We start from the raw sequence: 144,179 nt of genomic DNA on the forward strand, positions 1-144,179 counted from the left end.
ACATTTTTTTTTTACTAAAAAGTGTTGATAGAAATAAAAATAACACACATTAAAACATAAAATCAATACATTTAGCGATGGCTACGTTAATAATGTTGTTTATCTGATAATAATATGGCGTAGCTTTAACATAATATTATCAAGTTTAAAGAGCAACTATTAAGTTAATACAAATATTTTAAAATATTTATAATAATACCATATAGAATTGAAGGATAAACTGAAAATCACATTACTTTAAAGTTTAAATTAATTATTATTTAGATATGATATTAAAATATTTTTTTTTACTATATCATACAAAAAAAAAATGTTATATATAATGAAATTTAACAGAAAATAAAATGTTATACTCATGTGCGTTTTAAAAATAATTACAATAATATATTATAGATAATGTAATTTAATTATAATATTAAATAATAGTGCAATATTAATTTTCCCATGTTGAATCATCGTTATCTTAATAATTCGATACATTTTTAGAATCAATATAATTCTGTAACATAATGTAAAACACATATTAAAATTTTAAACCATTTAGAATTGACTAATTTAAATTTTAAGAAATTGTCTATTGATATTATTTTATAAATATAAATTTATAATGTATGACCCATTCTGAAAGTTTATAATTAATAAAGAATAAACATTTAAGATACTATTTTATTTCAACGTACGATATTGTATAGTAAAACATGAAAAATATGAAAAAATTTAAGTACTAAGTAAGTTTGTAATGTAAAAACTAAAAAAGTAGCTATGCTGAGTAGATATTTTAAGTATCGAATGTATCTACTCAATGAGTTTTTCTACCTACAAAACTTTATTATCGGACAATCGCCGATCTATTCTTATCAAAAACATTAAAATTAAACACACTTTGATAGTTCAATGTAACACATTTATTGTTTAAAAATATTTACATAACTTTTAATCGTTTAAGTAATAAAAATATATTTAATATATAAAAATATTAGCAGTGTTTAGATAAATAAAATAATAATTAATAAATAAATGATTTAAAAACGATAATGTATTATTAAAAAACGTAATCTTTGAAAATGTTATGATATATTTTGGTATTTTAGGGCCATTTTTTGATGTTTTTAAGTAATTTTAATACTTTTTTGTGTGCATTTTTAAAGATTTTTAGGTCATTAAGTTCCAGGCCCTAATTATAAATATAATTTGACAACTATTATAAATAGATTAAATAGTACATTTGAAAAAATGTTTAGTAAGTTATATTTTCTGTCAATATTGTAATTAAGTACTCAGTTATGTATACCTATTATATGCTGTATTAAAACATTTTTTAGGTATTGATTACTTGCATAAATGCTTCATTCAGTAGCTAGGGTTTCAGCCTCCCCCCACAAATCTCAAACGCTATTTGCGACTATACTACTCATTAAGTAAATTCCGGTACTAGAAAAGTGGGAAATGTGTCATTTTAATTTTTAATCCAATGATATCTTATCATTGTAAGTGAATAACGTTTTGATCAGATATAGTTCTCTCACTAAATTATTTAAAAATGATATTTCCCCATATAACGTATATTAGAATTGCCAAGGCCGGGCAAGTTAACTAATTATTTTAACTCGTTAAGTTAAGTTAATACACACAAATGTGAGTTAAGTTTAAAGTAAACTCGTTAAAAATTAATTTGAAAAAAAGTAACTTAACTTAGTTAAAAATAAATTACTTCTTTTTTTCATGTAAAATTAATTACATGAAAAGTCACAGGAATCAATGCGAATAAAATATTATGAACAAAATATTATAATTGTTGAAACACGACGAATTTATTGCTCAATAATGAATATTTTAAAATCATTCTTAAGTTAGAAGTTACTTATGAAAATAAAAGTAACTCGTCAAGTAACTTATTAACTTTAGCTTTTTAACTCATTAATGTCTAGCCTTGTAAATTGCTATTAGTGATTAAAATTAAAATTAGTAGTACGATAAGTTGAACAAATTACAATCAGAATTAATCATACTTATTATTTTATTACTAGCTGATCTGCACGGCATGGTGTTACCGGTGACAGATGTTTTTGGATTTACTCTCTCTTAAATTTCGTTAAATTTTATAATCAAAAACAGCTAAATTAAAACAACTGAAGAGGCGAGATAATTTTCTTGTGATACGCTCAAACTTCAATATAAATCTTAGTGCCATGTTTATAACCAATATATTTTTATTCAACTGTTTGTGCATCCCAAACGGCTCAGTAAAAAAAAAAATTAATGATTCGATAAAATCGTTCAATAATAAATTGAAAAAATTATTTTATGCGACCCGGCATTAGAAATACAAACTAATTTATCATTTCCACTCTAATTTGTTGTTATTTAATGGTTAGTATTATACTATTTTATATTATACTATATACTATATACATGATGTATGTCAATTGTAATGTATCATACTTATTTTATTAATTGCGCCCTATATCAGGGGTGGGCAACTGGCGGCCCACGAACCTTTTTTATCTGGCCCGCGCTACATTTTACATACTCTGGTCCGCTAAATTTTAGTTTTCTAAAAATTGTCCCTCTATTAACTTTCAGTTGCCCATCTCTGCCTTATATTAATAATTATATCCATAAAAACAGTTTATAAATATTATTTGTAGTATATTCACTCTTCACAAATAGTAAATAAATAAATAGTATTAATTTAACATACATTAGAGACCATAAATTATGACTCTTTAAGAATTAATAAAATGTAATTATTTTTTTCGTTGTACCTTAATTATACGTTTTAACGCTGGTCAGGACTCTTCAGAAAATCGCTACATACGATTTTATTATTTGTTGTATTCGCCTAAAAAATATATAAGATATGCCCTTAAAATTTAACTTTAGTAATGCATAAAACATATTTTTATTTTATATATCAGTGTATCTTAAAGCCTTTAACTTAATAACTAAAAATTGTTAAGTGTTGTGTTTAAGTTATCGATCTTATTACCATTTAAGGAAATTATTCACTTAAGAGAATTCATCAACATAGTAATATTTTTTTGGTAATTGCAAAATATATTATAACAATATGTAGTATTCATAAATCATTAAATAAGTAAAATTCATAAGTTGATTTACCTTTGTAATTGCAGCTGCATTACGCTCCATCAAAAACACAGTAAATAGTTCATGCGCTTCTAAATTTTTCAAGCGGTCCTAAAATCAATAATTATAGTAGTGAATAAAAATAATGATACTAAGAATTGATCAAATTAATATAAAAATATCAGTCAATAAATTAATTAATTGTTAGATACATTTCTCTCTTTCTTTCTATTATGCAGTTTATAAGTACCTAAACTATTTAAACTGTAGTACAGTAGACACTGAATAACATTTTATGCACTATAGTTTGTTTATTGTATGTAAGTGTATTTTATGTAAGTTAGTCAAGCGACTAACTGTTATTTTTTATACTCAATGATATTTTTAAAAATAATAAACTGTAAGTTATTTATTTTAAACATATAAAATATTCGAACATTTATGATAAAAATATTAAAACTATTTATTATTGACAAGCTTATAAAAATTTCGAAAACATACAAATTATTTTGTTGCTAAAAATGATAAAATTTTCGTTTTTATGTATATGGTTTTAAAATGTAATATTATGTTTTTAAGAGGACGCCATACCCGTATGTGTTATCTCTGTCTTACTAACGTACATCATAACAAATTTTCGTTCAGCAGAATACATTTTGTGATGTTAGCTTTAATATTATTAAAGTAAATTTATTTATAATCAAATTTAATGATAAGAATATTATCTAGACAACGACATATGATTTTATTGATATTATTATTTTAAAGTGAGTTATGAACATTTTAAAGTTGTTATATTTTACATAACTGTAACTCACTTTAAAATAATAATATAATTAATAGCACATGTCATTGTTTAGATAATATGCTTACCTTAAAATTTGATAATAAGTAAATTTATTCTGACATTGAAGCTAACATGACAAAATGTATTCTGCTGAACGAAAATTTGTTATGATGTACGTTAGTAAGACAGAGACAACGTATGCGGGTATGGCGTAAGTTATTCTAACTAAAACCCAATAATCGAATAACTAAAAAAGCATAATTTTCTTTCCTAGAAATGTGGAGTTTAAATTTTTATGCAGTTGGATATTTAAATGAAGATACGTTAAACGTCGTATAACAATTTTGTTTCGGTCAATCATTAATACTTTTTTCGTTTAAATTGTCCATATTGTTAATTACTTGAGAAATTTTACAATTTATGGCTAGAATAGACAGCAACCGACTAATGATAATAATATACTACAATAATACTACAATCATAAGACATAATAAATTACAGTTAATAATATTGTAAGATATTCATCAGCCGATTTAATGTCCATCAGTAATATTGTAAAAAAAGATTTCTTTAATTATTATTGACAAAAATATTTTATAAAATGTGATCAAAGTTGTGTACACAAATATACGAAGAAACCAAAGGTATATAATAATCAAATCGCACATAATACGTATATACAATATACCAATATACTTAATAATATACTTATGATAAAATAAGTATAATTATAAGATGTACAATAGTGTTACGAGGTGTAATACAAACAAACAACTATTAATTGTCCTATTGAATCATTTTCCTTTACATATATATATAAAATAACTATACTTTTTTGCTCCAATTTTGTGACGACACCAATTAACTTTTTACCAACTTATTTTCACAGAGATGTTCCAAATACTCTTCTTAATGTCATAACGTCACCCGATTTTTCATTTTTTTTGATGGGGGGACTTAAGTTTTCAATTAAAGTTTGTTTTGCAATGACAATAAACAAAGCGCAAGGTTAGACTTTAACTTATTGTGGTGTAGATTTGGAAAATAACTGTTTCGCAAATGGACAATTAATTATATGACATTTAGCATTTTTTAGAGTTGGAAGAAATGACCATTTCTATGTTTATGCACTATAAAATAAAACTCTGAATGTGGTATACCAAGAGGATTTAACTTATGTAATTTTAAATATTCATAAATAAAGTTAGATTATACAAATTATAATAATTATTATAGAATCATTAGAATCATTTGTAACTATTTATCACTCGATTAATTATAAATAAAGATAATAATTTTTTTTATTCTTTAAAACACAACTATATGTGTTGATGTAAGAATTTCATCTAGAGAAAGTAAAACTGAACACGGCAACAGCCGGGTAATTTAGTTAGTACAATATAATATGATCGATTGTCTATAGTATAAAAGATGTATACTTAACGTGTATATTTAATATTTTATTATACGAATCAAGACGGCAGTCTCGGATAGGTTAGGTTTAATAAACATCCAATCTTAAATTATTTGCAGTTAACAACACAAGAATAAATACCTACGGTGAAGTCACATTAACAATTAATCTTAACCTTTGACGTTTCTTTTATATTAGTAGACATTGAAAAGTAAATCATAGGTTCTGATTTTTTTGCATTAATTCAACCTATTAGTTGATATCCACAACCATAGATTAATTGATAATATTATTGAGTTATCAACAGTAGGTATATAATCAAATGCAGTTGTGTGTTTAATTAGAACATATTATTCTGACAATCATAATATTTTGCAAACATTTTACGTGAGTTCCCTACAGTAACACAGACATATACATCTACAACCACACATCAAACATTATATTTCAATGAAATTTGAAATATAGGGGCTTCCTGTATTTGAAAACCCTAGAAGACAAGCTATTTGCAGCTAAGAAAAAATTCCAGAATATGGTGAATTTGGGAAATTGCAGTCCATCTAATAGTCCTTGGGCATCTCCACTACAAATGGCACAAAAGAGCAACCAAGAATGTTGATCTTGTGGTGGTTACTGACTATAGACGTTTAAACGATATTACTACGCCAGACTTCAACCACATAATTGTTGGTAAGAAAATATTTTCTACATTAGATTTAAAGTGTGTTTATCACCAAATACCTATTAATGCTTATGAGTTATAACATATAAAATACAGCAATAACAACAAATTTTGGCCTATTTGAGTTTGTACGAATGCCATTTTGACTAAAAAATGCAGCTTGAATATTTCAACGTTTTGTGAACGACATGTATATAAATTTTTAATTCTGTTTTGTGTAAGATGATATCCAGACAATTTGGAACAACGTAAGGAACATTTATGCAAGGTATTCGGACAACTTTCTAAATTTAATTTGAATATTAATGTTCTTAAAAGCGTTTTTGGGCAAAATAAAGTGCGTTTTAAAGGAGTCGATATTATTATGAATGCCAGCAGCGAAAAGAGTAAAAACATTTCAAGAATATGGTAGACCAAAGGACATCAAGGAGCTATGGCAATTTTTGGGTATGTTTTTTACTTGCAACACCAAAACACCTGATGAATCACATTCGTATCACATTTAAAACAAAAATTTGAGCACATCAGACCTATAGAGGTCTCACATAAATCTACAAGGAGCACGTTTATTTCACCATAAGAGCTACCAAAAGTTAGAAAAACTATCAGAAATATATATTTTTTAAAATTTAGTATTATTTTGACTGTAAATTATGTAAAAAAATATTTTTTAAGTCTTAAATAGATTTTGAAATAATAAATGTGATTTGATATCAAAATATATTATATGTAAAATTGTTTTTAAATTTGTTATAAACCGTAGGCATTTCATTAAAAACTATTAAATATTATTTAGGTATGTAAAAAATGTAGTTTTAAAAAAATAGATTTACCTCAGGTGTAATGACTATTTCATTAATAGCCATTTTTATATATTCGTACATTTTATCATAATCATTTGGGTAGTATTTCCAATAAAATCTAAAAATTAACGTATACAATTCTATCTTATTGATGTACGGAAAGATTAGGTTATTATATGATCCTAAACTCGTTAGATTATCAGATATAAATTCATTATCGTAAGTAAGCTTGACTTGAATTTTTTTTAAAATGTTGGTTGATATTTTCCAATCACCAGGCCTATTAGAGGCTTCCCAATTGTTACGGGGAATTTTAATCTGAAAATAATAAATAAAGTAGAATAAGTGAATAAATTTAATAAATTATTAAATAATAACATTGACGACTCTTCCATACTTAGCCTTTTTAACTTTAAAGTCAATCCTCATGATACCCGTGACTGAGATATATTTTATATCCGCTACTTAAAATAAAAACTACCTATCTTGCCAGTCTTAAAATATTTTGATGTCTACAGGCAATAAACTCGTCAATGTAATATTCTATTTGTATAAATATTCTGTCTGTTAATCTCTTGTTATGTAATCATTTTGTTAATGTTTGTGTTTTTATACGTCTTTATATTCTATATTTTATATTTTAAATACCATTTAAAATAACTTACTTTTATTAATGTTACATTATTTTAATTATAAGATTTATACTTGCTACTCTTATCACTATTGCAACTTTATTGTAATTGGACACTGTCCGTAACATTTAATAATAAATAAATAAATAAATAAATTTAGAATTTATTATACTACTATTTGTTTATCAATACTACATTTAACTAATCAATTACTGTATAAATTACTTATACTATAAAAATCTATTATAAATATGATTAAATTTGTTCTTATAATACTTAATAAGGCTACCATAGTCTATATTCCTATAATTATTTGAAAAACTATTTTCCATAAAAAATAACTATTCAGGCTATAATAATATTGATTGTTGAGATACCAAATTAATATAGCAATGCAGATAGAAACTTTGTTAATTTTGTAGTGTTTTTATTTTTGTTATTGTATTATTAAAATGAAAAACAAAGTTATAAAAATAATAGAGTATAAAACAAAAATAACGCTAAAACTTCAGAAATATTTTATTCTGGAACCATAATAAATTTATTTTGTGACTGTTGCCTGGTGATTTTTTTTCGTAAAATACGGTATTTTTCTATTTCATAATTCTATAATAACCTACAATGGTGCAGATAAATGAGTCATGGAAAAGTCATAGGTTACCATACATTAGTAATTTAATATACTATAATCAGAGCCGTAGCTAGGGCTTCGCGAAACTGGCTCAGGCCAGGGGCGCAAAATCCAGAATAAAATATACCATATATTGATATATTATACCAACTATTAATAACAAATTTTATTTAGAGTATGGGAAAAATAATTATACTAGAATAGCTACGCTAAATTATATTATTATGGCGTATTGTGTACAAAAATATTACAATTTACAAGTGTTTACAAAATAACGCATAACAATTGTTAACATAATGATTTTCAAAATCATTATTATTATTAACTCGTAGCTGCATGTTTAATTCTAAATGTTTTATTTTTATACTTTAAAGACCTTCATCAATTAATTCACATTTATGGGTGGTAGATAACTACTCCTATTTTAGTATTAAGTCTTTTTGTATCAGTCCATGAAAGGAAACACTTGTGAAAGAAGTTCTAGTAAATTGAAAATTATTAAGAAATATCTAAGGTCTACAATGTCACAGGAAAAATTGTCAAATATGAGTATTATATCGATTCAATGTGAATTAGTTTCAAAAATTAATTTTGAAAATATTATAGATGAATTTGCCACTAAAAAAGCACGAAAAGTGAAATTTTGAAATGTATAAAAGTACAATTATTTTTTAAATTATTATATAAGGTTATAATAAGTTTGGCAGAGCTTTTTTCTTATTAAATATAATAATTATTATAATAGCTAATAAAAATAAAATAAATTAACAAATGTATAAATCTTTTATATGTGTAAGTACGTGGACGAGGGAAAAGCGGTATATAATTTTTACAAGCACGGAAATATGATAAATGGCCAGGAGCGCAAATGAACATGCTACGACTCTGAATATAATATTTAAGATTTTAATTTAGGTATTATATTTCTATTGAATATCGTGAAAATTTATTGAATCAAACTCATGAAAAATTGTGTGAATGTGTGTGTGGAGAATCTTTATTACTACTACAGTTTGTTTTAGATAATGTATTACGTAGATATTACTGAATTTGATAGTCGAGTTATGATCCCAATTCCCAAGTTACATATTATTATAAAGTAATTCAAATAATATAAAATTTCTCAATATTTTAGTGTTGTAAAAAAATTAAATTAAACATCTTAAGATTAATTACGTTGATCTGTTTTTTAGCTTTAAGATAAATAAAATGTTCATCTATCTTAAAATTGTTATCCGGATAAGATCTAATTAAATTATCTGCCTCAGTCATAGCATTTAATAAATCATTTTGATATACATCAGATTCTGAATTATTACTAAGAACTCCATTCAGTTCTATTAACCATTTATAGGCAATAAAAAGGTTATTGATTATTTGAGTCGTTAAACATTTTGTTGTAGATTCCTCATCATAATTAATTTCTATGGATTCTTTTTTTTCAGGTTTTTTCTCATCAGTTTCTTCAAGATTTTCCTCAATAGTTTCTTTAGGTTTTTCATTAGCCATTTCATTAATTATTTTCAAATTTTTTTGTTTACACTTTTTTGTATCACTAATGGTTATTTTTTTATCTTCGACGTAACTATTAAGTAACCGGATTGCTTAAAAATAAAAACAATATATATTTAAATTGAATATTATAAAGCTATATTTACAATTGCAATACTTATATTAGATTATGTAAAATTGTTTAGTATTGAATGTTTTTCAAAATACGTTGAATTTTTTAATATGAATGTATAAATAAAAAACAACTAAAGCAAATTACGAATTAATATGTATTCATTTTTAAATTTAATTTGCATATTTTGAAGGGCAATACACAAAGATAGTGGGGAATGAGGTACTATAGTATCCGCAATTATATACAGACATACAGTCATAGTCATAGTATATTAACTATTTAATTGTTTAATTCTAATATGAATCATTTAAATTTAAAGCAATAATTGAATGATTAAGATAGTATAATATTACAGTTGGTATATACCAAGCTTAACATTTTCAATATTTGTTTGATAATTGTTTGATTTTGTGTCGATCTCTATAGCTGCATTCTTAATTAAATGTAATACGTCCTGGTTAATTGTATAATTATCCTTCATTAATTTCTGAAAAAATGAAAAAAAAAATAGCAATATATTATGACAATTGTAGCAGCAATAATACTATACTTCATAAACCAAAGTTTCTACACTTAAAGTTCAAAGTAAATTATATTTTTATAAATCTTACTGTATGAAGGTCTTCTATAAATTTTTCTTTTAGCGTATTTTGTAATTTATGTAGAATATGTAATTTGGGAATTATTTTTAACGTCAAATCTGAAAATACATATTAGATCAATAATAAAGTAATTTAATTGAGTAGGTGAAGTATATAAAGAATAGCTACTGATTCAGTTATGCTTAATTTATGATACAGTACAATAACTATGTATTGCATAAAAGTATAGTCAAATATAGCATTTAATAAAAATAAGTTAAATTAATTAATATTTTACTACTGATTTTTACATTGACTTTGCATGAAACTAAGTGTTGCTAAATTAATATTAATAAGTAGGATGATTTGGGGCATTCTAGAACTGCCTCAATCCTCAATCCTCACCGACGCCGCGCCGCCGTTGAGGATTACTTACCCCCGTACCCACCCTTGTTATAGCCCACCGCCGAGGATGAAGCCGCCACCGCCAAGTATAACGCTGCACGCCGCTACTATCAACCAGTTATCTCATGTTATCAGATAGTAATAAATAGTTATCACATATTATAAGATATATTGCCGCTTACATTTTTTGAATAATTTCACCCGCTATACGAATAATATTCATGAAAACAATGAACAAGTGAAATCGTAACGCTTAATAGACATGTTCTTACATGCAAACATTCAACAATACACCCTAATAAACCTGTAGAGTCCTGTCGATAAATCCCCGCCATAAGATATACTTTGTAAGGGATTCAGAATGTAAAACGAAATCAGTCCGTCTCCACTATTCGTTCGACTAAGTGCTAAGTAATTCAGGGTTCAAAGTGAATTGTTTTACAACTGATTTTAAATCATAGTTTGTTTTCATACACTTGGTATGATATTATACATGGTAATTATACATTTTTTTTGACAAACATACAATTATATAATATCATATAATATTATATTATATTATATCATATCCTACAGTATATAAAGTAAAATATATAACCTATTTTTATTTGGAAAGTTTATAAATAGTGTTTTCAATTTTAAACGAAATCATGGTTTTGTGTAGTGTAAGCGATAAAATCTTTAGTCTACGCAAACATGCCAAATCACACGAATCATCCACTAAAATTGTATGCAATATTTGTTCACAAATGTTCACGCGAAGAGATAACCTCATCAGACATTATAGGGAAATACATCGTAATTTTTTCTATTATAATATACATGTTATATCTTTAATAAAGATATAACACCGTTTATTTGTTTTGCATAGATTTTGTTCAAACTGATTTTCTTGTAAACATTCTAGATCTAATTCTGAAAGTTTATTTTCCTCATCACTTCTATAACTTGCTTATACTTTAGGTAAATTTAATTTAAGCTTATCTCATTTTTTGGTAAAACATAGAAATTCTTCCCTTAAAATAGAAGTATTTTCTAACCCAAGAACTTCACCAAGTTTGAAAAGAGCAGTTGTGGGTAATAGTTTTGAAAATTGACGAAGATCTAAGCATGTAAAATCTGAACAGATTTCAGCCTGTTTAGTAAAACGTTGTTCTAATTTACAAATCACTGTATCCATCGCTGTGGTTGAACATTAAATTTAAACAAGTCGATAGTAGTTTCAGTAACAGTTTCATTTTGGTTCTCACCATCCAATGTTTTTTTCTTACGTAATCGCACATTTGGCAAATTATCGGGGATCAAATTATTAATTTCATCTTCATTTTCAATTAATTGATTAGCCCATTTCGCAAAATTTTTACCTGCCTTTAAAATATCTTCAAAATTTCTTGCTTCCTTTTTTAAAAACTGTAATGTTGAACTGACCATCTGTTGAGCTTGTAAAATAAACATCAGTCTGTAAATATTTAGATAAAGGTGTAGTTCTCTGAAATATTTTTAAATATAATTGTGTTGTAAGAATTGTTTCAAATTTTGTTAAAGATTACAACAGTGACATTACAGTACATCTACAATCATTATTGAAATCTTCATTTTTTGAAGAAATGATAGAAAAAAATTTTATTACTGTTAAATATAACATGAGAAGGTTCATTAAATGAACCAAACCAGATGGTGGTATCTGGTTTGTCCAATTAAATTCAATACACGACTATCTGATGATAAATCCATTCGTTTATGTGAATCTCTGAAAAATCCAGCACAACTATTTATCAGAACAAATAATGATATAGCTGGAGTTGAAACTCCTGTAGCTTCTATGATGACTAAATTAAGGCAGTGAGCATAACTTCACACATGCAGTTGTTTAGGAGATTCTTTTTCTAGTCATTTAGAAAAACCATTATATTGTCCAATCATATTTAATGCACCATCAGTTGAACTTCCAGTGCATTTTTTAACATCAATCGAATTATCTGATAAATTATTTAATATTAAATCACATAATGCTTGACCAGTAAATTTAAAAATGACAATGCTCTTTCGTGTATAGTAGGTTTTACTCCAAATTTATAAGTTGAAGATACATATCTTACTATAACTGAACAGATATCAGCTACAGATACATCTTGGCTTGTATCAATTTGAATAGAATACATACCAGACATTTTAATATCTTCACTAATTGGTTTTTTATTAGTATTTAAATTGATTTAATGATATAGTTAGCTAATGTTTTTGATAGAAGAGTTACATTTTGACTTCTTCCAGGAGTTTTGTTGTCACTTGCTTTTTTTATAACTAATTTAATATGTTTATCCAATAGTGCATCATATTTGGCTAATAATAGTAATATATCAAGGGAATTTCCATGACTGACATTTGGATTAGTCAAGTCTTTAGCTGATTCATATGCTCCTTGAGAACTTAAGTCACGTTTACCAATCAACTTAATAACATCTACAATCTTTTGAAAAATCATTCTACGATGTTCAACTTCTTGCATTCTTTTAGTTAGTTGATTTTTAAATAATAAAACATTGATACTTTTTTCTTTGTATGCATCATATAAGTATCAACACAATAATAATAATTTCTACTATTTTCATGATCATTAATTCTACAATACAAATGTTTAAAATCATTCATTTCTGATATAAACTTGCTTTCGTCATTACTTCTAGCAAATGCCAAACATATTGAGCAAAAAAAGTATTTTTTGTTTTCATTATAAGTAAGCCAATAACGTAAACTACCATCAGGCCGAATAAAAGTTTTCTTATAGTTGAACGATTGTTTCAGTTTTATCAAAATCTTGGATTGGATGAAACTCAAAAAAATTTTTAATTTCATTTGATTTTGGTCTTTTAAACATGTGCTCATTATTAGAGTCCCCCGAATAATTGAAAACATCTCTTGAACAAGAAGGACCAACATTTTAAAATTGAAATATGCCAGAAACACCAACAGCTCTTTTTCCATCCTATAGAAGTTTAAATAATAAATACATTTCATTCACATTTAAACATTTTTTTTTTTTAGAAAAATAAGATATTTAGTATAATATACTTACTGTTTCATCAGGTATAGTCTCACATACAGGTTTAAAAATATTATTGATTTTTAAACATTTTTCTGCATCTAAGGCCAATTTCTTTTTGTTTAAAACTCTAATATTTTCTGCACCTCCACAGTGTTTTCTTTTTTTATCATTTCTGCTATTCATTATTAAAAAAAATAATAATAAACAAGAATGGCAACAAGAAACACACGTACGATAAAAACAGACTCGTTTGACTAATAAAAAATAAATAACAAAATTAAAAATGTAATTTTAATAGGTATATTGTGGTATTGTTTGTATTACACATTTCACTCACCTGTTTAACACTGTACTATACACTATATAATTTACGAGTATACCTATTTAATATTTTCGTAAAATGACTTATCATATTTCTATTTGTGTGTATTTTTAGAATTATCATCTAACAATTTCAAGTTTCCTAAACGTTCTTTACACATACACAATATACAATTGTATCATATCGCAACGGTAATCAGAACCGTGGTAGGTAAGTTAATAATTGTCGAGGCCACAATTGTTATCATCATTGATATCACACCGTATCCAACCGTGATAAAGACTTGATAGTTTAACTTTTTTCATATTAATGCAATAATTTTTTCTGGTCCTTTTATCAGTTTAAATTGATATAAATTCCATAAAATAACGATTTAAAATAAATTTTCTTTTATCAAATCAAGATCATCACCTCGGACTCGCGGTTCAATATAGCTACGGCGGTACGGCCCCTTTTTGCTGCAGCCCAACAGGAAATTTCCGGGTATCCCGATGGGCTAGTCCAACCCTGATCTTTATTTTAGTTATTTTTTTTATTATGATGTATATATTTTATAATTTTTTCTTTGTCAATACCAATTGCATTAATAAAGAAATTGAATTAATAATGTAAATATTCGATATAAATTATTATTTACAGATTTGAACACTACATTCCAAAAACGGCAAAAATAACCAACTATCACTAAGCAAAAAATTCAAGATTTTTTTACACCGGCTGAAAAAATTTACGATTATAATGGTGAATATCTTATTCATAACTTTATATATAGCTTTATTTCCTTTATTAATAGTAAAAACTAACGAAACATATTTTGTTTTAAAATAATACTATTATTTTTTGCTCTCGCCAAAGAACGTACTATATGAGTTGTACACAGATCCTAGGGAAAATCTTTTTTTTTTTGAGCTTCTTAGCAGTAAACAAATTAAAATAGGTATCCAATATCCAAGTATTTTAGGAAAAAAAAATATTTGATAAGATAATCAATAAATGTATGAAAATGTTTTAGGAAAGTCCATCTGATATTTCATCCCTGTCCCCTTCGTCACCGTCAAGCTATACAGATAAAAACGATGGACCATACGGATCGCGTAGTATATCAAATTCACAGTATCTAAACCCGCAAGACGGCACACTATTTAACGATGTACTATGTATGATATTTGTATGATATATGTATTGTATTTGTGTAAAATAAAAACAAGTGATATTTAAAAATAAATATCTAAGATCATAAAAGAACTAAATGATTTAAACGATACATCTCCTATCGGACGAATATATGAGGTTGAAGTTAAATATTCGAAAGAACTCCATGATAAACATAACGACTTTCCTTTCCTACCACAGAACAGTATTCTGGCTAGCTCAAAAGTAAAAAAACTTATGACAACACTTCATTCGAAAAAAAAATTATGTTATCCATTACCGCAACCTAAAGCAAGCTATAGCTAATAGACTTATAGTTGACAAAGTAAATATAATTTATTTCATTTTACATTTGTAATGTAATTATATTTTATTATATGTTCATAGAATAGTCCAGTTTAATCAATCACCATGGTTGACTCCATACATAGCGCTAAACACAGATATGAAGAAAAAGGCAGCAAATGACTTTGAGAAAGACTTTTTTAAACTTTTAAATAATGCAGTCTTTGGTATATATATATATATAAATATTATAAAAAAATGTTATTCTCATTTTTATTAACTTTTTTAGGAAAAACCATGGAGTCTATGAGGAAACGTATGAAAATGGAACTGGTGTCCAGTGATCAACGCTTACTACTGATAAACCGAACAACATTCAAACATTGTACAACATACAATGAAAATCTGAATTCAGTCTCATTAGAAAATAAAATCATTGATTTTTGTAAACCGATATATATATAGTTAATTATTACACATGCAATTAGTTTTTTTATGTTATTACTTTATAAACTTATTTATTAAAGGTTTCGCAGTTCTAGATATAAGTAAAACACTGATGTACGACTATCACTATAACGTAATGCAGAAACATTATGGTGACAAAATCGAGCTCATATATACAGATACAGGTATATTATTATTATATTATTTTATTATTAATATATTTGTGTTATTTTAGATTCTTTAGTATATTATATCCAGACTGACGACTTTTACAATGGCCTGGTGAATAATTCTAACTTGCTTGATCGAATGGACACTGCAAATCTACCCAGGGACCACCCGTGTTACATTGCTGAGAGAAAGAAGATTCCCGGACTATTTTCTGATGAAACCGATGGACGTATTATGAAGGAGTTTATAGCACTTCGAGAAAAATTCTATGCTTACATTTTAGAAGACAAGGAGAAAATTAAGGCAAAAGGAATCCATGATCATGTTGTTAAAAATCATATGACTTTCAAAGATCACAAGCTGTGTTTGTTTGGTGATACTAGTTTGGAGGTGAAGACTGTGAATGTCTCTATTCGCTCTTTCAAGCACAAATTATAAACCATTGAAGTCGATAAATTGACTTATAATAATTTTGACAATAAAAGGGTTATACTTGAAGATAAAGTGCATACTCTAGCTCATGGTCATTACTCCATAGAGTGAGTATATATTTTAAAATTTATTTAATTTTTTCTCATGATGTTATTGAATTTTGTAGGGAAACCGAATCATATAATGAAACAATGTGGAGGACGAATGATTTCGATGAACCAACGTTAGAGTTAATGGATTTGCTATATGTAGAATTAGTTAATAATCAATAGATATTTTAATTTTATTGATGTTTTTTTACACATTATTTTCTGTAGATATTTTCTGTATATTGGTTGTATACATTTAATTTTATAGACATTTTTCGTATATAGTATGTATACATTTAATTTTATGGATATATTACACTTATTTGTAGATATGATACACTTAATCATGTATTTATTGTTCAACCCAAGAAGGCATTGAATGCCAATGATGGCTGTAGACATTATGGTTTGTCCTTGTAATAATTTTCAATCTATATTATAATATATATATATATATAGATATATTTTGAGTTCATACATCTTATCTATATCTAGATACAAAAAATTATCTAAGCACAACACTGGTAACAGGTGATGTTTGATTAATTTTAATAATTTTGAATATTTCTGTTAACCAACTTAGTAAATATCCTTTAGTGAATACACCTTTATATATACTTATACGAACGTAGTCTCCAATTTTTAATTAAATTTTTTTTTTAATAATATTACGTGTTTTTATTTCTACCGATGTTGGATCTGCATCAGCTTATACAAGCGAAATTCCTGTTGTTCTATGTTTTGTATTATTATACTCGTTAATCAACGAAGGTAAAATAGCAGTCCAATTGTGAGACCCTCGTGCAGTAAACTCTCTAAACATTTTTTCTTTTAATGTTCAGTTGAAACGTTCTATAATACACGCTTTCATGGTGCTATACGTTGAATATTTGCGTATATTATCCTTTTTTATCAATGCATCGAATGTTGTATTATAAAACTCTTTTCCATTATTGAGTTGTAATAGTTTTGGTGAACGTTTGAATAGTATTTTTGACATTGCATTTGAAACTTCTTTAGCAGTTTTTGATTTTAATGCTATCGCCCATGCAAATTTCGTAAAACAGTCAATGACGCATAGAATATATTAAAAACTTTTTTTTTTTTAATGTAGTATCATTTTAACCAGATTGGCTTGCCATAGATCATTAATCCCGTAAACATTAACTGTATGTTTTGTATAATTTTTTCTAGCAGGTTTTTGTAGTTCAAGCGCAATATCCCGCTTAGACATTTGGAATATATTTTATTAACTCGGCTTCGCGTAATTCTTAACGATTTGATTAAAAACGATCGACTAGCTCGTTGGGGTCGTTCCAGTATACTAAATTATGTTTTTGTAATTGCATAAAAAGTCCATTACCAGATGGGAATAATATATTAATTATTTCTGAGTATTTATTTCCACCTTTTTTTAATTTTTTTTCCGTTCTGACGTTAAATGAGCCGATGTTTGAATTAATATAGATTTATATGTTTTTAAATCGTTTTCAGTGTATAATTTTGGAACTTTCGAAAATATTAAACTAGAAAGACCTTGTGTTAATGGGTATGAGAAATCATCGATAAATATTGTATTTCCGATAAGTTTAATTTCTTTTTTTCCTAAATGTACTGCTTTATTTGCTTGTATTTTAGGACTATATGTCTTGTTTATGCTATAAGAATCCATCAGATCGTTTATTTAAAAAAATGTGTATCTTCAATATCGTTTTTAGAAACTTGAATATTTATGTTCAATGTCGAATGTTGTATTTCGTTTAACGGTTCGATAATCGGTTTTAATGTTTCTGTTACTATTGAATGAATATCAGCTTTTCCGTGTTTTAATGCTATGTACTTGCGTTTAATATTTTCTTTGGCTTTAATCAATTCTTCGAGTACTTTACCGCTAGCTTCCATGATTATGAATGACAGGTTTTTTAAAAACCGATAGCTTGTATAATAACAAATCTATTGAATCCATGACGATATAGGCCATTGTCGCGTTCACAGTCTTTGTTTATTACGATAAACTCAAATCTCCCTTTACGCCAACACGTTGTACAAAAATCTTTAAATTCCGAGTATGACATATCACCAGAGCAATGCTCATTGTAAACATGCTTTAGTTGGTTTCATCTTATTTAAATTATACAAAAAAATTAGCATTATCGCATAAAAGTTATTTCGGTACTTTTGAATAACTCTGAGCCAGATAGAAAACATCTATTATATTATGCCTACCCCTGGAATAGTAAGTTCTTGCGGTCTTTTGATTTTCTGTAATGATATCATCAAAACACAGAGTTGGGTAAAGCTTTTCAGGTTCGATAACTTGGTCGTTTTCGTAGAACGTAAATAATTGTACTCCATTGAAGTCCGATAAAATTTTACTCGATATTTTATATTTAGGTTGATCTAGAGTTTTTGAATATATGTAAATGTTATGAAATCTTATTCCGTTTATATTAGTTAATAATACGAAAATTAAATTCGTTTTTCCGCAACCGGATGTACTCACAATAAGTGCACGTATTGTATTAGGTAGAAGCGCTCCATTTCTATTGTTTTGAAATGAAGTAGGTGGATCTACGTTTTCAACTGTGAGCTTAGTTTCTTGTTTAATAAATTTCATTTTTAATATAAATATCAATGTTAAGATGAAAATGTCATCAGTACACAATGTCACTCGCTCGAAGAAGCAACAAGAATAAAGGTGGTAGGCTTGTTAATACGCTTATAAACAAATTGCCGGTCGAGCTTCACGTACCTAGTAAGGTTAATATATTATAAGCAATGTTATCATAGTTTAAAAAAAAAAATTTGTAGGTTATCAATATTGTGGACCTGGAAAAAAATTAAAAAAACCATTAGATCGTGGAGATAAAGGTATAAACCCTTTAGATTCTGCATGTAGAGAGCACGATATCACATACGAACGTAGTTATTCTATTACAGATTGTAACGTAGCCGATCGTATATTAAAACAGCGGGCCCGGGATAGGTTAAAATCGAAAGATTCTAGTTTAAAAGAAAAAGCAGTAGCTTGGGATGTAACTACCGCCATGAAGGCAAAACGTTAACTTGGCGGTGGCTGTGGTTTTAAAGCGGGCATCAAAGCAAATAAAAACGTTATAAAGAAAAATATTGGAGAAAAAAATTTACTAAAAAATGTATAGCCACCGCACGAAAAACATTTAAATCTCCAAAGACAAAAATTCCAAGAATAGTAAAAATACCAAAAAAAAAGGAGGTGTGTTACCACTTATTCCGATATTTGCTGGGTTATCAGCTCTAGGAGCTCTGACTAGTGGTGTTGCCAACGTTGTTAAGGTTGCTAATGAATTTAAGAGAAATACCCTCTCGCATTTGGATAATTGTCTATATCTTACACCGTATAAAGACAACTCGTACAAAATAGGAAATGGTCTATATCACACACCGTATAAAAATGGAGGGGGTGTAAAAACGAAAAAAACCGAAAAAAAACTAATATCTACGTTACCCAAGAGAGCGTTGTACGATTTCGAACTTATAAAAATCACTCGTTTAATTAAAATTCCACATTTCACCGGTGTATTTAGCAGAGATAAGTTGCCCGTACGTCCTAAACGATTAGAATCAGCGATTGTTAACCTGGTTACGGAAAACGGTACAGGAGCGCATTGGGTAGCGGCGTATAAAAAAATCGGAAACCAAGTCAAATACTATGATAGTTTTGGAAATTTACCACCTCCACTAGAAATACAAAAATATTTTCACGGATGCAACATTAATTACAATTATAATACAGATCAGAGATTTAATACATCAAACTATGGACACTTGTGTATAAAATTTCTATTATGTACACGATAACGTTAAACGGAAACTCGAGTGAATTGTCATATGACATTTTTCTACCTTTAGAAGTAGAAAATACAGCATAAATATGTCTTTTGAGCTTTCTAACAAATAATTGAATTCCAAACATAGAACCTGGGTGTAATAGCGTAGGTTTTTGTAATTTAATCAATCAAATTGATTTCGTTATTATACCAATGGGTTCATATAAATTGAATGATTTAGAATATGTTATAAATAAATTGAAGCCGGACTTTATAACTTTTTTCGAATTGAAATCAGATAGTAACACTTTAAAGTGTAAAGTTTAGTGTAGTCATGAAATAGACTTTTCAGTCGTGAACAGTATAGCTCTATTGTTGAGTTTTAGAAATGTTGTATACACTATTAGTGCTACTCATACATCTGAAAATATAGTCAACATAATGAAAATAAACTGTATAAAAATAGAGTGCAACTTAATAACCAGCTCATTTTGTGACGGATCGCCTAGCCAAACTATACATAAATTTTATCAAACTGTTGCTGCGGGCTATAAAACTGTAGAGGTTTCTAGGCATTTAGTTTTTTATAGTCTTAATACTACATCGATAAACAAGGTTGATATCGTACTAAAAGATCATAAATATCGATTGATAAATCTACATGGCGAGCTAATTACGATTCGTTTACAAATAACACGTAGATAACATGGCGCCCAAGTTTAATATAAATACGGCTACCATCAAAAAACCTGTCATTAAAGTGCCTACAGTTAAGAAGTCAACACCTATATCCAAGCCGAAAAAGAACGAAATCAAGCTCACGAAAAACAATTTAAAATTTCTTCGTTCACTACAATAATGGATGACACATACTTAGATGTAACAGCCGGCTATGTGGACGAATGTCAGATAACATTCGTTCGTTCACACCGTATTCAAACACGTCTTTTTCACACAACGATGAGATTAGAATAAATATTCAAAATATGGATTCTTACACTTTACCGTGTGAAAGTTTTATTTACATTGAAAGAAAGGTACAAAAACTAGCCGATACTGTTGGAGAAGTACGTTTTTCGAATAATGGTTTGGCATTTTTATTCTCCGAAATGCGATATGAAATAAATATAATAGAAATACAAAAATTAAAATCACCTGGAATGTCGTCTTGTTTAAAAGGATTCTGCTTCTATACTCCAAGTTACTTGAATACGTTAGACAACTGTGCTTGGGACTCGGAAATGGACGGTGATGATAATAAAAATTTTATGACCGACGATGTATTTACCGGATGCATCCCTCTAAAATATTTATTCGGATTTTGCGAAGATTATAAAAAATATTACTTAATTGTAATCAACAACTTATTTTAAATCGTTCGTCTACCGATTTGGATGCAATATGTGTTGCGGGTACCGAAGCCACCGAAAACGTCGTGAAAAATAAAAAAATTACGATTGAACAATATGGAAGATGCCTATCAGGGTCTCTGATAAAAAAAAATTAAAACTGTTAAAAGTAATAGATTCACGTAAAACGATATCATGTGCGTTCAGAACCTGGGATTTATGTGAATATCCAGTACTCCCTAGAAATACTTCACATTCATGGACGATAAAATCTAGCAGCTTGCTTGAAAAACCTAGATTTATTTTGTTTAGGTTACAAACAGATCGAAAAAAAATATAGAAAACGACGCTAAATGGTTCGATCACTGTCAACTAAAAAATCTTAAGATAAACTTAAATTCTGAAGTGTTTCCATGTGAAGACTTTCGAGCTAATTTTATAAAAAATACGACTAGCTTACTATTCAAAGCTTATACAGACTTTCAAATTCATATTATGAAAGAGATTATTGTGAACCATTATTATCAAAACATATTTTTTAAAACTATGTTACAATCGCCGTTGTTGATTTGTCGCACCGGAATGATAACGATAAATCGTCAAGCATAGACTTACGAATAGAATTTTAAATAGATACAATTATACCATTAAATACTGCAGCTTATTGTTTAATACTACATAACCAGATTGTAACTGTATAATCCGTTTAGCAGTGATGTTAGAAAACTGTAATTTTTTTTTCTACATTGTAAATATTTTGTATATTTTGTAAATATTTTTTATATTATTCTGTAACCTTATAATTAATAAAAAAAAACTTTTTTTTAAAAAATATCACTTGTTTTAATTTTACACAAATATCATACACAGTACATCGTTAAATAGAATGTCGTCTTGCGGGTTTAGATACCGTGAATTTGGCATACTGCGGTCCGTATGGTCCATCATTTTCATCTGTATAGCTTGGCGGTGACGAAAAGGACAGAGATAAAATAACAAATTGACTTTCCTAAAATATTTTATATTAAAATATACGTTTTTTTTTTATAAGTTAGATTTTTATATTACTTGTTTGAATATACTGTAAAACGTTGGCGGAGAAAAAATCTTAGAACACTCTTAGAAATATCCCTATAAAATGTAAAATATTAATATCGGGTTTAAATAAAAAAAAATAATATTTTCTTACCTCATCTTTTTCTAAATCTTCCATCCATCTCTGTGCGATATGATTAGCTGCATATAATTGTAGCTCACTTGTGAAATTGCAGTCGGCGATACCAATAACATATGTTGAAATGAAAACGTTGTTAATACTTTTCACGTGGTTTGTCATCTCTTCAAGTGATCTGCTAGCTAACTCGATGCTTGATTTTAAGTATGCTGCGATTTGGTTAATTTGTTGCATTATGAGTGGTTTAATGGTTTTAGTTTTTCTTTCGACGGTCTCAAAAATAGTCCATTCTTAATATTGTAACTGTAATAAATCGCTACGATTTAACAGAATACGACATCCATCTTGAATTTTATACTCTATAACGAGCATATTCTCTCCTTGGTACATCATACTAGATATCGACATTGAATCGGAATCCAAAAATAAATTTCGCTTATACTTTTGTGGTTGGTTGAGTATAAATGATAAAATGTTTCCCATAAGTCTGTATATGCGTTTGAGAAAATTGGGCGAAATATTTACAAAACGTGACGGCGTTATAATATGAATCACTGTGTTGAATTTATCTGCCGGATCGAGTCCAATGTTCAAAAACTTGCGAAACGAAAAATCAAGGGAGGAAGTTAGTGTAATCAATTAGTTTAGTTGGTGGTGCATATGAATATTTCTTGTAAACAGCACTCATGTTTTCAATCGAACCAGCCATGTTCAAAATTTTTATTTTAAACACTGAAAAAATAATTATCTACGAAAAATTAAACAACACACTTGACCGAACGAATAGTGAAGACGCACTGATTTCATTTTAGACTCTGAATCCCCTACAAAGTATATCTTATGGCGGAGATTTATCGACAGGACTCTACAGGTTTATTAGGGTGTATTGTTGAATGTTTGCATGTAAGAACATGCGTTATTAAGCGTTACGATTTCACTTGTGCATTGTTTTCATAAATATTATTCGTATAGCGAGTGAAATTATTCAAAAAATGTAAACGGTAATATAATATGTTATAACTGATTGTCGGCCGGCAATGTGTGATAACTATTTGTACCGGCATGAAGACTAGAATAAGGAGATCAAACTCCGCTTCTGATAACGGCCACAGGTGGTGCTGTGTATGCTAAGGTTGCTACTTTAACCCGCGTAGATAGGGACATACTCGACTTTATTACATTTAAACAATAATCGTATTTAAATTATTCAAAATACGACAATATATCTAATAATATGTGATAACTGATTTTGGCCGGTAATATGTGATAACTATTTGTTACCGGGTAATATATCTGATAACATGAGATAACTGGTTGACGACGGCGGTGGACCATGATGGGGGTGGGTACGGGGAGAGTAATCCTCAACGGCGGCGCGGCGGCGGTGAGGATTGAGGATTGAGGCAGTTCTTGAATGCCCCAAATCATCCTACTTTAATAAATTCATCTTAAGATATTTTTCTTACATTATATTATAAACAATTATTATATCAGCCATAACAATAGCAATCATAATATATTTACTTATATTTTTTTTTTTGTATTCATCGAATAGTCTACATTTTTCAAAATGTTCTGTCAATTCAGTTGAATCGATGCAAAATCTAACAATATCTTCCGATATCAATTTAATTGCTTCATAGTTTAATAATCTATCCTAGTTAAATAATAGTTTCACATAGTTAAAGTTATAATTAGTTCATAGTTAAATAATATTTTTATTATGATACTAAGAAAAAAATTAATACTGATATAAAGTTATCAAATTATGATAATCTGTTACTCTGTTAGATTCTATATGAAATAAATAACAAACGCATTTATCTTACAATGATGGATATATATGTTTATTGTTATTTATTTATTTTAATCTTTAACATTGTGATTTTACTGATTTTAGTACGTTGCTATTGCCTATAATTATTATCTTTACATTTTCAATCTTGAAATTGAGCTATTTATATATATATATATATTTAAAATCGGCGTTACAAGTCCGCCAAAAGTGCAAACAAATGGGATATTGACCGATCATCAACACATTTTGTACAAAAAAAAAATGTCATACATGTTTATTAAAAATACTATAAGATTTCGAAAAACAATACTATATTATAATATTTTATTAAATTAAGTAATAGAACATTGTACTTATACAGAAGTTGTTTTATGGTTGGATAAATACGTATTGATATATTTGAATAAGTACATATAATATATAAATATATATTTTTTTTTACTCAACTCTACTTTTCGACAAAATCAATTTTGTATTTTGGTGTAACTTTTATGTCTATGTTTAGAATGTTTAAAAAATATATACATGATAATTTTTTATATATAATATTAACTCGTGTTGATCACTTTAAAGAATTTTTTATAAGTTTTGTACCCATTACTCATTGTAAAAAGAGGTAACCAAGAGCGATTTCATCGAATTTTTTATAGTACAAATGGCAGTTTTTAGGATAACTGGCCAAAAAAGCAAAAAAAAAAAAAATTGTGAATTATAAAATATCGAAAATAAAAATAACGAAACTAAATTATAGTGAAAAATAATACATCAAATGATTAGGAGAAAACTCTAGCTTTTATAGTAAATGGTGAACAGGGAATAGAGAAAAATTATAACTAAAAGCTACAATTAGTTAAGATAGGTAATGTTTCTGAAAAATGGTCTGAATAGATTACATATAGATACAATATTTGAATGTAAAATTTATTATACATATTTTATAATTTATATGTATATATATTTAAATATAGTACATTGATTGTATTTTTTTTTTTTGTTATGTTTTTATAATTTATAATAATATTTTATTAATATGGTTATTGACATTATTTCATAAATTATTAATATAATTCATTTAGTATCAATATTATGTATTTTACGTACGCGTAAACTGAATAGTTTATACCTATCTACTTACCAATATCGACATAATGACATTGATGACATGCATATTGAAATAGTGCATAGCTTACACATATACAATACACATTTTATTTGTATATTTAATGATAGTAATATTTGAAGTTTTTAACCATTTAACAGCATTTTAATAAAATGTTATATCATAACTTTATTATTTATACTTTTTCTGAAGGTTAAAATTACAAATGTACTTACTTCTGTGGATAAGACTGGCCGTTTAATCGCTTCAAATAAATAGCTTACTTTTTCATAGTGATTTTGGCTTTTATGATAAAATACTAAGAACTTGTACATAGAAATATAACGTTTATACAAAGGATCGTCGTCTATGGACAACCATAATTGATCATTCGTTAACCATTTTTTAAATTTATTCTTTTCATCTTCATCAATGCTCTAAGGATTATGTAATAAAATAAATTATTCAAGCCAAAAAAGAAAATAAATATAATGTGATTGTCGTTAAATATGTATGGTAGGGCCATCTCTAATGAAAATTGTTTACTTTATTTTATATCAAACTAACCAATTAGCAATTATATTTTGATTTGTTAAGTCAAGAAGTTCAAACCAATTTAGGGACTGGTCTCTGGAACTAAAACACCTAAGTTATATCAGTAAGTACCAATCAAGCTAGTAAAAACAAAGAGATTGCTTTAGAGTGAGTGGATCGTGTAAAGATCGTCACCTGTATTACAGGAAAATATGGAAAGGTGCATACGATATTATTTATTACAATTAAATAATACAAATAACATGACCAAAATAACAAGCAAATGCGCAATCAAGTAGAAAATAATAATATCACAGACTTGTTTAGATCACGTTAACAGATAATAAATATAAACATAATATACTAATCGTACATGGTGAAATCTAACCTAGGTTAATCGGACATCGCCCGACTTGCGGCCCAAAGAAACCTTTTTACCTTTTCACTTATCCCGATCGCGATCCATACATTGTAGGTAGGAAATACAATTTAAGTGGTCATCAAAACTAAATAAATATTGTGATTGTGTCCTATACGCATTTTTACATAAATATAACTATCAGACTCACACGATCACCAATATTCAGCGTGGTAATTTCCAGTCAATTAAAGATAAAAAGAGGAGATAAACTAAGATTACTAGGTTGTACATAGTTGTATATTGTGCCGTTAGTGTTGTTTGGTTTTTCGTTATATATAAAGTCTAAATGATAGAAATCCACAAAATGGTAAGCGAAAAAAAAAATAAATGTTAGTAATATTTAAATATAAATTTCGATTTCATTAGCAAATGAAATATAAAAATGGTATTGTACGAATGAAAAGTTTTAAAAGTTTTGATAAACCAGTGGTTCCCAACCGAGGGGGGAGGAATTTAGATTCTGTTCGGGGAAATATACTATATAGTGATGATGGAATTACAAAAATAATTATATTATATTACAACGTTACAACGTGTAAAATTGGAATCACTATATTAGTTTTAGAAAAAGGTAAGAAAAAAACGGTCTCGAATTACTCATTTAATTTACTTATATCATTTATATTTGATATTAATATTTTTGTTTTTATATTCAACAACTTTTTAAAATGATGAAAATAATAAAAATAAATAGTTGTATATTTTATAATATATAGTTATTTTGTATGGTTTATTTGTACTACTAAAAAAAATTCTAATTTAAGAAGGGGGAATGTGATTTTAGTAAATGTGCAAGGGGGGCGTAGAATGAAAAGGTTGGGAACCACTGTGTTAAACGATACAATAAAGAAATATTGTAATAAGCCAAAGTAAATTTGACGTTAATAATCACAATCCTAAAGCCAATACTGATCAGATATTAAAACGTCAACAAATATGTAATGATATTCAAAGAAAGGCAATTGAAAATATTTGTGAGCGACCGTCAAAATTAATTCATGGTGGTTTAAAATAAAGTTGTGAGTTCATACATAATTTATAATTTCGCATACATACGTATTGTTTGTGACAACATTTTTCTTTTCGATTATATTAACAGGAGTTGAGAGTATCACCACAACAGATGTGAATTGATTTCGAAAATGAATTCATCCAGCTAAATCCTTCCGGCTAAACCAACCAATATTCAAGAGGTGCATGACGATTTAAGGTCCATTGATATCAAAATAAACGAAGGTGAACAATTTTTACTTATCAACGATAATATTAAGAATTTTATTCTATTTTCATGTGAAAGTAAAGTTTATCATTAATTTCTCAAGTTTATGCTGTACTAAATATTTTTGTCAATTATTTACTATCCGTGCATTGAATAATAATGGTCATTATTATCCTATTGTTTATTTTTATTATCAGATAAAAATTTTGAAAGCTATCAAAATGTATTTAATGGACTTATAGAACAGTGTAATACATTTAATTTTAGTTTTTTAGCCCGACGTAATATTCGTAGATTTTGAAACATCTATACACAAGGCAATTCGTTTAAGCTAGTATATAGTTCCATCTAGGCCAATCGCAGTGGTGAAAAATACAATCTTTAGGGTTAAGTATAGATTATAAAGACAAAGATAGCGAAATAGGCAAGTTTTTAACATATATATTTCGATTACTATCTTTAGAACCGAAAATGGTAAGGGAATGTTTTGCCATAGATTTAATTTCTATACAGCCTTCAACGGTTAAAATACAATTATTATGTGATTATTTAGCAGAAACTTATACTGACGATAATTCCGATTTTCCGCCTAATGTATGGGATACTTGTAGTTCTAGTATGTACAATGTACTTTACAACAGACGTACGTGAAAGTTTCCATTCTAAATTTAATTAATTATTTTAAACATCACAACCAAGTATATATACATTTTTGGATATATTAAAACAATGTCAAACCGATGCCAAAATTAAAATGCAATCTATAGTCTGTGCTCCTCGAGAAACAACTAAACAAATGAATAAAAAAAAAAATTAAAGAAACTCAAATAAAAAAATAACTTGATTTTACAGGACTGATCTAATTCCAACTAAACAACGGGTACCTCATTTCATATTATGTACGAATATAGTTCTGAAATTTTATATTTAAATATAAGTGTAGAATATAGCTATTTATATACATAACAGTCAACAGTTATTTAAATACATAGTTAAATTCAAAAACCACACAATTTCTTATTACTTAAAAATATATTATTTATTATTATAAATAAAAATATAATTCATCACAAGAATTACAAGAGTTCAATTTATACGTTAAGTTAAAAATGTCATCCTCTACGTAAAAATGGGTCATTTTTTAATTGGGAGGGTAATAAGACTATCACGATTTTAATAGAACTTATACCTTTGATAAATTGTTCGGTAAACTAGGTGAAAGTTTTTAACGTTGCAATAGGTCGATTAACTATTTTGTTTATTCTTATTTTTCTTTTTTAGTCAAAATTATTAAATTTTTATTATTGAAATGCTGTTTTAACTAAATGTTTATATTAGCGTTATCTATTTACGATTAAATTTTCAAAAAATGTTGACCTTTTTTAAGCTATTTATAGACAATTGAAATTTTCGATTTTTCTAAGTTTTTTTTAGAAATGCCGATAAAAAAAATTTGCATTCCAAAAAGTCTTTAAAATTTAATAGATGGTTTATCTTAAGTTGTACTTATCGTAGTAAAAAAAAATCAAAAATCGTTAGTTACAATTTTTGTTTATAAGCATTTAAAGTTCAAATGTTTACGAAATATCAAAATCGAGAAAATATGCTAGGAATTTTGAAGTTGAAAATTCATAAAATTTTTGTGATTTATACCTAAGGTTAAAAACTCAATACAATGTTTACCATAACTTTTTCTTTAAATAACTGTAAAAAAAATTTCCATCGTAAATATAGAAAAAATTTTATGAGCGTATAAAATTTATATTTAATTTATTAAATTATTATATTAGATTCTATAGTTATGGGCACTTTGTCCTATTGTTAATTTATTGGTTACTATTAGATTTTATTATTTAGTTCTTCTAGTCGTCTAAATTGTTTAGTTTTTTGTTACATTAATATTTTTTTTTAAAACCTTTGGTCAAGTAATTTTCTGCTATACCTACTTTTAGATTCTGAATGAAGTGAGGAATGTATTGATTTTTGTGTCTGTCATCACGTCAATTTTTACGCATAATCAGTTTTCGACAAAATCAATTTTTCTTCATGAAATTTGTTTTTTTACGAAATCGAGTAAAATAACGATATATTATTATTACTAATAATATAATATATCCTACTAATTATTCTAGACTTCAGAATCGTTTTTCGTATACAATGATACCTGTCACTGCATTTAAATTTAACACAGCCATTATAGTGACTTACTCATCTCCATCTTTACTATACAGCAGAGAGATATCCAATTAATCACCTTTTTTATATATTGAATATACTTACATAGTCCAAAAAATATCTTCGAAACAATAATACTGCTGAACTGGGGAACGATCCGTAACCAGATTTATTAAATTCCTCTTCTGCTTTTAATAAATCATTAATTTTATTTACTATATTTATATTCTCCTTATTTAGACATTTCATTATATCTATTTCTAATTTTAGAAATAGTATATGCCATACTGTTGCATGCTTTTTGTATTCTTCATTTTCATCAAAATATAATAAATAATTATTCTTATAATGATTCAAACCTGACAACACAAATCTCATTTTTAATAACATTATAAATATATTAAATAGTAATAATAAGTCCCTTTTATCAGTGATTAAGATTTATAATGGAAGTTTTTATAATTATCTGGCTATTGGTTAATGGTATCCTTTCAATTGATCGCATGACAATTTTTTGAAAACTAAAAATTATGTTACTCATAAATATACATTAAAAAAATATGTCAAATAAAATTGCTAAATAAATAGCAAGACATATTAATATAAATATGTAATGCAACATATAATGAACATTGTGGCACAGAATTATAAAGTAAATAGGACTAGATATATGTACAGTCGTATTAATAATCTAAGAGGGAACTACAAAAAGAAAGAAAGATTTCTGAGATACGAAGATGTCTCATTTGCTATGCAGATGACACGGCCCTTGTTGTGATAGGAAATACTTGGAAGGAAATTTTCTACAAAATCCAGACTGATATTAAATGTAAAAAATATGGCTATTATATATAATAGTTTATTTTTAAATTTAGAGAAAAATCTTATCATACCTCATTACCTTGTTAACAATGATTTCCTAAATATTGATCACATTTTATTACATTCTACAAATTGTACTAACCTTGGCCAATGCTCTTGCGAAAATATGTTAAAAATTAGTTTTAATGTAAAACTTTTAGGTATTGAAATGTTGTATAATCTAAGATGAATAGAGCATATTAACACACTTACTACAAAAATAGCAAAATTCTCTTATGCTTTTAAATAACTTAGGTCCATTGACCATTTCAAACCAAAGTCAAATTAAAACTTAATGCAAGGCACTAGTAGAATCAACACTATCCTACGGCATAATTATAATTGCATAGGGAGCAGCAAATAAGAAGAATCTAAATAAACTACAAATAGCACAAAATAATATTCTAAGAATAATCTTAAATAAAAACAGAGATTTTCATGTTGATAACTTTTAAAAAACTAAATATTCTATCATTAATAAAAAATGTGTTAAAAAATATAATTTACACTCATAATAAAAAATAATCAATTTAAATCTATTTCCCATAATTTTAATACATTAAGTAAATTGTATAATATTATTACCCCTAATGTACGTAAATCCACCACACAATCCTCTTTCCTCTACACGGGTTCAAATATTTATAACTTATCATATGAATTACGAGATTATTCTAACTATGTTATATTAAAATTAAAATGTACAAAGTAGTTCTTACAACAAGCTACTGATTATTATAATGTAATATTTATTGTAATTTTCTGTATTAAATTAATAATAATAATTATACCAAATTGCAAGTATCGCAAACGTCGTGTGTGTAAATTTATCATATCAGTATAAACATTTTTTTTTTTTAATAAATAGAAAAAAAACTTTAAAAAATCAAGAGAGCTATCGCAGTAAGAGGCATGCTCTACCTTGTAATAAATCACTACAGCTTCATCTATACATGAATTTCTTTCTCACATACTTAGGACCCGCCTGGTGGGGTCCACTACAGTCTACCTCAAATTGGGAAAGAATCGAATCGGTACAAAATATCGGTTTACGAACTGGCTGTGGTTTATGACCAGCATAGTGCTACTCAACTCCACTCGTGCTTTCACACTTAAAAACTAAATAAAGAAAAACAGTAGAACACTCGTCCGTAGAAATCAACTACCCCCTCCAGCATCATTGACACCGACATTCTTCATAAGAACCACCCGGCTCTTTGATTGAGCACTATTATCAGATAAAAATAATAAAAATAATAAAAACATTAAACCATTAAAATCATACAACCAGTCACGACTGATACTAGTGTATAGATCAAACAAAGGCTGTCATACAAAGCGAAGCAAAGCAAAAGGAGAGTCATCATTCGATTCCATTTATTCACCAGTTTTCAATCAAAACACAACGAAAACCGAAAATTGAAGGAACTTCAAAAGCCGACCGGCCGAGCCAACAACCAACCATCAGATCCAACTGGTATGGCCCCGTATGCAACTCATTCGACAATCGTCTTAAACGGTTTAGCTAACGTAACCGAACCGCAGACTGTGAGAGCTTAATCAACGACCAACCACCAGTGTCAACCAGTTAAATGTCTGTAAAAAAATACAATAAAATGGGATCTTGTTTGAATTTCTAAAACAGTGAATAATTGTTTAAAAATAAAATTGAAGATTGAAAATGTATATTAGTAGCTTGTCAAAATATTTTTAAATTATATTATCGATAGAAAATATTGTTTTTACTTTATTATAATATTATATTAAGGTATTTTAATTTAATCATACTAATCATATGATTTAAAATATTAAGTTTTATTTAATTGAGAATAATCAAAATATTTTATATACAACTTATCGTGTATACACGTAACTCATTGTAAAATAAAAATCTTTATCACCAAGATAAGAATCTAAGATTATAAATAACTATAAAAATAAACTATCGTAGAATATATTTTTTTTTCATTTAAAAATAATTTAGATTAGTTTGACCAATTTGGATCAATAATGTCTTGAACAAGTAAAAATACTAATATCTTCTTTTATACTTTATGTAATACAATTAACAATATTCATAAATATGCGTGTGTTATGTTATTCACCAGAGCTGATCACGTCACGTGCTAATTCACATTTCTTAGAAAAATAATAGGTACTCGCTGCATAATAGAACGATTGAATAAACACCATATATCTTTCACTTGTTAATAGTTGATTATCCTAAAAGTATTATATTGGTAAATATTAGTAATTCTAAGAATATATAATATAACTTATGTACTAAATAGTTATAGAAAATCTTAAATTTATAATATAATATAATATATAATAATCCTGTAAACTATTTTTAATAAAGCTCTGTATTATCTAAATATATTTTATATGAACCTAATGTGATAATTGAAATAATAAAAAAAAAATGGCGGTGAATACAGAAAATTAACTCGAAGTTCTTAAAGTTAAAAAAATCCAACATTACTGTACAAAGTAATGCTAGTAGCTATGAGATAACAGCGTGACATCGGGTGGTGAATTTTAAAATTTGTTCATTGAAATTTTTAATTAATTAAAATCTTGGTATTTTTTGGTAACACCTTGTATTATTAAAAATAAAATAATTTTTGTACTCATGTTTAAATTGTATGTTTTTATTCCTAGGCAGCTGTACAAATATATAGCATAGGTACCAGGAGAATTTTTTCGATACTAGCTGGTGTTATCTAATGATTCTACACACACGAAATTCAATTCAAAATATGACTAATATAAATCTTTTGAAGTATCTATTTAATTGTTTTGTAAAATATAATTAGAATTAGTTTTAAGTATTCTTTTTCCTCCATCTATTACATTGTCATAGTAAGTTAAGAAATATTTAAATAAAGTCTATTGATGTATATTGAATTCTTTTAAATCGACTGTTTATTCTTTTATCTACACCATAATATGATTTTTATTTTATATTCAATGGCATAATTAATTTAAAGAAGTTTCCACAGTATATCAATATTCAATATATCATATTTGGGATTTCTATTGCCACACATATGTTTTTTTTATATAATAAATATTAATAATATAAATACTTACACTACTTTGGAATAATAACATGTTATGAAACTTAATTAAATACGTGTCCGTTCCTATTTTAAGAGCTTCATCTAAACGTGCTTGGATTGCTGAAAATAAAATAAAATACTAATTTAATGTTGTATAATTATCGTCTATCCCAGTGGTTTTCAACCTGGAGATCGCGAATGATAGGTTTAGAGGTCGCCAAAAATAATAGACAAAATGATTTTTCCATATTATTTAAAAATAAAATAAAGGAATAATTTTTTAATTTTTTTCTATATCTATTCAATAAAATGCCGAGGAGCGTAATCTTAGCTCAAGTATCCCATTAACAAGTGAATAACAAGTTAAATTGTACATTTTTACAATTTTATTTAAGTATTTTATATTTACATTTATTGTGAAAGCTGTATTATACGTTTTAAAATAATGTTGTATGATACAACTTGTATTATAAATAAATTAAATTTTTAAGTGTAAATTAATCAAAATTGTATACCATATAAATATTTTATCAGTAATAAAATATAATTTTGACGAATAAAACATTTTTTTAAGGGGTCGCATTACAAAAAAATAAAAAACGGAGTAGTCACTATACAAAAAACGTTGAAAATCACTGTTCTATTCAAATAATCGCAGATGGTAACAAACGAATCCTAACGAATTGCAAAATATGTAATAGTGATTGATAGTAAAATGTTTACTTGCGTTATGTGACCTACAATTTTATCATATTTGAATTTTCCTCCTAACCTTTTTTTTTTTTTTTTTTAATCCGTGGATTAAATTGAACTTGATGAGGTAATTATAAAAAGTAGTTGCACATTCAATAGTTGCTCTAACGTTGTGAATTCCTTCCTTTCGTTTTATATCTAAAACATTTGTTATTTCGAGTATATTTGTAGTTTCTTTTATTTAACGTTTCTCCTTCTTCACCAGTAGCTTAATACGATGTATAATACGGTTCTACAGTAGCACTTTATATTTAATCAAAGGTCATTATTCATTAATTTTTGTTTCAGTTGTGTTGTCAAGGACCATACTTCGCAAACATATATTATCTGCCTGGAGGTTTTCAACTGTAGTACTCTTGCACCTCTTAAGAAGAGATTTAAAGTATAATGTTCAGTTTATGTTGCATATCGTATACCGGAACACCGGAATCAACACATTATATGTTTTGCTCTCATAGTCTGCGAAATAGTGCTGCCTAAATTATTGTAATTTTTTTTTTTAGTGTTAATAATACGAGCCAGCCACAACATGTTGAACCGATAGTAGGGTCTTATAAACAAATATCTTTTAAGTTAGACACACTCAAACTAACAGAAGCGAATGTTGATCCAAATCCATCTCAAAATATAACAGTTGATGCTATTATTTGGACATAAATACAAAATTACAATGTGACCTTGAAAAATATGGTAAAAAAATTGGTTAAAGCAATGAGAAATTATTACTTCACATTTTTTAAATTAATGCTGGAAACTCTATATAAATTGTGAGCCCTCCTAAAAAAAAAAACAATCAAATTGTCGAAAGAAGAGAATTTCTGTAAAAATCCACAAACTACCACCAATGGAGTAAGCAGTTTTAATCAATTAATCATTAACTTAAAACTCGAAGAAACCAAATTACAAGCTCATCGAATATATATTTATATATATATACAGTTAGAGTATCCTAAAAAGAACGCTTTTTTAAATCGTTTGCCATTTTTTTTTTGTTTTTATGTTTACGACATTGTTTTCATAATTGTTTAATCTAATATCATTTCAGTTTGTTGTTATATAATCAGTTTCTAACAAGTGTCACCATGGACCGAATGTCAATTGAAACTCGTGTGTTGGTTATTAAGACCTTTTACCAAGCTCATTAAAGTGGTGCAGAGACTGTGTGACGACTCCATATCTTACTCGGACAGTCGGACAGGACGTTGCTCTCAAAGTGTAATAGAAAATTTGAAAGACTGATTCAACTGTTGATTTCAAAATCCCCAGTTAGGTTAAGGCGTCCTCGTGAAACTCACCAGAGAGAACAGAGAGGTTATTATTAAATTTCTTGACCACACTTCCGCTTGTCAACATGCTAGTGGAGGACAATCGAAAAATATTATTTTTTACGTATAAATTTGATGTTACACTAAAACTGTACATATTATTTCTTTTTTGTAATTTTTAGAAAAATAAAATGTTTTTTTTAGCTAATTTAAAAAAATGTTCTTTTTGAGACTGTACATATGTACAGTTTTTATAGAATATCCAAGCAATCGCGCTTATGAAGAAACCGTAGCGATAGTAAATTAATTAATTAAACATTAAGAACATGTTAAACATCCTCAAGAACGTTTTCAAGCAATTAGTGTCCATATTAATGAAGGCCATAACGATCTAACTATCTCTGTAATATATATATATATATATAGACTGCCAAGACATAAAGCAGATGAAAAAAAGTTTATTGAATTCTTCCAAACATTCAATAGTATATTAATTGCTGAAGGACATTATAATGTCAAACACACCTTTTGAAGATCGATATTGATTATCACCAAACGGCAGAAATTGTTCAAATCTGCTAATACAGTTAGAGCACAATTCATCTCAACTAGAAAACTGAAATATTGATTTAAAAAAATTAATTACTCCCATTAACTTGTACGTGATGAAGGGTATTTCATTAAATTATACGGTAGTTGATGGATTAATTAACGTTAGATAACATCCCTATACTTCTCTTACTGAGCTCCAATATAATAGCAAAACAAAAGACAATTTTATTAACAAACAAAAAACAAGTTGGGTTCTATTCAGAAATACCCTCAAAAATACATAATTATTTCAACACAATTAAGAACAATTTAAATTGCAGTAAAAAAATTAACCGTTGACATTGTTAATGCATCAGAAATAGCAACTCAGGTAACTATCAATAGTAATTATCAGTTAAACTACTCAATAAATATAAAAAAAAAAAAACTAATCCATCAAAAATGTCAAATGAGACGAACATGGCATATGTAGTTAGAACTCGATAGATAATAGAATGGAACTCTATAAGTAAAATTCTTCATGACAAAATCAAAGAAATTAAAAATTAAACGTTCAAATCATACTTGAGTGGTCTCATAGTGACGGTTAATACTGATTATTCGTTATGGAAAGCCAAAAGATCCTTGAAGGGGCCTCGTATTCAGATATCATCTATCCGTAAGAAAGACGGCACTTGGGGTTGTTGGGTTAGGTTAAGTTAGGCACACCTTTTTAGAAGGTTTTATCATTATCCATTTGATTAATCACATATTCATCAACTCTATTCAAACTAAATTGATAAAACTAAAAAATAATCAATATCATAGTTTATTCCACAATAGCTTCTTACTTTTAATATACATGACCTGAACATATGATAAATGAGCTCATAATTAATTTGATTATACTTAATGCCTGTTCGATGATTTTCATGTTTCAAATTACGTTTATGATTCTTTATTAAATTATATTATGCTGCGTATGGTTTTGCGATCTTTGGCCACTATATTTGCTGCTTTTTAGGTGTTTTGTTAATAAAATTCATTATTTACTTGACATTTTTGATAAGAACAATGGATTGAAGTCAATGATTGTAATTGTTATTATGCTTTTTGGTACTTCATATAATATTTTTGTTTAATCCTCGTTATAAATAATGTTCTTCTCCAGGTCTTTTCTACATTTGGTACATTCAGTGGGTGCGTTTATATTGACAAAGAATAAATAAAATACGATTCGTGCTTAGTCTTGTAGTAGAACCGAGCGTATCGGCACAAACGAGTAAAAGTGTATAGAAGAAAATAAGATTAACAAATATTAAAATAAAAATTACTAAATCTTTGTAATTCAAATAACACAACACCATTAATACGTTATTCTTTGGTAACGGGAAGACGACATCAATAGTACTGATTGTCAGGTATAAGTTTAGGAAAAAGCAACGGAAAAAAGCAAGTATAAAAAAAGCAAGTGGAAAAAAGCATTTGAAAAAAAAAGCGAATGAATAAAATGTAAGTCATAAAAAGTAATGTACAAATCAATTTCGATAAAGCAGCTATAAATGGAGTCACATCTATATTAGTCGAACATAATATAACATAAATTATATAAAATGTGATTTTTATGAGAATGTACATTAAATTGAATAACTCTTAACAATTAAGAACTTACTAACAATCAAACAGAAAGATTCAGCTATTGATTTTCTAAACTTAAAAGCTATAATCATCCTTCTATTTGGACATTGATTAAAAATGATACATTTTGACAGTGGTGTACGCATGCGGGGGGGGGTATTAGAGAGGTATGATACTCCCTTAAAAATAAGTATCTGTTCAAATTATGAAACAATGACTAAAATAAAAAAAGGTCAATTCATGTATATAGTTATGATTTATGACACCCAACCCCCTTTAAAAAATCCTGCGTACGCCACTGAATTTTGATAACAGTAAAATAGCGTAATTTGAATTAGACAATTTACAACCAAAAAAAATTGTACATAAACAAATATGAAAATAGATATGCAAGAAAAATTATTTTACTGAGTACAATATATAATAATAATATAACGCTGTAGCTTATCATATACCTACGTTTAATATAAAAAAAATATTATTATTACCAACTTTGATAATGACGTATTACTACTATTAGTGTTTTTTTATTTGAACATGCATAGTTCAAGGGAGTACTTATTTCTAATTTGGGTTTGACCGATGTGGTCGTACCTAACGCGAATATATAATTCTAGAAACTAAATACACTTATATTTATAGCTATAAAATAAAAAAAAAATTCTTTATGTTATGGATTTTTTATAAATTATGCAATAAATAAAATAGATACTCACGAATATCGTTATCATAAATTAAAGTTTTTCCTGTAAGCAAAAGCTATCATTTAATCATATTTAAACACATTATTTTCTTTTTTTATATTTCTTTATTATACCATGACAAGGTAACATTAATTTAATATATTGTTCGATACCTAGTAACTACTCCCTTTAAGCAAAACTTGGAATGGGAGCATAGACGCAATTTTAATTTTAAATTTGGGGGGTAGAGTTATTATAAGTTGCATGAATGTAGTGTGTGTATACTCCTAGAGAGTAAAGTAGAAAGGGATATATACAAACTATTTTAAGGGCTTACCCCCCCACCCAAGCCCTCAATTACGCTTATGGATGGGAGCAGGGAGTTAACAATATTTTTTGTTTCATAACTTATTAAATAAGGAATTAATGAATATTTGAAACTTTTGTCCTTTGTTATTGTTTTTGTTTTTCACAATAATACGAGTACATTTCGATCTAGAACAAATGGACGCAACCGTTTGGACCCAAATTCATTTAAATGCAGCTTTTTAGGCACAAAGACAAAATTATAATTATTTAATTTTTACTTTTACTAATACCTATGATAATAATATAGCAATATAAAATTATAATATGTAACCTAACAATAAAAAAAAATAGTTCATTACACATATACATAAATTAAAAACATTGCTATAAAATATAATAATTTAAAATTTAATAGTTAGTACTTATACAAAAACATTTTTGCTATACCTCTCAAAAATGATGAAATTCCACTTGATTTTTAATTTTTAACAATTTTTAAAATTCGTCAAGTAAGCATTCGGACAATAATTTAGTTCCCAAACCAATATCCTTGTAAAGTTGCTCGCTGTGCTCGTACTACTTTCGATGCGCGACTAATATTGACTAATATCGACTAATATATCCAGACAGTCCAGACCTAACCTAACCTAACCGCTATTTCCAAAGTCCTCCATGACAGAGTATCTTCAAATGTGTAAAAATCTCTTCTTTGTACATAATTGAGAAAGAATGCAACAAGCTTTTATTATGTTATCTCCGTACTCTGGTTCAACTAAAAGTGTTCTTTGTACTGTGTAGAACTCTCCATTTATTAGCAAGAATACCAAAGGCGCATTCTACCAATCTTCGAGCGTGAGACAGTCTATAATTAGAAACTCTTCTTGTTGGGTTAAGGCCACGTCCTAGATATGTTCTTAATACATTTTTATGCAACCCACAAAAGCTTCGTCTCCTACGATAACAAAAGATTGCGGAAAATCGGTTGCATTGGGTAAACGATCGGGGGCTGGAAGATTTAATTAATTAGAATAAAGTTTTTTTCCCAATCGGACTATCTTTGAATACCATAGAATCACTTTCTCGACCATACACCCCAACATCAATTGACATAAAACAATATTCTGAATCAACAACAGCTATTAGCAGAATAGAAAAATATTTTTTGTAGTTAAAAAACATAGTATCGCTATTTTTTAGATTAATACATCAAATGTGAATTCTATCAACAGCTCTGACTAAATTTGAAAAATTCACTTTCATATAAAACTTATTTGCTTTAGAGTGGATCTGAAGCAAAATCAAAGCAGCTATATGCATACGGAGATGTACTATCTTTCCTTATACCAGTAATGAAAAAAAGAAAGTGAGTAAACATTCAATAATACACAAATGAAGGGACATGGTCGGGATATTGCTTATTATTCATATGCATGGTTGAACATATTTTCAACTGATATTGCAACAATATATCAGGAGCCTTATACTTATTAAAATTTTAATTTTGACCAAGCGAATAAAATTTTATTAACATATATAGAAAAAATAACATATCATATTAAAATCAACACATGTATCGCTCGGCTAAAAATTTTACTATGTATTTTTAAGTTTTTTTTTTTTTTTTTAATTCAGGACAACCAAAAATATGGATAGTATAGAAAATATTAATGTCCTTGACGAATCAAACAATAACAATTATGATAGAGACAATTCTATTTCACAAGTAACTACTCCAGCGTCTGATTTATCTACTAGAAATAAAAAGAAAGATCAAATTATTCTGATTGAGTTTATGAAAAATACCCTCCCCCCTAAAACCCCCCGAAGAATTCGATGCCGATAAAGCTTTATAAAAAAAATTGTCTATAGAACGTACGAAATGCTTTGTAAAAATTAAATGTTATATTAAAATTAAGTGTAAATAAAAACTTGAAAATATCAATTTTTTAAATCATAATTAAAATTAAAACTAAAACGGATTTTTTCGTATGATCTACAGGCATTCTTATGTTGAATTTAAATATTTTTCAGAATTAAAAAACAATTAAGATAACGTTAACTACTATAATTATGTCAAAAATCAATAAGTAATTTGTCTTAAAATTTATATAGTGAATTTGTATTGTTATCGAGTTATTGACATGTGCATGCACACAGTATGAAAATGGTATATACGTCGCGCGTCGGCGGGTTCAGCCGGTTCCCACATGGAATTTTACTCACACTAATAATTATTTACAACTAACACATATATCTCGGGTAGCTAAGACGAGATTGTAAATTGTCTAAATATTGCCCCTTGAATAATAACCATAGCAACTAGCGATGACCCTAAATGTTATAATAATTAAATTAACATTGTTTTTATTAAATTACGACGATATAATAATAAAGTTATTATTTTGAAGTTAAATTTTTTATAAATATCTAAGTATTAATACTAAAAATATGTACTTATATAATTTTATCAAAATTTTTATTTTTTTATTTGTCAATTGAAGAATAATTATACAAGAAGAATAAAGCACTATGTATAATTGTTAAATATGAACAAGTGTTACAGTTATTCAATTCTCTAATTAAATTTGGTAAAATTGAGTAAAGAAGTTTTGCCATGTAGTGCTTTAGATAGCGATATATAATTTAAAAAATCAATATTTTTGCTCCACCGCCAGCATGTTTTCTAGTTTAAAAAAAAAGAGAAAAACTAATCTGCCCTAGCCTAAATGTACCTACTAAATCCTTGTTACACCGATAATTATATTGTACAAAAATATAAATAATATTTATTTTTAAAATAAATTCAATATAAGTTTAATTTTGTACTTACTAAATATCTTATAGTAGTGATTTTTTGCTGTTCATAATTAATATTAAATCATTATACAATTATATAAAACTATCTATAAAATGTAATTCATGCTATAATATTTTACTCAATGAATTCATTAATCATTCATTAATCACCATACAAAAAATCACTAATAATTATTGGATAATACATTGAATCAAATTTCGTATATTGACTTTGAGAAGATAACCTTGATAGTTGAAATTATTAGTTTATTCTATTTAGTAAATAACTTAATCTATTTTAAAATTTGAAATTTTTAATATATTTTTAGTAATATACTCTAGATTCGTAAAAAATCAATCTATTTTAATCAACAACTATCATTATAATATCAATATATCGTCTCAGTGGCGTCATTTAGGGGAGGGGGCAACTATGATATTTGCCATAGACTAACATTTACATCAACTTTAAATCGGCACATTTAAAAATTATAAGAAGTCTTATTTCTAACTACTAAAGGCCATTGTTGTAAATCATAATATTGAATATTGATATTTTATAAATAAAGATTTATTGTTAATTTTTTTGTTGTATTTTTAAAGAAGCATATTATATTATTAATCAAGAAATTTAATATTTACATTATGTAACTGTAAATACTTTTAACTACTTGTAGATCTGCAGTATTAAAAGCTACCTATTACCTATTTATTATTTATTTATACATTATTCAATTACTCTATATTTGACAAAATTGTTTGTATTTAATACTTCAAAATCTTGTGTGTGATGTTCATATTCCTGAAAATTTACCCCCTCACCAACTATGGCGCTATTCTATGTGAACTGTGTAGAAAAAATGTTGAGTCGGCAAATCAGTTAGTAGTTGTCCTAGTCAAACAAAAATTGCAATGACGCTACTGTATCGTCATAATATTATTAAGTAAGTTATGACAAATTGATAAGATTAGATCGTTTGCAATTGTCTAGTTTAATACTTTGAAAACATTGTAGTTAGAATGAAAATAAATTAATTGAAAAGGAAATTTGTGAGTATGTATTTACTTACGTTTTTGTGAGATTAAGGCTTTAAAATAAGAATTTTGGCTCTCAACTGTAAACAAGACGTTAAAGAAAATCAAACCAAAGTGTAGGGTGATACTTGAAATATAATCTCGTTTTTAATGTAAATAAATTATTTTTGCTCGATTTAATATTATCTTATTAATTACGTAAGTCCCATGCAAACGAAATCATTTTAAAGAATTATTCTTTGATTTTGTGCAGTTATGGCTTATCTTTGTGATAGTTGTACGTTATCATTAATGCGTGTACCACTTGATCATTATTTTCATTAGCCAGATAAATTGCAATACGACACTTAGTATTTACAGATGTAATTTAATAAATATAAATGAACAATTTATCTAGAACATTTGTCCAAATAATTTGACACAATATTTATGTTTTTTTTTTTTTGAAGCAAAAATTTGTTGTTACAAGACTCAAACTTAAAACTTCATTTAAAAATAGAGCTAGATCAGAATTTCTAACATGATAATTTTAAAAAATGTTTTTTATTTTTCTGAATAATGCTATAGCTCCGTCAACTCTGGAAATGGTATTACACCGTTATTGTAAGAAATATATATCTCAAGAATCACTAACATACATTTATTTTATTTTTGACCATATAAAAATGGAAGTTCTTCATTTTAAAAATAAGTAAAATAATTCACAAATTATATTTACCTTGAGGTTGATTAAAATATACTAAATACATAAGACACATTGAATGAAAATAATATTAACATAAGACAAGTATTATCTAACTTTTTTAAATTTATAAAAATTAAAATATAATAATATATGATTTGATTTAATCATGTACATTATATGCCTATTGAATAAAATTAAAATATTATTTATGTATTATATTTTTTACATTATATAGGTAATTTATTCATTGCTTATTGCTGAGCGGTTCAAGATTTTTGATAAAATAAAAGCCACAATTACCACTTTTTCCCATCATTCTCTATTTTTTGCTTTTGAATTCTCTACTCATATCAAGCTTAGATTTTAATGCCATCGTTGTCCCGATTGGCCCAGAGATCTCTTTTTGTTCGGTTTCCATGAAGTTATTTTATTTAATAGCCAGACATGTCTTAACCATGCGATTCTTTAGCTCTTCATTACTACTAATGGATGTGTAGATGGTAAGTCATCATTAGTTCTGCGCTCATATTCATTGGTTTCCTTTTTCTTTTTGGAGTTAAATATTCGTCTTAATACTTTCCTTTCAAATATTGCTAACTTTTTCATCAGTTTTTGTTGAAAGACATGTCACAGTGTAAAACTAAATTTACTTAATAAGTACTTTATAAATTGTTACTTTTGACTTTTTTTGAAAGGATTTTAGATTTAAAGAGCTATTTCATCATTCCAAAACATCTATTAGCTGCAGTTACTTTACTTTTTACTTTATCATGTCTTTGATTGGATGTGTCCAGTCTTACTCCGAGGTACTTAAGAATGTCTACCTTTTTAAATCTAATTTGTCCCACTACTGATTTTGTTTGGTTGTGGAAATTACATGTGTTTTGTTTTACTTTCATTAATTATTAATTCTATATCTTAACTTTTCTCTATTAGGTTCAAAGTTATCGTTTTTGTATTCAGCAAAATTTGAAATTTGAATTCTTAATTCATTCTTGCTTTTTTTCATTCTACATATGCAACTATAGTTATTTAAATATTTTCCTGAACTTAAACCCCTTATTAAGAACCGTTTATATTTATATAATATATAATAATACATATTATGTATCTGTATAATATTAAACAACGTATTGTAAACTAATATGCGTGTGCTATTTCTTCATGCAACTGGTCTAAGGAATTTGCTGAATAAACCCTTTTAATCGGACAATCAGCTCATATGCGAGGACACGCACACGTAGTAGGTGCCTTTTGGTAGCACTTTTTGATTATAGTCTTAATATTTCAAGTTAAACGGATATAATTTAATAAAGAACATAATTTTGTTCCAAAGTAATTTTGTTTCGTTATTTTTATTTGCTGCTAAGTGTGCGTCCATAACATCCTGTGTTAGATTTTAGGACGGATCTCACTACATATTCTAGAGCCAGGGTTGGGCAGTATTTTCGATACAAGTATCTAAGATACGTATCTTAGATACAATTGTATCTTGATACATTTTTAGTCGATGTATCGAGTACTTCATAAAATAATTTTATGAATCTATAATTTAATTGCAGTACAACTTGTACGAAATTATTTTTCAACCTATTAGCCATATTAAGTTATATCTATATATCCTTCGCAGGATTTATTCATAATCCTACCGGAAATAAATTATCAGACATTAATTTTGAAAAATTAGTATTTTAAAAGGAAATAATTATATGATATGATATATATAATTTATTTTTATTATTATTAATATTATTTATTTATTTAATTTAATGATTGACTTATTATAATATATTTATACTTAACTAATATTTTGAATTTTAAAGTTAAATATATTTGTCTAGATTTACAACCTACCTATTTATGTATAAATAAAATTTAAAAATAATCCTATGCGTCATAGGCTATGACTAATTTTTGCAAATGTATCGAGTATCTAGTATCTAGTATCGCGATACTGATTTTTGAGTATCTTGTCCATCCCTGTCTATAGCTATATTGAATAGCATATGGGATAGAGCATCAACCTGTCTTAATGTAGTTTCTAAGTAAAATTCATTTGACAATTATTTGTTGTATCTTACATATTTTTGAATTTGTAGTGCAAATTCTTATTAATTTAAATATTTCTCCAGAATTCGAAATATTATCATCACAGATGTTGGCACCGCGTCAATGATGCACTATCGCTGTTGTCTAATGGCCGCGCGACAGCACCTTTCCTAATCTCATCTCCCGTCTCCCCCGTACACCACTCAGTCATTTTTGTTTAATTATTATAATATTGTAACTGTATATATTTATTCTCTATAATTAATTATTGGTCGACCTTTTGACTTATATTTATATTATTGACTATCGTTATGTTTTTACTATCTCTGTTTTTGTTATTGTTCTGCGACCAACGCCCTTTTTTATTATTATTATTACTGTTGTTGTACGTAAAATATTTGTCCCCGCTATTGCAGCATTTTGTTTATTTTACATTTTTAATTGAAGTCGCATTGAGCGCATATCATTGTGATATTATTATAATTATAAACTAGTGGTTCATATCAATCAAACGCATTACACATATTCTATTATACTTAATATACTGAGTTCTTCGTCACTGTGAGGGCAAAATAAATCCATCCATAAACCATACCTGTCTCGCCGTTAGTTATTACTATACCATATCATCTCATTATATCCAATAAACATAGCCAGCGTCTCCCGAGTACTGTGTGTCGCTGTTCTTGAATCAACATCATCAGCGAGAGAGTGCCAACGTGTAAATTCGCCAGCAACTAATCCGTTGTGTGAGAGGCTGCCCAGGTCGTCTAGTTTTCGGTAGTCCGTAAGGCAGATCAGCATCATTATCAAACCTCAGTAGTTGTTAAGTTACTTTAAGTATTATCCCTATTTTGTTAGCTCTGTGGTCATTGCACCAGACCGGATCGACCACAGAGACCCCCTCACCATAATTAACTTGTAGCATCCTACTTCCCAAAATAGCACTTTCCCATTCCTTGGTGTCGTCGTGTACATATAGTTGCCTATCCAACAAATATAAAGGGTGAACATAATAGTAGTCTACCTCTAGACAATCGGCGATAGTGTAGTCATTGGACAAGTAAAGATAATTTATTGTTCGGGTACCACACCACAACATTCCGCGTATTCCCTATTGTTGGACGCTTACAACAGAGTTCCATTAACTTAATTAATGAAAAGAATACAAATTCAGTGTATTTAACATCAAAATATTATGACAAATAGCAGAAATTGAAAATGAGAAATTAACTGGAGAAAAAAAACCGAATACATTTCAAAACATTTCAGACGTTATTACTTTTAACAGAAGACAAATTAGGATTTCCAATGTCAGTAGATAGAAGAGAGGGGGACACTGTGAGACAACGTTAGTAGATAACAGATGAATAAAATCTAGCGGTTCATACCGATATGCAATAATATATAACGTTGAGCATAAAGTAAATTTTCTGTTTTGATTTGATTTTAAAAACCCTTATCAAATTTATCAACATTACCGCATATTTTGTTATTAAAAGCAAAAATTTTAGCCGACATTTTTTTTTATCGCTTAATTTTTTTTGAAGGTACGTATTTATTATTTTATATTGACTAGAAGAAAAAAATACATATTTTGAGATTTATTACACTATGAAACATTGCGTTAAGGTTATTTTTTAAAATATTTAACTTAAAATGGATGTGTGGAACACTATGAGACGGGACACAATCAGACTCGTACATTTTTATTTATTTAATATATACCAAACATTTTCAAAACTGAAAATATAATTTTATTAAAAAAAAACAGATTTATAACTTATTAATACATTGTTATATTATATCTTGTTTATCTATTTAATAAATTACTGTCTCATTGTAGACCACCCTAAGTCTCACGGTGTCCCATCACTGGGGTACATTTAGACATTTTGGTATTTTTTTAAAAATAATTAAAAAATTAATAAATATAAAAATACAAAGAACACAACATTATACTAAAAAGTACGTTTGTTTAGGAACAAAACAAAATAAGAATTACTTTTATATAATTAAAATTGATTGAGATATGTCTATTTGAAAATTGAGTGTCTCATTGTGCCTCCCACTCCACTACTTCAAAATTATTGTATTACATTATGAACAGTTACAGTTACATAGTAAGCCACATGATATACATTATCTTTCTTCGTACTTTACCCGTAACTTATTTATACATAATTTAAAATTGAATTTTAATTCATATTGTATAATATGGTTGATTTAGATAAATATTTGTAAAATTATAATGATATATTAAGTATTCTTTTCGTACTTACAATATGGTTTATCGATGTTTTCATACTTATTTTCTGTAGTACGTAAAAATAATAACAATATTAGGTATTCAATTTTTAACATTTAAAATAAATTATAAATAATTGTACGCTTCTTTACAAAGAGAACAATAAATTATCACAATTATTATCTTTCAACTAAGAATTCATAATTATTTTATAATTATTTAAATACTAATTAAACAATTGTGTACTGTTTTTTCAACGTATCCTTTAATTTTATCATAACCAATATTTTTTTTCTACAACCTCTGGATTATTAAATTTTTATAAAGAATTAAAACATACTATAATATAAATATTAACAAGTATTTTTTTATAATGATATTTGCTCTGAAAATTTCAGAATCGGTAAATTGCGTCCCCCAAAAAAGGTCATAGTCATATACTATGTAAATTGCGGCCCATGTATATTTTATATATACGTAAATTGCGGCCTGGGATATTCTGATTTTCGGTCGGCTGTACAATTTAAAGATAAGTATTGATAATCTTTAATCGATGTAGATAATAATATGTTCACTAATATAATATTACTTGCAGCCAGTGTGCATTTGACCAACGATCTTACGCACGAGGTTTTACTCTTTAATCTAAAGTTAACATTTTTTTTTAATTTATTAAAAACGGACGTTATGAAAAGCGAAAGAAATAAAACTTTAAAAGAAATTGATGGTTTCAAATTTCGATTTCAAAAAATGCTGAAAAATGATATTCAACGTTGGTATTACACAGTTAAAACATGTAAGTGTTTTTTGAAATTTAATCATAATAATATGTGTATAGATAGTTATAAAGATCACAGGCATTTTAAAATTTCGGAACAAATCATAAATTGACAGAAACTTAGTAACAATTTAAAAAGAAAAGCCGTCGACGATATATTTACCAGGCCGTATAAAATTATTCATTCTCAATTAAGAAATGCTGATGTCAAATCTTTAACTAATCAAGATGTAATATTGATCAAACGAAATTTACACAATGCTCGAGCTTCTATCCTACCAAAATTACCAACCACTTTTATGGAATTACACAAAATTGTTGACAACAAAGAATTTAAAACAAATAAAAATGAAAATTTTTTGTTAATCAATAGTAAAGAAACAACTCTACATTGAGCAATTTAAAAGTGCTATGCAATTCGAATACTATATTTGTAGATGGTAGGTACAATCAAAAGTTGTCCGAAATTATACCATCAACTATTTACCGTTCATTGTACAATAAATCAGTCTTATGTCCCACTCGTTTATATTTTACTACCCTCGAAGACGACACAATGCTATTTACAGGCATTTCAACATTTAGTTATAGCGTTGTAATGATATTCATAATATTACGAATATCATCATTTTTTTTGTTAATCATAAAACACCTATTATTAATATCTAAACGCTGTATTTAATACAATATCAAAAAATATTCATAATATCAAAATATATAACTTACCATAACACATCTTTGTAACCCATTATAATAATCAAAATTATACTCATTAACAGTAGTAACATTCAGTGGCGGCGCGTTAGGGTAGACAATGAAACATTGTCTACCCAAAAATATCAAATATTCTAATTTTAAAAATGAGTTGTTTATTATATGCTAATATATTATATATGTAAGTCTTTTATTTCTTCATAATTTTATATATAAAATGTTATTTACACTGATTCGTTTCTATAGTGGGTCTGTGTGAGTAACGAGTGTGACTAAATATATATTATTAATAAGTATAATTTTATTTATATCTTATCTATAGCGTAATCGCTACGTCGTCACCGTCAAATCGGTCGAAACATATTGAATTGTGTCTTACTATTGATGACAGGCGTATGATATGATAAACGGGGGACGTAGTGGGGTATTACCAAAATTATATGTATGGAAGAGACATGTCTCAACGTAATATTTTTATAATTTAATTGCATTCCAACAGTGATTAATGATTAATGGCACGTGTTTAATGTTTATTATTTTTTCTTAATGAAGTGATATACATTTAAAACTTAATATGTCAGATATTATTGATATTATTTTAAATAAAGGTCTTGGTTCTTTTTCGTATGAAGAAAAATGCAATTTAAAAGGTAAGAGACCAACGCCACATTTATCATTAGAATATAAAGAAGCAAAAACTTTAAGAAAATTTCAATTGTCTTGGTATTCAAAATTTAACTGGTTAGCAGGAAGCGTTGAAAGAAATAAATTATTCTGTTACATATGTGTCTTGTTCAGAGGAGAGAATGAGTGGAGTATAAATGGCATTTCTAATATTAGAAATTTAGTTCGTAAAGCTGAAAAACACCAAATTTCAAAAAAACATCTGACTAACAAGGAAAGTTTTCATATGCTGGGTAAAAATAGGATTGAACATTCAATATCTGAGAGTCGTCGGTTAACTGCAATTAATCATAATAAACAAGTGGACATAAACAGAAAGATATTAGCTCGTTTAATCGATGTAGTTTGTTTTTTAGGGAAACAAGAATTGGCATTCCGCGGACATCGCGAGAATGAAGGTTCTTTAAATAAAGGAAACTATTATGAAATTTTAGATTTACTTGCTAAGGAAGAGCAATTTATAAGAGAACACTTTTGCACAAATTCTGTTTTTAAAGGAACTTCACACGACATACAAAATGACTTGATCCATTGCGTAACTACGGTATTAAATTCTCATATTTTAAAAGAACTGAAAATTACAAATTTTATATCAATACAAGCCGATGAAACTACGGATGTATCATGCCAATCTCAAATGAGTTTAATTTTTCGTTATATTCTGGACAATAAGATCGAAGAAAGATTTATAGGATTTTTTGATGTTTCCAAAAATAAGACTGCGGCTGGTTTATCCGAAGTAATTCTAAATGAACTTTCAAAGTGGAATATTGGTAAAAAAGTTGTGTGTCAAACATATGATAGTGCTTCTGTTATGGCTGGTGAAAAAAATGGGGTTCAGTCAATTATACAAAATATTTATCCAATGGCTATTTTTATACATTGTTACGCTCATCAATTGAATTTAGTTCTACTGCACGGCGCAAAATCAATAAAAGATGTTAAATTATTTATAGCAAACCTTACTATGTTTCACACATTTTTTAGTAGATCTTCTAAAAGAAGTTCTTTATTAAGAGAGCAAGGATTTAAATTACCAAATCAATGTAATACACGTTGGAATTATCATTCAAGAGCTGCTTTAACTATAAAAACTCATTTCAATGAACTAAAAAATGCCGTATCTCATGTAGTTGATGACCCTGGCTGGGATTCCAATTCTGTTTGTACTGCATCTGGTATATTGAGTATTATGAACAATCGAAAATTTGTTTACTTATTGGCACTTTTCAGTAAAATATTTATATTTACTGATCACACATTTTGTATTCTACAAAATAAATCAACTATTGATATTAAATATTGTGTTAACGAAATTAAAAGTCTTACTTCACGGATAAAAGATTTGAGAAATGAAACTTCCATACACGATATCATAAAATGTTCCGTTGAATTAAACACAGATTTAAAGTATACAAATGAGGAAGGATCTAATTTACGTAGACTTACGTATGAAATTATTGATTCATTAATTATTCAAATAAATATTAGATTTAAAGATTTTGAAAAACTAAAGTTTGTTGAAATAATAAATGAAAAAATGTTTGCATCATATAAAGTTCATTTTCCAGAAGAAAAATTAAGACAACTTTTTAAATACTATCCAGATATTTTTGATAAAGATCGTCTAAAAAATGAGCTTTACATAATATATGCAGATCCATTGAAATATTTCGCTCCTTTGGAATTTATTGATTTTATATTTAAAAGTAAGAACCTAAAACATTTCTTAAATATTTTTAATAATTTTTAAAATAAATTATAATTTTAATTATAAACATTATTTTAGATGAACTTCAAGAAGTCACGAAACTTATTCAATTAGTATTAACTATTCCTGCAACAACAGCCTCAAGTGAAAGATCCATGAGTACTTTAAAACGTATCAAATCCTTTTTAAGAAATTCAATGACAAATGATAGGCTTTCATCTTTGTCTACTTTAGCTATTGAAAAAAAAATGTTAGGTGAATTATCAAAAGATCCAACGTTTATCAACAATGTAATAGATGTATTCGCGACAAAACAAAATAGGAGAATCGATTTAAATTATATTCAAATATAGTAATTTTATGTAATTTACTTTTTTTATGATGATCTAGTATTTAAATAAATGTTATATAACACCATATCTTTGGTTGTCTTGTTGTCTACCCTATAAAATTGTTCATGCGCCGCCAATGGTAACATTTAGACTTACGACAATCAAATGTCATTACTATATCTAATACACTAATATTACGACTTTTATAACAACATATCTGTACCCATGAACTTCGATATTATATAAAATTACTATCTATTTATACCTATACATATATATACCATAAGCCATATTACAAAAATGCGTTAATAAAAACACGCATCTTATACCTATGTACCTTGATAATAAACAACAATAACATAACAAATCTGTCAACAAGGGTGGGGCAGTGGGTTCTGATGATTTATTAAGTACTGCGGTTAGGTACCAAAGTAGATAAGATAAACTAATTTGTCACCAGATTAAAGTTAACGATGTTTAGTTTTACTTTATTAGTAATCATGAACACGTGGCCTGTGAATCAGCGCGTTTTTGCCGTTACAACGGTTATTGAGTGTAAATCTATTATAACTGTACAACGAAATTTTCGACGACAATTTAATATTCCTGTTAGAGGTAATGTTCCTTCACGGAATTGAATCTTAGACTGGTATCACAAATTTCAAAATACTGGTTCTGTTTTAACAACTTATAAAGGCAGCTAAAAAAGTGTAAGAACACCTAGAAAACATTGAACGAGTACGTCAAGCAATCGATCAAAGTCCACAACGCTCGGCAAGACGCCATTCTCAGTCGTTGAACTTGTCCACCAGAACTATTCGAAGAATTTTACATAATGATTTACAACTTTTTCCATATAAAGTACAGATAGTGCAACAACTCCTTCCGAATGATTTTGGTGCGAGAATTGAATTTTGTAACAGGTTTCAACAATTGTTACATGAAAATCATGAATTGATGTCTAATTTGATAATATCAGATGAAGCACATTTTCATTTATGTGGTGTGGTAAACAAGCAAAACTATCGTTTTTGGGCTTCAGAACAACCTAGTTTGCTACATAAAACTCCTTTGCATTCTGCAAAAGTAACTGTATGGTGTGGCGTTACATCGTTTAGCATTTTGGGTCCGTACTTTTTCGAGGAAAACAATGTGACTGTGACCGTAACATCTGAACGTTATGTGGAAATGTTGAACAACTTCTTGCCAACTGAAATACAACGATTAGGAGTACAAGATAAAAATCTATGGTGCTACCAGCCATACAGCGCGTATTTCATTGGTTGTTCTTAGACAAATGTTTCCGAATCGTGTGATTTCGCGGAATGGTGATATTGCCTGGCCACCACGTTCTCCAGATTTGACTCCATCTGATTTCTTTTTGTGGGGTTATTTGAAATCTAAAGTATTCACTAATAAGCCACATACACTACTAGAGTTAAAAGAAAACATTAGACGGGAAATTACAGCCATCGATGTGCATATCCTACAGATAGTTATGGACAGTATGAAAAAACAGATAACCGACTGTATACAAAATGGAGGCGGCCACTTAAGTAATGTAATTTTTAAAAATTAAGATTTTTGTTTATAACAATTAAAAATAATCTTTATTTTGAATAAAATACAATTTGTTTCATTACTTTGTTTTTAATACTTTACCAATAAACTACAATTAAAATTCGTCAGAACCCACTGCCCCACCTTGTACCAAGGGTCAATACTATAAATAGAGCCCCCTTTACATGATACAGCCAGTCTGCTAACATCATTCTAGCCTGTCATATACCTTTTACACTAACTTATTGAGTCAATCGATATACTCTCCATTCAAGCATCATTGCTGCTTGGTTGACGGAAATTGTTACTGTTATAATTTTCTTACAAATTAAAAACATTAAGTATTATAAATTAATTTTATTCAATACCTCTTGATTTCAAAAGATATTTGTAACCTACCATCAATCAACCAACTTCTATACATTTAAGGTAAGAAATTATAATAATACATCTTATAAATAATAAAATATCAGGTTGTTATAAATAAATATATTCATGACATGCAGACTCAGGCATCCTAGTTAATTTAAATAATCTTTATAAATCTATATACTCACGATCCCAATCTATCATAATAATTATATGCTTTAATTTGATAATAAAAGATAGGATAAAAGAAGTCGCTATTCCAAATCCCTTTAATTATTATCCATTTTAAATAGCTAACTATACCAACTTAGTTAATATATTATTATAAGGTAAGGTCTCATCAATAGCAACGCGCAAACTTATTTTTGATTCATTACAGTGTGCAAAAAAAATAACTTTAAATTCAGTCCTATTATGCCGATTTTGAAAAAGCTATTCACAATGCCGCTAGACATATTTGGCTTTCTATTGAAGTAAAAGGATGTAGATTTCACTTTGGTTAAAGTTGGTACAGGAAAATACAGCAGCTTAAAGTTAAGTAATGATTACAAAGACAATAATAGTGATATAAGTATTTTTTTCTAAAATTATTTTTCGGACTTCCTTTTTTAAGTCATGATATGGTTGAATATTGTTTTGCGTATGATATAATGGCATTGCAACAACGAGATGATAGGATTGTACAATTTACTGACTACATATTAGAAACATTTAACCAACGACGCAGAGTTTCCACCACAGATATGGGCTGAATTTGTATCCTCTGAAAAATGAGAAGGAAAATATTGATTTTACAACAAAAGCCTTAGACGCAGGGTTTAAAACATTACGTTACAAATTTATAAAAGTTATTTAGATTTTAGGTAAATAGACAATAGAAATAAACAGTAGAAAAAAAACAACAGTTCTTAATCCTTAAACTTTTAAGTTTTAAAATAAAATTAATAAATATATTTGCATTATTATTATTTTGTTAAATTTGTTGTAAACTTGAAATTGATTATTTGAGGTATTATGTGCCTCCAAAGATTACACAACTAATGTATAGGACATTGGTAAATCGGTTGATCGGTTGATTAAATTTAAAATTAATATTAATTAAAAATTTGCGTATTAATATAGGACGTAATTTACGCTCCTATGAATATAAAATATTTTGAATTACTTCCGGCTCCCAGATATAATTTATGAATTATACTCAGGCCTCAATTTACGTATATATAAAATATACCCAGGCCGCAATTTACGAATGTACAAAATATACCCGGGCCGAAAATTACCTACATAAAAAAATAAAAATGGGACGCAATTTAATGACTAAAATAAATCATTTAAACACTTACTTGGGTTTTTACCTAAAGAGCACAAACAAATATTTTTTAAATAGTAAATTTTGCAATATAAATTAAATAAATAAAATGTTTTAATACAGGTAGTTTAATACTTTAAAAACGTGACATAAACATGAAATCAATAAAATAATTTAAATATACATTAAAATTAATTTCATTTTTAATGAAAAAAAAAAAGTATAAGAATTAATAAAACGAGCTAGCATCTAAAGAGATTAACTTTCTTTTCAAAAGGTATAATATAAGTATACCCCACGCCCACGTTGTATAATTAGTGATAACAAAACAAATAATAAACTTAGTAGCATTTTATAAAAACCAAATAAAAATATCAAGGTCGTAGTCAGCGCCGGATTGAGAGTTTTCGGTCCACCGAGATTTTAAATTTCTACCCCCCTCCGAAATCACCTATTAGCTATGGTCCAAAAAAATAATAAATATACTAGCATTAAATAACATAGTAGTAAAAATGAACACATTTATTATACATCATATACATATATGTAAATTTTATAATTTACTTTTTATTACAATGTCAACAATTTCATTAAATCTTGGCTTTTATTAGATATTAAGTCAATAACATCTTCATTATTAATACTTTGAAGTAATTCTTTTTCAACAGACATTAAAAGAAATGTCTCTAATTTTGGCTGAGAAAGACAATTTCTCAAGCGGTTAAGAATATATTTAAGTTTTGAAAAAGTAGTTTTGCACCTAACTTGTGTACAAGTAAGTGTCAATACAAATTTATAAACTATACAAAGATGAGAATAAGCTGAAAAATGTAAGTTTTATTTGTGTAATACAGCATATACACACCTAATACAATTTTGATAAGCATTTCCTTTACCTTTTTCTGTACATATAGTATTTTCATCACTTTCAATTAAAATTAAATTTTCTTTATCACTCAGTTCTTCCATTAAGTTTGAAACAGAAGCAATTTTTTTCAGTCTTGGCCATTTTAAAATAAAATCCTTAAGTTCAATTTGAATACTGCCAGCTATTATTTCAGGTTTGAATTTCTGAATTTTTTTACATAAAAATTCAAAGGCTGTAGTAGGTAAATTAGTACTAATAAAATATTGTGGATTTAAGTAGGATGTATCTTCATATAATTTGCTATAAGTATTAAATCATTTTTCCAAACTGCTAATTATTTGATCATAAATCACATGGTAAGAATTTATTTCATATTTTAATTTTGGATCTGTTTGAGGTTGGTCATTTGCATTTTCTCCAGACATCTTTTTCTTTTTCGGAATTCTTTTAACTGGAAATGTAGTTGCAACTCCTAAGTCTAAATCTTCTAGTTTTGAATTGGCCCATATGATAAATTTATTTGTTACTTCAAGTATAGTATCAAATTTTCGTGACTGGGAATTAAGAGTATTCAAAGTACTTTTAATCATATTAAAAGCTTGAATAACATTCATACCTTTACTCTGGAGGTATAATGAAACTGGTGTTGTAGATGAAAATATTTGAAGATAAATATTTGCAGTTAATACAGTTTCATACTTAAAAAGTGAATCTCTATACATTTGAGTTTTAAATCTTATCTCTTGATTGAATTTATCACTCAAATAAATGTCATTAAGAGTCTGTATTATATCTACAAACAAAGCCTCTTTAGGAAATGAATATAATCCAAAAACTTTATCAAACACCTATCTTTGGACCACCAACGTGTATCACCAATATTTGAAATAAACTTATATTTACTATTCTCCTCCCACTTATTCATTCGAAGGTACGATTCTCTAACAAAAACTATAATAGAGTTTAATAAACCAAATAAAGAAGTACTTTCACAAGTAACGTTAGATGTATCAATCATTACCAGATTGAGCACAAGAGAATAGCACCATATATGAATTTGGTCTGGACTTACTTTATCTAGCTATGCTGAAAATTCATTATACTGCCCACGCATGTTACTCGCACCATCAGTCGAACTTCCAACATATTTTGTAACATCCAAGTTCATATCTTCTAATACTTTACATAATAGATCACATAGATTTTTACCAGTACCACATTTACAGTTCACTAATGCTATTAGACGTTCTTGTACGTCATCTGTAACAAATCTAACAATAATAGCTAATTGGTCATGAACGTTTATATCCTGTGTTGAATCAACTTGGACACTAAAAAATTCACATTTCTTAATAATTTTTGAAAGGTTTTTTTTTTAATAAAACACTAATTGCATCTATAAAATAATTTTAATAAAAAGTAACAAATTTACCAGGACGTCCAGCATGTACAGCTTCTTTTCTGGATTGATACAACTTCTGACTTTGCATAACTGCCTTGTCTACATGTTCTTTTAACAATGGGTCATATTTTGCTAATAATAATATAATTTCTAAAAAATTTCCATGGTCTAGTGAAAAATCATTTAAAGTATAAGCAGCTTCTGCATTTTTTGCGCCCCTGTAACTGAGTCCACGTTTTCCAATTAATTTGACTGTATCAATAAGTCTTTGCAAAACTGATCTTCTTCTTTCATTTTCAAATCGTCTAACAGTATCAAGTCTTGGTCGGATATCATTGGAGTTTGTAAAAAGTAAAAATGCTTCACTACTTTTTTCATGACTAACAGATTTTTCATGTTCTTTAATTCGAGTATATGGGTTAGTACTTGAAAGTGCGGAACTTCCTACTATGAAGCGGTTGTCTTCTTTTCCAAAAGCCAAACAGAAAGAACAAAGCAATGTATTATTTTCTTTACAGTAACTTAACCACTCTCTCTTAAATGTAACATTGTCGTGTACACGGTAGTATACTTTATTTGGGTTGAATAAAATATTTTCAAACGGTTGTATAGGATGAGATTCAAAAAAATTGTGTAGGTTTTTACCATCAGGTTTCTTAAAAATATTAATATAAATTATTTCTGTTGAAACAACTATTTCCTTATCTGTGTCAGTAATCTAAAATAATCAAAACTGAACAATAAATTCTTAAGTTAAGTTCTCCCAACATAAATTGTTCAGTGTAAGAGTAATTTGAAAGACTAATTTTCTTAAAATTCTTACTTAAATTATAAATTACAACTTTAATTAACAGTATTAAAAATTCAAAAATTATAAAATGAAAACAATAAGAAATATTACTCCTCACTAGTCACTACTCAATTAAATATTTGTTAATTCTTAAAAAGTTGGGCATTGACAAGTTATTTTAAGTATTATTTGGTTTGGTAACTTTTAACTTTCTGTACATGCATAATCAAGAATTTGTAAGGTTCCACAATTCATCAATAATATTAATTACATTAGAATATTAGAATATTGAGAACAAAAATTAATTGTTACTGCTCAAATGTATAACAAAATATTCAATTTATTTATTCTATTATACTGTACCGATGGGTTATCAAGTACTGGCAAGTTACCAGTGGATACAGTCGGTACAGATTCCATTTCATCATCTACTAATTGTCTACTTTCCATTTCCTGACATTCCTGTAAAATTGATATTGATAAATTAATTAGTTTTGATTCCTTAGTAAGTAAATACAAAATATTAGGTTAGTTACATTACTAAAACAAAAAATGTAATTAAATGTATATATACAAAATACGAACCGTGGATAAAAGAGATTCTTGAATTTGAGGAATTAGTGCATTTGGAGACTTCAACTCAATAATTTTCAATTTTTTATTGCAATCTGAAGATGAAGATGAAGTCATAGTTTCATTAACTATATTTAAAAAAAAATATAATAAATTATTATAATTTTATAAATAATAAATAAAAACTATTTACTATACCTACTATATGCATTTATTTAAATAAATATAAATGATGAAATATTTAAAATAATAAATTAATTGACTAGTTTATTAATCATATTATTAATTAACTAAATAAACTTACCTTTTTGGGGGGTATAAAAAATGAAATTTTTTTTGTTTGGGATCACTCCCTGCGTGCCATTTTATTCGTAACTTTTCAGCTCCATCTTTTAATGTATTTTTTCTTTTTTATTTATCTATGACAAGCGCAGTCTTAACTACTTTTTAAATGCAATTATTGCAGTATATTGCAGAATTTGCACAAAATAAAAAATATTATAATACGTACCTATAGGCTACATTACCTATACTAGTATAGTCGTATATTAGTATATATTTAGTTCGGCGAACAAAATATTTTAATGTAAGGACGCACTAAATCACAGTAAACATAAAAACACGTAACCTTTTTGATTCCGGACTGTGTAGTCGATGTAGAAAAAACTAAATTATCAAGTTATTTCAAATAAGTCAATAAGTAATAATAATGTGAAATGTAAACTTGTATGTTGTGTGGAAATGTACGTAATATGTGTGAGTTCCATTAATTGTTGCCCGTTGGACAATATCGCGATAATAGTGGGAAAACCCATACGATAATAATTACGGTCAATTGGAATTATATTTATTTTTATAAACATGCAGGCAAGACGCAGCACACAATTACTATTTACTTGGTACATACGGCAACGCTAGGCTCTACTGCTCTAGTGTGTATTGTCAATTGACAATTCTTGAGAATTAAATAACCAATACACTATACAGGTCTATTTACACACAGCAGTGACGTGACAGTGCCGTACCCGTTCCGGGATTCTACCGGCCGTGATTTCTATTCACATTGGTCAGTGATTCATCCGTCATTGAGTAGTATACATCGTATCTGCCACGATGACTTTGTTTTCGGAAAATGAACTTTTGATGATTGCTTTGATTTTGGACGAAGAGGAGGAAGAAGAAGTAGTAAAAAAAAAAACGGATATGGGTTCATCAGGCATGGAAGAAAAGGCCAACAGAAGGGGAATTTTCTACTCTATATAAGGAATTGATGGACGATGGAACAAAGTTTTTTGAATACTTTAGAATGTCGGAAAATTCATTCAACTTACTGTTAAGCAAATTATAAATTCATCTAAAAAAACAAGACACACACTGGAGAAAAGCTATTACATCAAAAGAATGGCTCGCAGTTTGTTTAAGGTAATTACAGATATAAATATTATTTAATACAATACAAACTGATTTATTTTTAATACACAAAATAAAAATTTAAAGCTTACAACATTAATTTTTATTAAATGATTTTTAAAAATGTTCAATTCTTTCACGTTCTTTCAACTCAATATTTTTGAAAATATGCTGTAAAGTCTTGGTTTTGATCACTTAATGAATTAGTGAAAGAAGAAGTTGTTGGAGTAGGATGATCGGCTGCAGGGGAGGACTGTTCAGAGTATGATGAAGTAGAATACGTTGAAATAGGAGATGGCTGCGCAAATTGTTCCTGGTCCATAATCATTTTAAGCTCGTAGTTTTGAACGGCAGCAAAAATATCAGATTTAGCGTAATGCCAGTAGCGTGGGGTTAATTTTTTCAAAACTGGAGCTATTCCGGATAAAAAAGCGTCAACAGGATGTTTTGGTTCCAATGGTACCATACTTTCATTTTTTTTTACCAAGTACTCCATAACAGTAGCAGCGGCTGTCTTTGAAGGAGGAGTGTCTGGTACCGAGTATTTTGTTTTCTTTCGTGGTATTGAAAATTGAGAGGAACCTGAATGTTTTAAACTTGGCAAAGGACAACTATTTTGTGACTCTACAATCACAGGATTATCAACTTCTTCTATGGTACAGTTTCGAGAGTATTCTTCATTTTCGTTAGGTTCATTATAGTCATCATCAACATTAATATATTAATTTGCGACTTTGTCATCAATGTTTGACATTGTGTCCCTCTCATCAAAGAATTTCGTTATAAAACTCAACTGCTGTGCATATTTGTACTGCTTTATTATTTTCGCCTTTTGACCACTCACAGTTTTATTTTTCTTCACAGATTTTCTGAAGTTGTCTCTTATATTTCCCCACCTACTTTTAGCCGAAGGCCCTGAAATAGACAAAAATATAATGCTACATATAAAACATTTATATTCGTATAATTTATTCACTTAACATATACAATATTATGTACCTTACATATATTCTTAATGCATGTTACAAAATTTAAAATGATAACTATTGCTAAAAAAAACTCATTATCATATACATAACATTAAATGAAAATAAATGAAAATATTATAGGAATATTAATGTTTTACATTATTTGGATTGAACAATATAAATGAACAATTCTATTGTCATTTTTATAGATATTTGGCCACGGGTGATTCGCTTAAAACAATTTCGCTTAGCTATCGCATGGGGCATAGTACAGTTTACAAGATCGTTCGAGAAACCTGTCAAATAATTACTGAAAATCTTATGGACGAGTTGATGCCTACACCGACCGAAGAAATGTGGGAGAATATAGCTGATGATTTTTTTCGTATGTGGAATTTTCCGGGATGTATCGGGGCTCTGGATGGAAAACACGTTACCATTCAAGCACCTCCAAATACAGGATCAATGTTTTTTAATTATAAAAAGACATCCTCTATAGTTTTGTTGGCTCTTGTGGATGCTCACTGTAATTTTATTGCTGTTAATGTAGGGGCATATGGCAAGAGTAGTGATGGAGGTGTTTTTTCTAATTCAAATTTAGGTAAAGCACTTCATCGTGGATCATTGAATATTCCAGCTAATTTGACCATACCCAACACAGATACACAAGTCCCATATGTAATTGTAGGTGATGAGGCATTTCCTCTAAAACCTTACTTGATGCGACCTTATCCAGGGGACAAATTAGATGACCGAAAGCGCAACTTCAATTACCGTTTGAGTCGTGCCAGGAGGACATCAGAAAATACATTCGGTATACTTACGCAAAAATTTAGACTCTACAATAGACGAATTCAGGCATTTCCAAAACATGTAGATTACATAATTTTGGCCACTTGTTTACTACATAATTTCATTAAAAAATACGATTCGTATACATACAATTACGTAACTCAACAAGCGGATAGAAGTAACGGTCATACACTACAACATTTAAATTTGCAAGGAGGGAACGCAACGACAGACGCATTTCGTGTTAGGGAAGTATTCACTGAATACTTTAATTCTGAGGTTGGGTCTCTACCTTGGATATAAAATAATTAAATTTAAGAAAATAATGTATGAAATAAAAGGACGATTTAAAAATATTACTCGTATTATTATAAAAATATGTTATAAGTTATAAGTTTATAATCTAAGACCATAATATTCTATATTTTATATTCATTATTAATAATAATAACATAATTGATAATGTATTTAATGTTTTTCTTATAATATAATATGTTTAAACATGATATAATGTGTACATAATATAATATTTATATAAATAAATAATGTATTTCTTACCAGTTGTTTCCATTTCTTCTGCTATTTTACTCCAAATAGTATTCTTGTAATCTGTGTCCATGTACTTTGCATGTGATAGATCATACAATACGGGATATTTCCGCACTAATTCAATAAGTTTTTCGTCGTTCATTTTTACGAAAATTGAGAGAGTCAATGAATTACAACAAAAATCACTGCCGTGAAATATGAAAAATATCGTCGGCAAGTAAACGCAAATTCACGGTACGACGACGGCGACAACACTGTTTTCGTCGGTACGGTCACGCGCCGGAGGAGTGAGAACATCATGCTTACCTTTCCTTTAAGAATATTATTAATTTTGCCGGGGGAATCCCGGAACGGTCACGGCACTGTCACGTCACTGCTGTGTGTAAATAGACCTTACATCAGTATTATATAGCTGATGTATTTATTGTTTTAACCGTGTATTTGGATCTATATTTTACTATATCACTATCTAAAAATACTAGACTACTTTTGTCCAAAAATAATAACGGCCCAAATTTTACGCGGCCCACCGAGATTTTCTCGGTAGCTCGCCGATTCAATCCGGGCCTGGTCGTAGTTCTCAAATCAATTGAAAACTATAATTAAGTAAAACTATTGTTTGTAAATGTAATGAATATATTAATTTTTTTAACATAAATCATTCATACAAAATAACTTACTTATTTGTTCATCTAAACTAGCTAAAATTTGAATAATATTTATAATTATAAATTATAATGCCACAGAATACATCGTCTGCAACGTCAAATAATTTCAAACTACTAAATATTTATTTTTATAACAATAGGAATAATTCATATTATAACAAAATTATTGCATCATCAATTTTCAGGAATACATTATTATTCTACGATAATATTATGTCTTCCTTGCTCTATCACCCTGTGTAACATTAGGGTCTCAATTTTTTTTATTTAAACTAACAACCGCCAACTAACGTCTAAAACAAAATTGTGAATCTAAGTTATGAATTAAGACATTTTGACATGAAGTCGTTTTGAAGTAAATGTTTTAAAATGATTCAAAATTACTGAATTAAAATAGTTTTAAAATTTACTCCAAAGTTTATGTTGACATTATTATTGTAATGAAATATTTTGTGTCATATATCTTAAATACCTAATATGTTAAAACATCTAATGGATAATGATGCATTTGTTTCTTAAACTATTTTTAGTAATATCTTATACGTGTCAATATATTTTTTATCTTCTTAGGGAACCTGTAGAACCTGATTCCAATTGAAATATCTCTCCCTTCTAGCTTTAATCTTTTTTTAAACGTGTTACGAATGATCATTATGTAGGATGAACCATTCAAATTTCTACATTTATTCTTCGGTTAGTAGTTGAAGTATACTTATGTAGTATGTATACCATATTGCCATTTAAAACTCGTTCATTTGAATTCTTAATTGATAGTATAAATTTAGTCTTTTTCTATTCGCATCCATTTTACTAAAATACTCCACATAACTATATTTTCACCATTCAAACACAGGGTTAAAGTTCTTCTGGTAAATATGCATCTAAAGCGTCAATTTCTGAATAATATTTTTAATACAAACAAATGCAATTAAAATTAAAATTTGAAATATTTACTTTAAAGCGGTAGCATCTCAAAAACATCTTATTTTGTACTATTCAAATATTTAAAAGTATGGGAATATGGTATACTCCAAAATACTTGACTTAAAATACCTACAAAACCTTTTATTTATTTATAATTATATTACTTACCTATATAAAATTTCTGCATGACACTTTCTGTAAAAAAGCAAACTCTCAACATATATACATAAGATCACTGAAAGCTACCTAAGCGATTATTTATTATCCTATGCATAAGTCGAAGCCACTAGTCCAGTGGCCTTGATTAAAAGGTACATTTAATTGTAGTTTTCATTTTCAATATTTTATTATCACCTACAATCCTCTAATAAAGTTAATAAATTATTATCAACCAATACAATATAGTGTTTACTTTTTGTAGTATATTTAATATTTCATACTGCTCCGAGTTTCTCACTAATATTGAAAGAACTTTATGCATTATGTTTATTGATGTAAGTCAATAAATAATGTTGTATTTCATATTATTTTATTTTTTATTTTTTTATTTGAAAATTAAGGATTTAACAGGAAAAGTTATTAGTGTGTCATTTGATACTAGATATTAGATATTACATGGGTTGGGTTATTTAAAAAAATTAAAATATGCTTATATAACTGTTGTGATACTTAAAAATGCAATAATTTTCAATGTTTGACTTTCATCGTATGATTTTATTATGTTCCATGGCATATTCGGTCTATGCTGTTGAAGTACCGATATTGTGTATACTTCTCCATAATGTATTATAAATTTAGATTTAGGGAATATATGTTGATTTTTTTTTTTTGAAATTAGAAGACATGACATTATTTGTTTTATCAGTATTGAAATTAAAAAGTTCTGTATTCAGTTTATTCCCATTTCCAAGAAAGTAAATTTTGAAACATAATTCTATTCAAGACTGACGTGTGAATGTCTATTGTTAGTTATAATTATAGAATTTTGATTACATTAATTTTATTTCTACAGGCGCTTTTAAGTTATTTAGTCATTTTGTCTTCATGAAAAATGATTCTTAGTTCTTTTATGGATCTATACATGATGATTAGTCATAATTCGTACTAGTGCTCTTATAGTTGAGACAATAAGGCTGCTATTATACAGGGTGATCCATTCAACGAAAGGGGTGCATCCGAATTGCATGCTAAAAAAAAAAAATGTCCGAATTGCATGCCATCTCTTAGAGAGGCCTGTCTGAATTGCATGCCACCTCCTAAAGAGGTTTGTCCGAATTCCATGCCGTGTACCTATTTCCACCTACAAGTTTATCTTTATTTATCATGCACTTACGTGCACAACTTAAACTTTATTTTTGATTTTTCTATTTTTTTTTAAAAAAATCATGAATATTAACGCTTTATAATATGGTTGTTATAACTGATTAGTTTCTAGATTGAAATATTTTGTAAGCATTATTATATTAATATGAAATAATTTTAAGATGTAAAATGTATTAGAGTTACGCCCCAAAGTATCCGTATAGGCTCCCGTTTATCCGCTTCGGCTCCCGCATTTCACTTGAAGGTGATCGTAGGTTAGGTTATAGAAATAAAAAAAAACATAGAAATATTTAAGTGCATATTTGACATATTTATCATTAAAGATTTTTTGTTACTAGGATACTAAAAATATTAATAAAAAAAAACAGACATTTTTAAGTGCATATTTGATATCAAGTTTATATGTCGGAAATATCATCTATACAACGAAGTGCACTGGATAGCTAGTTATACATATACTTGCACTATATTGTATACAGTGAAACCTCCCTTAACGGAAACCTCCAAATAGCGGACGTTTTTTCGGGGACCTCTAAATACAGGATACTCTAAATAACGGACACTTTTATGACATTGATATTAGTAATTTTAGTTTAAAAAGTTATATCGTACGCAATTGTTACGTAAAGCTGTTGCCGATTTGGATGCCAATTCAAGTCAACCTATCAACGTGTTGGATGCAATTTACTGGCTGTCTTCATCTACAAAAAACATTCAACCCGAAACAGTGAAGAAATGCTTTTTGCGGTCTGGCTTAGGCACTGTGATAAAAATGTTACAGACGTTGATGATCTTCTTACACCAATAGAAGAACTTGGCAAACTTATTAAGGTGATTGACAATAAAATTACGGAAAATGACTACATAACACTAGACGATTGCGTAGAGACTTACGACGCCGATATCGAAAATCTATCTGATAGTACGAGCATGTCTACACAAAATGAAGAAGAAAATTATGGATCCGAAGATCAACAAATTCCACAAATAAGAAGTCTATGAGAGGCATTACTAGCAGTAAAATACATACGTAAATATATTTCTTCTATCGAGGTACAGAATAGTTCATTGTTCTCAAACATAGTCCTATTAGAAAATGCCTTAACATGCGAAATAACTACGCCTGTAATGAGTAAACAAACTAAAGTAACAGATTTTTTTCAGATATGTTAGTTTTTTTTTTTAATATGTATTTAATTAATGTAAAAATAAAATAAAAATTTAGGTAACTGGTTTTTTTTCATAAATGTTAGTTTTATCATGTATTTAATCAATGTAAAAATAATATAAAATAAAATTATTGAATTTATTTATTTATTAAAAAAAATGTTTTCCTCTAAATAGCGGACAAAATTTCGGCGACCGAGAGTGTCCACTATTTAGAGGTTTCACTGTATTGTCAAAAAAAGTTCACCAAATTTTATAATAATTTGAAAAAAAAAAAAAATCAAAAATAAAGTTTATGTTGTGCAAATAAGTGCATGATAAATAAAGATAAACTTGTAGGTGGTAATAGGTAGGTACACGGCATGCAATTCGGACATTCTTTATTATGTTATAATAACAAGTATTTAGTCCTAAGAAATGATAAAACTGCAGCGCCACACTACGTCGTCTCCAACCACTCGATTTTAGTTATCCGTGTATTAGTAAGTAGTTAGATAACGTTGTGCTCGTATGTGTTGTCTACGTCTTATACAGTTACACACGTACGGCATAGTAAATTTTCGTTTATCAGTTTCAATAGAGTGCTTTTAGTTTTGATATGATAGTGATTGACCAATTATTATACTTTTAGGTAAGAACATTATCTGTGTTGTCTCGTTGGTTTTTTACGATATTTTATTTTTAATTGAGTTATGAGTATGAAAAATATAAATATTTGAAAATACTCATAATAAGTTTGTAACCGATCGTTTCGAGCGCTTTTATGTGACCGAATAGTTTGTCAACAAAGTGACGCAACTTACAACTTATAACAAGTAAAGCCATAATGAAGATGAAAGATATTTTCCAATAACATTGCTTAGTCGATTTATTTTTATGTCAATCTTATTTTTTGTCCCGAAGATATGCTATAAGCTTATAAAATCAGGCTAATCTAACATGCTAGCTTAAAAAAATAAGTCTGGTCGTGGGGCTAGCTTTTTTTAATGTTAAAATAATTTATACCTTAAATATTCGTTTATCATTGTCATTATCAATTATGTAGGTATTGAATTATTAATTAATAGTAAATAAAATAAACGTTGCAAATTTTAGATTTAATTAGATAAGCATCTCTTATATAAATAAATAGATGTAATTTTAATATAGTATATTATTAAGTTCTTTTTGGTAATGGTGCATTTAATTATAAAAAATTAACAGATTAATTTAAATAATACTTATTATTTAGGTGTGCATAGTAATATGATTTTGATTTTGAAATTAAAATAGATACTTTGATGGTTATATTACCTTTAATTAAGTTGTCGCAGAATTTTACATCAGTTAATCCACCTAAATAAATTATTTTTTATTATAATTCATTTCAAAAAGTTAAGTAAAAAAAAAAAAAATATATTGATTGATGTTATTTGAAATATTGAATAATCACTAAAAATATTTTAACAGTGTTTGATTAAAAAAAAAAAAAAACAATAGATTTTTATTGTAATAAAAATTAATTATCTTAAATTATAATTTTTTTTTATTTTGATTACTGAACTATTTAAACAATATTTAAATTGTTTTAACATACAGTCCTATAATAAACTTGATTACCAATTGGACATTGAATTATTTCTCCGTGAATTATTTTGAAACCTAACCATAGAAGTCCCAATGAAACATGGAAAATGTGATACATGGTGTCAATAAAATAACAATTTATTTTACTTCTTAACCGAATTAATAAAATAGAGAAATATCATTAATTGTGACTTATTTTAAATAATGAAATCAATCGAAACGAATAGCTGTGACGCACAAATGCAACAATAACAAATGTTTCAATGTAAAATAACACTTGTATAACATGTAATACAGATGTGATGTATTTACTTTTAAGTTATTATGTACAGTATTATTTAACTTGAGTAATTTATACACTCTTATAATATTTTGTATGAAATAAAAATGGTAAATTTCAAACGCTTTACATTTAAAATTGTTTTTAACATCATACTCATAATTCAAATATCTAATTTCTTTTTTTATAAAATAGGTAGATTTTCTAAATTACTTATAAAACTTATTTTTTGATTATGAATGGAGGATATATTAATGATATGTTTAGTGTAAAGCTTTCACTGTGTAATCTAAATTTAAAAAAAGGCATCCCAAAAATTATTGTTATAGCTATATACAAATTTAAATACACATTTGTCCAAAAGTCTTTTTTTATAAACATCTTATATGAATTAGAATTTTGTTAAAACTATAAAAATAAGTAAACCATGTTCTATAGACATAATTGCGCCACTGGTCATAAACTAATAAATTATTAAATTTGTTTAGCTGAAGTTTAATATATTTGTTGAAAATTATATGTATTTGACGGTTATTCGTCTTTGAAAAAATATATAAATTCCCAATTTAATTAACTGTCTATGATTGTTTTGAAAAAAACTATGGTTTATTATTTTAATTTCCTTAATGTATTAGTTATTAATTTATTTATTCAGTTTCCTATCAGAAACTACCTTCAAAATTGATGATTCTTCATTTTACAACTTACAAATGTCCAAGAACATTAAACAAAAATGATTTAAATTAAAAACTCATTTATTGATCAACTGATTACTGATTAAAGTGACAGATTATAATATATTTTATAATAGTATCGGGAATTTTATAAAACGTTATTATTATTACGCAAGTAAAGTAACTTGTTGGATTTGAATAAAACAAATTATTTATTTATATAATTATATTCAATACAATTTGTTGATATCACTGCGGATGCACTAACGCAATAAAAAAAGTAAAAATTAAAAACTCTACGCACTCAGGATATCCCCTCTGTTATGTACGTGTTGATACGGAATATGAAATGTATGTGAAGTTACTTAAGGCATTCGAAAAATATGCCAATATTTTGCAAATAATTGCAAATTGATTTTTAGAATTTACGAATAAATATTTTATTTTTGGCGAATTTTACTAGTGTTTTATTCTAAGTGCGATGGATTTATGGGCTCCATGAAGTTGGCCGTCTAAAGTGAAAAGTTTTTCCCCAAATTTTGTCATTCATTTGTAAGTTTATTTATTTAAGCACAAATTGGAAATTTGTAAGCTTAGTCGTTTTCAATTATCTACGAAAGTTTAAATCATGGCTATTTTCCGCAAAACTTCAAAGATTTTGACCTTGCCAAATTGTTCTGCGCAATTTGTGAGCACAAATTTAAAACTTTATACTTGGTGAGCTGATTATAAATTAAGTTTTGATGATATTTTATATAAATACTTACTAATTTTCATGTGTTTTTTTTTTTTACTTGAAAAAGGCGATTTTTAGTGTTTCTGGAAAAAAGGTAGATATACGCATATATAATAATAAGAAAAACATAATAAATTTAGCTTAAAAAATATCGTTTTTCTGATGACAATGTCAAAAAAAAAACACATGAAAATTAGTAAGTATTTATATAAAATATCATCAAAACTTAATTTATAATCAGCTCACCAAGTATAAAGTTTTAAATTTGTGCTTACAAATTGCGCAAGACAATTTGGCACGGACAACGTTCAAAAAGCTCAACGAAGTACGGCCAACTTCTTTTTGGGGGTAAATAGTGGAGGGGACTACCTCAAAATTTTAAATTCGTGCTTACAAATACTTATAAATTATTGACAAAATTTGGAGAAAAACTTTTCATTTTGGGCGGCCAACTTCATGAAGCCCATAAAACCCTCGCATCGCACTTAGAATAAAACTAATAAAATTCAAGAGAAAAAAAATAGATTTGCAAATTCTGAAAACCAATTTACGATTATTTGCAATTAATTTGCAAAATATGTCATATTTTTCGAAATATGAATAAAAAAAGTCGGGAGTGGGGGGCATTTTCATATACATAATAATGAGGTAATCATTGTTCGTTTATATTCTCCTAATAGTCCTAATTAAATAAAATGTAAGCATTTCTGATATATTTGCCATGTTTGGTCTTGTCATTTATCCCATGTTATAATTATATTAATAATACTTCGTATTTTGACATATTACAAATTCTACTCAGTATTTCCTTTTTGAATATACTATTATCGTTTAATAAAATGTATTTAAATTTATCTTGTAGAATGGAGTCCATTGATTTATTATGCTAATTAATACTATGAATTTCAAGTTCATAATATTAAATTATAATAAATTTAAAAAATATATATAAAATAATAGTATACACCAATAATACTTTACCATGTTTCTTGTATGAATTATTATTACTAAATACATTAATATATTGTACACTTATTACTCATTAATGTAAATATAAAGTGTATTATGTAAGTTTTTGAAATTTTGTCATTTATTAAATATCAATGTAAACGATTTTATCAATGTAATGTGATTTAAAAAATAAGTAAAACATTTAGATTTATCTAGTTAGTAATTTGTGTCTCATGTATGTATATATTAGATTAAGAATTTTTTGTTAATTATGTGAACCCTTCTTTTACAATTAATTTATTCTATTTTGTAAATTAATTAATATTCAATATTTACCCATTGTGAAAATTCTTTGAATGATAATGAACTGTGTGTCCAGCACAAGCTTAGCTAATAGGGGGTGCTGAAATATTAATTAATACTTAGTAAAATAACGTATATATATAATTCATGTGATGCAATAAATAGTATCTAAAAAAAATTAATAATAAATAAATTTATGTAAAAAAAGAGCTCGGCCGTAAAAATGTATAAAATAATTAGAATTACCGAAAATTGTATTTCCGTTTGGATATTATGACGATTTGAATGCACTTAATACCTAACTAGGTAACTGAGTAAGTGTCACCTTTTCACGCAAGCAATGTGTTAATATACCTACTCGGTTTAGATTGTTATTAGTGTAGAATTAATCGATCATAAACCTAAAACTACCGTCAAAATATAACAAACAACACCTACTCATAATAAATTAGGGAACGGATTTTATTGTAAATACATATTTTTATTGGAATGAGATATTTTAATTCTGATAAAAAATGTATACGATTTAGATCATTCTAATTAAAATAAACCCAAATTTATTTTATATATTTATGTATAAATACATATTTTTACATATTTGATAAATAAGTACATATTTTGTACATATTATAGTAATTTTTGATTTTTTCATTGATTTTCGCCAACATTTATCATCTGCTTCGTCTAAAACAACAAGATATGTAATTTTTGATAGATATTTTAATAGGAAAAATTCAACAAGGATCTCTGGAAATTGAATACACTCCTTATTCTGATATAATGAATAAGAATAATTGCCCCTATCACATCTGTTGATGTAAAACGGTCTTTTAGCTAATACAAAAGTATTCTTCGATCAAAAAGTCGTAATTTTTTATTTGCAAACCTACAAAAATATTTTGTTTTCTCATTGCGTTGTTCCGGAATAATATTCATAATTTTATATATCAATATAATTAGTATTACTTTTATTTAATATTCATAATCATAAAATATTTATTTTTTTGTTATTTTCAATACTAATACATTTTTTTAATATTTACATATTTTGGATTTTTATTCCATATTTTAAGAAAAATTGATACATTTATTGATTTTTTTTATTGCAATAAAATCCGTTCCCTAGTCATAATATTGTAAGTGAGCATACATATATATATACACTATACATATTTATTTAGCACACAAAATTTTATTGTTTATACATTAGCTATATACTATGAAAAAATTGTGGTTTTCGTAAAAAGGAAATATAAGGTGGTTCATGTGTGTTTTTTAACCAAATGTATAATGTATGTTATATTTGTATAATATCAGATTTTGAACTAACAGCTGTAAGCCAAATAGTGTAACAAATAAGCGATACGTATAATAAATAATTAAAAACATTTTATCGTATAGTTGCTGAATTATTTAGTAGATATATGTGCTGCATTCATTCATTACATACGTCACACATATAAATCACACGGTACATAAAAAATATATATATTTTAATTAGCGTAGATCAAAACATTTAATGCGAATTAATAATAGCAAAATACGTAAAATATATGCCTAACAAGGTGTTTCTCAATCGTCGGATAATAATTTTTTTTTATTTTATACTTTTATAGCCTTATGGGTACTGCTAACATTATTATATATGTGTCGCAATCACTCAAAAAATCTTTAATTAATATCAAACATATTAGGTATATCTATTGGTATTTATATTCATTGACAAGAATCTGAAAACATTTAATTAGTCTTGTTGTACTTTTTTGAACACCTACATGAAAATTAAATACATGAAAGGTTTGAAAGTTTAAATTAAATACAAATATTATATTGGTTGGAAAATATGGACATTATATTGAAAATGAAAACACAATGTGTCGAGTGGATATGTTAAGATTGAATTCAATGAAATAGATATCATTGTATGTACCTACTTAGCCATTCTGAACAAAAAAAAGTCTGTTAGAATATAATATAGTCTGCTATTGTCATTATGTACCTAGGTACTTATATTATTATTTATTTCATGTAATACTTTTAAAGTAATTTCTTTAGTTATAATTATTACGTAGATTGATTTCATTTTTTCCGAAAACATTGCATTTATTATATAATTTGTATTTTGTTATTATTATAATACTGTATACTCTTACCTTATTAAATTTTTGTTATCAACTTTTGAGTCAATACCACTTTATTGTAGAGCAGTGTAAATAAGTTCATGATGGTATTTGTTGGGGCCGGGAACGAACAATATTAGGCCGTGAGGTCTGTTTTAGCAGCTGTATTCAACTATGCAATATCATTGGTCAATTTTAAATTACCGCTAGATTTATTCTCACGCAGATATTATATTGTACAAAGATTATTTGTATTATACTTAACAAGAAAATGTAATAATATGATACATTGAAAATTATTTAAATGTACATAAGAAAATATACTTATAGGTTATAGGTAGTTATGCTGTAAATATTTAGATACATAATTTTTTTAATTAAAAAAATGTCATTCTTACTTTAGAGTAATAGAGAATAAGTGCATTGTATGGTAGGGTATATCAATTTCTTACTTATGCGTAATTGTTAGTAGGTATTTAATTTCATAGATACATAAATACGGATCGCGGGTGAATAGATCACGAATACAATTGGTCGCTAGGATAATTGATCGCCGAACGAATTTTTTTAGTTTTTTTAATTATTTCATTACCTAGGTATATTTCCGAGTTGTATGTTTATTATTTTAGAATATTCAAGTATTCTTATTGATTTATTTTTAAATAAAGGACAGTTAATCCAATTCACAATGCAGTCAACAGATATAATAATACCTATATAGATATACTATAAATTATGAAAGGTACCATTAAATGATATACACACAATATCATTGAACTGCAGGCGTGATAATAACTTCGATAAGCTTATCGACTTATTGTCATCTATTCCGTTGGTTATACCAATTTTTCTTTTCATACTTGTGTTTATTAGTTGATGCTGGTGTGATATTGTGTGTGTCAACGGTTTTTTATTGTATAATAGTGGAATTTATAAAGAGTGAAAAAGGCAAAGATAAATTAATTTATAACGGTTATATGTATATTTTTGAAAAATTTGGAACTGAACAAAAGTCTATATGGAAATGTAACCATTATAAAAAAATGAAGTGTAAAAGCCGTTTTTTTTCATTCTAACAATGATCAAATCATACTTAAAGAAATATCATATTATCATGTACCACATAGTTAAAATATTGAAGCAGCCAAAGCCGTTAATTTGACAATAAATATTACTACACAAAATGTGGAATTAAGCACTCGTGATGTAATTAGTTTAGCTTCAACCTCTGTAAGTTAATAATATTTATTCAATTCACTGACTATATTATATTAATAATAATAATATAAATATAATATAAAATACATTTTGTAACTTGTAACCCTTTTAGTGTTAAGGTGATATCAACACGGCCGTGATTAAATTGTTATTATTATTATTTACTATACGTAATCTATTTATTATTTTTTTAAATTAATATTAGCGTTAAACTGTCCGTCATTTAAAAATAAATAAATAAGAGTAGAAATAGAATAGACATTATTATAAGAATATTTGATTATTCTTAAATATTAAATATACAACTCGAAAATATACCTATAGGTAAATAAAATAACTAAAAAAATTAAAAATGTTCGTTCGGCAATCAAATATCTTAGCGATCAATTGTATTTGCGACCAATTCACCGGCGATAAATTGTTCATGAAAAATCTACTGGATACCCATTAATATCATTAATTAATTGATAAGATATGTAGAATGATAGGTACTATTTTTATTTTATTTTACTTCGACTTCTCACCATATGGAGTTTTATTAGGTAGGTACCTACCTACCAATCATATGTATGATCAATAGGGCTCGGAACTTAATGCACTAAAAAAGTACTAAATATGCATGCACTTATGCACTTAAAAAAGTACAAATATGCTCTAAAAATATGCACTTATATTTAATTATTTTACACATTTTAATTTTCACAAATATTTTTTTTAAATTTATAAATAAAAAAAAAGCAAAGTTATATAAATAATATTTATTTTAATTTTTTTAATCATAATTTAAACAAAAAAATAAAAATAAAAATAATAATAAAAAATCGCTTTTAAAATGAAAAATGTTCCTTTAATAAAAAAATGTACTTCTGTCGAGTTATATTTATATACCTGAAATACATAAATACAAATTAGAAAAACCACCAGGTACCTACCTATAATTAAAATGCATTAGATATAATTTTGTTCCTACCTTCAAAAGTGTTACATTGGACCACTAAACTTTTTTTGATGTTTTCAAAATTGAATGATCGCCGATTATCCACCAGCAAAGTTTTGTATCTTGAAAAACTACGTTCAACATCAGTTGACGTAATCGGCGCATATTTGAAATATGTAATATCGTCACCAGTCAAATCATCAGGAAGACCTTCCATTGAACTTTCTTGTCCACTTAATATTTTTGAAATTTTAAGTATCGTCTTAAAGCCACAATTTTTCTCCAATACATTATTTAATTTTTGAAATACCGCAACACCGATTTCACCCTCACAGTCGTTTAATTTATTTTGAACATATTTAACTGCAGATAGTGCTTCTGATAGTGAAATATATTGTGTTTCAAGTTTCGTTATATACTCCGGTATAAATCCAAAATTTGAATATATGTATACCAAATTAGCTTCCATATCGGGTTCTTGAATTAACTGTTGAGCTTCTTTAACAGAAATGGCATCTTCAGCATTTAAACTTAGTAATACTCTACGTATAACTTGGTAGTATTTGCAGTAATAGGAAGCTGCGATTATCTAGTTAATATTGGTTCTGGTGGAAGTGGTATGGCTGGTGCTTCACTTTTAAATACTAAAACACGTGAAGGAGCCTTTAAGAACACCTGTTTAACTCTGGAAATAAGTTTATCAACTTTTTTAAACTTTTCCCGTATATTTTCGGCTACTCTATGGATACCATGTGCGAGACATGTTAAATGTATCATTTTAGAGTACAGTGATTGAAGTGTTTGCCCAGCTTACACCATGTATGGTGCGGCATCGGTCACAAACAGTAGGACGTCATCATGGCGAATTCCGTTTGGCCAGAGGACGAACATTGAATGATCAAAAAGTTTTACTATAGTCGAATTATTCGCTTTTTCCAGAACTTCGGTTGTTAGCAAATAAGTTTTTCCCGGCGCGTCAGTATTTAAATCCAGAACTTCGGTTGTTAGCAAATAAGTTTTTCCCGGCACGTCAGTATTTAAAGTTCCTATTATAACGTTAGCTACATATCTTCCTTCAGAATCTGTAGTTTCGTCAATCGACACCCATATTTTATTTCCTTTAATTTGTTCTCTTATATTTTTCATAGTTTCTTCGTATATGTCGTTGACATAAGTTTTGCGTAGTGTCGAGTCACTAGGAATTTCTCTTGACGTATACTTTTCTAAAAATGATTTTAATTGAGGATTACTTATTTTGTAAAGTGGTATGTTTGCCGACAATAATGCTTTACACAAATCGTGTGAAAAAAGACACTTTTTCGGAGTATTAGTTACTAGCTGTTGGATTTCAGAATTTTTGTTTTTTTCGTTTTTTCTAATAACCGCTCGTTTATGTTTCTCAGTGTTAACGTGTTGAGTCACTACAAATTTTCGATCACTATTGACCTTCACTTCACATAACTTACAGAATAAAATACTTCCGTCGGTTTTGAATATATCCGTACCATATTCCAAAACAAAACTATTCAAACGATTTGTCGCAGATTGTTTGGTTTTCGACATAATGAATTAAAAATAATATAAGTAGGTAATTAAAACAAGAACGACGCGTACAACTACAACAGATAAGACGGACGTATAAGCCGGAACTGACAAAAACATCTAAGCGGTTTAGCAGTAGGTCTATTAATGCCATTAACAGTAATCAATGAGTTATTTTCCTAGAAAAGTATTTATAGAAAATCGTCGTATTTCGATAGCTGTTGTTTCTATTTTTAAATTTGTATAATATTCTATTTTAGATGAAGATAGCTGTAGTTGTAATTTATAAATATATATACATTATATTTTTATATATTAATATTATATTGTATTAATCAATAGGGGAAAAACATTGTTTTTAATATCAAATAGAAATTTGAAAAATACGATACAAGAATATCTAGTAAGGTCTCTCAATATGAATGTATTTATTTTTTTTATTTACAAATTTACAAAATTTCATATGGAATCTCCATAAATTATAAAATATGCTCTAAAAAATTGTAAAATTAAGAAATATGCTCTAAAATCTAAAAATCACCAAATATGCAAAAATATGCACTAAAAAATTTTGATATGTTTTTCGTGGTGTCTTGGAATGAATTTCTAGATCACTTAGCAATAAATCTAACGGTTCAAAAAAATCATGCAAATGCAACAACTTCCGAGCCCTAATGATCAATATAATATAGGCTATAAATTATAATAGGCATTTTTTAAATTAATTTATAATTGAATAAATTAGTTTTTAATAAATAAATAACATCTAATATATTTATTTTTTATCATTTTGATTTACCTACTTATTAGTTATTTACTATACAAATAAAGATACATACCCGTCACTTATCAGTTACAAGATTATACTGGTACACCTATAGCTGACCGGTATTCCTCGGCGGAAACACAGTTGAAACACTCAAACGAATACCGGATCAAAACAATTATACGTAAAAAACAAAATCAAATGCTTGTTAAGTGGCTCAGATTTAATAATACACATAATAGTTGGTTAATAATACACGTGATGTTAAAATATAGTGTCAGTCGTTGTATACCTAACTATGAATGTGTTTGAAGATTCTCAAGCTGTTGATACTAAAAGAATTATTTCAGATATTCAGTCAAGTAACAAAACAATTCTAAATGATATAAAACTTTAACAGAAAGAAATTAATACTTTGAAAAGTAATAATTCTAATCAAATTGTGAAAATCACATGTCAGAACTGTTCAATCATTATGTAGAAACCATTACAAAAATTGCGATTACTAGTGAGGATGTTCTCCTTTTAAACATCGAAATAAACTGTATAACCGGAATATTTTTATGAAAACTCTTTACCGAATCATGGATCATATTATATTTCAGATTTAAATTCTCATTTGAAAATCTTCGAAGACAGATGTATTAAGAAAAGTTGATTTTTTTCAATATAAATATCACAAGTTATTTTTGTGTAAATTCATAATATACTTGTATATTGATATCGTCGGTGATCATAGACTTTCAATGCATTCTTGGAGAAAAAAATAAATATTTTACTAAAAAATTGTCTACTGTATACACAGGAACATGGGCGGCTCAACACTGGATTTTTAAAAATTCAATACTATTAAAAGAACGTTCGCGGTCACTTCACTTTTTAATATTTTTCAAATACCTTTCTCAGAAAATCACTTTTATATTACTGTTATAGCAGTAATATTTTAGTTCTGCTATAGCAGTAATAACTTATTTAGCATTACAAAAATACTAATATTGAATGATCACAAAACCTATTTTATTACTTTTCAGAATATATTTTTATTATTAATAATTAATTCTTCAAAATATATGCAACTACTTTTTATGAGAAAAAAATACATGATAATTATATTACACAAAAAAAAGTATCTATAAAAAGTATAAGTATATGAAAAAAAATAAATTGCAACTTCTTTTTGAAATTATTTTATAAATGATATGAATAATAATTAATGCTTTATATAATTTTGTGCCATTCTTCGAAACACTTACCAGGGCATAAAGGTTTACCACAACTTTTACATTGGAATGATATTTGTTTTCTTATTTTCGTCTTACAGCACTGCTTACAGTTTTTGAAGTATGTTTCTCTTTTAAAATTTGGCGGACGAGGTATTTTTTTTGAGTAATGATTATTTTCGGGTGCTGCATTTTTGCTTTTTTTGTCTTTGAAAAGTTCTGCTGCAGTAGTTTTTATTGGAAGACCAATTAAATTTTTGATGAGTAAATCACGGAATCGCTTAAAGGTAATGTTTCTTACACCAAACTTTTTGTTAAAAATAAAATATGAATTCCAGGTGGATATATTGAGCAAATGAAATAGCACCTTTTTATACCATCTAGTGGTTTTACTGGGACACAAGTAATAGCTTACCATCTGATCTGAATGATCTATACCACTTATAAAATCATTGTAGTCCTTCATCTCTATTGGTTTATTTTTTACGAGACCATATCTATTTGTTGTGGATACGATTTTCGGGTGATTTTTAGTTGTAATACAGAGCCCGTCTCTTTTGTCTTTCCACTTTGACACATACACATTTTTATTGCGTCTCCATACATATTTACCACGTTTTAATTTTTTGGCAGTCACTTCCTTGGAATTTCTTTTGTGATTGCTTCTTAATGTTCCCATCGAGTGAGTTTTTTTCAAGCAATAAATTTGATAACGTAACACTATTGTAAAAATTATCCATATAAAGGCTATGATCTTTATTTAAATACGGTTTCATTAGATTAATAACAATATTGTCAACTTTTGATAAACCTTCAAGGTTAGGTTCAATAACTGTTAATGACGTATTTTTACCTTTATACATGTCAATATTTAAAACGTATCCGTCATGTGTGCAAAGTTCTTAGAACTTAATTCCATATTTAGCCTTTTTATTTTTAATATATTGTCGCCATGATAACCGACCACGATGTAGAAGTAAAGATTCATCAAGAGATAAATTTTCATCAGGGAAATATAATCTTTGGAACTTTTGTGTAAGCATATCAAAAACAGGATAAATTTTCTTCATGGAACCAACTAATGGATTATCACCTGCGTAGTCAACACTAAAATATCTTAGTAATTTTTCAAACCTTCTTCCTGACATAATATTGCGCACAATTACGCACAATGGAATGATAGGATAATGGGCTGTCTGAAAACATATCTCTTACGACGGAAAATTTTAATGAGCAACCAAGAAGACACAAACCCAAAAAGTTTTGAACTTCTTGCGAACAAGTTTGCTGAAATTTTGAAAACCTGGAACCTTTTTTGTGAGGACGTTCTGATGTTGACATTCTTTCACCAAAATTATTAATAGAACTTACAATTACATCAATAATTTCGTTGGTCCAAAATTGTTTGAAAATTTCAATCGGGTTATAACGTGCACTATCATTAATTTTAAATTGTATACCAACATTATCTCTACAAAAATTGAAGTGTGGAAGTGTGGAATATCTACATACGTTTCTACGCAACAATCAATGTCTAGTTCATCATCATTACAACTATCACTCGAACTTTCTGAAGCCGATTCGTCATCTGATGAAGAACTCGACAATGATAGTGCACGCGATGGGCCAACAGAAATAATATTATCATTATTACCCTTCAGAAATTGTTTTATTGATTACTTTCGGTAAATATTCGGGGTCCACATCTGAATCGTAAAGTTCAGTAGTGTCGGAATCAAATTCTAAACTTTCATTCAAAAATTCTTCGATGTCTTGTTTGGAACACTTCATTTTTATAACACATGAATATTGTATGTATGTAAGTAAACACTATGTACGCGAACGTAAAAAAAAAATATAATACGAAAGCACGAACACAAGTGTCACATGCACGCAATAGACCCCGGATAACTAAAGACATGTGGAAATATATTGTATAATTCGGTTCACACGACGTATAAACTGATAAAAATAATTATATAACATGATACGACGAAATACGTAATACCAATGAGAAATATAAAAATAGATTTGTTTATTTATTTGTGCCCAAACATGTGACTGATCATAATAGGTCAGCCAGATATATAGTTTCATTTAATACCATTGAAAATAGTACTGCATGAGCAGTAATGCCCGATTTCGTTGGTTTTGTAAATTACTGCTATAACAGTAGTGACCCATTAAATGAGATTTGAAAAAAATTGAAATTACTGCTATAGCAGTAACTGACCGTGAACGAGTTAAAAGACAACAAGAGTCAAAAACTAACAAGTGGCTAGAACGTAATTACCATAAGCTAACTATAGATTATGGTTATATCGAATATGGAGAGCTAAGAATATTGAATCTCTTAAAGTTCACATACATTTACATCAAAGGTGAACAGAAAAAACAACTTATTATGAAGTTTATACATCCATCACGTCGCAATCATCGACATTGAAGACTTGGGCTACTGCCTCGACTGGATCAAATTTACGATGAAAAAACTATACTTAGCTGTATTTTTTATAAGTATTTAAATCCTCAACAGCGTATATTTTATAAATATTTTGCAATAAAAAAATGGTTTATAAATAATTAAAAATTGTTATTGTATACATTAAATTTAATAAATATGATATTATTTTTTAACATTGTTTTATTTATCTTTTGTTGTTAATAATACATACATTTATTTTAACGATGTATAATGTATATATATACATTTTTATATCGCACTACTGCAAGAATAGTGACACAACTCAAAATTTTTGATTTTCGGGTTTTCATTGATTCTAATAGATTAGGGCTCTGCTCTTTATTTTAGTTTATGTGATAAAATATGTTATTTTACTCGAATTGACTTAAAAACTGTAATATGTCATTATCCTTGCTGAATGTTTTCATTAATTTCATGCAAGAATAGTGTCACAACTCAAAATTATTATTATTTTTTTTTTGAGTTGTGACACTTCCTGATTCACTTGACACAATATTATGTACAGCAAAACGACACATTATTGTATTACAGTTTTACAATAATTTTTATTCAGCACAAATGTGGAAAACTTGTTAATAGTGGTTAGTGAGTAGTGACTTAAAGTAGTGAGACATAATATTATTATGACGTAGTATAAGACGTATATTATGTAATCCTTATCTTCAAATCTTCAATTGCGTGAATTTAATTTTAAAATCCTATAAATAGAATCAGATATACTATTATTATTACAATAATATTATGAGGCATACTATCATAGATTTTATATTATCAACATCTTAATAATCCCAACTTAATCTACAACTTATTACTGTGGTCTATGATCTAAGCTTTGCATGCAATTTATAACCACTAATAATTGTGGTGTAAAACTATAAACGCAAGTGACAAATGATAATATTATTCAAATAATAATCATATGATTTCCTTGACTATGTTGTACATTTAGTACATTTGTGTAATTAAACAAGTATTATAATATTACAATATAGTTAAACATGAAGAGTAGTAGAGCCAAACTGATGGTTAAACTCGGCCAAAGTAGACAACAAGTAAGTTATACTTAAATATTTTAATCACTAAATTAAATATACAAAAAGTAACACATTTTCATAATTATTATTGATTTGCAGGAGCATAACAGTATAAACGTCAAACAATTAAGATCTGACAAAATACCATCAAAAAATAAATGTATAATTAACTATGAGCTACTAAGCACAGAAAGTACATTTTCTGATGTATAAAATGAATCATTATTTATGTAATTATGTATTATAATAAATTATTGTGGGCCCCTGATATTTTTTAATAAATTAAGTTAAATACTTCGATGAAATACTTCTTTCTGTTCTTTACAATTTTAAGTACTAAAATTTAAAGTCACATGAACAAAGAAAAAAGTCTTAAAAACCTAAAATGAAAAAGTACCATACAAGTTTCTATACATGGTTGTCAGAAATGTTTTTAATTTGTATACCTACTATTTGAGAGGACTTGTTATTATTTGAGAGAGATTTCCCCCAATAATACATTTTAAACTTAATAAATAATAATTAATAGTACTTAATATGAGTACGTATTAATAATAAAATGTTATTAGATTTAGGTTGAAAAAGTAGAGTCATGGTTACAAGACCCCCAAAATGTTTGTATGGAAGATTCATCGCCAAAATCTTACCATACATTTCCTCCATGCAAATTAGTGGGAAAAGATCAATTAGATCTATGGAACATTTCAGATGAAGGTAATATAATTTTTGGTCAAATACATGATGGAGTAATATTATGGGAAATCAAATTAATATTAATTCAATAACTTCAAATAATAATATTTTGATTGGGGATATTGATAACTATGACTTGGGCAATGTATTTCAAAATAATATTTCTAATCAATATTCTGAAGTATTTCAACATTTTGAAAATCATAATAATTATAATATTATTATATTCAACAAAGCAACAGATAATGATGAAGCAACTTTGTTAACTACAATTTCTGATCAAACACCTGAGTTTACTCATATTATTGAAAATAATATTTTACATCATAATTCTAACTCTGATCAAATTGAAGATAACGTTGTACTTCCTAAAAGTAAAAAAGGCGTAGTTTTGGTTCACAAAAAGAGGCATAAAAAAGAGAAATATGGGCCAGTCTTATCATACAGCTAATAAAAAAAAAATAATAAATGCTAAAGAAATTAAATCAGCTTGTGGAAATATTTGTAAACTAAAATGCTCATTGTCTATTAGTGAAATAAGTAGGCAAGGACTATTCAATAATTATTGGCAATTAGGAAATTTAGATAGACAAAGAGATTTTTTTATCTAAATGCATTGAACATGGGAATGTACCTAGATACAGGTATCCTCGTACTTCAACTAGAGACTTAAATTATTCATATAAATTTTGTATAAATAATATAAAACATAGTCTGCAAATTATTTTTCAAAAATACACTTGCTATTAGTGATACACCAATTCGTACGGTTATTTCAAGACTAAACAACTATAGATTTATTGAGACAGGTAAACGTGGAAAACATCAAAATCATAAAAAACTTGATATTAAAATTAAACAAAGTGTTCGAGACCACATAAACTCTATACTTCGTATTGAAAGCCATTATTTAAAAGCACAGACCACTAGGGAGTATATTGAAGAAGGAAAATCATTGGCTGATTTATATAGAGATTATTCATCTCTTATGAGAGAAAAACAATATCCTCAAGAAAAAATAGCTAATTTAGTCCTGTACTCAAGAATTTTCAAAACAGAGTTTAATATTTCTTTTTTTGTTCCTAAAAAGGACCAATGTTCTCATTGTGAGTCATACAAAAACGCTGATAATATTGAAAAAGTACTTAAAGATGAAGAATATCAGTTACATTTGTCAGAAAAAATTCTAAGCAGAATAGAAAAAGAAAATGATAAACAGTTAGCTTTAAATGATATAAATAGAAATAACATACTATTAATAGCATGCTATGACCTTCAGGCTGTACTTCCAACCCCTAAGGGTGAAGTATCTGTATTTTATTATAAATCTAAATTATCCATTTACAATTTTACTATATCTGATATTGTGAGAAAAGAATTATTTTGTTGTGTTCGGAATGAAGGTGAAGCAAAAAAAGAGTTACTGAAATCGGAACATCTATAATAAAATTATTACAATCTGAATGTAACTTTGGAAAAACTGAAGTAATTTTTTACTCAGATAACTATGTTGGGCCAAACAAAAATAAATTTATAACATCATTATACTTGTATGCCAATACAAAAATGGATATTGATTCGATAACTCACAAATTTTTAGTAGTTGGACATACTCAAAATGAAAGAGACACAGCACATTCTGTCATAGAGAAACAAATTAAAAAATCCTTAAAATCTGGCCTTATTTACTTGCCAACACATTATGTATCATTAATAAGCCAAAAAAACAAGACACTCATTTAAGGTTAAAGAATTCTGATTTTTATGATATAAAAAATATTACAGAATGTAATAAAAAATTTTTTTCTATAAATTATGATGGGGAAAAAGTTATTTGGAATAATATCAAAGTGTTGAGAGTGGAAAAAGCACACCAAATACAATTTTAAACAAAACCAGTTTTTCAGATACAGAATTCAAAAAAATTAATTTATACCATGATGGAGCTTATGGTAGAAATCCATCACTTGCTAATTACATATTAAAACAAGCAGTATACACAAAAAAAACAAAATTTTAGTTAATAAGAAACGGGATCTGATATCACTGTGTGAAGATAATTACATACCAAACATATACCATGATTTTTATAAAAGTTTAGTCTTAATTCTTAACTATATTAATTCATAATAATCATTTTATAACTAGAAAATTAAATTTTTTTATTGCAAGTTACCATTTTATAAATGTATGTTATTATTTTTGGTTAATTTAATTATGAGGTTATTAATTTTTATTTTATTTAATGATACTGCTAAAATAAAATAATATTATGTTAATTGCACTGTTGTTGTTAATTTATTTTTTAATAACTACCTAACATAAATTTATGGTTTAGTATTAAAAATTGCTTTATTATGATTAATAAGTTTACAATTTTAATTTACATGTTTATTTACTACTTGAAAGAAAGACACATATAGAAAAAAAAATGATTATTTCAGTTACAAATAGTGACACAAGTCAAAATGTTTTCAAACTTTTGTTGATAACGTCAATAATAATAAATTTAAATTATCATTTACCAAGTATTATTAGGAACAATGTTATTCAACATATTTCTATCAAAACAAAATAACAATCTAATACAAATTTGAATTGTTGTGTCTGTTTTAAACCTTAAATAGCTGATTACCAACAGTTGTGTTTTTTGAGTTGTGTCACTATTCTTGCAGTAGTGCGATATGTTAACATTTGGAAGATTTTTAATTAAAATATTATAGGCTACCATCTATCTGAAACAGAAAAACATAATTATAACATAAACATTTATATAGAAAAATATTATAAGAAATCATTATAAAATATTAGAAATGTATACATTTGCAAAGTATTTACATTATAAAATAAAAAAATAATAATTTTAAGTTTATATGCTACATTTACAAAGTATTTACAAATTATTCGAATGATATTTACAAGTTATTCACAATAAATAATAATCAATATATAAAAAAATAACAGTGTCATTTACAAATTAAAAATATACAGTTAAACTAGTCGTATGCCTTAGAAGCTCTCATACATTTTTTTCAACATCTGACAATTTCCGTCTTTCAGCATCTACTTTAAAATCAAGTTCTGTCTACTCTTCATCTTCCCTATAAAGTTAAGAGTAAAATCAGAAAAATAATTTTTTAAATATATAAATGTAATAACTTACTGTATATTGTAATGGCCATGAGCTAAAGTGTTTATTTTGACATATACCCTCTTATCATCATACTTATTATATGTCAAATTTTTCGTTTTTATAGTCATCAACTGGTGTTAGAACAAATGTATGGAAACATTCTCCACACCAGCTTCTCCAAATAAACACTTTCCGTGGTCTTACAACGTGACGTGATTCTAAACCATATGACTCCATATACCTTTTGCTTTAATTTTCTCACTTCATACTTAATAGTTCTTATTTCCCGTGCAAATATTATACACGTATGATTTAGACCTTAAGACGCAAACTCGTTATATCCCCTTTTATCTCGTCCGAAAAAATACTGGCACCTTCTTTTTCACAGTTGTATGACATGGATGGTTAGGCAGCAAGTCTCAAAGACTGCCGTGTCCAATCTGTCCATCAAGTTGGAATTTTCCAATAAGTATTTGTAAAAGTCATTTGTTGTAATCTGATACACTAGGGAATCTGTAATAATGATTTTAATTAATATATTATGTATATACATGAGATTAGTTTTGATATATTTACCTGTGTAGGTGTACATAAGCTTAGTAGTGCCATAGTGCCTATGCATCACATTGTAGTGTCATACATTAACATTATACTAATATCTAATACTGTAAATCCTGTAGAAAATAAAACAAATGTGTTAATAAATGTATAATACAAAATATAAAATATATTTACCAATATATAGATTTATCAAGTGATTATTTTATTTTCTAAAGAGACAGAGATAAGATTATCATTATAATATGTTCCATGTTTGAATGTTGTTTTATTTATCAGCGTCTGCAGTCGCATCTCAAATGATACCAATTCAATTTTCATCTCCTTTCGTTTAGATTGCTTCGTTTTCCCTGTAATAAAATAAAGTTTTTTTAAAAAAAAAAGTTTAAAAAAGTTTAAGAGTTTAAGGCTGTTGAAAGTAAACCATTTATAAGAGATTGTATTTAGGCAATATTCGATATCTATCGTGAGTTATGTGTAACTGTGTGTTGTAACTGATCATTAGTGTGCGTGAGTTCCTCTAACGCTTTATGTAATTAAAGCTAAACTACGGCTAAAATTCTAGGAAATCAGTATCGTACATACGCGCAGTCACACGTCACAAAATTTTGCGATAAAAAAAGTTTTTACATGAAAATCCCAAAAAGAGAAAGAAAAATTCACCTAGTACCAAAAGTCCGATTTTAATTTTAAAAACATTTGAATTCCTTATTCTCTATCGAGGTTATGTAGGAAATGGATTTTCGATTTTTGATTTATTTAATTATTTTATAGTAATAAATTAATTATATTTATATAAAGTTTTTTTTTTCAAAATTCACCTTACTTTACTAAAATTACTTATCTACTAAAAAAAAAATCGAAAATCCATTTCCTACATAATCTAGAAAAGAGAATAAGGAATTCGAATATGTTTTTAAAATTGAAATAGGACTTTTAGTACTGGGTGAATTTTTCTTTCACTTGTATATTTATACAAAGCCAGATCTTTCGACCAATGTAAAACTGCTTCCTCTGTGGGCAGGGCATACGTTTCCCGTTCGCTCAACAACTTTACACACGTTATCTCTATAATCTCAGGTTATCCATAGAAATTAAATTATTAAATTAAATAGTAGTTATGGAGATTAACACAAAAGCGCTAGTAGTCATTATGTTATCACTATTAATTTTTATTAAGATAATACCTATTATTATTTATCGTAAGTCCGTAGCGGCATGGCGTTATTTTTATTTTTTTAATTTATTTAATAATATCAACGGCGAACGAGAACAGCAACATTTTCTGTAATTTTAAGTTTAAACCGACCACCATCAGAACAAGGCAAATACTATTGTACACCAAACACAAGGTTAGTGATTTTTAAGTTTTAATTGACTAATGTATAAGTTCAATGTACGATGATAAAAATAAACACCTATTTTATTTGAATTTCAGCATGGTTTCTAAGAAATATACGGTTAAAGGCTGTTAAAATTCTGCTAAAAGAAACTATTTATTCTCCATGAATGATTTGAACAGCGACTTGGGTGGAAAGAGCTGCTAATCCTCTCCTCTATAATCTTTTAAAGGAAAAGATCAGGAAGACATAAACAATTTGTGGAAGACATTTTGAAACCATATGTATAAGTCTTGGAAAAAACCAAAAACTAAAATACTGATCACTTTCAACTTTAAATCTTCCACGTAACATTTTGTTCTTTATGTATGTATAGCATGTATATATTCAATGTTGTATCAATTTAATCTGGTTAAAGTGTGTATGTATTTAAGTATAATAATGTCTTATGTTTCTATATTGGGTAATTATAATATTATTATAAATTTCTTTAGTGTTGTACATATTTTTAGAATTTTAAAATAATTTGATTATTTTAAGATTTTAACAAAGTAATGACTATTCGTATTATATTGCTTTTGTTTGTATTTAATGTATGTATTCGTTGTATTTAATATCTTAATATTAAATTTGCTTATTTATACTTAGTAGAATCAATTGAAACTACATTAAATTGGTCCAATAGAGTATCGCCGTCAGTATTGAAGCAAAGACCTATACAATATAATAGTGAGCCATTTAAAATAAACCTTGAATTATTTTTTAATTGTATACAAATAATTGTGTGTAGGTTATATGATATAGATAATTCAAATAGTATTGAACCAATCGAAACATCATCAGCGCCCAATAATGCTCTGGAAATTCGAAATCCTACCGACCATTCATTAACAGTGATTTCAGAAAATGTAAACCGAAGTATGTCAAACAGTTGAGATTACTTTACATAAAAAATGTAACAACTGTTACGAGCCATGGGTATAACGTAGAAATTCTTATATAAAATACTGTAATAATTGGTGACACATATTCCGTTTGACAAATTAATGATACAAACATGTGAAGGCCAGAAATTTATCGACAGAACTATGTGTACTATTTAATTTAGACATTTTCGGAAGATCACACGTCGCTCAAATTTGTAGAAAAGTCGAAACTCATAAGATGGATTTCAATATCAGCGACGTGAATATTAATGTCAATACGAGGCCCCTTGTGTAAACGGAGTGTCCACCACTATAACCACCACTCTATTGTGAGCCGTCTGTATATAAGGGTGATCAAGATGAAAGCTCGGCAGACGGTTAAGGATATCCAAGACGCTCAGAGGCAGGTCGTAACACCGCTCACCATAACTTTTATATTTTACTTACATTGTAATTTTGTATCAAGTTTAAACGTATAATAAAGATATTTGTACACTTATACATAAGTATTTCCATTCCTACGTTGATGTATGAATCGACGTCAGTTGGGACGTAACAGAAAATTAGCGCTGTGGACAGAGTTGATTTCCAAGAACGATACAGATCAGAAATATTTTTTTTTTATAAAATATTTTTGGGATTTCGTCAACTTAAGATAACAGAGTTAACTTCACTCATGTGGATCATAATTGGAAGGAGACGTCTTTTCAACTACTCTGGGGAAATCGAACTCGGAATGAAGCTACGGAATAAATACAGCAGTGTTGTAAGCATACATTTTTATAACCATCTCCTTTGACCATTGGTTCATCGTAGGTAGGAATTTTTTTTTTTTGTGATTATATTGAGATTTAAATGAGATTTTTGAGATTATAAATAAGATTTTTGGGATTATATAAAGAGATTATTTTGAGATTTTGTGATATATTGAATTATAGAGAATAATAAAATTTGTTTTAGGTTTATACACCTAGCTTATAAAAAATGAATAATAGAATTCCTAAGATGTATGCCACTATGGAATCCTGAATATACTAAATAATATCGTATGACGTAAATGCATAGTGATACTCAGAGGTAATAAAGTACAAATTAGTGGATTTTGGGAGTAAAAATCCTAACTTGGTTTTACAAATATTTTTCATACTATCTTTAGAATATATAGATAAAAAAAGTAAGAAAAAACAAAATAAAAAATCATGCATTCTATAATTTCTACAATAATATAAAAATATTATGTAGCTTTAAAATAAATATCATACAAGATCTTTAGAATAAATCTACCAAACTGTCTGACAACCGGTGTTATGCTGGAATATTCATGTTTTATAAGAGTCTTTTAACATTTTAATTAATTCGGCCCTAATATATAAAATAAAACTGACCTGTATAAGTGTCTTATATTTCTTCATCTCGTTCGAATACTTCCATGGCTGCCATACACATTTTGTCCTCGGATAACAATAATGATCCTCCGGCTATGACATCGGGAACAAATAATTGCGGCGTACGCAATCTAAATATGATGAGCCGGTCGGGCAATACAAAACGCGAACTGTATAACACTCTATCGTGTTGGTTAACGAGTTGAGCAATCAATGTAGCGGGCTGAAAAATCTGTGAAACAGAAAGCAGAAACGTTAACGATACCTAATAAAATTTAAAAAAATATTATATATAAATTATTAATGAGTAAAGAGAAAAATAAATAAGATTGTATAAATACATACCATGAACATTTTTCAGATGTCTACAAATGCGACTTATCATAAAATGATTTAAGGCATACGGTGCACGGAGAAAACGTACGCACGTGGTTTTTTTTTTATGGGCGATCAAATTATCTTTACGTGCAAATACTGACGGGCACGTACGTATTTAAACATGATGTGACGGATAAAAACGGATAGAAATAAAAATGAAATGTATATAAATTAAACACTTGAAAAAATTAGTGTGCGCATAAATAATACTGTGCGAGTTATAAGGTCTTGTTTACGCGATATTTGACAAACGGCATTAGATTTCGACCCAATAAATATAGCTAATATATTTATATACTAGGTACTTAAAGAATTATACAATTTTATGGTTATGCAGATATATTATGTATTGAATGGTAATATTAGTTTATTAAAATACATAAAATATAAATAAGTTTTAAGAATAATTATTATTGCTAAAGATGAAAATATGTACTAACAAATTTCGGATCTATTTGATCCGAAATTGGCATTACGATTGTCTTCAACTATGTACAAATTTTTACGAACGTAAAATATACCTAAAGAACTGTCAATCGAAGTGACTTGGAACTGCGAGATGAAATAAAACGATTTGGTTTTTCTAACATATTATCAGGTTATCTATGAGAGAAAATGATATTATTTGATTCTACCTCCATTAAAATTAAATCTACAATTTTTGTGATAATAAATGTTATTATTAACCACGTGATTGTTCTCATCATTACCTCCAAAAAAAAAAAAAAAAATAACTATATACATTTTGTAGGATAATAGCGATTTTATCATTGCTCTCAAAATACTTCAGATCTTGATGATTGAAGTCAAGTGTAAAGGTTTGTATATTTTATACTTTAAAGGACACTTCAAAAGTAGAATTATGTAGTTGGAAGTCTAAAAATATATTTTTCAATTTTATAGCTTATTATTTTACAGAAAAAAAATATAAGGTGACTTGTAACACCAAAAATTCCAAACAAATACAAGCGTATACCAATTTTAAATTCAAATGGTATTGCCCCATATACTTATACAATTAAGCTTTAAAAACACGACTTGGTGAAAATATAAAACGTTTATGAGCTGCAGTTTCAAGAACAGTTGTTATACTTTGATAACTTGGAAATTTTTCTCTCGGGTATAAACATGATAAATTACAATATAACTAATTTTGTTGATCAAATTAAAGTCCTGATAAGAAAAACCTCTCAACATGTTGAAAATATAATGGATTCATCAGTCAGCAACTTCAGTTATGTTTTCTGTTAATGCTGCTGGTTCTATGCTACCCCTTTATGTTGTATATTAATCCACACAGTTGTGAGATTTGTGGGCTACTGGAGGTTCAGACAATTGCAGGAATAATCGAACACCATCTGGGTGGTTTGACCAAAGTATTTTTGAAAATTGGTTTATCACAGATGTTATACCTAATTTTTCATGAATGGAAGATAAAAAAGTAGCTATTGGGGATAATCTGGGTAAGTCAATAAAAATTATCCAATTATGTAAAGAAAATGATATAAAATTTATTTTTACATCCAATAGTACTCATTTGACACAACCGTTAGGTGTGTCTTGCTTAGGGCCAATTAAAATTGCATGGTGTAAAATACACCTAAAGAATCTAAAAATTTATTTTCCTTAACTAATATTTCTAATTTACACTTAAATTATATTTAGTTACTACATTACTTACTCTACTTTATAACACCTTAACAACTCTAATATCTTAAAAATTAAATTGTACCAATAATTATTACTAACAATTTTTTTTTTGTGGGTTAAACTTTTTTTATAATTTTTTTTTTCCAAAAACCGTGTCTACTATTGCATACCAGACAGTAATTCTACAATGTCATTAACAAATGGATATCGAATGCTAATTGATAAATTAATAATGCTTATTTAAGATTATATGGACATTGTATCGTTATTTCGATTTTAAATTAAAAATTGAAATGTCTCAGAAATATTGTCTTCATATTGAATCATAACTATGGGTTTAACATTATTAAATATTTAATATAAACTCTATGTTCTTTAAACAATATTGTATAATTATTTTATTTAATTAAAATTAAAATATTAATGGAAATTCAAAAAAAAATATTGGGAATACAATAATAATCCAATGTCGTTAAAGCAATATTGTATTCATATTTCTGTTTGAAAATTTAACACTGAATTTATAATAGCAGCTCTATAATAGTATAGATATACAATTGTTAAAGCAATATTATATTTACATTTCTACTGATAAGAAATCAAACATTTAATTTTCAATGCTTCTTGGATAATTTTATAATATTAGAATTGCAATGTTAATAATATTTGTATTCAAAAATTATTTTTCATTATTTAATTAATGAATTTACAGTTGTTGTAAATTCAAGAACTTATTGTTGTGGATGAAAGTCAAGAAAATCTTGAAATTACTGCACATACAAAAAATGCTTTTCCTTTATCATAATGTAATTAAATTAATTGCCGCGTTTTTTTGAATTAACCATTTCAACGCGTAATGTACGCGGTAACTCCTAAACTTCAAAGCTCCTATACAAATGATTTTATATTTCAATTTTAAAAGTGTTACCAAATAAGTTACAAACCATAACCATTATATATTATTATTTTATCATTTTGTTATTTATTATCTATTTATAATTACTTTTTTTTTCACCATTAGGAATTTTTAGACAGAAATCAGGACTGAAAGAGTTAAACAAAATTTACTAAAATTACTGTAAAATATTTTATAACCAATTTTTTTATTCAAACCAAACATTAAATAAAATTACAAATACAACATTTTTTTAATTAAATATTATTTAAGACATATCTTATCCGTGGTTTTCTTCGTCAATATCTTCGTCATCGCTCCAGTCACTGTCATCTGGTGATATTGTCATAATTATTGGTTCCATCATGGTGTCCCTCATTATTTCTTTTTTGTTGTCCTCGTCCTGAATTTCTTCTACATGACGAACGCATTTCGTCCAGTCGTCAATTGTTACTGCATCTAATGCCTCGTGTGTTAACCGCTCAATATCAACCATTTTAAAAGTATTGTTGAATTTCGCTACTTGGCCCTTAACTTGAGCCCAAATTAATTCGATTGGATTATACTTACAGTGGTATGGTGGAAGACGGATTACCTCATGACCCATTTCAATTGCAATGTCATCCAGCTCATATTTTTTTCCACGTGGTAATAGGTTTTTAACTTTTTGTCGAAGTTCAGGTAATGTTTCCAATGGATGGAACTCGATATTTTTTTCATTTAACCAGTGTTGTACTTCGGCTTTTCTCTAATTACTTTTAGGATATTTGTCTCTGAGGATTGAATGGTAAGGTGCATTATCCATGACTATAACTGATGGCTCTTCAAGATTTTTTAGGAGTTGAATAAACCACTCTTTGAACACTTCACCATCTGATTATGATAATCCGTGGTATTTCCGGTATTGCTTCGAAATACCAATTTTGACCCTTCTATAAACCCGTAGCGAGCACATCCTGCATGGCATACAATAAGTCGGCCTCCTTTACCCGTCGGCACCTTCAGACCACCTGAATTATTTTCATTTTGCCAAATAAGGGTCCGTGAATGGTTTTGGTTTACCCACGTTTCGTCGAGATAAACCACTGGCCGATCGTCTTTATTTTCTCGCAGCGTACACGTTTGTCGTAAAAATTTACACCGAAGTGCGACGATATCGTTCCTCTCCATTAAAAACATACGACCATCATTACATCTTTTGTACGTAAATTTTAAATTTTTTAGGAGCCTTTGCATTGATCGAACGCACCCAGTGTAATTTGTTTTTTTTTTTACGACATTTAATATTAACTAAGCCGTTGGGTACTCACACCGGTCGTAAAACTCGTGGACAGTTCTCCTCACAACATCGGAATCGAAATCATCCAGCTCTGAAACAGTTTTTGCGCGTTTATACCCTTTACGTGGAGAAACAAACGTAGGATTCGCACTTGGTGTTTCTGGATTAATATTATTTTTTCCTTCAGCACAAATCCGTCTTACAGTACGATAACCCACACCACAAGCTTCGGCAGTAACAACTTGCGCATTTTTAAAAAAATCAGCAGTTAAATCTGACTTCTTTGATAATTGTTTTAAAAATAAATACACACTATAAACAATTTTTTTACTCTGACTGTGAGTATCTGAATCAGAAAACGACATTTTTAAATGGATTACACGGTAACGCAGGAGAAAAAACAGTGTAAAAAAATAGTTGTTTACGAGTGCACAGTACACAACATACAGAAAGATAAACACGAGTGCCATAGAACGTGTTTGTATTATGTGCATTACTGTATTCCCTACCACAATACATTCTGCAGCTGCCCTCCAGGCATTCCAGAAGATCCGCTAAGGGTTCACAAAAAAAACCAGTCTACTATAATGTATGGAATACACATTACGCGCAGATGCGTGGCACTACAACTGCCGGCGCCGGGCAGGTTAGGAGGTGGTATAGGTTGAGAACCAATGGCTAACAGGTAGGGAAGCCGGAACGGGTCGCGGTACAAATTGGCCACTTTTCATGTCGCTGACTATATATGGAGACATGCCGTGATTAGGAAAGGACGATATGCTGTCATAGACGGTATAAATGAGCTGATCCAGTGATAACCTAATTGGATACCTAGAGTAGTGGCCTATTCCGGTGGCGTGATATTGTTGTAGTTGGACTTTGTATTAGTAGGCTTTCCGTAAACGCGTGGGTTTACTACAATATGATAACCGCAAATTATTTGATACATTAGAGAAAAAAGCAAAGAAATTGGATAAACTGGTTGGAAAATGGGATAGTAGAAGGTTGCAAGCTATTGAAAGTCAATTAAACTGTAGTATGGGACAAGCAATATTTAAAACAATGGAATTGGAAGAAGACCTTTTTGATTTCGATAAGAAGCTAATAGAAAATAATAAATTTTATTTCCAAATGGTATGTATAACTCCATTAATAATATTAAAATACTTATTTATTATCGATAGCATGTACTAGAATTAACTAGACTGTTAGGTATAAACATAAAACAAATTTTAATTGTTCAACGTCAGTTCCGTAGTGATCGTCGTCCGTTGCACACGTGCTTATCGCTGTTCATTAGTGCTATCCAACGCTCATTTCCATTCGGAATTTCACCGAGTGTTTGAACGTATGCTTCAAACGACTAAAACATTAATTAATAATCTATTTATTCTACATTATTACGTAACGCTACTACAGTTCAGTTGCGTTGCGTTCCTATCTTAAGGCCGTCGCCCGACGGTCTAATTACCTTAATTACCCATCGCTATCGCCACAATGCCTACTACGTCGACCTCTGTCAAAAACAAAAATAATTCCAACACACCGTCACTATCAAATCAAAACAAAAATAAAGCAATCCAAAATAATTCGAATAATTCGAATATAAACAACAACTCAAATACGTCGCTGCCAAATGCCGCCGAAAAAAACGGCTGGATTACTAAAACGACAAAAAGAATGCATTCAAGCTCTTCGTACACAACCTCAGATCCACCGTTGTCACCCCAAGAGAGCCGGCATGCCAATAAAAAACTATTCTCGTCAAGAAATCGCTACGAAGTATTCAGTTCAATGGAACAGTCACCCAACCCCCCTGCCGATGACGCACAGACTTCACTTACAGAACCTGTAGCAAATACAATTATTAAACATATTATACCTCCCCCTATTTTCATAAAATGCGTCGACAATTTTCCGGGCGTGTGCACAAAACTGATTGACCTGATTGGTGTTGATAATTTCCACTGCAAATCATCAGCCGACCGATTAAAAATTCAAACAGCAAATCCTGAGTCGTATAGAGCTCTTGTTCAATTTCTAAGAAAAGAAAATGCAGAATTCCACACTTACCAACTTCAGGAGGATAAACCAATTCGAGTGGTAATTCGTAACATACACCCAACCACACCTTGTGAGCTAATAAAAGAAGAGCTAGTCGTGCGATTATTCGAGGTCAGACAAGTAACACCAGTCCTTCACAGACTCAACAAAAACCCGTTACCTCTCTTCTTCGTAGACTTAGAACCCACGACTCACTCAAACGAAATTTTCCAACTCACTTCCTTACTTCACACTAAAATTATTGTTGAAGAACCTTACAAACCCAAATCAATCTCTCAATGTGCGAACTGCCAGGATTACGGACATACCAAGGCTTACTGTGGGTACACACCTCGCTGCGTACGCTGCGGTAAGGACCATCATTCATCTTCTTGCCCAAATTCACATGATGAACCCCCCAAATGTGCTCTTTGTCAAGAAAATCATCCTGCGAGCTACATGGGATGCGCAGTCTACAAAAATCTCCAACGTCGTAAGAACCCAAATACTATAAATAATAACAAAAATTTAACTCTAAAAACTAATTATAATCTTAAATCTAAAAATGTACAAGATAGTCACCCACCAAACTCCTCCATGCACCTTCCTGCTCAACCATTAACTTATGCTGATGCAACTTCCGGCCTATCCTCCAAACCTGCTCCACCTCCTCAAGATCCAGTCACACCCCCCTCAGCCACCGATATAAATACTCTGTTGACAAGTTTCATAAGTGAATTCAAAACTCTTTTAAATCCATTAATTTCTCTACTTACAAAAGTAATCACCAGCCTTTTAGATAAAAAAAATGAATAACTCAATCACAAACAATTCCCTCTTAATTTTACTATTCAACGCTAATGGTCTCAAAAACCACATAAATGAGCTCCAATCTGTTTTATACAATAGTCGTATTGACATTGCACTGATAACAGAAACCCACTTCACTAAGTACTCTAAATTTCCCAGGATTTCATCTAATAAAAACAAACCATCCAGATAATACGGCACATGGCGGAGTAGCCTTACTAATCAAAACCTCCTTATTTTTTCAACCTCTCCCTGAATATAGCCATGATTATATTCAATCTTGCTTCATCCAAATTAAATTGAATAACATCCCAATCACCATAGGTGCTCTATAATCCCCACCTCGTCACAATATTACCAGAGCTATACTTAATGACTTTTTTGGTTCAATTAAAAACAACTTCATTATCGGGGGCGATTACAATGCCAAGCACCAAAGTTGGGGCTGTCGTGTTAATAACCCTCGTGGTATTATTTTACACAGCTTTTCCAACGAAAAAAATTTTAATATCCTCTCACCACCTGGACCTACTTATTGGCCTACTTCACTCAAAAAAAAACCTGACATTCTTGATATTTTTACCACCAAGATACCCAACAACATACATTTCTGTACCAAAAACATTCTCGATTTAAACTCTGATCATTCATCGGTTCTCCAAACTATTTCAGCCACGCCATTAGCACGTATTAATCCACCCAAATTATTCTCATCCATTACGGATCACATCAAATTTCATGATACAGTAAATAAAAATATTAAACTAAATATCAGGTTGAAATCTAATCTCGATATTGACAAAGCAGTCACCAATTTCACTACTCTAATTCAATCGGCAGCGTGGACCGCCCTAAAACCTGTTAACACTGTTAATTCAAACAATATAATAAACTCTAATTTTAATTACCCAATAATACCAGAAGAAATTCGTTGTTTAATTGTGGAAAAACGTAGAGCGAGAGCAAGATACCACCTCTCTCGTCTTCCTTCACACAAATCCGCCTATAACAAACTTGCTAATTCCTTGAAAAAAATCCTTACAAAACATAAAGCCAATGCTTTCGAGCAAAAATTGCACAACCTATGTGTTGCTAACGGTTCCCTTTGGAGAGAAACTAATACAAATACAAATTTCCCTCAACTCCTCTTAAAAAAGTAGACAATACATTAGCTATTAGTGACGCAGAAAAAGCAGAAGTATTCAAAACGCATTTATCAAATAATTTTCAACCTCACGCTGATATTCTAGACCCTCAACACATAGATAATGTTAGAAAATATTTAGACTCTCCGTTACCTAATGGACCTCCCGTGAAATACACCACACCAAACGAGATTAAAAATATAATTTTAAAACAATCGAATAAAAAATCTCCCGCTTTTGACCTTATAACAGCAGAGGTTGTAAAATGTTTACCTAAAAAGGCAATAGTCCTTTTGACCTATATTTTTAATGCAATATTTCGTATATCTTACTTCCCACTTATGTGGAAATTTTCACACATTGTCATGTTTGCAAAGCCAAACAAACCTCCAGATGCTCCAAACTCATATAGACCAATAAGCCTCTTACCATTTTTTTCAAAAATTTGCGAAAGGCTTATTCTTCATCGATTATCCCCACATGTTATCTTAAATAACATTCTTCCTTCATCTCAATTCGGATTTCGCGCGAAACACAACACAATCCATCAAGTACACCGCCTGGTTGATTCTATATCAACCTCGCTGGAACGTAAACAATATTGTTCCTGTGTATTTTTAGATATCTCACAGGCATTCGATCGGGTTTGGCACGATGGCTTACTTTATAAACTTCGCAATTTTCTTCCACCTTCCCTGTTTCTCCTAACTAAATCCTACCTTACCGATCGATACTTTCAAATCCGCATTGGAACCTGTACTTCACAAATGGCTATGATAAATGCAGGCGTACCCCAAGGTGGTATCCTATCTCCATTATTGTTTAACATCTATGCCTCTGATCAACCCGTCACTGAAAACACCATTGTTGCTGATTACGCTGATGACAAAGCTTTAATTTCAATTCATGAAAATCCCCTAATAGCCTCTGATAATTTACAAACTCATCTTAATCTTATTTCATCTTGGTACACCAAGTGGAGAATAAAACTGAATCACGCCAAGTCAATACATACCACCTTCACCTTGAAACATGGCCTCTGTCCTCCAGTTTCATTGGATAACATACCTATACCCGCTTCCGATTCAGTAAAATATTTAGGCCTTATCTTAGATAAAAGATTGACCTGGAATCCACACATCAGATCCAAAAGACTAATTCTAAACTCTCGTTCTCGTATGCTCAAAACTTTGTTATCAAAAAATAAATGCTCAAGCCTAAAAAATAAACTACTAATTTACAAAACATTTTTAAAACCAATCTGGACTTATGGTCTTCAACTTTGGGGTGCGGCAAAGAAATCGAATCTTAATAAAATTCAATCTCATCAGAATATCACTCTACGTCAAATCACTAACGCTCCACCATACATTTCTAATTTAACACTCCACAACAATCTACATGTCAAAACAATTGAAGAGGAAGCGGTTATATATTACAAGCGATTCTTCTCACGTCTGGCAAACCATATCAACCCTCTAATTAGGAACCTAAATACCCTATCACTTCCCGATAATCCTCGCCGTCGACTGAAAAGGAGATGGTGCAGAGATCGTTTACTATAATCATTAATCACTCCCTCTCTCTCACTCACTCTCTCAAAAAAAAAAAAAATTTAATTAAAAAATAAAAATACTATTCCTTCCTCCCAAATCTTCCATCACGCAAAGAGTCACCAGTGAGTGACTTCTTAATTCACGCTAATCATGTTTCTGTTTGTCACTCTTCACTTATACTTATTATGCTATAAAGTATAGATTGTATAATTATTATAAAAAAAAAAAAAAAAAAAAATTGTTCAACGATAAATTATTATGTGGTTTTTTGTTTCATGGTATTGAACAAAAAAATAAAATTTAATTGGAAAACATCTACAAACAAAGATTTAATAAAATGGAATCATGTAAAAGAGATATCAATTTTACACGAAAGATCATTTTTGATAGAAATTAAGTAAACCTTAATACGATAGAATTAATTACTCTTAACATATTAGTTACAAAGAAAAACAAAGAATGATACTGATATACAACGCTTTACACCAAAATTTGCATACAAAGGAAAGATTTCCACAAAAAATTTAAAGTTAAAGATTTGTTGACTTTATGTAATAGTGGACTTAATATATCATGATTTTTACAGATCACTAAGTTTTGAATTATTTTTACTATTAAGGTTTTCTATTGTTTTTAGATTATAAACAGCTTATAAATATTTTGAAGTTAGTAAGTAATTTATTATTTTTTTTATATTTTAAAGATACATATAGTATTATGCATGTAATATTAAATATTTAATATTAAATAAATATTAATAAATATTTTTGCCTGGCCAAATAAAATTGCTGGGATATTGCATTGAGATTAGAAAATTCACATTCACAATCCCATGATTGAATAATTAACATATAAAATTTTATAGCAATGTCTTTTTGCTGTCTGGGATATAATTTCATAAATCTTTTCATACAATTTTCATAATATCACCTCAAAATCGTAACTCGAATACATTGCAACGTCATCTAATAATCATGCTATTTTAATTTTATAAAATTTCCTAACTTATTATACCAAACCACGTTGAACTATTAACTAAATGATAACTTTTACAAAAATTAGCCTATCTTCTTCTACATCCCTTGCACACAGTTCTGAAATTGTACATTCCATACCACATATAGCCACCTTTCTTCTAGTGATTTTTTCAAAATAATGTATAATACAGACCATTAAAATAAATCAGACTTAGTGATAATTATTATTAACGAAGATGAAATTAAATGTCGGATCTGCTACATCCGAAATTGGCGTTACGATTATCTTCAACAATATTCAAATTTTTACAATCGTAAAAAATATCTAATGAATCCAAAAATATATTTTTCTAATTTTATGCTTAAATTATATTTAGTTACTACATTACTTTCTTTTATTTTATACCTAAACTAAAATATCTTAAAAATTAAATTGTATCAATAATCATTACTAACAGATTTTCTTTCAAAAAATCGTGTCAACTATCGTATATAATTTCATAAAACTTTTCATACAGCTAGCGTAATAACATCTCAAAATCGTAACTCGAATACATTGCAACGGAATCTAATAACTATACTATTGAATTTTATAAAAATTTCTACTTAGTATACCAAACCACATTGAACTATTTACTAAATGATAACTTTTACAAACATCAGCCTTTCTCCTTCTACATCCCATGCACGGATCTGAAATAGTCAATCTATATATACCCTCAAATCTTTCCTCTAGATGCATCTATAGTGTTTATCTGGGTATTTTATGCCCGGAATTCGGCGTACAACACACTAGATTTAAAAAAAATGTTAATATTTAATAATTGGGGCGATTGCGTCTCTGTCTTTTATGTTCCTAAGATTTAATTGAAATTTAGATATGAAAATTATTTTTTTTTTCATTTACTAAATTCTAGAAATTGTGAATCCAATACGTAAGAATTGTTGAAGGGACATGTTGATTGATTTTTTGTATTAATTGGACATCCAGAAATTGTATGAATTGTGTTTTTTTGAACAAATGTCCATAATCAAGTTGAGAAAATACTGGATTTCTAATTCAAATTATTTTATACTTGTTGCGATTGCGACTTTGGCTTTTAGTGTTCCTAAGATTTGATTGACTTTTAGATATAAAAATAATTATTTTATAAGAAGGGCAAAATATATAAATAATCCAAAAACACGAGGCGATGAGTAATATTATTATCATGTAACATATTTATTATTTTCAATATATTAACATAGTTATAATCTTTTTTGTTAGTTAATATTTTATAAAATCATAGTATTAATTCATTATCTCATTTGTTTTTTTAAATATATTTTATATAATGTCATTATATTAATTATTTTGTTAATTTTATATGAATATGTCATATCAATGTTTATATAAGCCAATGAAATTAAATAGTTTCAAACAAATTACATAACAACTTGCAATCTCAAAAAATATATTTTAGTTTTATTTATATATATTTTTTTAGTTTAGAAATATTTGATTTTTATTGTACTATTTCTTAATATTTTTTAATTATTGTATTTAAGGATAGTGCTTACAATTTTAGACATGGAAAACTACAGTTAGACGCCCATTTTTCATTAATGCAGATTTCGATATGGCTATTATTAATTCTTGCTTGGAGTGTTATCTGGACTGTAAAAATTTAAATATTCCTGTTAAAGTTAGAATGGATGTGTTAGAACTTTGACTAAGATTAGTAGATAACTTAGTAAATGTAGGAAAAGTCAATACTCACAAAAGGCTACCTTAATGAAAATGTATGAGATAAATACAAATCTTGAAAAGATAGACCCTTCTATGAAACAAAAACTGACCATATAGGTCATTTTCTAGCATTTGACGACTCAATGAAGCAACTAGGTGTATATTTACAAATTGTGAAGGGAAAAGACATGTGTATTTTTTGAAATATAAGGTACATTTTTTTTTTTTTTGTAGTAAAAAACAAAATTGTTTCAGTATCATAATAAATAAAAATTTTCATTTTTAATATAAATAATATTTTCATTAAACATTTTTTGTATATAAATATATTTTTTTTTATGATAAAATATAATATATTATATTATATATTTTATATCTCTGTTACTTTTGATTTTAAACAATTGTTTTTGTTTTTATAAATGCAATATTACTACGAGAAAAATAATTATGTTTTAAATACATAGTTGTTTCTTGTTTTTTTTTTTTTTTTTTTGTTAAAAAGAATGTATTATATTACTCTTTTTTCAATATTATTCAGTTAAACTTCATTTTAAAAAATTGTTCAAGTTTTATTTTTAATTTTTTTTATAAGAGATCATAAAAATGTTATTTTATTAATAATTTATAAATGCTATTGTTATTTTTTTTTTTGTTATAATGAAAAAACTGTTATTATATTTTGTATTTTATATACCTATTTGAATTGCTCAATTACATTTTATTTCTAAACTTAACAATTTTATTGTAATATAATATTTTTCCACAGTTGTGATGTCCATTGTAATGAACAACCTTCCCATTTTGCCCAAAATGAGTAAATGTGCATCAACTTTTTTTATTAGGTTTACAATATCCTAAAAACTAAATTTCTTGATTTCAATATCTTTTTTTTTTTTTACCATATCATAATTTGGGACTGAAAAGATTAAGTAGGAACACTAGAAACGAAATTTAATTTATAAAATAATTTTGTTTTTATTGTAGTTTAATTCTCACAGTAATTTTTATTTAACCATAATAGACGTATACAGATATTGTCATACAGAAATAATCTTTTAAGATTTTATTTCATGATAATTATAATTTTATTAATCAAGTCGTGATTTTTTTTAACAGAATAAGTTCTGTTAAAATATATGTAATACGATCCACTAATATATAAAAATCAAAATTTACAAACATTCAATCATTCTATGTAATATTTGAATAGAAAATTAATTATATATACACTTAGTATTTAATTTTAAATTAAATATATCATGAAATATTCTAATATATTTCCACCTAATTACAAATTGTACAGCACTTTTTTTTATCACCTTATGCACATAAATGCATAAGGTATGAGTGTTAAAATTACTAAATCACTGTAATTAAATTATTATTATTATTATTAATTGTCCACTTAACTGACTACTGAAGTACTTTACTACATACTTGTTTGTACAAAAAAAATTTTCTATACTGGTCACAAAATATGGACCGTGGTTATTTATAACAAATTATGTTTATAATTATTTTTCACCACAAAAGATTGAACTTACAAACCACTATGTAACAACAGTGGCTCCATTAACATACAAACAAAAACACAAAGAACTTACAGATCACAATGTCATGTCAGAGGTTCTTATTGTGTACATACATGTCAATTTTGAACTCTATGATCAAAAACATACAAAATAATAAAGCATAACACCAATTCTATTCATCTTATTGATGTGTGAATGTATTACTTAAATAAACACGAGATCTATCGATCTATCTTGTAAATTAACAATTTTTTCTCAAAGTTTTCAGTTTTGTCCAAGTAAATACATCTGTAATAGCAATTCTTGTACTAATTCAAATAGGATAGTAAGAACCTTCTATACAACAGTTAAAAGTGGATATTCAACACAAAATCGATATAAATAATAATTTTGTGTATTATAAATATATTTTGACTTCATATTAGGTAAGTATATGATGAATGATTAGTTAAAACAAATTCTAAGTGTATAACAATCAATTTTCAATTAAATAAACAATGTTAACATTTCAAAACTCAATACAAATTTAAAGCTTTTGTATGACAGATAAAACAGATTATTTGACTAACATGCTTATTAACAAATTGAAGTTATCTTATCATTATAAGGTTTTATAATTTAAACTTGTAATTATTATTTTTATATGACTAACTACTTTTAAGATGGTATTAAAAACAACTAACTCGTCTAAGTAAATACATGTTTTGTCATAGACTCTCATCAGTTATATATTTTAACATTCTTATTAAAAAAAAAAAGAAGCAAATTGGGACAAATATTTTAAGGACGAATTCATTAATTGAAATATTAATAATGATTTGTTAACTTACTGGTGGTTCAAAATTACTCCTAAGTCATAACTTTAATGGCTAATATCCAAAAATAAGTTGTTAGAACTTTTCACATGTCATAGCTTATTAATTATATACAATTTCAATTTATTAATTGTATTTACTGATAATTGGGCGATCAATGTTAGGGCATAAGTATGTGATAATAAATATTCATTAACAAAATTCAAAAATAATTTAAGAAAACAAGTATGCAATATGTAAAAAAATTTATAACTAAGTCCTTCATTAATATTTTTAGGCCAATGACTATCATGTAACAAATTATTATAATTTAAAAAAGAATCCCAGCATTTTTTAAAAATGCAAATGCTATTAGTTAATTAAACAAACAACAACACTATTCAGTAAATATTTAAATGATATTATCTCTCTAACAAATATGTAGATTTTTAAATATTATGTTTAATCAACTATGAATTAAAATTATGAGAACTTACTGCAAAACTATTGGTATACATATGAACATAAAAAGATAATAAGAATTGTATTATATAATAATGCAATATATTTTATAAACTGAACATCATACTTTTATTTAATTTATGTATCTATAGTGATGTATGTATATATTACGTATATATATTTTACGATTTTTCATATCAATATTATTTACACTGAAGGTAATATGCAGCATTATTATGATAAAAATAATATATTGACAAATCATTATTTCGTATTATCTATTTATTAAACGATGACCAAGTACATTTCAAAAAACTACCGTCGCAGCAGAGCTATGTTGATCCTAATCAGAGTTCGAAGACGACACAATATTTTATTAGAATTGTTTTAATCTTTAAATATTTGTGAAAAATAAAACAAGCGTGATATTTAAAAAAAGGTCTATTCCACATAATAGGATTTAACTATTGGGATCAATTAACTTTTCGATTTTGCAATTAAGATATTGTTTTTTTAATAATGTAAATAGTATAGTCAACAATTTAGATTTATGTTTAAATTTAAGATTAAATAAGAAATAAAATACTCCATTCATTTTAGTTAATGTAAATATTCAATATAGTTATAATAGATTAAATTATTTGTTAGACTGTAGGTTTAGTAATCACGGAGATATTAAAAATGAAAAATAAATATTTTACCATTTTTCATATCAATATTATTTACACTAAAGGTAATATATAACATTTTTATGATGAATATAATTTATTGACAAATCATTATTTTGTATAATCTACTAAGCTATTGATAACTTGATAGTTAAGTTGAAAATTGAAGATACTGAGCACACTAGAACCATGTGTTTATTATATTTAAAGATTAAATACTATTTTTTTTTTATAAGGTTAAACATCAGCACATTGTATAGAAATAATTATATCTACACTTAGTTACAATATAGTTATTTTAAGAACAAAAGCACTACAAATATAATAATATTTTTATCCCAACTAGATAATTAGAATATTGAAAATACTAAATATACATCAAATGTCATGAAACCTAGTCAATGTTAACTACAGTATATTTTTAAATTTTTTTCTGTTCAGCCATCCGTATGTTTTATTGATTTAAATTTCTTTGAATTGAAACACAAATTTAAAAAAATATTTAGGTATTTTATGGTAATTGATAGATATTATTATGTATAAAATATATAGTAGTAGTATAGAGGGATAAATATTTAGTATTAATATAAAATTGTCAAATAATACCTACATCAAAACATGTATGTGATATTGATTTTCAATATAAAATAAGAAATTTTAAGTGAACACATTAAGTAAACAGAAGGTTTTCAATTAATACTAAAATATATTTCATATAATATTTAGGTGTTTAATGATATCAGGTAAATAGTCACTAATCATTAAAAGTTAAATAATGTAATTATTACAATTAATATTTACCATATTTTGTTATGTTGTACATTAAAAGGCAAAATATTTTTTAACATAAATTTAACACAATGTCTGAATTTATTTTTATCATTTTGTTATGCAACCTGAAGTACTAAGCATCTATAAATTTGTTAAAAAATCATATTTTATATGAAAATATTATTAATTTTCTGGTACCTATTAATTTATTTTATTTAATAATTTTTTCAAAAACTGACACTATTCAAAACGGTAATTACAAATTTTTATCAGATTTTCTTACTAATTGATTCTTGGGATATCATCAGAGTATAGTTTAATTTAAAAAAATATACTTTTTATTTATTATGATTTAATTGTTGTTAATGGATTAGACCATACATAATTAGTTACTAGTTACTACAATTAATTATTTTACCGTATAATACAGCCATTTCATCTTCTGGTATGGTTGATTAAATGAGTAGTTTTCTTCCATCTCCTTGATAACTTTGTCATTATACCTTGGATACCTTAGATTTACTGACTATTTTATTATGTCTTATTATTTATTATGTAATGTACATTTGTAGTAATATTTTATATTTTAATAATGGATTACAGTCTTGTAAAGTATTTGAGTAAATGTATTTAAAGACTTTTATTGTACTTAGAATACTTTTTAAATGCATTTCGAATAAAGTATTTAGAAAGTATTTTAACTATGGTCTTGGACATATTTGTATTTGAAAATCAAATACTTTTATTTAAATACTTTACCGATTTTTTTTTTTCAATAAATGATTATTTAATATATTTTTTCTAGTCAGAAATCAAAATATCGTTGAATTGTAATACTGGTGTGTTGTCGTGATGACTACAACTAAAACCTCTATAACTAAATGTGATGAGAAGATGAATGAGACTTAATGTGAGTCCATACAGTTATGTTTACCATGGAGTACATTCAACAAACATTTCAAAGTACTAAAAATAATTGACGATACATTTTCTTACATAAAGTATTATGTAAAATATTTACATTGTGTTGATCCAAAAACTTTATCCGCAGTCACCAGGTTAACATCAAATTTAAAGAAACATTTAGCTGTAAGTATTAACATAATTTATTACTAATTAGTAATTAAATAATTATATTATAAACTTAGTTTTATCGATGTATTTAATATTTTTATACTGATAATATTAATTTGCTGAAGATTATAGTAATATAGTATTTAAAAAGTATCTAAACATAAGTAATACTCTGATCATATAAATATTTAATATAGTGGTATTCAGTACTATTTACAGATAAATTATGTGCTATGTTGCACTAGGTACAATCAATACAATTTGTAATTTTTTATTGGGTACCTACTATTTAATAACCACCAATTACACCAAATGATACATTCTTTAAATAATGCTCCCTCATATTTTAACATTTTAGTTATAAATGTTTTGCTTAATTTATTTATTTAATTTTATTTTTACATTCACTTTGTTGTAATTTTACTACTGTTACATAATATATTATTTTATGTTAATTTCATGTATATTTACAAAATTGCAAATTGACATTAATATTATAAATAAAATAAAATAAAAATATTTACTAAATTAATTATTTGTTAATAATTTACTATTATTAAATAGAGTTAGCATAAATCGATTTTTGATAATATTGGGAATGAAACCATTGGAAAAAATACTGTTTTTAAAGATGACAATATTATAAAACAAGATGCTAATTTACCATCACTAAATAAAAAATCTAAATTGATGTCTGGACAACTAAGATTAAAAGAATGTAGTTTACAAAAAAAATCAACGGATAATAAAAATAAAAGCAACAAAACTAAAATAACACAATGTAAGTTTTTAAAATATGTTATGATATTTTATTTTTAATTATTTGAACATTAACATAAATGTTAAATATCATAATTTTTTTCCTTAGCTATCTTGGATACAATGATTCAGAAGTTGATATTAAATCAATGTTTACCATATTCCTTAGACGAATCAGATGGTTTTAAATTATTATTTCAAGAAGGTTACACAACATTTAAAGTTATTAACCGTCCTACATTAATGAAAAGATTTGATAGTAATGTAGTTAATATATTGAAAAATTTAAAAAAAGAAATGAATGTTGTAAATCATGTAACAATGACAGCTGATTGTTGGTCGATATTCAAGAGGTATGTATGTGCCTATTTATTGATGGACATTTTTAATATATTTTTTTTTGTATATTTATCATTTAAATTAAATTGTATTTGAATTAGGTTAATAACTTAGTTATTTGCATTGTATATAACAATTATCTAGGTCCTATATTGGTATAACTGGGCATTGGATCAATCTATGCACGTTAGAAAGAGGCAATAGACATATTATATTAAATGAGTATGATATGATATGTTAATTTATTTTCAGATCCTATACTGGTATTACTGATCAATGGATTAACAACTATTGGGTGAGAATATCTTGCTTATTAGCAATTAAACGCCTAGAATTAAAACACACATATGATGTATTAGCTAAAACAATGGAAGCTGTTTACACAGAATTTGATATTAATAATAAAATTTCATATACTACCACTGACAATGGGTCAAATTTTGAGAAAAGTTTCAAGTGAGTAATCTGTATATATATTACACATCTATGATATATTTATTATTTACATATCCATTTTTATTTCCATTTTGCTTTATTTTAGGGTTTACAGTAACAAAAATTATTCTTCAACAGAATCCGATTTGAATACATTTGTGAATAAAGTTATAGAAATGTCTAATGAGGAAGAAAATATTGTAGGTGTTAATACTAATACTGAAGTAGATGATATATCAGAAGGAGTAGCCATTTTACCAATTAATGATGTTTTACTCTTGGGTGAAAATTTTACTGAAAATAATGAATTTGAATATTTATAGTTTACCAAAATACCATCGCTGTGCTGCACATACCCTCAACTTAGTAGCCACAAAAGTAAATTTTAATTTATAAAATAAATATTAATTAGATTAAAATTTTATGTCTATTACATATTTTCATAGGATTCTGAAACTGCATTACTCTCTTATCAATATAAAAAACAAAGTCAATTAACTTTTGCAAAAATGAATGATATTTTCAATAAGCAAAACCATTCTACCCAAGTTGCTGACAAAATTGTTTAGGCGTTTACCTCAAAACACCAAATGTTACTCGGTGGAATTCTTTATATGACAGTCTGAAATTTCTTCTTAACTGTTTTAAGTATTTCTAAATTTAATACTATGCGTGACAAAATTAAAGTCTCAAGAATTAAAAAAAGCGATTCTTATTTTATTGAAGAGTATTGTACGGCTATGGAGCCTTTAGCTATTTCACTTGATATCTTTCAGGTATGGTTTAAAATGTTGAAAAAATTATGTAATTTATAAACAAAAAATTGTGAAAACTTAAATTTATCACCAAATATTATCATTTTCCAGCTAATATTGCAATACCAGCATTGTCGCTAATATTCAATATACATATAATTTATATTTTCAGGGTGAACATAATATGTACTTTGGATATTTATTGCCCACTATAACTGAACTAATGTTAAAATTTGAAAAACTTGAAAACAGTCACATGTGTTATTGTCAGCCTTTAATAACTTCTCGCCGTGAAGGAGTAATAAAAGATTTGGAGAACTTTTAAATGATGAATTCCTTATAATTGCAGTGACATCACATTCATTTTTTAAAACTGCGTGGATAGCTAATGAATACAAGAAAAATACAGCAGTCACTCTTTTGTGTGTTGTTGTTATGTTGGCTCATGCAAATAAATAAATCATTAGGTGAATGTTTTAACAGTTCCATAAGTGAAAATGATGTTGATAGTGAAAGTGATAACAATGATAACACCTCATTCTTTTCTTAGACACAAAAAAAACCGGAAAACATTTTGGCAAACTTCATAAAAAGAAATCCAACAAAGAAACTGGAAACTCTTAATTTGACTCCTGCATTGAAGAAAGTTTTTATTAAGTATAATACTTCACTACCTCTAGTGTGCTCTAGTTGAGCGAGTGTTTAGTATTGGTGGAGCTATTTTATCAAAAAAAGGGGAAAAATTAGCAATGAACACTTCGAAAAAACCATGTAACTTAAATACAACAACATGTTTTGGAAATGATTTTTTTTTAATTGCTCTGTATTACTAATTAGGTACCTACTAACCCATTATTACAGAATTTCTATAATATAAAAAGTTTTATTTATTTTTATTTTTAGTATACAATTAAGTAAGTGATATAAGTAAGTATGTAACATGATAATTTTAAATTAGTTATTAAAGTATTAATTTGGCAAATTTGTTTAATAGTATAAGATTTCTCTTAAGTTTAATTTTTGAATTAACCTAATTTATATAAATGTAGTTTTATAATCATTTAACATTAATATTTTATTATGGCACAAATATGAAACATTATATTAATATATCAAATACAATAATGGATAATACCTAGTTCGAGTAGCTCGTAAGTTGTAGGATAATATAACAATTAGCAATATAACACTACAGTAGGTGTCAGGTGGCACGTACCTACTACCTAGGCTAGTAGTTAGTACCAGAACCTATCTAAAATTGCACATAAACTATTAACTATATAATAATATATATTACATAAAGTTTGAATGAGTATGATCTCAATGATCAAATTTTAAGTTAAAATATTAGAGAAAAAATATTGAACCCAAGTTAAGATAAGTATTTATGTTTAAATACTTTCTAAGTATTTGTATTTGTTCTTGAATACTTTTTGAAAGAAGTACTTTAAATACTGTTTAAATACTTTTTAAGTTGATGTATTTGTATCTTTATTTAAATACAAATTAAAAGTAGGTATCTTTTTTCAAGATTGATGGATTATTACTATTATAACTATACAGTATACCTACTATACCTATTGTTTATTCTGATATTTATTATTCTATACAAGATTTGTTATTTGTTTTCTTAAAGCGTTTATTGATTATATTTTTTTTTTTTTTAGTAAATTAGAAATAAATTGTTTATTTATACTTAATACTTATCTTTATTTTGTTATCAAAATAATATAGTATTAAAATGATTGATATTAAATAATTTTTATTAATAATATATTAAATTAGTTTATTTTTTAATTTACTTGTGCTTCTATTTTAAATAGTTTTGTTTTTATTTTTATAATACCATGTTTTCTGTAAAGACAGATCCACAATACTACTTACCTCTATGTTTAAATATAAATTAGTACCTAGTTTAAGAAAGAAGTAAAAAAAATGGGAATAGTTTAATGCAACGTCAATGCAAATAAATATTATTTACCATTCAATAGTTTAAATAATAATTTTTACAAAAATTGTGGTTAAAAGTTAATCATTTTACAAATAGTTCTACCTCGTATATTTAACGGAAATACCACATACCTAGATTACTGGTAGAGCAATATCATGTATTTCAATTAAATTGTGAAAAAAAAAATGAATGGTTTATTTATATATATAACGTTAAAAAAAAATATAAGTTGTTTTAAAATGCATACATAAAGAATATATTCAATGTGTAGGTCTCTCCTGAAAAGTACCAAAACCATGGTTGTGAGGTAAGTATTGTCATTAGTGCGAAAAAATTGACTTGCAATTATTTTGTTTTGTGAATTCTTTAAAAATAATTATAGGTATATCTATTTAATAATTAAAATGTAAAAAAAAAATTATCATATTATTAATATTATTAATTTCAAAAATGAAGGAGTTATGCCGAAAAAGTAATTGTCATTAGCTTGAAACTATTACGAATTACGGATGCGTAAACATTATTTAACAAAAATCCAAAAAATCTTACCGTCAGTTCGTCTTCGTTCAGGGTTTTGCAAATATCGAAACAATCCGGGTCTCGCCGTGGATAAACGCGAATACGTGTAATTAAAAAAAATTAATCGTCTGTCATGCGTGTTTAATAAAACAGTTAATATAAAACGTACAAACAGTTTATTAAAGTCTAAACACGTGGACAGAAAGCGTCGGTCACCACTCAAGCCCAGATTGACTGACAAAGTGAAGGCGTTTGGCTGTGTAGTGTGTAGCATCGTTCGTGGCGCGGCGTATCGTTGACAGTCGGTGGGTCAACTCCGGAGGGGGTGACTGCGATGGTCATTGGCTAGGCGGTCGAACACAGTGTTGCCAGGTTAGGCGATTTTTTACCAATCGGGCTATCTTTAAGTGTCTTTCGTACCTTTTCAAGTGTTTCTACCAATTCATCTGATTGCAACTATCTAGGTGACTTTAATGGTGACACCTTAGATCATATACCACGGATGAAGCTATATTTTCGATATTTGAAGCACATATAGGCAATAAGGCTCTCCTTGACATTCATCATCTGCGCATGCGCAAGTATACTTGTTGTACTCATTATAATGTTTTTACCTAATCTAATCTTTTTTTTTTCTCATGGTACCGATATATGGGGTGGAACAGACCTCTCGGTCACTTCACCCCCACATACCATCGTTTATTGGAAAGCAAAAACCAATTAACAAATATTTTACACAGTATAAAAAAAAGAAACAATACCTTAGCGGAATGTTAATACAAAATAATTGGTGGCCTCTAACTACCCTGTTTTGGACTTCGGTCTACATTGTTCATAAACTTAACTATGGCAAAAAAGGAAAACTAGTTAATTGATTGATTATTTTGGCGTCTCCGTTCTTCCTCCTCTTTCTTCTTCAGCATCTCGTGTACAAAAGTCGCTCCTATAGCCAAAAAATCTTCACTTTGAAGCATGTATTTGATAAAGTTGGACGGCGTTATGGTGGTCGCATATAGTGTGTTCACCCTGGACCGTTTGCTCTCCCAGGCATCGCAAACAGAGTGTGATCGGCGTCATCACAGGGTGGCCACAGTACCAGCATTCTGAGGAGTTGAACTTCCCAAATCTTTTTAGGTAGGCGCCGAAGCATCCGTGTCCACTGAGAGCCTGTGTTAAGTGGAAGTTTACGGTCCCGTGTTTCCTCTTCACCTAAGTCTCTAGATCTCCGATTAGGGAGTACGTCCATCTGCCCTTGGAGCTGTCGTCCCATCTGTTTTGCCAAGCTATCAGCGTGTCTTCGGCGTGTTGGATTTTTGTGTTACCTCTGAGTTCATACATGTTTCTTCTTTCGTTAGCCATGAGGTCCAGTGGGGCAATGCATGTGATGACTCTTGCGGCATCGCTGGATACCGTGCAGTATGCCGAAGCTACCCTCAGGCAGATCCTTCTTTGTATTTTCAGCAGCGTAGTCCAACCTGTCTTACTCATATCCTGTGCCCATATCGGGATAGAGTGCACTACATTGCTGAGTAACTTCCTCTTCCGCGATTTCGCAGCGCTTATATTGGGCATTATTTTAGACAAATTTTGGACGAATTTGCCAGCTTTTGCCGCAACTGCTTTCGCATGAGCTGACAACGACCACTTGCTGTCCAGTTGCAGCCCGAGGTATTTTAAGCTCTCGCGTGTGGTCACTTGGTGACCATCGATAGTGATGCGCATGTCGTTGTTCGTTCTGGTGTTCGTGATAATCATCGCTTCACATTTGTGGAGTGCGAGTTTCAATCCTGCATTGTCAAGCCAGTCCTTGACTCTGCTGGCTGAGATGGTCAACAGTTGTTCCAGCTGGATGCTGTCCCTGGCTTCGGCCACAAGCGCGACGTCGTCCGCAAATGCGAGGAACTTGACCCCAGTGGGGAGTATAGTCCTCAGGAGCCCATCGTACAATATGTTCTACAAGGTAGGACCGATCCTTGTGGGACTCCGCACGTGACTTCGATCTCTGTGGTACCCTCATTGCCTGCTTCGATTATTAGTCTGCGGTTGTCCAGGTAACTGATGATCATTTGTTGCAGGTAATCAGGAACGTCTTTCTCATGTACTGCCTTCATAATTGCATCCAAAGGGGCAGAGTTGAAGGCGTTTTTGATGTCCATCGTGAGTATACCTACTTTTGCCCTTGTTGTCTTGATGGTAGCCCTCAATGCGTTCAGGGCGTCCATTGTTGATCGGCCCTTACGGAAATCGAATTGCATATCGTCCAGGCCTCCTGTATCCTCTAAATGGCGCCGCAGACGAGTGTCCAGGATTTTCTCGAACAGCTTTCCCAGGCAGTCTAGTAGGCATAGGGGCCTGTAGGAAGATGGTTCGCTAAGGGGTTTGTCGCCTTTTCGTAGGAGTACTAGTCTGGCTATCTTCCATTTATGCGGGAAAATCTCCTCCGCCAGACAGAGTTGTAGACGCTGAGTAATACGTTGGGGTTGAGGGCAACGATTACTTTCACCACTTCGTTCGGGATACCGTCGATTCCTGGTGCTATCTTGTTCCTCAGCCGGCTTGCTGCGGATTTTAGCTCTGTGAGGCCTATTCTCCAATGGGCTTCGTCCAGCAACGGGTTACGGTACCCAGAGATGGTCTCCCTTCTTGAGTGCTGTGGAAATAATCCGTTGACGATATACTATATGCGTCCTGTGGCGTTGAGTTCCGGAATGGGGGGCGGTCTCGACAACTTACCCATGACTAGTTTGTATGGTAGTCCCCAAGTGTCGTATTCTACAAGGTCACAGAGCTTCCTCCAAGCGTCTTCCTTCGCCCTCTTTATAGCGTGCACTAGGCTCCTCCTCGCTGCCTTCGCGTTCTCCTCTTCAGCTGTACTATTTCTGGGTCCGGCCCGTTTCATCTTTCTTTGGAAGACCCTGCGCAGATGGTTGGCCGTTTTTCGGAGTATGCCGATTTCAGGGGTCCACCAGTGAACTGATTTTCTAGCTCTCTTGCCGGCTGGAGTAACAGTACGACAGGCGTGTATTGCTTCTGTGAGGGCCAGCGCACTTTCTTCGGCTTCGTTACAGGATGTAACTTGGTTAAATCGTTCGGTAATGAGTGCTGATTCCAGCATTTTGAAATCTATTTTCGGGAATCTAGAATTGTGTGCTTCATTTTTTGCAGTGCCAAGATGTACATCGAAGACTATGTATAAATGGTCACTGAGCCACTCTTCGTCTGACACTCTCCATCCTGATACCTGGCGAGCTAAGTTGGGAGTTGCTAAAGTCAGATCTAATATACTCCCTTTGTTGAAAGTGCTGCTATTGCCCTTGTTACAGATAGCCAGCCCTAAGGCGTTTATCAAGTCGGCCAGAGCTTCTCCTCGCTGTTCACTTCTCGGCGATCCCCAGTCTGTATGTTTAAAGTTGAAGTCGCCTGTTATGATAGCCTCGCTTCGCTCGCTTCTTATGCTGTACTCTAGTCTGGTTAGGAAGTCCAAATATTCCGGGAACGTGGAGTTGGGTAACCAGTATTACGAATAGAGTGTTATTCCATGCGCTGAGACCTTTGATTCTAGTAGTTGGACCTCCACTAACGACGCCAGCCTCGCGTCGTCTGTCCTTTTTTCCTGCGTTTGCCTGATCTTCCAGGACACCGGGGGTCGATCGTTCCCCCTGTGGGAGCTGTTTGCTGACTGCTAGCAGGTTCGCTCGCCCTGCGACCCCCATCCCGTCGAGGACAGGTGTTGCTCTGTGTGCACCGGCCCAAATCGGTTGACCTGGGCCGGGTTGGGACCGCTTGGTAAGACCTAGTTAAAGGCCCGCAAGCCCCCCCACCGCGGCAAGGTGGGTCCCGTCGGGGGAGGACCTAACCTAACCGAATGCGCAGACAATGAATATCAAGGAGAGACTCGTCGCTAATATGTGCTTCAAATTGTTTACACAGGTGAGATAGGCCATGGCTCCATCCATAGTATAATATGATCTAATGACACAGAAACACATTTTGATAGTGATAGTGATCATTCAAATAGTGATAGTGAAAATAATAATAACTTTGATAACGCTGAGTATGTTAATGTTGGTGTTTGCTTTCTGAGTCAAATAATTTAAGTAACCCGTAATATAACATTATTTGTTTGCCCAATCATTTAACTTGTTGCGCACATACGCTGAATTTAATAGCTACTACCGATATTGGAAAAATTAACGATAAAAATTATTTAAAAATGTCATAAATATAAATTTATGAATCGAAAAGTTATTAAAATGAGTGATGGTTGAAGCTATTAAACGTTATCAATAGTTTTTATTCATGTATGAAATACGCAAATAAATCTATTTTAAATAACATTTAGTATAAAAAGAGATGAAAACAGAAATAGCATTAAAAAATATTCACAACAATTATTTAGCCAGCCATACTTAATAAAAAATACGTATGGCGTCATAATTTCGTTGCCACCACTATACTCAGTACACAGTGCACTTTATTGCGTGAATATTACAATTCTCAGTTAAAACTCAACTAAATAATTTTTAGGTTTAGACCTATTTAACAATTTAAGGTTTAGAATTATATCTTAGTCATTCTATTTCTAATGCTGTGCGCAATAAGCGTAAATTAAAATATTATTATTATTATTATTTTCTAATATTATTATCGACTTATTATTTATTACATTATTAAAATTGTGCGTTCATCGGCGATCGCATGTCTGGGGTTTCGTGCGTATGGTCAGTCACAGAAAACGGCACCGGCCACGTGGTAATAATAGCGAAGGTTGAGAGCAATACGTGAGATCCGAACAATTTTTCGACTTTATAGAAAAATAACCATTGTAACACACTGCAGGCGACGACCCATTTCAATATATATTTCTTGCAGTTGGTGTTATTTCTAAAACGACCCGACAGTCGCCAATTCTTACGGGCTCGTGCGATACTGTATATAAAACATCAAAAGCAACAATAACACCTAAAATGCAATACGTATAAAACCCATGGTACAAATACCGCTCACAAAAAAGACACGTTCTATAAGCAGAAACTATATACAATGGTCGATTTATTTTACTTATCGCTGTATAGGGTAGAATAAAGGAACGAGAAACACAAAGAAGATCTTGCAGTGCAGGTGTGTCGTCTAAAAAATATATATATTGTACATGGTATAGGGGATGCAGCTGTCCGGCTTTCTGACGCCGTACTGCGTTGCTTTTGTTCAAAACATGTCTGTCGAAATAATATTTCGGTATGTCGTAGAATAAATATTGATAAGTAGGACCTACCTACCATTTTAAAAGGTTTCCATAAGAACGCACGTCGTGCGATGTGAACCGTAGAAAAAATCATTGTCACCATCGTCCGAGTCTATAAATCTTTATATTGTAAAAGGTAAAATACAAAAGTGTCATTTGTAGGTACGTTATTATTGTTGTACTTGGCGGGTCTACATAACATCGGGCGCCAAGATTCTGTCGGTATACTGCACCGTACAATACATAATATATATGAAGTGTTTCTATACTTACCCACTGGAATAAAAGGACTGTTTTTATATTACTGTAGTAGTGATATTGTAATATGGTAGATACTTATATTAGTATCTATAAAACTTAAAGTATCTACCTACGTCTACGTAATAAATTTGACAAAATAATTAAATTAGCAAATTAATTATTAGGTAATATTTTAATGACTAAATAATTTATAATTGTAGTATAGGAATATTTATGGTTTAATTTTAGTTATTTTCTTCTATGATTCAAACAAATCCAAAAATTAATATAGAGTTTTATTTATTATATTAATTTATATAAATGTTTGGCTTACATATATTGTTACAGATGTAAATTTAATCTTTGATTTTTTTTTTCAGCCCGAAGGTTGGTTTACAACTCCAATTGTAATTCGATCACAAACTAAATCACAATTATTTCTAGATAATGTAAGTATTCAGTGTATAAGATCTTAATTCTGATATTTATAAATAAAATCTTAAAAAAGTCAATCTTAATACTTAAATATTGTGTCTTTTCCAGGGTTCTTTGTCGTCTACCTATATATATTATATATAGGTGCATTTACTTAACGATCACAGTTAAATGGTCATATCATTGACAAAATGAAATCGTATTTTCGCCAGATGATATTATTTAAGTGTGGAGACACCTTTATCTAAACATATTTATAGTATACTATAATGCATATATTTTGTACTATAATAAATTGTTATATTCTGGAACTCGAAATTCTTTTGTAGCTTTAATATAAAACTCTTGGAATTGGGTCATCCCAGCAGTAGGTTAGGTCAGCAAGGGAACGCAGATGTCTGTAATACATATAGATACATTTAATATACCTTTTTTCAGATTGAACAAACGACGCCGCAAGAACTGTTTTCGTATTGCCACTGCAACGTTGCCATATTTTATATGACTATAACGTAACGAGGGACAGACCGCATTGAAATCGTTACTATCGTCCAGCTCATTGTTGTTTCATCCATAGAAATCATACACTATGCACAACATTACAACAAGTATTTTTCAGGAAAAAAAAATCGTTTCGATTATATTGTTCGTAGTCGTAATACGTAGTTCCTACAAAATAGGCTGTTTGCATCCTATATATGCGCAAGGCGACGAGTAAACTAAATAACATACGGTACAGGTAAAATTAGAAACCGTTATTGTATCATTTGCCAAAGAGCCAAAAATAAGAAGTTATCTCCTCCTGAACATACATGTTTTATGAATTGGAAAAGAGGCACTACTAGCATGGAAGCTGATGCCATTGCTGATGGGTTTAAACAAACCTTATGCAAATTAGTCCATCAGGAAATATATAACATATGGGGCTGGTTCACAAATTTCAGAAATATAATATCAGGTGCACTAGGTTTAGTTATTATAGGTGAAATGATCATAACATTCATAAAGACGGGACTAAATGTAACACTATTATATAACACATTTGGGTGAAGCATCAAATTAATCGGTGGGTTATTCTCAAACGTAACTCACCACTTAATGCACAATAAACATAAACAACAATGCAACTCTAAAAATTCCGAATATGAATTAATAGGAACAGAAACACAAAATAAAAAAACTGAAGCACCACTAATTCCATAACGTAAAAGACTCTTAGTATATAAAAAAAAATTATAATAAAAAAAATGTACTGAATTTAAGCTATTAACAATTAAATCAATGTAAGCTGTAAAAAAAAAATGTGTTAATATATATATATATCATAATCTAAAAAAAAAAGTTAATGATTATTTGTACAACTATTAATTTCAAAAAAAAAAAAATAGAAAAATAACCTAATTTAAGTTAGTACTAGTTAAAATAAGAAATGCATTATTGCACTATAAAAATTCATTATCCAAGAATTAAACTAATTTAAGTTAACTTAAGTCAAAAAAAGATATGATTGTGCATTATTGCATTATAAAAAAAAAAAATTGTAAAAATAACCTAATTCTTAAGTTAATATAAGTTAGAACAACACATGCTTATGCATTATTGCATATATATAAAAAAAAGATATTCATACTCATAAATCAAATCTAAATAATACAAAAATTAACAAATAAACTAATAAAATACAAAACAAAAAAGCCCAAAATTAGGCAGAATTCTATAACCATAAAATTAACCGTAGGTACTCAGAAAGGAAATATATGTATACTCATAGATAAATAATATAAGGCTATTTTGAATAAATTAATTTCAAGACAAATATAACTATAGTCAATAAGTTAATATCATGTAAAATTTAGAAATTAAGCAAAAAAATATAAATCACAATATGTAAACATATACAACTATGTCAAAACTTAATAAAAATGTAAAGCAATATCATTACAATCCATCAGTTAAAATATTTAAACTTAAAGATAAAACATTAATATTAACACGAATTGAGCAATAATAGAATGGGAATGGAAGAAAACTCAAACCATAGTCCTGCACCCATACTATTCCTATATTATATGTAAATGCTCGAATCATAGTATGATAGAACCCTCAAATTTTGAATAAAAAGAAAATTAAAACATTACCCATTCGCATTATATTCAAACTTTTGAACTTTGAACTTTAAACTTTTTTTCTCTTCTCTAACATCTCACTTAATGTATCACACTGACACTCACTCATGAGTGGTGTTGTGAGGGCACAACACAAAAAGCGTATGGTGGATGTAATAATATGCTCATACATCATAATTTATTGTATATTTTTTTATTTCATTAAATAAATAACGATAAAGTTGTCGCACGCAGATAGCCGTCTATAAAAACCAATAATCCCTATTGATCACTGATGAAAGAGACGATTTACACATTGTTTGGTCACGTAGGAACTCACACGTTATTGCGATAATATGGCGCAAAGCATGTGATCTAATTCGTGTACCGCCAGAGACAAGGGGAGGTCCAAGGCTCTCGGTCGTTGGGGAGAAAGCCGATTTCTCTAAGGACGCGGAGGCCTTTGTAGGAGCCGCCTGCAACACTGGCAGGCTTGACCACGTCATTCTCTCTTTCCAGTGCAGGCGCACCATTAGTATCAGTAACATCTCTTAAGAGTGCATGAGCACCAAACACTTTAACAATACACTCTCAAGAGTGCAGGAGCACCATACACACCCATCACACCGGAGACTGACTGCAAGCGACAATTGGACCATTTTCACTCAAACGAAATACTTCAGTGTTGTTTTTTTATTTGGATCCATGTGATTAACCTATTCCAGTTTTGTTAAGACAACTACAGGTTAACGAGTTCAACAGCGAATAAGGTAAGGTGCATGAGGATTATTTTATTTGCGTTGATTTGTGTAAATCTGCTTTTCTACATTTAATTACTACAGTGTATTTAATCATATTCTCGAATCACGATCTCGAGAACCCTCCGACCATCAGGAGGAAGGTGATAGCGTAACTTTAAATAATTTTAATATTTAAATTCAGTACGAGTGTTACAGCTGACCGATATACACGTGTGTTACAGTCTGTTGCTTATCGCATTTTTAGCTACCGATAGCAGTAACCAGAACTTCACCGCAATCAAAGAGGTATGTTTGTTGATAACAGCCCCCATAACCAAAGTAGGAACATACCCATAAGTCCGTCTTTTATGTCGGAGGACATCCCCCCTCTCTCTCCAACAACCCACAACCAAACACTCAAAAAACATTCGCAGAAACTACTGCAAATGTATCATTCCCAAAAAAGACCAAGCAATAACCTTTAACACGATACAAGATGTTCCGCAAATTGAATATATCAAAGCATCTGCTTACTTACATCACCTAAGAATATAAAATTTGCATCACGCGTTTCGAACAACAGATTCTGCAACTACTCGTACTTCTCAAGCAAAAACTTCGTTGAACAAATGTTTCACCAAACAACCTTACATAACAATAAATAATACAGAAATATCGTATCACCGTCTTATTAACCCGGCCAAACACATAATAATATCTAATGTCCAGCCGATTATCCCACACGACATAATCGCAAATGCCATTAACAATCTTTCTATTACAATGTTATATCCAATCACATCCATGAAGGCCGGATTCTCCAATGACGAGTTCGGGCATATAGGAAGCTTCAGGCGTCAAGTGAATATACACCCTGAGCACAGTGACAAAATTCCGAGCGCTATTTTATTACACTTCGACCAAACTAAATATCGTATATTCTTATCCGATGACACGGTGATATGTTTTTTGTGTAAACAAACGGGCCATACATCGAGCCACTGCAAAAATGGATTAGTTAACACAGCCGTAGCAATTCTATTTAATAACCCAAACACCTCTCCGGGTTAAAATACCACGGACATCAACGAACAGAAAACCCAAAACACTGATAACACCCACAACGTATCAGATATAGGTAATAAAGAAAAACCCAATGAAACAACTGTCATCTCACCCGCCTCACAGGAACCAGCCGCTCAGGAAAAAAGACACGCACCCTCAACAATTAGTTCTAGCTGCCAGGACAACACCTCAACCGCAAAAACGCCAAATAATTTAACACTAGCACAAATCGAAACCGCAAATACAAAGACAAGTAAAGGAACACTCGCAACCAAATTAATAGGCTCCGCCAAATCAGCTCAACCCCCACCCAAAAAACCCAAACGCTCAAACTCGATCGAACAAATAATAATTAAACTGGATGAAGTATGCTACCCGCAAAAACCGCATTTGAAAACACACCAAACTTAAAAATCAACTTCAACCAATTCAAATATATTATTGAAAACGCACTTACAGAAAAAAACATCTCCAGCATCTTAACGCCATTCAACATCACATCCGTGGAAATGATCGAGATGATAGATACAGTCCGCCCAAAAATTAAAAGCCTATGCATTAAGAATAGACTCACGAAACTAGCCAGCTCACTTCTCGATATGACTCTCTCTAACGATGATGCTAACCCGTCTTCAACCTAATAACATTAATTACGAATACCACAACCTTTACTGCTAAATAAAGTATCTTATAATGAAGAACCTAAATATAATACAATAGAATATCAATAGCTTCATTAAAAAACGTCATGATCTACAACTTTTAATACAAAAATATTCTCCCATGTGTATTAACCTCTAAGAAACCAATCTAAAAGATAACATACCCAACACTAAAAACTACAAAATCTTTTATTCCAATCGTCTAAATTGCAATCGGGCCAGCGGCGGCGTCGCTTCGTTAATACACACCGACTATCCCAGTGAACAGATTCCAATACATTCTAATCTAGAGGTCATAGCGGTCCAGGTAACGCTAGAAGCTAAAATCTCAATATGCAATATATACATCCCTAACCAAACACCTTTTAATTCCTTTGCTATAGAAAACATCATTAAACAACTCCCCAAACCCTTTATCCTACTAGGCGACTTCGAAAGCCACAGCGAATATTGGGGGTCTGTTACAACAGATGCCCGAGGAAAAGCAATGGAAAAAATTCTAGACGACAATACTATTGCACTTCTCAACAATGGCAAACCAACAAGACTCAATCCTTCAAATGGTAATTTTTCCGCAATAGACCTGTCCCTCTCAAGTGTGTCGCTGGCTCAGAGAATATCCTGATCAGTATTATGTGAGATATATGATAGTGACCACTTACCTATATTAATGACTTTACTATCCACCAAAACTTTGTCAACCTCTTCCACACACAGATGGAGGTTAAAAAATTCAGACTGGGACCTTTTTTCCACACTAGTGGACACATTTATGCAAGAAAATTCACAATCTGATACCAGTTTAATAGAGGACGATACCACCTTCATCTCAGAATCTATAACTAGAGCTGCCGAAACGTCTATTGGAAAAACTACAAACGTGGTTAAAAAACTTAGTCCCATGGTGGAATGACGAAATAAAAAACACAATTAAACTAAAGAACAAAGCTCTCAAAACTCCAAAAGTATCGATGATCTAATAAAGCTCAAACATCTCAAAGCTAAAACCCGATACTTGGCCAAAAAAAGTAAGACAAATTCTTAGAAAACATTTTCGTCCAGTTTGAGACCTAAAGCCCTCATCCCTGATTTGGCGCAGAGTTAGGGCACTTCGCGGCCACTCCAAGAATCACCACATACACATCATGAAAGACACCGAATTAATCACCGACCCCGATGTAATATCCAATCTCTTAGGAAACTTCTTCCACCATAATAGTTCAGACGAAAACTACAACACAAATTTTTTCGAAAATAACGCACACATGAGGAACCAACTTTATTTATCCAACATTAACCCCCACTCAGACGAACAGACAAATCTAAACTCTCCAATTCTATTAGATGATATGATCAGAGTTTTGGCTAAATGTTCCAGTGTCACCCCAGGACCAGATGGAATACCATACAAATTTATTCACAATCTCCCTAAGTCGGCCTTAATTTCGATCATTAAATTATTCAACAAAATATGGTCTTCCGGGCAAATACCACAAAACTGGAAACACTCCATTACCATTCCAATACCCAAACCGAAAAAAAATAAATTTGATACTAAATCATTCAGACCTATATCACTCCTGAATACCATGGCAAAGATATTGGAAAAAATTATTGATTCAAGACTCAGATGGTTCTTGAAAAAAACAATATCCTAGACCCTCGACAGAACGGTTTCCGGAGACATAGAAATACTTCTAATACACTGCACGACATACAAGATGAAATACATATAAACTTTAGCTCAATTTACACAGCTGAGGCGGTGGCAATCTCCTTTGCCCTGGACCTCATTAGAACAAGTCACACACATAAAGCAGTAATCCTAAGCTACTCACTAAGCACGTTAAGAAATATCGATAACCTCACCACACCAAATTAAATCATCAGGAAAATACATAAACAACTCAACGACCGTACACAGTCAGGCCACTCAATCACTCTGATTTGGATTTCTAGCCACAATCAAATCTCGGGAAATGAAAGAGCTGACAAAAAAGCTCGTCAAGCAATAACCTCCTCTGACGCTACTAAACTCAACTGTTTTGCCTTAAACGACGCTAGATCCTTAACAAAAACAATTGCAAACAATTTATGGTTACGGGAATGGAAGCAAGGCTCCTCTAAACTTAACCAAATCAAAAATACCATTCACACATGGCATTCCCCGCCTGATTTCTCAAGAAAGATGGAAATTTCCATAAACAGAATGCGCATAGGACACACGCAGCTAACTCACCAGTACCTGATGAAGAAAGAAGACCCACCCATTTGCGCCAGTTGTGGTACACTTCTATCTATCAATCACATCGTATCTGAATGCCGTTCCTTCGAATCAGACAGACGTCAAGCTGGGGTATCAAATATTATATCGGAAGCCCTTCACCCAGACAACATTAGCCGCATGATGTCCTTTTTGATCAAGATCAACCTTATTAATAATCTATAATCTATTTTGTTGTAATATGTGCAATATGTGTATGAAAATAATGTAAATAGTATATACAACAATTCTCCCTAAACAATGTAAACCATGTCAGCCAATGGCCTTCGCAGCCGAGGCTTATTTCTAATAAAAAAAAAAAAAAAAATATTTAAATCTGATAGGTGACCTTATTCTCCAGCACTTATAAGTGTGGGGAAGAAGGTTCCACAGATCCGACATTTATTCAAGGCTTGTGTCCCTTGTATTTGTCTCTTTAAAATTAATATATTCTTACAAATATAAGATACGAATTGCCGACAAATGTCCAATTATTATTTTTGATATTAACGATTTTGTACGTTGGGAAATTACTGTTCGATATTAACGATTTATATATATACATTATATATATATATATATATTATTTATCAGCATTAAGATTGTGTTGGTGCTTTTGAAACGGCTGTCAAAAAATATGTTTAATCAGTTTATCGACAACCTTACTCGCTTGCTTAATATCTGTCGTAGTGTAGTCTTTCTGTTCGTTTATTTTCTATTTTTCTGTATAACAATATATAGTGGAAAACTTAAAGAGTTACGCGTGATTGACAGTTTTAAGTACCGTTTTCATCGCATAATGAAAAATGAAATTCAACGGTGGACGTGTACAAATAAAAGGTGTAGTGCATTTTTAAAATTTGATACACATGGTGTTGAAATAGACAATAATCTTAAAGATAATAATCACGCAGCCCATGAGAAACGATCACTTGTGCGGCAGAAATTAAGTAACAGTGTCAAACGTAAAGCGGTAGATCAGCTATGTGAACGTCCCAGCAAAATTATACATTCTGAGATTACACCAGATGATTTAAATATATTAGACTCAAAGGATATAAATTTAATCCGAAAAAATATTCACACATGTAGAAGAAAGGCAAATTTTTGTAAAAATTATCATTTAGTTAATAGCTCAAGATGGATTAGCATAATAAGTAGAAAATATTTTAAGATTAAATTATTAAGGTTAATATATGACGATGCTTTATATTCGAGTTATGATTTTGAAGTCATATTACGAGAAATGTTCGAAAAGGTTTATAAAATTATGTTATAGTAGACATGATATTTGCAAAAAAAAATATAAAAAAAAGTTTAACACAAAAAAAAATCTGTTAGTAGTAATTATTGGTATAATTTAATTTTTGAGATATTAGAGTTAAGATGTAATAAGGTAGAAGTAAGAAATGTAATAACATTTGGTTTTTGTTAAATACAATTTAACATAATGTTTTTTTCTAAGCTTTATAGTTATTAATTTATTATAATGCATTATAATTATGATTACATAAACAAAATTAATTTGAGCCTAATATTGACTAGCTATTTGTATTTTATACATTTGGTGTTTAATGTTTTTCTAGTATAATTAAAATGTTCAGTTACAACTTTACAAGACCTTAGCTGAACATTTAATTTACCACAAGGCTTCTGAAATTTTTTTCAAACTAAATGATGTCATAGAACTACTATATTATATTTACATTTTTAGATTTTGTACTTACAATATTAACCAGCCTTAATGTCTAAATCTAAATAAATATTTGGGAAGAGCTAGAAAATTCAATTTTTGTTCAAGTCCATGGTGCCATATTTTGTCGAAGGCTTAGGTTACATCGAGGAAGACAGCCGTTGTATATAGTTTGTTTTCAAAGCCACTTACAATTATCTCCGAGATTTGTTGAATTTGATGGCATGTCGAGTGGTGCGTTTTGAATCCAAATTGATGTTTCGGTATGATTTGTGTGAATGATTTTAGTCTATTGAGCAGTATCCTTTCGTAAAGTTTTGATAAAGAAGGAAGAAGGCTAATTGGTCTGTAACTTGATGGAGAGTGGGCCAGTTTCAGTGGTTTATGTATTGGAATTATAATGGCATGTTTCCAAGATGACGGGAATGTTCCGAAACGCGTGGCCGAATTGTAAAGGCTAGCTAGGTAGGATAGTACTTTGGGTGTTAAGTTTTTTAAGATTTTGTTGGTAATTAAGTCATGGCCTGGGCTTTTTTTATTTACTAGTTTGACAATTATTTTTTGTATTTCAATGGGAGATGTTGGGGAAATGCTGCCATTTGAATCGACGTTGAAATCATTTGGTAGTAAATGGTAAATATCAGGGTTCGTGGTGTTTTGATCGTTATAGACGGCATCTTCATCTGTGGAGGTGAAGCAGGATGCGAAATGGTTTGCGAGAACTTCGGTCTTTTCAGCATTTGTTTCGAATTTGGCTGGTCCGTTTTTCAGAGGAGGAATTATGTTATGTTGTTTAAGTAGACGTTTGGTGGCTAGCCAGAGACTCGAGTCATTAGGATTTATTTTTTTAAGATATGCACCATAAGAGTTGTATCTAAGGTTGTCCAATTCCCATTTAACTCTTCTGATGAGTTGGTTGAGCCTTCGTTTGACTGCAAGGTTTCTAGTATTCTGTCAAATTCTTCTCGCTTTATGTTTTTGTTTTATAAAATTTTGGATCGAGGTTGGGAGAGAGTCTGCGGGTGGGTGGTTGATGGTTTTGTTATTTTTGATCATTGCTTGGTTGATTGACTCTTTTATTGTGTTCGTTAAGTATTCTATGCTAGTGTTAATGTCTTCTGGATTTTCATATTGTCTGGTGCAGCTTAGGTTTGTGTTTAGTTTTTTTCTGAACGTTTGCCAATTAATTGGTGCAGTTATTAGTTTTGGGATGCACTGGTTCATTATTAAAGGCTCATTAAGAGTAGTGATGACTGGAACGTGATCGGAGTCGAGCTCGTTTATGACTTGGTGATGAAGAGTGGTGGGCTGGTTTGATATTAATGCAATATCAAGTATGTCTGGGACTCTTCCAGATCGTTGGAAGGTTGGTTTAGATGGTGGGGATATTAGTATTCTAAGTTCGGATGAGATTTGAAGAAGTTTAATTCCATTTGGGTTTATTTTTAAACATCCCCATATTTGGTTTTTAGAGTTTAGATCACCTAGAAGTATTGTTGGGTGGTTATCAAATATTTTTGAAATGTCTTCTTTTTGGATTTTTTTGTTAGGTGGGTTGTAGGCCGAGATGATTTTTATATAGAATTCTATAAGTGATGATTTTTTTGATTTGATGCCGTTGGCGTTCCAGTTAACTAAATTAATGTCATTTAAGTTAATTACAGACATTTAAGTTTTGAAGAGATACATTATTTGTTATCGAGTTAAGGATTGAGCTTATGATATTTTGGATATTTTGGAGAATGTTTTCAATAAATTCTGTAATTGTGTTTTGTAGGTTATCGTTTAGTGGGACATTTGGTAATTGTTCTAAATTAAATAAATTTGTTCTGTTTATTTTCCCTTTAGTTATATCTGCATATGATGTGGGGTTTGGGGTTCTTGTGGTGGAGTTAATTGCATTGTCGTTTCTTGCTGGGTTTGTTATGGGTTGGCTTTCAATTTGTGGATGTTTTTGGGAGTTGTTTGGATTTTTGCTTTTGATTGTTTTGAAGTAGGCACAGCTTTTATAGTTTGCCGGGTGCATTTCGTTGCAGTTGACACAGGTAGGTGTATTTGATGATTTTTCACAGTTAGAGTAGTGGTGTGGTTCGTTACATTTTACGCAACGAGACTGAAGTTTGCACGATTTGTGAATGTGACCATATCTCTGACAGTTTGTGCACTGTGGAGGATCTTTTGATTTCCGGCGTGGTTCGGTGATTATTATGCAATTTAGCAATTTTTTTAGTTTAAAAATGTCTTGTGATAAAGGGTTGTTTTCCAGCTGTAATGCCATTAGTGGGGTTGGTGTATAATTTTTGTTGTTTAGTCTTAAGACGGATTTAACGGGAAAATTTAGTCTTCTTAGTTCTTCCATAATTTCAAACTCGGTTATTGATGTGGGTAAGTTTCTAATTATTGCGGAAATGTCTTTTTCGTTTTTTAATCTGTATGTATAGTATTCATATTTTTTATCATCGAGGAATTTGGTTAAGGTGTGGAAGTCGTCTATGGTTTCTACATTAACTTTTATTTTATCGTTCTTGGACGAGGCGGTAAAATCATTAATAATGACTTCTGATATTTCAAGTCGAAACTGTGTGAATTTTGTTATATTAGCTATGAATAGCAGTGGTGTTCTTTTAAGAGTGCTATCGTTTGTTTGTGGTTGAATGTTATAATTGCTTTGATTATCTGTTTGTGAGGTGTGTGTGTTATCGTTGTTGCAGTTGGCCATTTCTTGATCATTTATTACGGTGTTTTCGACTAGTATAGCATAGCGATTTGGCGTGGGTTTGATGGGGCTTTAGGTTGGCAGGTCGAAGGCTTTTGACGTATGTCTTGGTGATCTAAATTCAGTATCGGAGTTGGGAGTCGGAGGTTCAGAATTGTCAGTATCTGAGCGTATTATTTTATTTTTTCTGATAGTTATAGGAGGTATTTTGCGTTCATGTTTAGAATTTGTTGGAATCATTTTGTTAGTGTGTGTGTAGTTATCGAATGTAAGTAGCGGGTTTATCGCCCGTAGGCGCGGGTTAATTTACGATACGGTAATTATCTAGTAGACTTTATACCTAAGATATTGATATTGTACATTACCATTGCGACGTAATTGCTGCTATTACTGCTATCGGTAGCTATTAAAAACGGTGCGCGGATAGCGTGTGGCTTCTACGGTGTCAAGGCACGAACTTATTCTAAGAATAGCATTATATTGAAAACACTATTATTTATATTTAAAATATTATTACAATTTACTCTATGGAAATATCAAATTTATGTGTACAATAACAGTATTTACATCGTATTATCCTAGTGTACTCTTTTCATTTTTGCAGTATAGTTATTAATTTAAGTACCAACACAACCACAACATACTCTTTTTGTACAAATGTAGTGTGATATTTATTTTTTTTTTTTTTTATATAAGTATTAGGTAGTAGGTACCTATGCGCCTCTTTTAAGTGTTTTGTGCTTTGGTGTAATTCTGAGTTATCGAAACAAAATAAAATATATAAACAGTAGGGAATAAAACTGCAGAAGACATGAGCTTAAAGTAAGAATAAATGCTAAAATGCATTATGTATATAATACGTGCCATACAAACTTTAGTATGTTTGAGCCCTCATCGGGTAGTTAGCGCTCCAGGTGGTAGTGGTATACTAAAGTACCTATATATCCATACAGCATTGAGTTTACGTGTGACAGTGGATTTAAATAGGACGATACGTGTGAGATAACCAGATAAACATTAAACTAGTAACAACTATATTATTTTAGAAAAGTTAATTTTTGTCAGTGATTTAACACAACAGTGAAACTTGTTACCTATTTTATAAAATAATATTTTACCCATCGTAATAAATATTGTCGTTCGCGGTTGACTACTGTGATTGTAGAACTTTGAAGGAGATTTGCGGATCGTCATGTTCAAGCCCGTCCGTACGAGTGGAATTGGTGAGTAAAACCATTTTGTTCGATAACTAAGCCTGCTATAAAATCGAATTCAATTAATTATGTTATGTTATTTTATTTTCTTGATTCAACGGCTACAGATAACCATAATTATTATAAACTGACTGTAAACAAAATTATATATTATTGGAGTAATGTGAATAAAATCATCCACTGAATAATTTAATTGTAATATTTAATTATTGTGACTTGTTAAATATGTGTACCTCCTTAATTCCAAATTAAAAACATCATACTTAAGCATGTAATTTATACTTTGTCTGAAATTGACTTTAAATGTGTGTTGAAAATATTTATAATGCTTAAACTACCTACTTACAACATTTTGTGTTATTATTTTATTGTTGAGCAGTCTTATCTCTGTTCTGGGTTTAGAGTAAAATTTGGTTTGAACATAAAATTCTTGTTGTTGACCAACTTTTATTTTACTCTGTCCCTTGCAATTTGTCCTTTGTTGATAAAATTAAAATATTTTGAATAGTACCTATGCTTTTTCTGATTTGAAAAAATACATATGAAAGTGTTTATACTTTATATGAATAACAAGGATTTGTTAGTAGATTAATGTTAGTAATGTAAATGCTATTATTAAAAAAACAACTGTATTTAGTTATTTTAAATTTTGGATTTTTTACTGACTTCTCGTATGTAGTCTGTTATAGTCATATTATTTACATTATCTATAAGTCTCTTTAAGGTCATCCTCCTTTTATATTTTATTATTACACTTATAATATTATAAACCAGTAGCTGGCAGAGCTGGAGCTCAATCTAGGAGGAGGGGCTATTAAGGCTATTTATAAATAAAATTGTAAGACACCACAAAATATCATGAAGAATTTAACTTTTTCCAATTATTTTATTACCTATATAGGCTATGACCGTGATTAAAACATCACCAATAAAATTTTCCAATATATCCATGACCTTCATTCAGCTACATCACTGTTATGTACAAATATAATATTTATATAACGTATGTATTGAGAAATTGTATACATTTACAGTCGAATCGCGATAACTCGAAGTTGAAGGGAGATAAAAATTTGCTTCGAGATATCTAACTTGAATTGATATTAATTTATGTATAATTTATATTTATATGGGAATAAAAACAAAACTTGAGTTATAGCGTCTCTACAGTTTATTATATATGGACAAATATCATGGACAATTTATATGTATATATGTTACTATGAATGTCCGTAATTGGTGAATGTTAAAAAATTATAATAATTTATACATTTACATTAGAATTTTGGTCAATGCTGACATAAACAACACAATTTTGGTTAATGTTAACATAGGTATTATAGTGTTATAGTATAGTACTGTAGTTGAATACTTAAATAAATAATAGAAAATCGAAACAACAAATTATTATTATTATTAATCAATATTAAATTATTACATATATTTGTATTATTTAAATTATGATTATTTTACTATACAAACACTATGGTTTTTAAAAAAACCGGGAAAATCATTCTACTCATTATAACATTACAAACTGTCATGACATTGTGTACTACATAAAATAACAAAATTTCTACAATCTCACTTTTTTGTGGTGAATTTGATTCAGGTGCTTGCCTTAAGGAAATTTGTTAATCCCTTTGTGCATCAGTGATTGATATTACATTTTCTTTACGCATTGAAAACTGATTACTAGTGTATAATTAATTTATAAAAATCATTATCTACTTTATCTAACAATACTAGTACTACAGCTAAAATATTTTGGAGATTCTTTTACTACGATCAACATCTAGAACTCGAATACGGATAGTTCCTTCAACATTGATATATTAACATGTTTAAATATCAACAAGATCTATTTGGTATTAAAGGCTTTACAACAATGCCTTTTCTGAGTGTTTTTTATTTTATTTACCACTGAACTCCAATACAGTATAACAATTACATATAATAAAGATATTACATCTTTGTACTTTTATTGCAATTTAATCATCTGAGGTTAAGTTACTTACTGTTCTGTTATCCCTAAATTAGATAAAATATTATGGACATTACCAACATTTACCAATCGTTGTATTAATTTTGATATTCACTAATGAAAATAAAACTCAAATACAAATAATTAATATGTCAACATTCAGCAATGACTTTGGTGTACTGTGACATTATTTATCCGGTGACTGTCAGCATTTACCAATTGCGTACATTCATTGTAATATATATTTTTAATTAATTAATGCATAAAATACATTTAAATTATAGCATATATTTCCTTCTGTTTATCTTAAGTTTGAATTGTTAATATTATCTTTTAATATGCATTTCTTAATTTTATTTTTTATAAATTTAACAGTTATGTATTTGTATTATATTATGATACTTATGAAGAACATAACTACTTATTATTTTCGATTTTATTAATTAAATCAAATTATATAACTTGTTGTGTGCAAAATTATTTAGTGATAATACAGACTAAAATATGTAAGAAGATGAACGCGTCTACAATAGATATGTATATTATAATAATAAAATACAAACACTGTAATGGTGTTTCATACCATTATACCTACATATATATGTCAACACAGTGAAATATTATCTTAACATCATAATCATTACCTGTTATTTATTATTATTATTATTATTATTATTTCAGTTTTGAAAATAGTGCAGAGTGGTTTACTGTATGATCTCATCTAAAAGAATTCTAAGAATTTAATGGAGTGTTAACAAGAAAACTATACGACTTAACATTGCTAAAATTTGTGACATACATGACAATTTGAATATGTAAGTATTCATTGGCTTTAGTTATTATTTAATGTTTTTCATTTGTTTATACATTGGTAATTAAGAAGCAAAACATAATTTGATATGACCTAAAAAATATGAAATTGACTAGTTAAGTATGTGTAATACACAAATGCAAACAGATCACAAAAAAATTATTTTTAAAATTTATTATGTATTTAATTAAAACAATACACGAAAATTAATCAACTAAAATTACCTCACACACAGAAAATCAAAGTAATTATTTGGAACGTGAATTTGGCTTGCTCCATTTTTTTTTTATATTTCATACGTGTTATACTGCAAATTTTGTTCTATGATACATATGTATCACAGTTTATGTGAGGTTTTAAATTTACGACTATTCAAATTTTGACAAACTCCACATTAGTATAAAAGTATATTTGAGGTTTTAATTTATAAAATTATCAAAATTTTAACAAAATATTATACAATCTATACACAATGCTTATTTATAATGTCAAAGGTATACAAACAAAGTTGAATATATTATACAAAACACAATATACACAATACATTAGTAAAATTATAATTACAAAAATAGTTCACAAATATGTACATAATTATATATATTAGAGTCTTCTGGAACGGGATAATAGATAAAGAAATAAAAGGTAACTCGATTCAATTTTTTTATATATATAATGTTGAGTATCACGTCTTATAGCGATAACAGCAACAGTAAATTCAATTTAAAAGTTTACCATGTGACAGAAAAATCAAATAAATTGTTAAACTCTGCAGGAACATATTGCTACCATGAAACGAATGAACGTTAATGAAACACACAATTTAATATGCATAACAGACCATAAAATAATACATAGCCATTACATGATCTGGTAGCAGTCTAATTATATATATATTCAATCATATTATTGGTAAAAAAGAGACAAATGTAAGTTTATAAGATATGCAAAACAATTTTTAAAATATATAGTTTTTATTATAAACTTGTTTAGCAGCACGCTTTGTATAATTGTATAAGGCCCATTTTTTTTATAATATAATTAAAAATACATTTTGTAATTACAACATCTGCTACCGGGTCATGACTATGTGTTATATCGTGTTTTATAGTACATATTGCGTCATGAGTTTCCATCAAATTTAACATTCGCCCATTCTTTATGTGGTACCCAATGCTCGAAGAATATAATAATTTATTAGTTTTTTCTGTCATGTCCAGTAATTTTAAATTAAAATAACAATCATTGTTATCACTATAGGACGTGATATTAAATATTTTCTTCGAACTTAATTTTAACCGATTTATTATTTCTTTATCTGTTGTACCGTTCCATAATACAATAATAGGTTCCCTATCATCAGAGTGCAGATAATTATTAATAAACGTTGACGAAAGGTTAGACCCCTCATTAATTGTTAAACTTGATTGTAGTTGCTCTAATATTGGATTTAAAATTTTTGGTTTATTCTTAAAAATTCTGTTTAGATTTTTAACTAGTGGAGCAACTTCACGACTTTTTAAAATTTGAATTTTATTATCCGTTGTTAAAACTAGTGGGGTCCCTGCTAGTTTTATTGCAATACATTCTTCTTCATTACTTGTCATAGACCCTGATACGAGAAGCAGATCTTTTCGATTTATCATTGTGAATTCAAAATCCGCAATGATAAATTTAATATTGTCACTGTAACATAAAATCATTGTGTTATTGTCAAGTTTTATAATATTTATAATAATTTTCTATAATATAAAAAAAATTCTAATTTATAATAGACCAATAATAGTAGAAAGAAAACAAATATAATTTATACTTACAATAATGATTTGTCGTTTATCCTGTTTTTTGACTCTAAATTATCTTCTGTGGGTGTATCTAGACAAATAAAAAAAATACATTAAAATAATAGGACCTCAAATGTCTATAAATTAAAATACGGATCTTTATTATTAAATTATTTAAATCAATGATTCATTATTAATGTAATATGCATTAATATGCTTAAAATCTTAAAACATGTAACATTATATATTGATAACTTTATAACTGATAATTTAATAACTAAAAACAAATCTTCAACAGTTCAAGATTTACATTAAATTTATCAAAAAAAAAAAAAATCATTGCATAAATATTATTTTTAAAATAAAATGAAATTAATAAATTATAATTTATTTTTATATTTATAACAGATAAACTTATATATGACCAGGCATTAAATTAACGACTCTTAGCTATTCAAATCCAGTAATTTATTAATTTTTCACTATAAAAAAATTTAAGTTTTCATGATTTTTGTTTAATTTTTTTAAAAAACAATATATAAATGTTATTATAATAGATTAGTATCAGTATTATATTATGTTTAATGACATTTGTAGGTTATATTCAAACACTCATTAAAGTCTGTACAGAGTATGGTATAAGACTTTTGAAATGAAAAAAAAAATTTGAGTTTAAATTAGATAGTGGAGCTGATATAAACACATTGATGTATGTATTGTTAAATTGAAAGAAGGAGTAATTCCAAAAGCTAGTATAGCTAGGAGGTACCTATAAAAATAAAGAAAAGTTGAAATGAAAGGTAGAAGAGTTGGTAAAAAAAGAAATAACAACTCCAATGGTTGGACCAAACAAATGGATAAATAATTTGATACTAGTACAAAAACCAGATTTATCTTTTAAGAATTTGTTTAGACCCAAAAGAACTAAACAAGGTTATTGAGGGAGCAATTTCAAGTACCAACATTGGAAGTAATTACTCCAAAATAATTAAATAAAAAATATTATAGTGTGGTTTATTTAAAGAATAATTATTATTATATTAAATCGGATGAGAGTTAAGTAAATATTGTAAATTTAGTATACCATTTCGAAACTATAGGATTTACTAACAAGAAATATAATTTATAAAAAAGAAAAAGATGACAAGTCATTGAGGGATTTAATACACACAGTTAAGATAGCTGAAACAAAATAAAGTGTAGAAAATCTGAGTGAATTAAAGACAGAATTCAGAAACTAATAAAGATTTAATATTGAAATGGCCGAACAAAATAAATGAAGAATATGAAAAAAATCATTTTTATCAAATAAAGTCAAAATAAGTAGTTTAAGGTGTGGAAAAAACAAAATAATTGGCTAAATATAAAAAAAAATATATTATGACAATAAAAGGACTATAAAAGAAATAGTATTTGAGGAAAAAGAAAAGGTATGGTTACGGGATAAAAAAAATATATCGAGAGAGGTGACAATATTGAATAAATTGAAACGGCCAAGATGTTATTTAGTAAAGGATTAGAAAGGAAGAGAGTTGAGAAGAAATATAATATTTATTAGGAAAATGAAAACGGTAAGTTTAGTTTGAAGAGGAAGAAATAAAGAGTAAAGAAAGGCGGAAATCAGAGAAGACTTGGAAAAAACCTGAGAGGTTAATGTATAATGAATATGATATGTATTTTATTTTAAATTATTATATTGTGATTAATTAAAATTAATGAGATTTAACATTAAAGTTGTGATTGTTATTATGTTATAAAAATTGTATTTCATTTATATTGCCATTTGTTTAAAAAAAAAAAATGTTTATAACTTAATATTATGATTAGCAAAGTGGAAGGATGTCATGATAATATATATATTATTATTATTATATACGTTTATGTGACATTTGTAGGTTATGTTCAAACTAATACTAAATACTAATGTGCTTTTGATGCTTATTATGAGATTGACTCATGCTCCATATTATGCGATATTATAATAAATGTTTTCTTTATAAATTATATTTAGTATACTTAATATAATAATAACACCTAAGTTTAACCTGGCGCAGTGACAAGGATGAACTAGATTGATCAGATATTCAACAATAAAAACGATGGAATTGGAATTTAATAGACTCAAATGTTTTTTTTTTTAATAAAATGTTACTAACTTATAATAAATATTTTTATATATTTTTAAAACCGAAACTTATGCGGTACTAGGCCATATATAAATTAATAATCCTTAGCCATACTCAAATCTAATAAAATACTAATCTTTAACAAAAAAATCAAAGTATAATTATTATATAAAATCATATGTATGAATTATTTATATTTTTATATATTTTAAAACAAAACTTATGTAGTACCTAGCTTTAAATTATTAATACTTAGTTTTTCGACAAGAATAACTAATTAATTTTTAACTATAAATTTTTTTTTTCAAATAAAAATGATTGTCACTACGAATAATAATTACATTTTTTAACTATGAAAGAAGGAAAATATTATTTAAAAAGCTTTAAATATATTGTATTTTTTACTCACTAGTCTTGGTTATGTCATGCGCAACTACGTCCATCTTTGTATGAATATAATATTATATTGAATATCGACAAGTGTTGGTGAACCTTATTCGTGTTGTTCGTAATGTATGTCTAAATTGACTGATCTAGAGATGCGCATTTTGTCAGTTGCTCTAGTGTCGTTCCGATGACCGTCTTCGTCTATTGGTCAACACCAAAACAAAGCATTGGCAACGTCGCACCTAATTTCGTTCGCCTTAGAATAGTTAAAATCATGCTCTTTGTTATTCTGACACTGGCGACACTGCTTGCAATCTTGCTAATGTACCGTAAGCTCGTCCAATCAGAAAATTAAATTTTTATCAAGCCCCGCTCATCGATCAGTGTTCCGTACCGTACTGCCACGTTTTGATTATCGGCATGGCCATGAACATATTATTATTAAGGATTGGTGTGAATCGCTTATTGTCGCCAGTTCATTAATAACCCGCTAGGAGCGCTACGCATACGTTTATCCTAGAGTGCCTTAATAGCATGGATTAAGATATACAGGACTGGAAACGACATGGTTGGAGGGTGTGAGAGGTAAATCGCCCTTACTGTATACAATGAGCGGGGTACAAGGGCTTCGAGTTCTTGTCAACGCTTGCGCTATCTAGGTATCCTAAACAAGAGATTAATAAATCGGTATGCTAATCCATCTTAACTTACAAATTTCCCGCCTTTTTCATACTTCGTAATATATATAATTATACAATATTATAATATATTTTATACCTACCTAACATATTATAACATATTATAATTATAATTCATAATTTAATTGTGTCTATGTTTCTTTTTAACTCTGATGACTTGATGTTCAACTTTTTTAAGATAGGTTCATGCTGAATATTTTTTATAATTTTAATTTTATTCTGTTTATCTTAAAATACACACAATTATGATAAGGTGTTTTGTAATAAATTGTCTTTCACTTAATGAAAAAAATAAAAAAATTTCATTATTTACGTTACCAAAAACTCTCCAAATATTCGCAAAGAATGGATCAACGTTCTATCTGAAGTTAACGGTAAAGATATATTATCAACATTACGAGTTTGCGAGTTACATTTCAATCCATGTAATATATCTCGGACATATTCGTATTGCAGCAGTCCCAGTTCTAGAATCACTAGAGTCAACTGAAGCAGCAGAAACTAAGAAAGTATAACTTAAATACCTACTACTTATATAGTTATTAGTTGTGTACTTAAAAATATTTATTAAGTTTTCATGATTTTTGTTTAATTTTTTTAAAAAACAATATATAAATGTTATTATAATAGATTAGTATCAGTATTATATTATGTTTAATTAAACGCTTTAATTAACCATCAATAATTGTGTCAGAATTTTAATGTAACCAATGATATATAAAAAAAAAACAGCAGTTGTATATAAAAACTATTGATCTCAATAACTTTGTCATTATGATTATACCTTGGATACCTTAGATTGACTGATTTTCTTATTATGTTTTATTATTTATTTTGTAATGTACATTTTTAATAATATTTCATATTTCGATTATGCATTATTACTATCATAACTATGCAGTATACCTGTTGTTTGTTCCGATATTTATTATTCTATACAAGATTTGTTATTTGTTTTTCCTAAAGCATTTGTTATGTTTATAAATATGTTTTTTTCTTAGTAAATTAGAAATACATTTTTTATTTTTACTTAATACTTATCTTTATTTTGTTAACAAAATAATATGATGTTATGATGACTACTATAAAATACTTTTTATTAATAATACATTAAATTAGTTTGTTTTTTAATTTACTTGTGCTGTTATTTTAAATAATCCTGTGTTTTTATTTTTATAATATCATGTTTTCTGTAAAGACTGATCCACGCTATTACTTACCTATCTTTAAATATAAATTAATACCTAGTTTAGCAATGAAGTAAAATAAGGGGTATAATTTAATGCAAGGTCAAAGCAAATTAATATTATTTTAGTCATTCTTTCAACGTTATATTCTGTGCAATGGATTTCGATTTAATGGCAAATAAATTGTTAAATATAAATGAACAAATAAATGAAGTCGATTTAAGAAATAATTTCCAAAGGCGTATGATGCTTTCGCGTTGACGGATAAATTATTTATGAAAAATTTTCGGCTCTCAAAAGAAATAACGCGGTATTTGATTAATATATTAAAACCATTTATTGTAGTTGATACCCGATTGTCTTCTATTGATATCCAAACAAAAGTAAAGTAAAAATGTATAATTATTAATCTAGTTTATTGAACATTCAAATTTTTCAATTTAAGTTTACGATACCCACGTTGAGTACATGTGATTCAGAAAAAATAACTTAAAAATTTGTATGAGCATTAAACTAGATTTGATCCTTATTAGTTATTTTTATTTGAACTCTATAGGCTAATAAAAATCATTTTTTATTTAAGTTTTAGTAGCTTTAAATTTCTTTGCTACTGAGTCGTATCAAACGTCAGTTGGGAATAGTCGATTCATGAATTTGTCGCAGTCATCTGTGATGTGTAAAAGAAATAGTTGCTGCTTTGAACCAACCCGAAATTTTTAATACTTGAGTAAAATTTCCCAGTAATATTCAAGAGCTTGATGAAGTTAGCAACGAGTAGTATATGTTCAATTTAATTATTTTAAAATATACATTATAAAAGATTATGTTTGAAATAAATTTTGTTAAAACTGTAAAGGTTTTATAGAAAAACTGGATTTGCTGGAATTATAGGCTGCTTAGATTGTACCCACATAGCCATTGTTTCTTTTTCAAAAAATATGAATCTTGTTGAAAACCAATACCCTGAATATATATATGTCAACCGCAAGAACTATCATTCAATTAATGTTCAGCTAGTTAGTAGATTTACTTACTATTATAAAATTACAAGTAGATCATAAATTATGTTACCGAAATACCTGCACAAAGATCCACGTTTTAAATATAGGCATGTGATTCAAATCTAAAAGTGTAAAACGTAAACGCACTGTTTCCCGGAAACACTCATGATGTTCATATATGGAACAACAGTAATGTTTCAATAATGCTCAAAGAACCGCATAATCATAATTATAGTGACTACTTTTTATTAGGTAAATTTTATTTAAAAATACTACTTAACCATAATAATTTGTGTGCTCACTAAGAAGATACAGGCCTGAATATATGGTAATGGCCAATTGGACGATCAATTTTATATTGAATGAAATAAAAATAATCAAACTGCGAAAGTAGCAAAATGCAAATACTGTATTATCAGACGAAAATTTTAATTCAGAAATAAGTATTACAAATTTAATAACCTTGTTACGACCAATTTGGGATAAGAATTTGGAAAATTCTAAATTTAGAAAGACCCTTTTCAACCATATTAGTTTACCAATTTATTGATTGATAAGATGAGTTCATACTCATATCAATCATGAGAGTGCATTTTTGTAATAAATTATTCATGAATTGATATACAGTCGGTTAGTCGAACCTTTATTTAACAAATTTGATGGTTCTTTGAAAACAGTTCGTTAAATAAAAGTATTAATTTTCATTACTTAAAAAACTAATTTTTACTGTACGAAATTTATTAAAATATATTGTATGTATGTATAATAACTATTACACTGAATAAACTAAATTGAAAAAATAAGTACAAAACCGGCGACGAATAGTTGGCGACATTTGATTTTAAAGTACAGTGAAAACTCTTTATAACGAATTTGAAGGGACCAAGAGTTTTCGTAATAAAAAAGGTTTAAAAAAATAAATTTTTTTTTAGAAATTACGTCGATAATAAAATGAATATATTCGATATCGATAATAACGGTATTATTGCGATATTAAAAGTAGATAATAAAATAATGTAATTATTATTGTAAATTTCGGCATTTTTGCCGATTACTTTTATAATTTATAATACGATAACAGGTAAATTGTCTTATGAAACATAAAATCTCATCAAAAACACTCCGTGTAAAAACATCGCTAAATAAAAAAAATCACTTAAATTACAAAAGTTGTGATATCAAAAATTAGCTAAGTAATTTCATAAATTCATTAATTATAAGTATTTATAACTGTTTGTATTTAATATACCTTGTGTATTTATGTGGTGCAAATAATATTTTACTTAGCTTGGCTGCTACTAGAAGGATGTATTTAAATAGTTGTATTGTTCTATAGTTTAACAATAATAAAAATGATGCGAATATTTATGTAGAATTCGAGACATAGTGCATTTGGTTTCTTAGCTGTAGAGACATAAATATTAATGACTGTGCCAAGCTAAGTAAAATATTATATGCACCAAATAAATACACAAGGTACATTAAATACAAACAGTTCAATTTCTTATTATCTTAACATATTATATGATGCAATATCGATTTCCGTCCCGCGGGCCCCTCTGCCACCGCCCGAAGACGACACGGATCTATAAAGACGTGCACAGACACTATCACCATTTCCCCGTATCCGTGGTTCGGAGTGACCGGCCGTCAATGTATTAATTAGCCACCAATTGAAATATTCGATATAGCATATACAGGCCAAGTAATATTATATAATCATTAGGTAATGTCGTTGACGTATATTTTATCCGGTGCATGATATATGCCTAACGGCCTTTTTCTATTACACTTGTTTTTTTTACTCCACAGGACAACATGTTGAAGTAGTCAAAAAATCCATCAACGAGGGCGTCTCGGGGACAACGCTCAGAACATTGGATAAAACTTGATGATATTTTATATTATTATGTACGTTACGAAAAAAATACTTTGGTCGGTATTAATTATTGAATTACATACATATATATATTTATTTATTATTGGTGTGCTCAACGGCCTTATTTACTGTATATTACATTATTATATATGATTGTTGACTTGCTGTGCTCGACAGCACTAAGTATTGTGTTACATATATATATATATATTTATTACTGTGCTCAATGGGCAATGGCACTATATGTATTGTGCACAATTTATTACTAATGTAAATGTTGTGTTTAACGGCATTACCTTTATATAAATATATTTATTATTATTGGTATACGTGCCGGTAACCGATGATCGGAGTTGTGCCATATTATTCTGTCATATTACACATTTGTGATATTGTTATTATTATTATTTTTAGTGTGACCTTTACTTGGGGCGAAGTTTTTATGTCGTATGGCTTTTCTTGGTTATAACTTACGTATTATTCTTTTTTCACTTGTTAATATAAATATTACAAAAATAATCATCATCAAAACAATGCGTTTATTATTCTTTCTGCTTGTTTTTATTTTTTTTTCATCGTATA

At 28.4% G+C, this 144,179-nt stretch overlaps 3 protein-coding genes and 2 pseudogenes across 8 annotated transcripts; 2 read left to right on the forward strand and 3 right to left on the reverse strand.

Moving 5' to 3' along the window:
• Positions 1-363: 363 nt before the first annotated feature.
• LOC113559621 lies at positions 364-71,823 on the reverse strand. 6 transcript variants are annotated; one of them, XM_026965370.1, is made up of 15 exons: positions 71,734-71,798; positions 71,521-71,587; positions 68,271-68,312; positions 34,126-34,214; positions 33,138-33,255; positions 30,277-30,356; positions 26,059-26,259; positions 24,450-24,582; positions 10,275-10,363; positions 10,030-10,150; positions 9,213-9,640; positions 6,804-7,091; positions 3,121-3,198; positions 2,766-2,842; positions 364-499 (listed from the first exon to the last, which is right to left on the reverse strand). In XM_026965370.1, exons 2-14 carry the CDS (start codon positions 71,522-71,524, stop codon positions 2,780-2,782), a joined length of 1,734 nt encoding a protein of 577 aa, XP_026821171.1. In that variant the 5' UTR covers positions 71,525-71,587; positions 71,734-71,798; the 3' UTR covers positions 364-499; positions 2,766-2,779. The 6 variants fall into 6 exon arrangements, with proteins under 6 accessions (XP_026821171.1, XP_026821167.1, XP_026821165.1 ...); XM_026965366.1 differs by having other exon boundaries at positions 30,277-30,479; XM_026965364.1 differs by having other exon boundaries at positions 30,277-30,530.
• On the forward strand, positions 15,752-16,510 carry LOC113559622. Its single transcript, XM_026965371.1, has 3 exons — positions 15,752-15,915; positions 15,980-16,086; positions 16,137-16,510. The coding sequence occupies exons 1-3, from the start codon at positions 15,752-15,754 to the stop codon at positions 16,508-16,510; spliced, it is 645 nt and encodes a 214-aa protein (XP_026821172.1).
• A 7,465-nt stretch (positions 71,824-79,288) lies between the features above and the next one.
• On the reverse strand, positions 79,289-80,153 carry LOC113560119 (piggyBac transposable element-derived protein 4-like). Its single transcript, XM_026965888.1, has 2 exons — positions 80,102-80,153; positions 79,289-80,010 (listed from the first exon to the last, which is right to left on the reverse strand). Exons 1-2 carry the CDS (start codon positions 80,151-80,153, stop codon positions 79,289-79,291), a joined length of 774 nt encoding a protein of 257 aa, XP_026821689.1.
• A 6,316-nt stretch (positions 80,154-86,469) lies between these two features.
• LOC113560120 lies at positions 86,470-90,262 on the reverse strand (annotated as a pseudogene).
• Positions 90,263-140,873: 50,611 nt separating this feature from the next.
• Positions 140,874-141,963, forward strand: LOC113560122 (annotated as a pseudogene).
• The last annotated feature ends 2,216 nt before the right edge of the window (positions 141,964-144,179 follow it).

Source organism: Rhopalosiphum maidis, chromosome 3 (genome assembly GCF_003676215.2).
Source record: "Rhopalosiphum maidis isolate BTI-1 chromosome 3, ASM367621v3, whole genome shotgun sequence".
Classification (NCBI taxonomy): Eukaryota; Metazoa; Arthropoda; class Insecta; order Hemiptera; family Aphididae; genus Rhopalosiphum; species Rhopalosiphum maidis.

What these genes read in the sequence shown, in the direction of transcription:
- LOC113559622 (XM_026965371.1), top strand. Translation starts at nt 15,752, where the DNA reads ATGGAGTCTATGAGGAAACGTATGAAAATGGAACTGGTGTCCAGTGAT. An exon ending in TTTTGTAAACCGATATATAT is followed by an intron (nt 15,916 to 15,979) that starts ATAGTTAATTAT and finishes CTTATTTATTAA; the next exon opens with AGGTTTCGCAGTTCTAGATA. An exon ending in GCTCATATATACAGATACAG is followed by an intron (nt 16,087 to 16,136) that starts GTATATTATTAT and finishes GTGTTATTTTAG; the next exon opens with ATTCTTTAGTATATTATATC.
- LOC113559621 (XM_026965364.1), bottom strand. An exon ending in TTATAGAAGACCTTCATACA is followed by an intron (nt 10,151 to 10,274) that starts GTAAGATTTATA and finishes TCATTTTTTCAG; the next exon opens with AAATTAATGAAGGATAATTA. An exon ending in TATTGAAAATGTTAAGCTTG is followed by an intron (nt 9,641 to 10,029) that starts GTATATACCAAC and finishes TTTATTTTTAAG; the next exon opens with CAATCCGGTTACTTAATAGT.
- LOC113560119 (XM_026965888.1), bottom strand. Translation starts at nt 80,153, where the DNA reads ATGTATAAAGGTAAAAATACGTCATTAACAGTTATTGAACCTAACCTT. An exon ending in TATTGAACCTAACCTTGAAG is followed by an intron (nt 80,011 to 80,101) that starts GTTTATCAAAAG and finishes TTTTTACAATAG; the next exon opens with TGTTACGTTATCAAATTTAT.